Source organism: Lates calcarifer, linkage group LG14 (assembly GCF_001640805.2).
Source record: "Lates calcarifer isolate ASB-BC8 linkage group LG14, TLL_Latcal_v3, whole genome shotgun sequence".
Classification (NCBI taxonomy): Eukaryota; Metazoa; Chordata; class Actinopteri; family Centropomidae; genus Lates; species Lates calcarifer.
This window is the reverse complement of record NC_066846.1, coordinates 9,283,465-9,427,643: the sequence shown is the minus strand read 5'-3', so window position 1 is coordinate 9,427,643 and position 144,179 is coordinate 9,283,465. Positions and strand designations below refer to the sequence as shown.

Genomic DNA, 144,179 nt, shown 5'->3' with positions numbered 1-144,179 from the left:
TAATATATATAGGTTTATGTAACTGTAGGTACATAATCACTAAGATCAAGAGATGACCTTCCTCCCTCAGTTTTAAAGAAATATGAGAGGAGTAAATGGGTAACATCTTGTATAAATGATCCTGTGATGATATTGTTTGAACTTATAGGCATACCATTCAATCATATGCAAAAATAGAATGAGTGGTGAAACCTCTACCATGATGGACTCACAGTATATGCCCCGGTGCGTGACATAACAGCCTACCAGTAAAATCAACTCGGTGTTGTTTGTGTTGCCTGCCACTCATCGTTCTCTCACTCTCATTTACTCGCCTCGCTGTTTTTTTTTTCTTCTCTTCCCTAACTACAAGCACAAAACATTGTCACTGGACCATCACTGACTCGGCTCAAATGACTTCTGAAATTGCTTTGTTTCCCCTTCCTTGAGCACACATGTCACAGATGTTGTTTGGGTGAGAATGGCTGCATGCCAAAATCAAGCGTGACGCGCCATTAGCAATTGAGCTGACTGCGTGCGCTTTGGTCTTTTCTTCCATTATTCATTTTTGTTGGAGGGCGCAGAGTAAACGCAGACTGAGAAGCTGCAGTGTTTTTGTTGAAGCAGGGTGCATTTGCCCTATTATGAACCTGGACAGAGCATAATCTGCTGTAGTGGTGAGTCATCTTTACTTGTGTTGTTGGATTGGATGCAAACAAAACAAGCCTTTAGGCCTGTAATAAATTGGTGGGATGTATCTATTTGTATTTTTGTGTGATTGTGTGTAGGAATACAGGAAAAATAACTCTGTAAAGCAGCAAATAGGCTCTTATTTGGATTAGAGCAACCAATCTAAACTGTCACATTAATTCTGCCCTTGAAATAATTTAGGTGAATATCTGTGAGATGACAGATTCATTTCAAGAATTAAATGCGGGTCTGTCCATGTTGTTTGGAGGTGGTTTTGGCGCAGTAAAGAGCCTGTTGTCTCTCTCTCCCCAAGTTGCTCCGAGGTCAACTTCAGATTAACTAACGTGATGTATCCCTGCTGCCACGATGCATTACCGCTCACATTGTTCTCCGGGTCGACTCACAAGGCAGGCATTGCTTTCAATTACACCCTCAACTTTTCTTTTTAATTAAATGTACAGGCAGATTAATTACAGGACAACTTAAATGATGAAAAAATTAGAGGTGTCCTGAAACATTGTGTTTGGTGTGAATCTGCCAGCCTCTTCTCTGCCCCCTCCAGCCCTTAAGCTGTCACGCCCGCTGTTCAATAAGCAATCTGGTAGGGAGGCGTACAAACGAGCGGAGTCGTGCAGGGCAGTTTGTTTCTGTTTGCCAGACAGGTTCGATTCTTTGAGAGACACGGCCCACAAAACCAGACACCCAGGGCTGGAGGCTGGGTAAAAACTAATTATGGTGGTGTTAAAAGGCAAGCTCAATGAGGCACAGAAAAGACAGCCAGATTCTCAGCACCTCTTGACTTAAGCTCTGCAGGCCAACAGTGGGAGTTGGTGGGACTAAACAACACTGTTTATACTTTAATCTGAAGAACCTTACTCCCAGATGAAATACATGGAAACAAGTGAAACAGGCTATGGAAAGATTAGAGGGTTTTGCAACGAGGATGTAGCATCAGGTGGGAAAATGCTTATATGTGCGTTCTCTAATCGATTTCAACTGATTTTCATTCACTAAAAAAAGAGGAATTGACGGCGTGGAAACATTGCAGATCTTTTCATTTCAGACTCTCAGATGTCTGCGTGAGACCAAAGCAGACAGATATCCATCACACCATCCAGAATCATTGCGATAGACCTGGTCTATATCCGGAAGACACCAGAGGGCCCTTTAAAAAGGGAGAACAACGGATATGTGGGTATCAAATGAAGGCATCAGGGAGAGCCTGAGTGACACAAACATGTTATGAGAGATGAGTAACATCTGGTGCAATGGATCTTATCCTCTGGTCGCCAGTCATTACTTTGAGTTCCAATGCAGACCCACTATTTGCTCTATAATCTTGGCCCTAATTCCCATGTATCCCCTGGTTTAATGGACTCTTTAGAGTATTAACATTTTTACTTCCCCTGCTTGTTTCTAGTACACTTTAATGTTTCCCCTTTACACAGTTGCAGTGTCTGTACAATTTGTTAATGCCTATTTAGCGCAGTGCAAATGCTTTCCAATTGTTTGCTTTGTTTAAGTAGCATTACAAGGGATTTTCAGGCATCTTGTTTGAATTTAGGTATTAATTCTAAATTATCAAAACACAAAAAAAAAACAAAGGAATTAAATGAGATTTTAGCATTATTGCACTTTAACAGCGTTACTTTCATGCAAATAATAAATATCTTGCTGTGGAAGACTGTTTGTTATTCTGCAGGATGTCTCTGGGGATTTATAAAGTGCATTATTTTGCTCCCTTTCAAAACTGGTGGGATGTGAGGAAGAAAGGCAGAGAGCAATACAAGGGGTTAGAGAGGTGGTCGAAACTGCCTCCGACAAAATGAGCGCGGCCCCTGAACTAAACCCAGGGGATTGAAAGTGGATTGAATGCATCTCACCATATATAGACAGCTGCTGGCACCGCAGGGACAGCGATAGGGGAGAGGGAGAGAGAGGGAACTTGGAGTGAGTCAACGAGTGGGACGAGGATGAAGAAAAGGAGCACCGGGGAGAGAGAAAAAGAGCAGTGGTGTGTTACCAGCTGACCATTGAAGCTTTTCAAACCTCCACCACCACTGCGTCCCCCCCCCCCCAGCCTCCTCTTCCATTATACCATTACTGACACCGAGGGTCCTGTTTTCACCCAGCCGTACAGCATTCTGGTACAGCGCCAAGCCTGCTGGCTGCCCCGCTGAGCGTCCCACCACCTCGCTGCGCCATCAGCACCAGGAAATGGACACAATTGGAGGAGCCAGACTAATTCCTGGACGGCGAGAGCAAAAGGGCAGCGGGTTCCTAGGGGTTAAAATGCCTTAATCTTTTTATCCTGTGCTAGAGAGTACTATTCACAGATTTGATACACTCACTCTAAATCCTTAAGTGGCATGCGAGGGCAAGGCTGAGGGGGAATTCCACACAAACAGATGAATCCTGGCAGCCGGCCGAGGATGATGGAGCCATAAAACATCAAATATATGGTGTTAGGATTATAATGTACATCATAATATTTTCATTGCGCCACGAAGACTATATGTTTGTGTCAAAATAATGTCATGTTTTGCGATTCATTGGTGAAAGTGAACTTGAAGTGCAGCTTGGTGGTGAAAGCACTGTCGGCAAAGTAAATAAATCTTCTGTTATCACATGGAAAGCATCACACAGACAGTTTTAACTTAGCGAAGCTTTTACCCTGCAAGCATCTCTATTCCTTCCTCTTCCCCTGCTCTTTCGTGGTACTTTCCAGCATACTCACGCACATCCTCAGCATCCCCAGTTCCCTAATGAGGCGTGATCACTGTGTTAAACTGCTAATTAAAATCAGATATTAAAGCCTACTACCCATAATCCCTCTTGGCTTGCGCTACAAACACCAGGCTGGCTGTCGCCTGGTATTATGCTCCTAACTGATCCTAGGCAAGGGTAGGTGGGGTTCACACAGCAGCCAGTGCATCAATCAGCAGCTAGTCTTTAAACACGAGTAAATCATGTGACAACATAAACTTCTGATTTCCCCCTTGTCTTTTTCTTGGCGCGACCCAGCGTGTCAGGTGTGAACGAGGACACATGTAAGCAAACAGGTGTTGTAAGCTAAGGATGTGCACATGCAAACAGACGACAGAAAACATGCTTAAGGCATGCAGTCTGTGCGGGCACTGTACATATTTGAACAAGAGAGGCTCTAATTCGAACAAAATGAGGGCGACATGTCAACGAATACCCGCTATCTATGAGGAATCAGGCTTTTACAGAACATCTGGTGGGCCATTATGGAGCATACACTAATGATCAGCCATGCAAAATTGATGAGTCATTGATCTCCGACATTCACTGGATTATAGATTATGAAATGTACTGTTAATACACAGCATGTTGAGACGGATGAAGAAAGAACTTCCTGTTTTGCGTGAGACAGAAAGGCAAGACACAAATATTTAGGTTGTTTTTGTGTTTACTCTGTGTTCGAGGTTTACACATGTAATATGTATGTAACAGCATGCGTTTTTTGAGAGAGCATTTTCAGCAGCCCATAAGCAACCCCATCCCACCTCTCAAATCCTTCACAGAAAAAAAAAAAAAGTTTTTCCCTACCAATTTCCAATTAATATTCTCTGCTGTAGAATGGTCAAGACCTTAGTGATCTTCTGTCTCCTCTGCTCAGGGCGGTGCGGCGCTGAGGGCACGGCTCCAAACAAACTCAGGTCTCCACGGTGGAGAGTAGGAGTGAACTCTGAACCTTACTCTGCTACCTCATTAGCCTGCATACACACTGGCATCTGTTCTATCATGAACCCTAATATGACCGTGTGAAACCGGAAAAAATAAGCGCTCTCGTCAGACCATGTGGGATTAGATCGGCGCTGACCGGAGTTCACTGACCGCGTGGCACCGTTCGGCTTTCGTTCATTTAAAAGAAATACCTATTAAATGGCAAAGAATAACGAAATGAACCTTTTCAGATGGGATGTGGTTGTAGTCTGCTGGTTTTTCTTGTGCTTTTCTGCTTGAAGAGAAGTGATGAAATAAGAGGAGAGAGGCGAGAGCGGCCAAGAAAAGAAGGAGAGGAAATCGACAGGCAGAATGAGAGGGGTCATTGAGCACAACAGGAACACGGGGCCCCGCTCAGCTGGAGGGACTCTGGCGAGGACGAAGCTACCTATCTTATGGTGACAAGCGGCAAATGGGGGCCCATTACCGCACAGAATGCTAATGCCAAACTTTGGGCCCCGGGGACTGGCCCCGTTCCCCAAACACAAGGAGAGGAGACCTGCCAGGGTGGCATGCATGACAGCCTCCATTCACACCCACAACTGCAAGAGATAATAACCATATAAATCACAAGAGACTCTTACACTCTCTCTGTCTCACTCCTTTCGCTACTCTCAATCTGTGTCTTGACTGCTTCTAACACTTGCTGTTCCTAATTGTCCCCTCGTCTATTTTTTCCTCCTTCCCCTCCCACTCTCATTCTTCATTGTCTCTTAACAAATCCCTCCTCACACGCATACACTCACACACATGATTCCCTTCAACGTGCTCTCGTTCATTGTCAGATTCCTTGAGAAAAGAAAAAAAAAAAAAAACCCAGAGGACAGCTGGTGAAAACCATTCATATTGATTAAACAATCTCTGTTCATCAAATCCAAAAATAGTGCTGCCAGAGTAGATTGAAATGCACATTACATTATATGCATAGTCACAGGCCCCCACAGACCATCCAGTTACATACTTCATAGAAGTTAATAGCAAATAATATTCTGTGTAAATGTCCATCATGGGGGACAAAGGATGTAATTAAAAAGCCTATGTCCTCTTCCTAGAATCCTTTGACTCAATACATTTCTCTCTGTGTAGGGTCCCTATGGCAGGAAAGGGATTCAATTTTTAAAATAACTATCTAAAATGTGGATTTTCTTCCTGTTGTATTCGAAACAGGGAAAAACAAAGTCAAGAGGGGGAAAGATGAAGAGAACAGACTTGTGCAGAAAGGCAGACTTGCCTCGCCGTTCCCTCAGGCCTGTGGTGTGGGCACTGACTCTATTTGACATCGAGATGCAGCACTGAGAAAGACGGAGTGAGGCAGAGACAGAAAACACAGAGAGGGAGACATCAGAGCTCTCATGCCTTCAGGGGCTGTGTAAATGTGAGTCATGCCATGATGGGGCGACTTGTTCAGGGTAACATCACCCTTATAACTTTCATTTCGTTTGGGGAGTTCAGACAGTTTTGACTTCCTCGCTCTTGCTCTTTTCTGAGTGGCAAAAAGTACTGAGATAAAAATACAAAAGTGGCAAATTGAGATTATATATCAAGGGGGATCAAGGTGATGTCTAGTTCTGGAAGTTTGGAAGAACATATAAACACAGAACTGAAATGAGGGAGAAAGTCCAGTATATGCTATAGATACACTGCAAACATCACATACGGTATGAGGCAATCCAGTCTCACGATAGGTCATGTAATAATCATGAAATGTAATCTATTGATTTTGTGTACATGAACACTTATTTACGATTTTATTCCTGACACCAGTCTCTTGTTTGACGGTTGTGCAACTCTGCCTCCGCTAACAAATGCAGCACTTCATTCCAAAAAAAATATGTTTCCAATTGAAATACATACGTTGGAATTCATGTTGTCATGAAGAAAAAATGGCAAATTTGCCTCCACGTGCATGTACTCTGTCAATTACATTTTGTGTGCGATCTGCTGTGAGAGCAGGCTGTACACTGTGACAGCCTGATCCATACCAGAAACCCAATTTGTTCTACCCATGTGTGATCGTTATGGGTTAGGGTTAGGGTACCAGTGTCAGGAAGTAGCCAGCTGGCCTCCAGTACAGACTGGGCAATGACAATCACCAAACCCTAGCAGTAGAGCTGAAACGCCAGTGCTCCATATCAATACCAGTGGTTTGCTTCACCATAGAAACTTACAACAGTAATAATATGTCAGTTTTATATTTACAAATTATTTCCGCTGCCCCCAGGTGTAAAAAAGTCAGTTATTGCAGGTTTGTTTAACACTGTACACAATCTTATTTGCAACATTTATATTTGCCTATTATGTTTCTCGATCAGACCAATGATTCTGATTCTGTTCAGTTAAGGAAAACCTTTAGAGTGGTCCACGCTCGCAAAATGCATCATCGTATATAACTGTCAGCTAATGTTACTCTTTTACTACCTCAAGAAATATCTCTGCAGGTGATTTTCATACTGTGCTAAAATAAATGGAAACATATAATTGCCTAAAGGATATGAAATCAGTCTGAGAGCATGGTTTACTTTGCTTTGAAAAATTGTTGGCAACAATGTAGCTTGCATAATTAGCAGTTAATGGGCTAAAACGTGCAAAAGCTTCAGTATGGTCCTTTAATTGGTTTTTGGCCACATAATTTATTTCAGTTTTGTGCTATTAATCATTTCGCAGAAAGAGTTGTTAAGCCATTTTACAACGAAAACAGAGAAAAATAAAGCATGACTCCTCTTCTACAGTGTTCTCAAACTCCCTCTTTCAACATATAAAGCCTTTTCCTTGCCCTAACCCCGTAATGCTTTTGACTGCAACACTGAAAAGTGAGGCCAATAGCAGACTAGCCACAAACCACTAGGGAGAGATGGGAGTAAAACCTTTGGGTAATGCACTCCACACAATGGCCCTATTTACTGAGGCACCTGAAAGAGAGCTCCGTGGTGCAAAACAGCGCATTACTGTGTAGGAGGACTGTGTAGGATTTCAGACCAATCACACGGAATCCTTCATGTGGCTGACAATAAAACGTGTGAGAGGGAAAGTGGATAGTGGCAATTCTGGGGTGTGCATGTGTGTAGGTGTGTATGGATGAGAGGGAACCTGCTTTTATTCATATAGTTCAAACACTGTGAGGATATGTGTAGGTATGCATGTGTGTTGACTGATCCTGTACCTCCCAGTACTCTATGCTATGTATTCACCTGCAGCATTGTTGCATAATGTAAATAAAAAATAGAGTAATTGCATGCCAAAAAATGATTGTTTTAGTAAAATAACTGAAAAAATTAAAGATACTTTACTTCTAGGAATACTTAATGAGTAGAAAGCAAGAAAATCAGAAGTCTATTAAAACAGTAGAGGGATTTTTATGAAATGTGACAAAAGTTTGAACCTCAAATATATTTCCTCGACTTTGTAATTGTTCACCTTTTGTTATCTGCACTTTCTCTTTACACCTCAAATTTGGAAACGTAATCTAAAATGAGGCAAAATTAAATAGAACAATGGCATGCATTTTAAAATAAGCTACCCAGCCCTGTGCATGTGTTCGTTTGTGTGTGTCCATTTACTTGCATATATACCTGCCTGTACCCTGTCATCGTGTACCGTGGTCCATTTGGCCCCACACAGTAAAAAACGGAGCGGTGGGTGTTACAAATCCCATCTGAATTCCTCAGTGAAAGGGATTGAGTGCCCACCTTCTGACCGTGCATTCCAAAAAGCAGCGGGGTGCCCTCTTTGATATCTGCCCGAAGAACAAAACACAGCTCCATTGCCTATAAGGTGGCATTTTCTATCAAAGCAAAAGGCCATAATCCAGACTTATACACTAAATCCTATGTACACTGACATAATGCCCCCTAAGCTGCCTAATTCCTTCTAGAGCCCTCAATGTTTTCTCCACTGTCTTTTTTTCTGCCTGTCTTGCTTTTTCCTCTCTCTTACTCGCTCTGTGTATCTTTCCTTCATGTCTCTCTCCTCTCTATCCCTTTTCACATGCCTGTCAGTTCACCCACTTCACAGTATTGTTCTTGTTTTTTTTTTTTTTTTTCGCCTTCTCTCTATTCATCTTCTGCTCTGGCCTCCTCTTTGTCTCCCCACCACATATTTAGACTCCTCACCCCCCCCCCCCCCCCCCATTTATGTTTTTTTCTTGCTCCATTCCTACTCCCATCACAATAACAACAACAACACCAATATTCTGTACTTTGCCCAAACAACTATCCGGGTGCTGCTGGGTTGCTAGGATACCCCGTGGCCATTGTGATTGGTTTTCATTATAGCTGGGATTTGCCGTTTAATCCGGGCTATGTAATTGGCCTGCTCTCCAGTGTTCAGGCAGGCTTAACTCCTCAGTCGAGCATGCATTTAGCAATGATGCAGTGCTATCATGTATCAACAAATACAACAAGCTAATACAGATAGAAATACACTCAATTTCAGCCCTCATGTTGCGCTCTCTCCAAGCTCCCTGAGCAACATAAGTGGTGATGAAACAATGCACCCTTTGTTTGCCGTCTCTGCTTGACAACAACCCTGCTCAGTGTGTGTCATATGATGCCGAAAAGTCAAGTCACTTGTGGTCGAATCATGCTCACGTGTCACTTTCTGCGTGTAGGCGTAGGCGTAGTGAGCGGTCATTGTGACGAGTCACGGTGGGACTTCGAGGCGGCGTTGTCACGTCAGAACAAGCTGGCGATTTGTGATGGTGGACGTGTCATGCATACGTGAACACACACACGTACACGCAAGCAGAGGGTGTCACATGTGAGATGACTGTCACTGTGGTAAAGTGGTGATGAGACATTAAAATGCCACAGAATGTGTGTGTGTGTGTGTGAGACAGAGAGACAGCCTATGTTTACAGATATTGACCAGCTTGTCAGAGATCAGTCTGTTACTTTGAATGCAATGACATGTAGCCTCTAAGTCATACCGCCCAAATCAGTTATTCAGATGTGAGACGAGAGCCTGATGTGTTCACAGTTACACGTGAAGCATTAAACAGTTGGTTTGACAGATTTACAGACATTTATTTTCTCACCATCGGTGGTAACTGGCCTTGAAAACTGTTCAGTTTTGGTTCGGTTTTTTTGTTTTGATACCTACATTTTTAGACACATGCCTATAAAAGCTTGTGCTCCTTTCTGTCACAGTGAAGGTGAATGGGATTCTGTTCCTCAAAACATTAAAAAATGGCATTGGAAAAACCCAACAGTAACTTTACTTTCCAGGAACAGAGTTCTGGCTATTTCTCTGGTAGAAAAAAATAAAGTTTCAGAGAAAACAGCAAAGTGTGTGGATTACTCTGAGCAACCTAAAAAGATTCACTGTGCTTGAGCTTTTCAAATGTGACAAATGTAGACTTTTAAACAGCACATAAAGCCCCAGGTTTACTCTATACACCAACAATTATTTTCATTATCAATACATCTGACAATTATTCACTTTAGTAAATGATTCATTGCTCAGTATATAAAAAGTCTAACCAACAGTCAAAATCCAAAAATGTTGAATTTTCTGTCATAAAAAACCAGCAGAAACCAGAAAAGATTTATATTTGTGCTTAAAAATGACGTTAATTAGTAATCGATTATCTAAATGTTTGCCAATTAATGTTCTGCCAATTGTCTAATGGATTAATCAACCAATCATTTCAGCTCTTGAGTACTGGTTTTATTCTGGGTGTCTGTGGAAATAATCAAACTGCCATGTATAGTGGAGATCAACATGACATGTTGGCTCTGGGGCCTCCTCGAAGGTTAATCTGACCATGGCTAGATTCCACTAAGTGGAAAAATATGTTATTTTGTCATTTAGGTGAACGGACACTTTAAAATAGTCTTTCATTGCATCTCACAATAAAAGGGTGTGCTTTTTTTACTTGTGAAAATTTATGGCTAATTTGGTCACAGATCATGCTTTCACCTAAAGTCAGCCTTTAACTCCCATTGTTAATCTGCTGCCAGTGTAATAATGCACTGGCAGCTATTTGTGTGTGCATATGTGTGTGTGTTGTCTGGGTTTGTGTCCCACCCAAGTAAGCCTAGCAGACTGTTTACGTGCTAATGGAGTTACGGCTCCCATATGGCAGCCATCATGGTGTTGGCTAGCACGGATATGCAGACGCAGACACACACACACACACACACACTCAAACACACGTACACATAGACATGGCTTTGCGCACACGCACACACAGACACACACACACACACACTGACAGCTGCTGGTTATGACAGACCCAAATGCAAGAATTTATATGGGGCCCACCCTCACCCTGAGATGCACACACGTGGACCAAAACACACACCTGAACTGCAACAAAAAGGTTTATATTTTACAAACTGTGTGTTTATATCATAGCCCAGCCTACAACTGATGCTATCATCCAAGGCGATCATCAACAAAATCAGCAAGTTAACAAACCAACTAACTACTTAGAATATTTAAGGTAAAACTACCAGAAAAAATCAGGAGGTGCAGGATTTTGCACAAGAGCTCACACTGTGTTTCGCATTAGCTTTGCCCACATCAGTATGTAACCTTTCTAACCCTCTGGGAAAAAAGAAGAAAACATGTCAAGGCAATTGGCTTTCCTTCACAGCAGACAGAGATTATTAGGCACAGCATCTAGCATGTATCTGAATATAAAACGGAGGAATATAAAGCATCTGTATTTGTATATATATTACACATTTACACTGGTTATCATAATTTCATAGGTTATCGAAGGGTCTAACAAAAATAAACTTTGAATTTCAGTTTTAAGAAATGATATGGTTTTACAAAATTAATAAAAAAAAGTAACTGCATGGAAACTCTTTGTGCTAAGCAGTCATATTGCTCAGAAGTAAAATTTCAGCACAAGAATGAGTTTATAAGAATGCATAAATATCCTGTTATTTACCAATTGTTATGCTGTGTGCACATTCAGCTGAGAATCTGAAAATACATGTTTTGTATGCTAATGATTACTACACAAGACAGCATGTGTACATGTCCACGCTTGTGTGTGTGATAAATCTTCCCCACACAACCTTGATTAATAGCTCTTGTGAAAGTATGATGATGATGATGGTGATGATGGTTCCTAAATAAGGATTAGCCCATGATGGCCATATTAAAGCTGCTACTCAGGCAGAGGAGCGCCGGGTCATATCATTGACGGTTTCCTGCCATTCATCTTCATTCGGCTATTTTCACTCCATCATTGCTGAAGGTCAAGCTGAAAGATACATGTGAATAAAACGCTCTCCCCCGTTTTGCAGTCAATTATATGTTCACATGTCGAGGACATGATTGAGGGGATGTGAGAATGCTGGAATGTTGCAGTCTGTGGCATTTTTCAATTTAAGGGTGGGGGCATTGCGTCAGCTGATATGGAGCTATATCATGTGAGGTGTGCTAGTGAGGAGATAGGAAAACATATAGCCTCGTAAAATGAGTTTATCCTGCTTTGTTTCTGTCTTCTCTGTTTTTGTGGACAAGATAATAAGACGTAAGAGGAACCTGTTTTGTGTGAATGTGGGCGAGACTGTCAGTGATGAACACACTTCCTAAAATTACAACATCGTTTGAGAAAGTAAATCATGATGGCTAATAAATCATATTATAAAGGGTTGACTCAACCAAATAAAAATATACATATATTCATTAATTTACCCTTTAGTGGTGTCTAGTCATGCAGATAATAGAGGTGGATGGAATTCCATTTGTGCTGATCAAACCATTGAAAAATTATACATGAAACAACACGAGACAGTGTGCTAGCTATACTGGCTAACCCATAGAACACTTCAGTCACAGCGTTCATAGAGACTGTTTCTTCAGTAGAATGTAGTCCCTGTAAAATCGGTTACCAGTGATTTCTGCTTGTGGATTGTTTCTGGAAACATAACCTATAACCATAACCTATAACCATAACCATAACCATAACCATAAGCCTTCTCTCTTGTGAAACCAAACCCTATTGTTTGAAAACACCTCTGATAAAGCATGAATCCCTTTTCTCAGATTGTCCAAGTTGCTTTTTTCACTTCGGTGTGGAATGGGCTCATTGGTGGCAGAATAAACAGTTTTCCGTCATCTGGCCTCAGGGGGCAGTATTGAGCCCATTAAGGCTTGGCACCCAAATAAAGCGATGAGGAAGAACAATGCCTTCTTTCTATGTAGTTATGTGTACGGGTCAACCATTCATTCCCATGGGAACCTTTGTGATCTCTGATGCGACTGCGAAATTTCTCCTGTTTTTTGAACTTCTGCCATGAATTTCAACATTGATGGAATGCTAGCTGTCTAACATACAGAGTGCATGCATATTGGTGGATGCGTCCTCTAACAAAATATTTCACAAAACTGACTACACACCTGGCACACCAACCTTCTCACAGACTAGACAGCAATAAAACAGACACAATTAGCTTCCCTCCCATGGCTGTGGTGGCATTTCTATTCATCCATTCACTAGGAGGTGTATGTAATACAGAATTACAGACACAAAACTGTATGGGAGTAAGGCCGATATCTCAGAAACAGATATCTTGGGGAATCCCTGTGGCTTAGGAGTGAAGGTACAGACCATAAACCACAATGTCTAGGATTTGAGTCTAGTAGAAGACCTTTGCTGTATGTTATCCCCCATATACCTCCCCTGATTTTCCTGTCACCTCATACTGTTGTAAACTCCAATAGAAAAAGGCAGAAGAATGCCCCAAAAATATTTTAAAAAAGAAAAGAAGATCTCAAAACAGAGGTTAATGAAGCCAAACCTGTCTCGTTTATTATTTAACATATTTAGATTTATGGTTGCTTGATTTAAAAGGGACAATGTACATAAATGAACGGCCTGTGGTGGGTATTTTGCAACCTCCACAAGGGATAGGTGAAAAAATATGTTGGGATTTTTTTAAAGTATTTTGAATTTATCAAGCATCATGTAACATCCTTTGACACGTGTTTCCTCATTGGAACACTTGAAAAAGCAGATTGTGACCTTGTGAAAAATGGCAGCACTTCACCCCATCTGCTTCACTGAGATAGCACAAGGCAACTCCCAGGTTTAAATTCATGTAACTAGTGTGCAGCAGGACTGCAGTGAGAAAAAAAAGAGCTCACATGCTCAGCAAACCTTCCCAGAATGTGTAAAGGTTACATCAACCAGTGCTGCTGTCCATCCAACTCCCCCACCGCAGTCTCTTCTCAGCACAGCTCAGTTGAGTTGCCGTTTTCATGTGTCTGACTTGTGTTGTTGTTGTTTTCTCCTGTGGGCTGAGTTTTACACAGTCTGTCAATCTCCTGAGCGTCACACATTAGAAGGACCAGTGGAGTGAGACACCAAGAGTGATCCCTCTGGGGAACAACTCTTCTCCCACCTCCCACCCCCACCCGTCTGTGTTTGTCTCTCTTTATCCTCCAGCCTTTCTCTCCCTCTCGCCTGCTACCCATCTCGTTTTTTTCCTCCCCTCTTCCTCGCTGCGTATCCTTTTCTCTTCTTCATCCTCTCCTCTTCCTCAGACTCCATCAGCAACTCCCCAGACTCCTGGCCAAGTTTGAGCGAGTCAGATCCCCTCTGTTTGGAGAGGCTACGCTACATCTGTTGGCGCACTCAGTGCTCGAATGGTCGGCCAAGCCCAGCCGACATCCCCCAGCATGCATCACAGCGAGTGTGCAACTAATGAACACGACTGAAGGAATGTGCCCGCGCCCGTCCCCTGCCTTTTTTTTGTTTGATAAGTTTCACTCTCAATAGGGGCACTGTTTACAATGATTCAGCCCGGAACAAGGAGCGGAAATATCGAGTCAGATGACCGTGAAATGTTTGTGGAAACCTTTCAAATGAAACTGGGACACAGTCCAAACTCTCCTCTGACTTTTGAGGAAGAAAGTCAATGAATCACATGAAGATCCCAAGCGCAAGACTGCTCGACGAAAGAGAAGTTGATAAAACTTCACAATGGTGAGAGCATCCTGACTCTGTAGAACACCTGACGGGAAGGACTGCAGCCTGAAAATCTGAGAAGTCAAATGTGGAAATCAACTTTCTTTGCTCTTACAAGTTACTTTATTTGAAGGATTGTCTTCACATAAGCATGGAGATGGGGATATGTGCAAAGGGAGGGGGGCTGTGAGGGTTAAGGAAATATAAAAATGCATGGCTTTTAACTCAAGCCTCTGTGTGAATAGCCCTGGCATTCTTCTGGATTTAATGAAAGCTCCCAAAGTGAGTGAAAGCCTGAAATAGCATTAGTTGGCACACAATAGTAGCCTTAACTGTAGGTATTAAACCTTAACAGCCGAGACCTAATTGGCTGACCAGTGAATAGGCCAATGGGTGGCTGACTATTAGGCAGCAATGTCAGAATGCCTGACCGGCCAACAGCTTGCCCTTGTCTCCGTTCTCCCACAAATGAGAAAAAAATTGGACGTCCCTCTTGATTGAACATCCGTATCGACTTCACATCTCTCCCCATGCCTGGTCTTTTGTTTGGGGCCTTTTCTCTACTGAAGCGCCAGTGAGATTCTTTATTGAACGCAGAGGCCTCAGCCTCATTTTTTGACAAATGTGACCACTATCAGTTCTTTCATCTACGTATAGCGCCAAGTTTAGATCCATTCAGCAGCAAACACTTCTTGGTTGCACATTGCTGTCCGCATTTAACTTGCCTTCAAATCCAACACAGAAACACTCAGTCAAGTGGAGAGAGCATCAGACCCTCGGATCTTTTACCACAGAGGGTGGATGGGGGGGTCCAGGGTGCATCCAATCACTGACTCCAATGAAGTGAAGTACTCCCCGGCCAATAGAGGAACAAGACAGTGGAATGGTGGAGTACAATCATGCACTGAAGCCCCCCCTGTTATCCAGCCAAGTGTGCTAATCAAAACCTTGTGTGCCTGATCAATACCAGTGGACAACAGATTGCACTCCTGGGGAACTGGTGGAGGCTAGAGGGGTGTATTGAAGGGCAGGGGAGAGGAGACAGATAAGAGAGAGTGCAAGGGCTGGGGAAGATGATGCAGTAACCAGGGACAAGTTGAGTGATTTGAGCGGGTATAAAGTGAGACACTGCCAGGTCCAAGGAGGGAGCAAGTTCATACAGACACACACACTCTGGGAAGTCATTGAAAAGGGCCTAGTGTTTCTCTGGCAGTAAGTTCTTAAAATGAAGCTTGACAAAGCCTGACTAAAATGCTAATTTCCTGTATTTTAACCCACTATTTGGCCTAATATTCAGTCTAATAAGTACAAATTTGTAATTACTATATTTGGGGTATTTTAGGCCTTTATTGGATGGAGAGCGAGAAGACAAACAGGAAATGTGAGGAGAGAGCAAGAGAAGGGAATGACATGCTGCAAATGGTCTGGCCGGGAGCCCAACCAAAGCCTTTGCTGCTCAGGGCATTTGCGCCTATGTGGTCTGCTTCCTAACCATTCTGCTACTGGGTTGCCCCCTTAATAAGTATTTCTGATCAGTAGAAACTGAGCCTTTCGAAAACTGACAGATGTGTGTTATGATAAATCAATCGCAAACACCACTGGTGTACTTTTGCCAGCCTTTTCTGGGACCAGTCAGGCGATTACACAATATAGGTAATGCCACTGACATTGTGCTAACATGCAGTGCATAATCGTAGGGATGCAAGTAATGATTATTTTCATTTTGATGATTAATTGATTATAGTTAAGTTTATAGAATGTCTGCGAATAGCAACAGATGGTCAGCAAAAGATCTCAGAGCCTATGATAACTTCTTAAAATGTATTGTTTAGCTCAACCAATACTCTTAAACCTGACAGTATTAAGTTTGCTATCATGGGGGACTATGAAAGCCAAAAAATATTAATGTTTCAAAAGGTTTTGCTTACAAAAAGACCTATACATTTAATTATCAAAGTAGCTGCTGATTAATTATTCGATCGAATAATTCACAGCATCTTATTCACAGTCTCATTGCAAACCACCTACAAATGACCTTTAACAGACTCTCAGTTAAATCACCATGCTTTATGTATACACTTGTGAGACAATCAGAACAAGAGGAAACTGTTTCTTGTACTGAAAGACAAAATAAGAGAGCAGAGAAATGTGACCTTTATGCCGAAAACCATTTAGTTTGAAGGATCTGTCCAACCATTCTCCTTACAACTGGTGGTAAAACATTAATATTTTTGTTATAGGTTCATTCAGTAATGTTCCAGAGCTTACTGATTATATCACATGGCCTTCATCCGGACATGGAGTTTTATGATGTTTTCAATGATATTTTCATCAACATTTCTATGACTACTGGGCAAACCAAACCAATAAGATCTGAACAAAAGCTCAAGAACAGCTACAGAATAGACCTTGAGGTGGCATTATTTTGTCAGCTGCTGTTTACAAGGTCAAGAGCCAATTTTGAAACTATCCATTTTGCTGTTTGCCAGAAAGATATTACAATGAAAAAGGATAAAGAAAAGCATTTTTCAGTGTGGGTGGCAAACATCTAGAGAATGATCCAAGGAAACAGAAAACTATTGACACAAACATTTTCAAAATGTTCTGCATGCACTGGGATGTGGCCTAACATTCCCCACACTCTAAGTAGCCCATTATAAAATGTACATCAGAGAACAGAGAGAGAAACTGCTCTGAAGAGATTCAAGTAAAGGCCTACCAGCTGGAAAACTACAACCTTTAGCCACAGGAACACACTGTATACTTAGTAATTACCACTTACTTAAAACTGTTTTGACACAGTGCATTAATTGATTAAAATCCAGTTAACCGAGTATAACAGTGTTCCTCAGCTTCAAGTGTGAAGTACATGGGTGCCAATTTCCATTACTGAACACAGGATCAGATTTTTCAAATCAGTCTGCCAAAGCTGAAGAGAGCCAATTTGTCTCTTTCATGATCTGCTGAATACTTTCAGTTATGAATGTATTACTACTAAATGGTGTAATAGTAGTTCCTGGCCATAACTGATGCACGCAGATCTACAAAAAATTAACAACGCTCTTTAATCCGTCTGTCATCTCTGTGTGCTTTGAAACAAAAGAGATCATGGCGGGGATTTAAAGCATTATACTTTTAATTCTAATCACATCAGTAAAGCCGGAGCCTTTTATGCTGGGAATATTCCTGTTGCTATTTTCAAAGAATCCAACCTCATATTGCACTTTCTGATGTTGACCAAGTGCTGCTCGCTGCCTTGTGGATAAACGGGTGCTCAGTGTGAAGGTTTGAGATTAATATGAGCTTTTTTTTTGGGGGGGGGGGGGGTTGTTGATAATCTTTGCAGTCTTTCCAGAGGCATGTCGGAGTGTATGGAAATGGTTTTAAACTGAAACATTAATCTAAGATAATCTATCGATCAGTCCTGATGATCACATTAATCCTGGCAAATCACCGTCATTGATACCACCACATAATGGATTACTACCAGTGGAGCTGAATATATGCCAGCGTGAATGTTGCTGTACTGCAGGGGTTTTACTTCAATTCAGGAGCCTAACAATAACTGTAAGTATAGCAAACACATTATATATCTCATTACTGATATTAGGAGATAAATTCCCTGTTGAGGCTGAATAGAAAAGCATATTTTTGCTGTCCTCATGTTTAAGCCTGTGGGAGAGATGACACAAACAGGATGTTGACTACACAGACTCCCTAAATGTGAGTGCCAAATAAATATTCAAGCTTCCCAGAATTTAATTTTGAGCCAGATCCTGCCACTTTGTTGTTGACAGCTGTGTCCTCAGTGAAACATACCACCATGCAAACAATAATAACAGTGAATACGAACACCGCAGCAATTATTATCTGTTAGTTTGAGCCTCTTGAACGCAACAAGGACTTATCTCCTAATTAGCTGTAATAACACTAACTAGTTTGGCTGCTGACTCGCACATTGACTTGTCTGTTTTATCGTGCCTGGAGCGGATGCATGAGACGTGCCTCTTTCGAGGAGAGGGCACACAATTTTTTCTTTTTTTTTTTTATACTTTACCGGCAATCTTAGGCAGGGCTGCATGCTGGTTTGGGGTGTTATTCATTGAAAATCAATATTTTCCATTTCTGAGGATGCAGAATGAATTATTACTGAGATGAGCATTGTGGAGAGATTGAAGGCTTAGTCTGAGGCATCACTCATCTGAAGACTTTCACAAGGACATTTACTTCTTCTCCCTTGGAGTTAACTCAGCGAACATGGATCTCCCCTTTTTCTCACCACTGTCAGGGCACATATCACCCCTCTCTTCTGAAGAATAAATCTCACAGCAGCAGCAAAAAAAGATGCACATATTTGAATGAACAAACCACTTGAATTCCCCAGGTCTTTGGACAGTAATATCCTCTCTGTGGCTAGTCCTCAGGGTTAGGGTTATCAGATTTTCTAAAAGTTCTCATTTTAGGCTGGTTGGGTGAAACTGCCATTTTTAATGACTGTCCCCAAAGAATGCCAACCGTGTAATTCAACAATGGCCTCAAATCCTTTTTGGAAACGATGAGCTAAGCACAGGCACACTCTAATTAACGAGCCACTCACAATAGAGACGAACAAATTATGGAGCCAGTTTGAAATGTCAAGATAACCAATTATCAAATGAAAATGGCTATTAGGTAGTTCCTTCTGGCCACAGGTGATGAAGTCACCTGAAATAATGGGAAAAGCATGGGCAGAATGGGTTTTTAGACATTGTCATACGAGAAGTATTAGATTAGCCATAAATGTAAAATGCCTTAGGGACCAAATTTGGCCAAATAGATTTCTCAAGTATCCATACCATGAAATTAATGATCATTAGCTTCTTAAGTGATGAATGTGCTACACATGTAATATTTTTAATGGCAGTGTAGTTATAAATTGTTCTGTTCATCTTTGTCATGACACTGACCCTCCAAATTCTCTAATCTCTAATCCCTAGATAACATTTGTGTGTGTGTGCTGACTTTGTGTAAACGGTTTGGCAATGGTCTATTTTCAGTTTCAACATCAAATTGCCCTTGTGCACAAGCGAGGTCCATAAAAAAATGTTCTTTTGAGTTTGGTGTGGAGGCTGACTGACCTGCACCAGAGCCCTTACCTCAACCCCATCAAACACCTTTCCAAAGAATTGAAATACATCAGTACGCAGCCTTACTACTAAGGCTGAGTGGATCGATGCCTAAAGTTTTCAAGCTACCAATATGAAGTCTTGTTTTGAGTATCAACACTCCAGTCAAAACCAACTGCATGCACTCAAAACCATGCACTATTTGCTCTACTGGTGTGCCTGTTCACAGATATCGCCTCATAGTTAAAGGATCTATTTGTAAATTTTGCTATTACTACATAGCCAAAGTTAGCATTTGTTTACTGAGTTTCTGGAAGGAAAGTTGCAAGTTAAACAGCAAACTTAATTTCTTTTCTTGCCAAGAGCTGTCTCCAGTACTGGAAAGCAATGGCAATGATTTACTTGTATTTCTATCCCTTCTTTTCTTCTACAGGAGTTAGCATGCTAAGCAGCCAGCCGGCCTGTCTCATCACTTTTCGATGAGAAGTGATGTCCTGAAGCAGTAGGGCTGTTCAGAGGGTGTATTCTAACATCTAGTATTGAAAATGAAACAATGGTGGAAGCTCTTGGCAAGCAACCATCAGCATCACCTGCTCCCAGCCAAAAAAAAAAAAAAACAAAAAAAAAAACAGAGAAAACTTGCAAATAGCCCCTTTAAGACCCTTTACACAATACAAATGTAACTTACTAGACACTTATCATGAAAACTTTGTGATTGCCAGATACAGAGAATAGCAAAAAGAAACGCCTAAAAATTATGAATTCACTTCATAAATGGTGACATATGGTCGTCGTCGTCGTCGTGCCCCCCCCCCCCCAACAAGATGGTACAGTAGGCTAATAACAGTACTGGTATCGATACTACTTATTCTCACTCATGAAACCTGATTTCATGAGTGAGAATAATCCATGACTGGACTTACCCCTGCCTCTGACACTGACGTCTGCCTGAGTAAGAAGGTCGTTGAGCCACCGCTTCTCCGGCCTCCAATGATGACCACTGACTCCAGCTTCGAGGAGAAATCCAAAGTCCCTGTTAGCTCCACTCCGTTACATCCCGAGCCCTGGACCGCGGTCGGTACCTGTACTCCTTCAACCTGTGGCGTCCCGCTGGCAAACTGAGTCCATGTCCAGCATTTCCCTCCTCTGGCTGCTGACCCTTGTCCTCCCCATGCGGTCGTCTGTTAAGTCTGGCAAACACCGTCTGGCCAGCTACCGGTCCATCAGTTGTTGATAATCACGACACCTGTTGTTGTTCCCCTTTCTCCTCTCTGTTCACCAAAAACAGCCATGCTTTCTCCGCTGTAATTAACGCCCCCTTGTGGAGTGGTAGTGCAAATACTTCTTTTCCTACTCACGTTACCAACAGGCTGCCTGACCGAAGCTCTCTTTTCTTTATAGAAGACCAAATTAGCTTTGAGTTTTTATTACTTTGTTATGTTTTGTGTGTGTAGAAAACTTTTTTGTATTCTGTTTTGAAAGTGCTATATAGATAATGTTATTATTATTATTATTAGTAAGGGTGCGTGGATTGATACCTGAAGTTTCCAAGCTACCAATACTAAGTCTTAAGTATCAACGCTGAGGTGAAAAGCAAAAATATTGCACCTGTCCTGTGCTACATCGCATTACCTGTTTGCAGAGAATAAAGCGAGCTATGTGTATGTTTTGCTATTGCTACATAGCGAGCGTTAGCAGTTAGCAGTGCCACTGTTTACTTTCTACAGGGAACATTGCGAGTACAGCATCAAATCTCATTTCTTTACTCGCTAAGAGCTGTCTGCAGCTGTGAAAAGCAACAGCAACGTTTTAATCTATCTATATCACTTTTCTTCTACTGAAGTTAGCATGCTAACTAGCTAACCCTGGCCTGGCCGGCCTGTCTCATCATTTTTCGATGGTAACTCACTGTAGCACTCACACTGCCCTGAAGAAGTAAGCACTGCTCAAATTGGAAATGTGTAAACGCAATAATGGATGGATGATAGATGCCCACTGTTTGACAAATCACTCAGCAGCTGATTAGTGATGAATTCACCTTGCAGATAAGCAATGTATTTCAACAACATGATAACACATCAGCTGCTTGTAATAATACAAAGTATTGGTATCGACAGTGGTTATTCTGGATCTTGTATTACTGTTGGATTGGAACCAAAGTTTTTGGTATTGCTCACTCCTACTCTCTCCAGCTCTTGTGGCTGAATGGGAGCAAGTCCCTGTAGCCAAGTTTCAACATCTTGAGGAAAGTCCTCCCAGGAGTGTGGAGGCTGATATAGCTGCATATTGATGAACATGAGGTGCTATTACATAAAGAAGAAATGTTCAGGTGTCTGCATACTTTTGGCCTTCAAATGTAGCTCTAAAACATTCAAATGTCCCCTGTTAATTGACCCCGACTCATTAACTTTACTCACTTTGGTTTTGTTTGCAATTCTGTCGGCTACACAGATCATAATCGCTTCTGACAAAGGTACCAAGACCTGCACTGTTCTACAGACAGGACCCAGGAGATAGACATCATGTTTTAGTGAAGAATGGACTTCTGAGTGACTGGCAGATACCTCACCGAGACAGAGAGCTCTGGCGGGGCTCCAGCGAGAGAGAGGGAGAGAGAGACAGAGACAGAGAGAGGAAGAGAGTGTTTTTCTCAGAGCAAAGGCAGCACTGAATGAGAGCTTCACTGGAGAGGATGAGATGCCCTTTCTGTGTGCGATGAAGGATGGACAGAAGGGGGGGAGAGAAGCGGAGGAAGAGAGAACGAGGGAGCAAGAGAGAAAAACAATGAGGAAGAGAGAGAAAGGAGGAAACTTTTCAGTCTGTATTTTCCATTCAAAGACATTTTGACAGGGCAGAGCCCACTCTGTGGCAGGGAGTGGAGCCATTTTGAAGTCTCCTACCGGCAGCTTGAGGGAAGCGGGGAGCCAGAATAGATATATCTCGGGGCTGCCTGGGTGTTTTTTTTTTTTTTCTCTCCCACCACACTTTCTTTCCTGTTTTTGACAGCCAGCTCCGAATCGCCGAGCAGGTGTCTTCTTATTTTCTGCCGAAACAGTGGGACAGTGCACACAAACACTCCGGCGCTGTTCATAAACAGATAAACACACCCGCAGACCAGACAGACAGGCAAACAGACACACACACACGCGCGCACACACTCACACATACATATAAACATAGCAGTGGCACTCAAGAAGTAACTATGCATTGGAAATGACTACCCTTCACACATAATGTTTTCCACACGGCTGCTGAAGTTGAGGGAGGGCGAGAGAGAGAGAGGGACAATCTGTGACACAAAATGAGTGTCACAAAACAGAGCCGCTATTTTCACTTTAATGCATGCAAATAACAGGCAGCCATTGACACAGGGGCAAGATTTAGTATGCTCTGCGATTTTTAGGTCACTGGAAGGGGAGGGGTAATTCATCCTTATTATTCCCTCAACATATCTAATAATGTGGCTAGTGTTGCATGCTCCGGCTGGGTATTTTTTCTGTCTATTTTTTTCTTTTTCTGAGGGTAGGTTGGGGGTGAGGAATTAGCAGGGTTATTGTGCCAAAACTTTCCTTTTAAGTGTCAGATTTTCAAGGCCCTTTTCTCCGTGACAAGTGCCGAGCTCGTTGAAGGATCAGCAGGGTTGAGGGAGGAGTACAGAATGTTGACACTGGAATTATCACAATAGATGTTGCCTCGGACCACATTCGCTCCCAATCAATCCATTCATAGCCGCCACGGCGACCCTCGTCCCGTTGAAAAAAGGGTCTCTGAATGGCTGCTTTGAGAGGTCCCCTTTTGAAGTTTGAGGGCCTTTTGAAAAGCAGGGTGTCCCTTGTGTCACTGGTGTCAGCGATTAAGTTGTGAACTGTGTGACTGATTGTCTGGGTGGGGGGTGACTAATGCCTACAATGTATATGCCCCTTGTACTGATGGGACTGATATGGGGCCAGCACTTGTAAGCACTCAGTCCCTTTGACAGCCTTCAATTACAAGAATAAAAACAAGTAAGAGAAAAAAAATCTAATTAAATTATAATTGAAAAATTAAAATTAGAAAATAGGAAATGCATAAAGTAAGAAAAACAAACAACAAAATAATGAAACAAAATCTTAGTCTTGCATGCAATTTCATTGAACATTAACTTAATAATACAAAAGGCACAGGTTAAAAAAAATAGTAATAATAAGTTTAGCCCAATTTAACCTTTATATACAAACTGTTTGTTTAATAGTTTTGTGTATACTCTGTGTTGGGCAATAACGGGCAGTAATTAATTTATTTTCTAAATAATGAGTAGTGTACAACTTGAAATTTGGTAATTAAATTTCAGTTACTAATCTAACTTCAACTTTGCTGTACTCACTGTCTTAACAGGAGTTTGACAGAGGATTGATATCATTTTGGTTGTATTGCATTCAAACCTCTCACAGAAATTGAGCGTATAAACAGCAGTAAAGGAAACACAATACCACCTAGAATACATTTTTCATCAACATAATGAGGAAATTTTCTCATTGTTCATAGTGTTGTTTCAATACAGAAAATGTCAACCACACTTGGGACAGTGTGTGAAGCCTGGTCTCTGGTGTCAATATCATGTACTTTATAACCCTATACTTCATGCCACCCTGCTATGATTCCCCCCAAAAATGTTGCATATATACACCTGTGAACATAATCCAGACAGAAACATGTTAGCCCGGCGCAGGGGCTGGAGACAGCTAGCTACCCAAAGAGGAGAAACGCAACTGGCAACTCAGAAGTTGACCTTTTCAAGTTGCATCCCAATAGCAACCTCACTAATATTAGCTACTGGCAAGTGTACATTTAGGAGTTGTCTGAGTTGTTTAGAGTGTTAGACATCTAAAACTAACATAACCGAGCTAACTGCAGATGGTCAGTAATCATTATGTGTGACTAAGTAATTGTATCACATTATAGCAGGAAAAAACAAGTGTCTGCATTTGCATTGGTTGGCACAGTATTTTCCACTCCAAAACTCCCAGTGGTGCTGTATTAAACAGCGTTACCTTAGCTACAATGCTAATCTTGCTTGTAGTAAATAGCCACAGTTCACCTAAGCAGTGTTTTAGACATCAGACTTGCTTGCAACTAATTTCCTTTAGTTCCTTTAGTTTAACAGCCTCAATACTGTCAGTTCATGTTTGGTGTGATGTTTTCCCCTCATTATTCATGTAAGAGAGGAACTTGCTGATATCACCACAATCTAAGGTCAAGTCGAGTTAGGCTAAGTAGCAAGTCAATTCACTATGTTTGACTAGTAAAACTGATTCAGAGATATACTGTAGCACTTTAACATTCAAGTTGGTCTGTCTTAGTGTGACTAATAGGACCATGTGACATCAGGCCAGCTGTCATGAATACATTATTGATTCTATCATTTCTGAAACCCTTGTGTCCTAGTTTTTTGTGTTTCATTTCCATGACTCAGGTGTGTGAGTCCTCTAATATGACACTGGCTTCAGCCTGCGTTCTTTCATGAGTGTGATTTTTGACACATTTTCAGCCTCCAGATCCAGTCTATACCCATGGATATGCCGATTATTAATGCAAAACCAAAAAGCTGCATCACTCTTGATGTCAAACAAATGGTAAATATAACTCATGACATGCACCAGTGCTCTCACTGGATTTTCTGTTCACATTTTTTGTAGTGGACGGGAACAAGGCACACTGCTTCCTTTTCAGATTTAAAGCATGGCACCATTCATTTTACCCCCTGTGACTACCTGAATGATCTGGGCATATTGAAACTTTCTGAACCAATTCTATTGTGCATTGTGATCTCTTCAGCAGTTCTCACAAATCCCAGAGGGAGAAGGCAGAAACAAGGCGTCGGGAGTCTCAAAATAGCAACTCGCCAGAGGGAGTTGGAGAGAAAAAGGCTCGCTGAGCTACACCACCACAGTGCTGGACGCTTCTTCTCTGTGCTGTTGAGTCACTCCCTGTTGATGTTTCTCTCTACTGTTCAAAGTGGAGGATGCCGTGACATATTACCTCTCGGGCGGAACTACAAAGAAGAGTGGCCTAAGAGTGGCCTGGCTGCCTGCCCGCACGCCATTGGCCGACTTTTTACACATTCTTGACTGATGGTTGTATTTCTCTCCTGAGGCCTCACAGTTTGAGAGTACATAGCGTCGGGGGCTCTGCACAGGATCAACTAGGGACAATGTGTGACACATCCACACGGCGGCACACAGGGGGGAACTTATATGCATATATGGAATATATGCATATATAATTATATGGAAGTGTGAATCAGTGCTTGCACCCACCCATGCAAAGATGCATATGGATACACACAGGAAGGAAGATAAAGGCAAATGCATACATACATACATGGAAGCTATGTTAAAGGATATCCTCTAACATCAAGGGGGTGTCAGCAGAATGATGATAGGACACTGAGTGGATGCAATTTCTGTACTAAGATAGCTCTGATAGGGGCGACTGTCATTCACCAAGAGGCATTGTCCAAAGCTTTCAAACCACATCACATCTTTCTAGTTCCACTTCTCAGCCTTGCCTCATTCTCGCAGATACACGCTGGTGTGCAATGTCGTAATTAATTGAGTACATTTGCCCCAAGTCCCAAACACCTGGTGTCTCAGCACTAGTGAAAAAAGATACACCAGTGTGATCAGTCAAGCACTAACTTCAAAGAAACACAGTGTAATTATTGTATTATTAACAGTTACACAGTTGTGGACCTGATTTTACAGTTATACTCATGTTTTTCTCACATTTCTCAAAACTCACTTTCACACTTTCAGAGCAGTAAGCATGGCAAACACATACACTCTCGTTTGGATACTCAGTCCAACTTCATTAGACAATGTTCCCCTCTTGTCTCCTCTTACACCAGTGGTAAGGTTCCACAATTCATTTTCAAAATATCTTCTTTTTACATTACTGAAACTCTTGATTTCGTGTTTGTTTCTGTACAATATGCAAAACCTCTATTTTTAATGTGGAAATACTAGAGCATGCACCATTTCAAAGTTAAACTCGAAAGAACACTGTCAATTTTGTGTCACTCAAAATTTCCTCAGAAAAGAGACAAAAATATCCTACACCTTGCTGGAAAACTGCTAACATCGTGGTAACTACATCACCTCTGAATGCCAATTAGCAGGATTTTCTCAGCTACAAAGGAGGACCTGCAATCACACAGTTTGAATGGGAGTTTTCAAAGCAACATGAGACATGTAAAAGAGCTCAGCAGTGGCCAAATCACCTGCATTCAAACTTCAAGAGCAGCGTCACACGGAAAAGCTACAAATTTAGATTAGAGAAGTGAAAAGAAACTGCATCAAGAAAGTGCGTTTGTAAGTAAGCTAGTACAGTTTTAGGAAATAAATGGAATTAGGTTTAAGTTCAGTCATGAGGAAAGCTCTAAGCTACAACTTATCTACTATCCATTCACATATTTTTCCAATTTTAAAGTGGCACCTCTGTCCTGGTTCAGAGAATCAAATCACAATTAGATTAAAGGGGCTAGTTTTCTCAGCTGCCCAATGTGGTTTCTTGTTGGGAGTGATGGTACCTTGCCAAGAGTTTCAACCATTCCTGCAATTACAATTACAAGAAGTTAGAATATGCCCTCTGAGCAGCGCTACTTCTTCAGGACAATCTGGACCCTACAGTGAATCACTATCAGAAAGTGACAAGACAGGTTGGCCGAGCTGGTGCTAGCTAATCAGCATGCTAACTTCAGAAGTAGAAAAGAAGTGATAGAGCTCTAAGCAAAACACTGCCATTGCTTTCCAACATTGGAGACAGTTCTTGGCAAGCAAAGGAATGAAGTTTGACGCTGAACTTGTAATGTTTCTTCTAGACTGGTAAGTAAACAGCTGTTAATGCTAACAGCGGCTATGTAGCGATAACAAAACTTACAAATAGCTCCTTTAAAGCACTATTCCTCTTACCCAATGACACTAAAGCAAATCACTAATCAACATCTGATGCCACAACACTGTAATTGTTTGTTTTTTTAATTAACAATGTTTAATTCAATTCATAAATATATCACTCTTCACTAATCCTTTTAAAAAGTAACTTCAAAACAAAAGATCTTTAAAAATGATCAAAAAGTTATTGATAAAGTGAGTGTCAGGAAGCCTCTTTACATGTTTGTGTGTTACAAAAATGTTGTGTGTATAAATACCAGTACCACGGTGGCCAAAGCCTCCTGCTAAGGTGTAAAATATGTTCTCTATCAGGTAAATATAGCAAAACACCTACATTACAGCTCTTTCCTCATCTTCTCTTTGTGCCTCTATGCATAGTTGTTCTCCAGTCATATTTATAGGAGAGTCAGAGCCTTTGTTCTGAACTGAAATCTAACTATTCAGCAACTTTACCTGTAAGTAGAGTTTGTGTGATCACTCAGTTTTCTCGGATGATAATTTTGAACTGCAACATTTGCTATACAGATCTTGTAATAGTAATATATACAACAGAGTGTTGTTTCTCTTTGCTGTATGGATTATTTATGGTTATGTCTATAAAGTTTCTTATGGAGGAATGAGTCAAAACCATAATAACAATAAGGCATAGTTTCATTTCATTACCTATATCCTCACATCACTGGACAACAGAAGTGTCATTTTATGTTGGCAGCTGACATAATTGCAACTGCACTGCACACACATTGTGACAGCACTACAATAAGCATTAACTAACATATAAATAGGACAGGCAGACATTTCTGCTCTTATTATGTTTATAAAATGAAAACCATTAATTCAGCAGACTGTGCAATCATCTCAGCTTTTCATTTTCTCTTCCCACATTTCATTAACACTTCTAGACTGTCTGTGCATGAGCAAAATAAGCAAATGTGGAGAAATAGGTAAGTATTTTAAGATGTGCATTCTGAAGTTATAGCAATTTTGCTGTCTGCTCATTACCTAATATTTGCATTAGGGAGAAGATTCACTCAGAAAATTACTTTTTCTGGGGGAAAAAATGGACGATGTATCATCTCTTATCAGAAACTGTTTTAATTTTGTGCTATCAGTCATTGCGTGGGAGTATGAATCACTTTTTTTTTACATCTCGTTTTCAAAACACCTCATTTTTCACTGATGAGGTCTTTGTAAAGGCGTCGAGTGCTTTCCCTGGCATCATTTTAGACCACTCATCCACTTGAGAGCAAGATCGATGCTGCACACAACTATGATAATGATTTTCAGTGATGATTTTGAACCTTGATCTTTATGGTTCTGATAGTAAACACTGTCTCACAATCACCTCCATGCTCAATTCCACTTTGTAGCTGGTTATTCCAAAGGCCTTGGGACACAGAGTTATTATTGCGGACTCATGCTGGTTGCTGAAAAGCCAAACAGCGATCAGTGAATCTTTGAATGGTTTGATTTTTTAAATTACATGTCGGGTTGATTTGAGTAAATTCTAGTAAGAGAAGACTATAAATGTGACTTTCACACATAAACAGTAATAGACACTGGTTGAAACCTAACCTAATGTTGGTCTGTGTGGCACCAGTGCAGTAATAAGTTTAACTTTAACCAGTGGATGGATAGAAAACCATCCAAGACAAGTAGATGTGAGTGGTGACCCAGTGTTATTCTTTATATTATTGCTGGGATATTTATCCAAACTAAAAAGATATCGGCTGTGAACTGTTACCTACTGTAGCTCTTTTTACACTCACTATTTGTTTCTGATTGTTAATAACATCATTTGCAGTTGTGAATGTCATATGCACTTCATTTGGTATCACTGACAATACATTGGTGACAGGTTTAAGGTAAAACTGGAGCTTGGTGAGTCTAGTTGTGGGTCAAAATAACTGTATTTTAGTTTGGATGAACAACCCAACAGTAATATATATGTACATATAAAAAACTATAACACTAACATTCAACTAAAACCATCAGTTGGTGCTAGGTTCAGTTACCCAGTTCTGCATTAGTGCTATATTGACCCAAACTGGATCCAGTTTACAACCCAATGAGTGTGTATATTTTAACCTTTTCCATAATAACATTTACTGAGGTAAGGCTTTTAACTTCCCTCAACTTTCCTATAGTGAAAATATTATATTTTTAATTCATAATGATTAAAAGTGCATCATTGTGTTCATACACACAGTTTGAGTCATATGAAAATACAGTACATAATAAGCAACAGTATATATATACCCTACCTATAATCAACTATTATTGTATATGTGATTATTTTACAATGTTCTTTTTGCCAGAGACTAATCAACTGAAGGATGAAATGTCCAGAGGACATGTGCAACATGACTGGATTCACCTTATCTCTGCTGTACTTCTACTACAACCTTTTCAGAGGGTTTGATTTTAATTTGACGATAGAGGGCGCTAGTAAGCAAGGATTCAGCCACTGCTGGAATTCAGACAGCCGTCTGAGAGAGATGCAGCTGCTGAGACTGGCTGCCTCTTTTCCTCCCCATCCCCTCCCTCTCTTCTCCTCTCCTCCCTCTATCCCACTCTGCCCCTCACTCCTTCACTCACTCATTACACTCGTTCACTGTATAATTCCGCAGACGCACACAGCGCCGCACTGTCCCCGCATTAAGAACAGCAGAGCATCCCCCAATCCCAAGTTAGAGAAGGGGATTTTCATGCGTTAAGCCGCAAAACCCTGAATTTCATCTTCTCTTTTTTTGCACTTAAGTGTAAATGCGCATATACGTGCTGTAGTAGACGAATCCCCGCAAACACATCCAGAATGTGCTCATTTACTCGCCTTTCCCCGCGCGCCTCTGGATGAATTAAGAGCACGATGCCCGCCAGCATCACTCGAATGTTTGCTCAACACTGTACCCATCACAAGCACTTGCATGGATGGCAGCTGTGGTAGGACACACACCGCGCACGCTGATCTTACACAGGGAGTTGTTGGTGGTGGTAGTGGGGTGGGGGTTTGCGCAGTGGCCGCATGAGAAACCACTCGGTTCGGATCGTCTGAAAGGGGCCATGCAGGGAGGGAGTAGTATGGTGTAGTGGTGTTGGCGGTGGGTGCATTTCTGTCTTTATTCCTCTTTTTTTTTGACGCAAATGAATTCACAGCCACAGTCTTGGATTCCTGGATGCTGAGTGGAGTGAACGGCGATACAGGCGAAAAGACACCGAGCCCGGAGAGCACAGCCACTGGCGACCACACGCATACATATTAGTAGTAACCACAAGGAAACCACAGCATTTCGCGCGCTCGCACTCTCTCTCTCTCTCTCTCTCTCTCTCTCTCTCTCTCTCTCTCACACACACACACACACACAGACATCCTCCGTCCCGTCTCGTCTGTCCTGCAGCGGCTGTGTGTTGCAGACATTTGCAACTGTCTCATATCACACTGGAAGACACAGCGTGCCAGCGCAAGAGTGCGTAAAAGTTATACTCTGAATTTGTCACACGAGGCGTCTCTTGCGGCAAAGCCAGCAGCCTTGCGCCTCTCTGCACAGGCTACACAATGCATGTTATAAAGTAAAACACATTTGTTTAACCGGACATTTCGCCACATCGCCCACCACATGATCGTGAAGCGTCCGGACCGTGCTCACAAAGTGTCGAGCCACGTCTCTCGTGAGAACCACCGGTGATAGCGACCAACATCAACGACATCTACCTCCTCTGCCCCCCCTCCCCCCAAACCTCCCCTTTCTAATTTTCCCGTCAAATATTGTCTGCTGGCCTCTGGACTGGGTGACCAAGACCAAAGTCCGACCCTGTTTACGTGCGCCGCTGGGTGAAGAAGAAACCGGAGGGGGTGGAGAGAGAGAGAGGGAGAGAGAGAGAGAGAGAGAGAGAAGGAGGGCGGGAGGGGGAGAGAGAGAGAGAGAGGGAGACGGAGAGGGAGAGAGAGACTGCAATATCATTTGTGAATCCCTCTCACAGTGCTGCAGATAGGGGCTGCCAACACATGCGGCGCGTCTGCAGGTGAGGGAACAGGCTGAATATGCTGGACACACTGAGGAATTCAACCACCGTTTCCTAAAAAGAAAAAAAAACGCGCCGGATTTACGTTTTTGAAAAAGTTTTTTCGCTTGATTTTTTCTAAAAAAAAAAAAACCCACACACAACCTTTATTTTTTTAAAAGGAGGTTGTGCATTGTGGAGTTGGGAGGAGAGAGAACTATACCTCTTGTCTGGGGGTTTTGCAAGTGACTTGGAGAGAAGGAAGAAGGAAGAGAGAGCGCGGATAGGCAAAACCGGACAGGTACCATTTTTCGCTTCACATTCGCATCCGCAAGAACGGAGTTGACAGGCTCCGCGCAGCCAACACACACGTACACACACACACACACACACACACTCTCTCTCTCTCTCTCTCTCGCCGTATGATGAGTTTGGAAACTGCGCGGGCATTTAAATGATCCTCTGACATATGTGGACATATCATCGGACAGGGGGATATTGCAGCCTCACCTCCTCCCCACGAAAAGGAGAAACTGTGAGTAAAAAAACCCGCGCGATGTGGACTGACTATACTTTCTGGTGATATGATGTTCGGACTATGACATTTTGGCTTTTACGCGCATGAAATTCGCAGATTTGTGGCACCATCCAGAGCGCACGGAGCCTCTCTGGTGTGTGCGTGTGCGCGCGCGCGTATGTGTGTCTTTTTTTTTTTTTTTTCTTTTTTGAACACCGTTGCGGTTTTTGTTGCACTAAAACAAGGAAAGAGCAACTAACATCCAGTTGGTGGAGGTTGGAAAAGCAGGGGTAGGAGAGCAGGAAAGCCCGTGCACTTGCTGCTTTTCACTGCAGCAGGAGCGATGTAGGGAAGTCGTCCGGAGGATGAAGTCTCACACATCCCGAAACCGAGGGCTTTGCTCTTAATGAAAACGATATTTCTTTCCCTCAATCGGACTTTCCATTAGTGATTAAATTATTTTTTTGGACATTTTCCCCCCAAAATCTAAGTGGACATTTTCCAGGGAAGAACAATGAGGACTACTGGTGCAGTGGACTATTTGTACTATTGCATGCTCATCCTGCAGCTTGTGCATCAGCCCGCTGCCAAGCAAGTGCTCCGGTACCGTTTAGCTGAGGAGGGACCCGCCGATGTGAGAGTAGGAAACGTAGCCGCCGACCTGGGCATCGTTGCCGGGTCCGGCGAGGTGACATTCACGCTCGAATCAGGCTCTGATTTTTTCAAAATAGATAATATAACAGGTGAGCTCACCACCAACGAGAGGCGGATAGACCGTGAAAAATTACAGCAGTGCCAAATGATATTTGATGAGAACGAGTGTTTTATAGATTTCGAAGTGTCAGTCATCGGACCGGCCCAGAGCTGGGTCGATCTGTTCGAGGGAAAAGTCATCATATTAGATATAAATGATAACACCCCGTCTTTCCCTTCCCCTGTCCTGACACTGTCTGTGGAGGAAAACAGACCCATTGGAACCCTTTATCTGCTGCCCACTGCCACAGACAGAGATTTTGGCAGAAATGGAATAGAGAGATATGAGCTTATCCAGGACAATGGGGAGAACTCAAGGCGCTTGGGTTCTTCTGGGGATTCATACTCGGGAAAGAGGAGGTTTGATGAAGGCGCGAGCAGGAGCAGTGTCTTTGAACTGCAAGTTGCTGACACTACTGATGGAGAGAAACAGCCTCAACTCATCATTAAAGGGGCCCTTGATAGGGAACAGAGAGACTCCTATGAGCTCACGCTGCGTGTTAGGGATGGAGGAGATCCCCCTCGCTCTTCCCAGGCCATTCTGAGGGTGATGATCACTGATGTGAATGACAACAGCCCTCGGTTTGAGAAGAGCGTGTACGAAGCCGACCTACCAGAAAACAGCTCCCCTGGTGCCCCCATACTCCAGCTCAAAGCGGCTGATGCAGACGTCGGGGTTAATGGTCAAATAGAATATGTGTTTGGGGCAGCCACAGAGTCAGTAAGGAGGCTGCTGAGGTTGGATGAGAGCACAGGGTGGCTGAGTGTGTTGCACCGCATTGACCGTGAAGAAGTGAGCCAACTGAGGTTCACAGTAATGGCCCGTGACCGAGGCCAGCCACCCAAAATGGACAAGGCCACTGTGGTGTTGAACATCAAGGATGAGAACGACAACGTCCCTGCTATAGAGATAAGGAAAATTGGACGCATTTTCTTAAAAGATGGTGTAGCCAATGTGGCTGAGGATGTGGTGGTAGACACACCCATTGCCTTAGTTCAAGTGTCAGACCGTGACCAGGGAGAGAATGGCATAGTGACCTGCACAGTGGTAGGGGATGTGCCCTTTCAGCTCAAACCAGCCAGTGAAATGGAGGGAGAGCAGAATAAAAAGAAATATTTCCTCCACACGTCTGCACCCCTGGACTATGAGGCCACACAGGAATACAATGTGGTCATCGTGGCTGTGGACTCTGGAAGCCCAAGTCTGGCAAGTAATAACTCTCTTATCGTCAAAGTGGGCGACACTAATGACAACCCTCCTATCTTTAGCCAGAATGTAGTAGAGGTGTCGTTTCCAGAAAACAATGCCCCTGGCGAGAGGGTGACAACAGTAGCAGCCATCGACGCAGATAGTGGGAAGAACGCTGAAATAGCCTATTCCCTTGACTCATCAGTAAATGGGATTTTCTCTATCGATGCAGACAGTGGAGACATCCGAGTAAACACCATTCTGGATAGAGAGCAAACGGAGCGCTACGAATTCAAAGTGATAGCCAAAGATAAGGGCATAAACACCCTTCAAGGTTCTGCAACAGTGGTTGTCCTTGTGGCCGATAAGAATGACAACGAACCAAAGTTCATGCAGGATGTGTTCACCTTCTATGTCAAAGAAAACCTTGAGCCAAACAGCCCAGTTGGCATGGTTACAGTCATCGACGCAGATAAAGGCCAAAATGCAGAGATGAGTCTCTACATAGAAGAAGAGGAGGATATCTTTTCTATTGAGAATGACACTGGGACTATTTTCTCCACTCTATCCTTTGACCGAGAGCAAAAAACAACATACACCTTCCGTGTTAAAGCTGTGGATGGCGGTGACCCTCCCAGATCCGCCACCGCCACAGTTTCACTTTTTGTCATGGATGAAAATGACAACGCACCAACGGTCACTTTCCCAATAAACAGCTCCTACACCCTTCTTCCTCCCTCCAGTAACATCAGAACAGTAGTCAGAACTGTCATAGCCACTGATACTGACACTGGCATCAATGCTGATCTGAACTACAGCATCATTGGGGGTAACCCTTTCAAGCTATTTGAGATTGATGGTGGCACTGGGGTCATCTCACTGGTGGGGAAGCTGGAGCAGAAGCATTATGGCCTCCACAGACTGGTGGTCCAGGTGAACGACAGAGGGCAGCCTTCACAGAGCACCACCACACTGGTTCATGTGTATGTTAATGAGACTCTTTCTAATTCCACAGTCGTGGAGGCCCAGGTGGCAAAAAGCCTGAGTACGTCTCTCAACACCAACATTGCCGGTGACCCCAACTATGATCTAAGCAAACAAAGGTTAAGCATTGTAATCGGAGTAGTTTCAGGCATCATGACAGTAATTCTCATTATTCTTGTTGTTGTCATGGCCCGTTATTGCCGACCCAAGAATAAGAATGGCTACGAAGCTGGCAAAAAGGATCATGAAGATTTCTTCACACCACAGCAACATGACAAATCAAAGAAACCCAAGAAAGATAAGAAGAAACAGAAGTCTAAACAGCCACTCTACAGCAGCATTGTCACTGTAGAGGCCTCCAAACCCAATGGGCAGCGCTATGACGGCGTCAACGAGAAGCTGTCAGACAGTCCAGGCATGGGCCGCTACCGCTCAGTCAACGGAGGGCCCGGGAGCCCAGATTTGGCCCGGCACTACAAGTCCAGTTCGCCACTCCCCACTGTCCAACTTCACCCGCAGTCGCCAACAGCTGGAAAAAAGCACCAGGCAGTTCAGGACCTGCCCCCTGCCAATACCTTTGTTGGCACCGGAGATAACATTTCCCTTGGATCTGACCACTGCTCTGAATACAGCAGTCAAACTATCAACAAGTACAACAAACAGGTAAGAAGACACGTCTCCATGTTTTTTTATTTCCCCTCCACTACTCTTAAATGTCTTCTGTTTCTTCCTCTTAGTGTTCTCTCTACCATAATGCTTTCTGACAGGGCTAGTCTCAGTAGTCTTGTTGCCTTTATGGTGCTAATGTGTGTCAAGTTAGTGGTATTGATCTGTTTTGGTTTGGAGTGCCATTCACATGTAATATTGAAAAAGGAAAAGAAAGGTTTAGATTAGCTTAAGGAAGGGGTATTGTTACCACTCGACCAACTTTTTCACTTTTATCTTGGCGTGTGTTGAGGCTGCCTTTTCCGTCAGGGGTGTCACAACTACTAACCTTGGCAAATGTGTGTCGGAGTGCTCCAGACAGCTCACATAAGGCTTTGGTTTGCAGTTATTTTATCCCAGAGGGGAGCGTGGCAGGGGCCGTCTACACTCCCCCCTTAGCCATGTCAAGCCCTGCCCTGCCCTCTGTCTGTGACAAGGCTACCTTTTCTTCTTGAGAAAGGGAGAGAGAGAAAAAAAAACAAAAGTAGACAGGAGAGAAAGGTAGACGTAGGTTGAATGCAGCACAAACATGGCTTTGTAAGGCTTGTGAGTCAGTTTTACAGTCTCAGCTTGAGTAGGAACATCTGGCCAGGAGGTTATATTAACATTCTTCCGCTCTTTGGGGTCTGCATCAATTCATTGACCTAGCAGTGAAATTGGACATTTTTATATCACCTCCCATATTGTGCCTTGGTTTCTTTTACTCCCTTATCTTTTCCCCTCATACATAAATGTCTGCCATCTTCTACTTGCTTTTCCTCTCTTCTACTCTCACCCACCCTTCAGCTAGTCCTCCCTTCTGTTTTTTTTTTTTTTTTTGTTGCTTCTCTTCCCTTTTCCATTTCGCTAACTCTTTTCTTCCATTTGTAGCGCTGGGGAAAAAAAGGTGTAGGTGGCATGATGTGATATTCAAATTCCAGGAAATGTGTGCTTTTATCAGTTCAGTCTTTATATTTCCTTTGGCTGTTTTTGCATTGTTAGGTGCAACAACAGCGAGAAACAGAGTTAATACATAATGAAGTCAGCAGATTTGCGTTTTCAGGAAAAAGAACACTGTTGTTTTATGTGTTTTCTATGGCAGTCTAATGAATTATTGATCTTTCTTTTACTTGGTGTCAGCAGCTACTCCTTTAGAATTCTGGAGTGCTGTTCTCTGCCAGAACACAGCTGGATTGTTTCTTTTTTTCCTCTTCATTTTCTGTTTTTGTTTTCCTCTCGCTGTCTCAGTGTTCATGTTTTTATACTCTATGCCCAATGTCGCCTTTCCCCCCTCTTAAACTCTCGTTTGGCCATGTGTAGTACATCCTTACATGCATTGCATCCACCCTTGCTGGCTGTTTTCCCTCTGTATTCCCTTTTTCTCTCTCACTGTTTTCAGCCTCCGCCACATCATACCCCTTACAATGGTGCTCTCTGCCTTGGCTTCTTTCTTGCAGTGGTTTCTTTTTTAATCTCCACTCTCATCTCTCTATATCCCTCTCCCCTCCCTCATGCTGTTTCTCTGCTCAAATCATTTCACTCCCCTTTTTCCTCTCTCTCTCTTCTCTTTCCCTGCTCTGTCTCTAACAGCTTCTAATATGGTGTATTCACTGAGCTGCTTCCCAGAGTGTGAGGAGTGCTGTTGCTTTCGGATGTCTCCTGCATAATTAAAAGGGCACTCTATTTGCTGCTGCGGCAGCAGCATGTATTGTGTGTCACTATGCTCCACTTATATAATTATTTATTTACTCACTACATTAATGCTGCAGTAACTTTTATGGAGTGTGCGTTTGTTAGAATACAGTGTCTTGGACAAAACTGAATCTGCACTGAACATAAAGAGTATTTTCTTGTGATTTGGAGTGCTCAGTTTGAAACTCAAATTGCAATAAAATAGTAAAGAAAGTATTAATCAGCCTCCTGGGCAATATCATCCATGTTTACTATGTGGTGTAGCCTGTTAAGGTTTAATACACAATAGCCAGCTGATATTCAAATAGCCTTTTATATCCCATGGGCTCTGTAAATACTCACAGTTGATACAGTCAGCTCAGGTGAATAGGACGTAATTTAATGGCTGCACAAGAGAGCTAATTGAGGAGAAGGTGTGTGTTTATGTGCTCCAATTATGGCATTAAACAGTAACCTCTATATTAGATTAAGTAGTGAAGCGGTCATGCTCTTGATTTTAGGGACGCTGCATCTAAAAATATTCTGTTGTCAGGTAAATGCCACTACAGCTAAAGACATAATAAAACACTCAAGGACACTTGTGTGTTTCAGTCGAGGGAACAATTTTTTCAAACTGTGGATTAGTGATAGAAAATGATGATATCAAAGAATACCATTAGCATAAGATATTTATTTTGTTTGTATTTTTCATAGAAAGTAAGGTGCTATTTTACTTCCTTGAAATTTAGTGGCAGTTTACATTTAGATTTAACCCTTTTAAGATTTATGACAAGTAATGATAAGGGGATAATTTTCATTGTGTGTGTTTTCTCTTTCTCACACACACACACACACACACACACACACACACACACAAAATAGGCATGTACACGCCCTCACCCACAAACCCTTCTCTTTTACCACTCCCTCTCTTTTTTTGTCCATCTGTGGGAAGAGATAGAGACAGGCACAAGAAAGACAGCCCTGTTAGCAGTATAGAGAATGGCCCCTACTGTTTCACAAGGGACTCGGGGTCGGGTGGAAAAGATGGAGAGAGACAGACGGGGAGGGAGAGAGAGAATAGTGCTGACCATTGACTGTAATCTCTGAGGTATCGGGTTCTGTCTTTTTTTTTCCTTTCCTCCTCTCTCCTCGCCTACCTGATCATGCAATAACTGCGCAGGCAACCTGCTCTGGCAGGTAACCAGGCAACTGAGGGAGTTTATCGGTGAGGTGAGCCCTTCTTTTTAGCCCATCAGACATTTAAACAGTCATTAAGCTGAGCTAACTGTGAGGGAGAAGCCAGCGTGTCACCTAGCAGCTGTTGAGGGCTTGAACAGGAGGGGCAACAGACCTGACATTTCGGCTCTTCCTGTAACTCTACTGATTGCAGCCTTTGTTATTCATATTGTTCCCCCCTAACATTATGCTCAGCCTATCTACTCTTTACATACCTGGGCCCAATCCTTGCATCTGTAGGCTGATGAGTGGTGTATGCACTTAACAGAACACTTAACTTTATTACTTTTGGCAGTAGCTTCTGTTCCATCCAGTGCCAGAACATAAATGCTGTCCAACCATAATGTAGTGAGGAATGAAATCACTTAGCCATCGAATTAGCACAAGCCATCAGCTTTTGTTTTATCATCGCACTTCAAAGCGCCACTCGTGCCCAGGTGGATCACTTTTAATCAGTGGTGATCCACAGCAGCTTGTATTCTGCTCTCTCGCAGCGTTAGCCCCCCGAGGGCAAGCAAAAGCAACCCCCCCTTCCCTCCTACTTATTCCAGGTTATCTCGCCTCAGGGGCCGACTGCAGCGAGCATAACCGGACGCTGCCCTTAACCCGGCCACGGCGTTCACCTCCCGCGCTCAGGCCAGCTGTTCCTCCCCTGCCTTCTCTTAGCCCTCTGCCTGCATGAGCCCAATACATCTGCGGAGCCTCTGATTTGCATAGGGCAAATCCTTACCCCCCACCACCACCACCTCCCTCACACGCTCTCAACATAGGACAAACAATATCACCATGCAAATGGAGGTCACCTGGATGGTGTTTGTAGCCAAAACATAGGATGTGATTGCCCTTCAGGCCTCAGGCAGATCAGGAAACCAATATGGAAATGTAGTACTTTGCCTCTGGCCTCATTTGTTTTAACCTACAAAATGTAGCTGCCTAAACACCTATGAAAAGCCGCAACTGACCTAATTGAAACTCGCAAAGCCTCAATGACCCTACACTTCAAGTGTCTCCAGTTTTATATTAAAACAGGAGGATTAAGCCATTGTCCGGACTTTTGTGTGCCTTCTTTTTTTCTTTAGCATTCATCACCACATGCAGGCACCAGAGTCCCTCGATGCAGTTTGTGTGATTTTATCTGTGAAACTGTTTAGGCAGTCAGTCACTCATTGAGCTCAATAAGGTAATTACTTGATAAGAGGTTCCACAGGAGCTTTTCACATGTTTGGTCATTCCCCCCCCCCCCAAACCCTCCCTGTTGTTGCTGATACGGGCCAGCTTATTTCTTGAGGAAGCAGAGGAAAGTGGCTGCTGTTGCACTGCAACTTTTCCTCATTTTCTGAAAGAGTCGGTGGCGAAGTCGTGCAACCAATCAGCTGACAATTACATCAGAAGGAGAAAATATGGGATATAGCAACTTTCGATGCCAAAGGTGAAAAAAACACAATCTGGAAATCTTGCATTTAGTAAGAAATGAGATTATGTGCAATGAGCTGGTTTGTTTACTGCCACATTATTATTAGCGCTCGTCCTTTGTGTGGTGCTGTGTACCGCCGACTGTGGCTAATTTTATCAAAATTGTTTTGGATCTATTAAGGCTTAATTCAATCTATGGCTGCTCGGGCTTTTGTTGTTTATGTTCTGAAAGGAAAATGGAAAGGGGTAAGAGTGCACAGTAATACTCATGAAATTGCAGCGGGCAGCATTTTCTGGTATAATTTGGTTTGGTGATTTGAATGCATTCGCTCTAAGGCAATTACTAATCTAAGGATTAGACTTACCTGATACGCAGGCAGAAATGGTGGAGACTGAGAGGGAAAGTCAGGGAGATATTGCTATAGCCGGCTGCCACAGATTCTGCTATATTACTCTGCATAATATGTTAATACTGAGGCCCCCCACCCTCCACTTCCTCTACCTATAGGGGAAAGTGTGAAAAGTATTTCTGTCTCTTTGTCTTCTGTTCCCTCTCCCCTCCTCTCTACATACAGTGAATGTGGAAGTGAGCTCAGTTGTCCTTGCATGAAAATAAATAGTCATGATTGAATAAGCTCCGGACTCATCTGCAACATTTGTCATGATAAGGTGCCGAAAGACAGAGGAAGGGGGTGGGGTGGGGGATGGGGGGTGGCGAGGGAAGAAATAGACAAGAAATTTAAGCCGCACGCCACCTTGATTGCTCTCCACGCCACTGATTGTAAGTGGCAGTGTCGAGGATGCCACCTTCTTCTCACCGCTCCTTTCAATTTGATGTCATCGAAAAATGGAATTTCATTTCATACTCGGCAGTGATCGCATTAGATAGGGGCTCACTGGGATAAAGCCGATTCATATTTGCAGATTTGCCTTTCCTGTGGCACTATCAATCAACTGCGCGCGCACGGCCATATTGCAGACTTGTGGCAAATTGTTAGCAGGAGTTTGTGCAGTAAATTGACTTTTTACAAGGTTCCCAAGGTCTATGATATGCGAAGCTAGCCTTGTTGTTTTCTCTATAGCTTGTCCTCTTGTACCGACTCCAGAAGCTAGAACCAGCTAAATGTGAGCATCATTTAGCTGCTGATGCACAGCCCTTGGGAATAGCTCCCCGTCGATGAGCTGGATCACAACATGGATCAGACGTAAAGGCTTGTTTGTGAGACTAATAGGCAAAACAATGGTGTTTTGTTTACTCTGACACTGTACCTCATCAAAATTGCAAAAATGTCAGAACCAGCCACGGAATAAAGTGTTTTTTTGTTGCTGTTTTGCAGGAAAGGTCACAGGTCATTTGTTCTCTTGATGTTGATTCAAACAGGTGGCCGAAGGGCCTTTGCGTTTGTCCTTTTTCCCGCCGGATTCTCTGATGAGCAAAGTTTCTGCTTCAGTGTATCTCTCCTTCTGTTTGTGTTCATTTCTCGCCCGCTGTGGAGAGGTAATGTCACGATGAATCAGATGAATCACTTGCTGTCAGCGTTGGTTCACGCGGGTCCGAGGATGTCAAGGGAACTGCCGAGGTGTGGATGGGGGAGGGTGTCAGCGGCCCCCGCTGTCAGGTGGGGCAGCGATTTAAACCCCATCCAGTGACCTGCCACGTTGTCAAACGCGGCCTTCGTGAAGACGAACCAGACTCGTGTTGATCCATAATTTAACCCCCCCCCACCAAGTGCCACCTTTTGCTCCACTGGTCCAACTGTAGAGCTCCTCGGCGCAAAATGAACTTGTTTATTAAGCCACGCTGACAGGTGAAGAAAAAGACACTATATCTGACATGTTAGATGGGTAGGTGAGTGTGTCTACACAATGGTGTTGACAGGGGGAAAGTTAACAAGTTCAACGGTGTAATTGGAGTGTATTTAATAGGTACCACCTTCACCCCAGGTTCAGGTTCACATTGATTTTTTTTTAAGGCTCTGACAGACGTGCACCTGTTCTCTCTCTCTTCGCACATACTCCCCCATTTTGTCTTTGACCTTCCTCCTCTTTTGTATTAAAAAACTGCTAAAATATTAAGATGCACTGAGATCTCCTGACTGCCTAAGACACATTAAGAATTGTCCCGGATAAATAATGCATCCAAAAGCTTTGCGATTTTTTTCTCATTCAAAGAATATATCTTTTTATTAACAGGCTGCAGTCATACATATTTGCTAAGCAGCAGAGTATAATGGATATGACTTCAGCTGGGAAGGGGAGGGATAGGACAGCTTGACTGCTTCTATTAGCCCTGTTTTGGTGCGGCTCCCACCATGTGGCCCCCAAATGAGATTATATGTGTATGAAACAGGAGGTAGAGCACTCACCGACCATCCATCAAAGCCTGGGGGGACCTGTGTGAAAGTTTGTGCATGTGTACTCAGCAGGTACACTCGCTGTGTTGACGTGTACGTGCGCGAGGGTGTGATAAAGCGTGCCAGGGCGTACAGTACGAGCTGCATGTGAGTTTGTGTGCGTTTGTGTATCCTGTGAGGGCTAGGAGAGGGGAGCAAACGGGGCCTCCACAGTTCAGCCTCTCCATCATCCTGCGCGGCAGGCGCACACGCGCCGCGACATGCCTGAGAGGGTTTCAATATCCTGTGTGTGTGAGTGTGTTTGTGTGGCAGTGCTGCTGTGTTTACCCAAGGAATGCAGTTCATTATATTTGTATGTGTGTCTAGTTATTACATATACTCTCCACACACACGCACACATGCGTACAGAGGCAGATGGAGCCTGAAGGCTGGAGCAATGCTTTATCTTCACCTGTTAAAAACCCCACAACAAGCTAGAGTAGTCTGTGAAGCGATGCCTTCTCGTCACTTTCGGCAATCACATGTGCCCTCGAGCAAGGCACTGGGAGCTCCCTCGCCCCAGCTGGGCTTACTTATTGGACACCGCAGTGACTAAGATGTGCACTTTAACCCAATTCAACTTGGACGTGCACACGCCACCTGTGTTAAACTCTGTAGATGTGTGCAAAAAAAAAAAGGATAAAAAAGAAGCAGAAATATTCATTAGCAAAACGCTGGCAGGGGCAGGAGGAGCCCCTGTATCGATGAGGCCTAACCTGGCAGAGAGCAGGCTATTAGCCAGGCCCGATAAATCTTGTCAGAGGCTGGAGGAGTCTGCCTGCCTGCTGAAGAGTGAAGGTCACGGGGCAGCTGGAGTTACGAGCGGCCTCGCAAGGTAGCTGCTATCAAATCAGCTGAAATATGAAGTCCGAGCCGGGCCTTTTTTGAAAATGCAAATTTTTTCAATTTGCCTCTTTTCTTGTTGCGTTCTGTCCTCCGCTCCCTCTTTTAGCATGCAGCACACAGTGATTAAATTAAAATGTGAATAAGGTTACAGCCTTGGTATTGTTTGTGATCACCAGATGATGACAGATGTGCACTGACAGCACATGAGACTTTCTACAGATCATTGATTTATTGAATTCTCTTGAAACATTTTCAGTACTGTTGTGCATCTTACATCTACTCCTAAATGATTTGCTGTCATATGTCACATATATATATAGCGAGGGAGGACGGAGAACCCTCTAGAAATCCTTAATAGGACAGAAGGTAAACTGAACTCCCTGTAAGTTGAGACAAATCCATCCTTTCCATCTATGCTGAGAGATTCTTGTGCGACAGAATCTTGGATATATTTAGAGCTGAAACAATTAATCAATTTATCATTTCAGTCAAGCTGAGATGCCAAAAAGGTCTCTAGCATCAGATTCTATCACACTAAACTCAACATCTTTGGGTGTTTTGGCCAATGCTGAGACAAAACTAGACATTTGAATGCGTTATCTTGGGCCCCACGGAATGATGATGGACATAATTTTCTATTTCCTGCCATTTATACACTGAACAAACAGCAGATTAATAAAGAAAATAAGACCTCAGATCTACTGATAATGAAAATAATTGCTGGTTGCAGCCTTACAGTTCTCTTGTGATGGAATAATCCAAACTTACTGGGAGGTTTCTGTGTGTTACTGAAGCAATTTCATAAAACACAACTTTATAACAAATGAGCTCATGTATATAAACTAAAACTAAAGTCCCTCTGCAAGTGAGGAGCCACCAGACATGACCTGATGTAGTTGGTGTTGCACTTCAGTGGCAAATTTCAAACAAATTTGTGATTAATCAAATTATCTGGACCCAAATGATGTGAAGATAACTTGGGGCTTTTGGGGCCTCTGGGCAGTTGCCTGCTTTGCCTGATTGGTAATCCAGTCTTTTACATTAGATTAAATTAATTGATTAGTTTAATTACTTGCTATTGGAAATAATGGTTAGTTGCACCCCTAATGATACTACACGCCATGATTTCAAGACTAAATCGTAATAACAAAACTTGTTGAGATGAAAAGTTTTGTTGTTTAGTAGAGTTGTATATTGTGCTGTCAGACCAAATGTATTATATACAATCTGACACCAGTCCTCATATGCTGTAAATTCCCATAGGCCCGCCATGTTGGAAACTGCAATATAAAGTGGAGATGACTGTAATGCTGGCTTTAGTCAGACAAATTCTACTGTGGATTGAGGAGCTCCAGACATTTAATATGGTTTCAGGTATTGATTTGCGGCACCTTGCCCTATAGCCTGTTTATTATCTCGCTTTGGTTTCACCTTTTACTCTTTTTTTCTCACAGTATCTCAGGAGATGAAGTCCTCCTCCTTATTTCTCCCTCCCTCTCTCTCTCTCTCCTTCTCTCTCTCTTTCCTCTCTTCCCCAGCAACAGTGTTCTGAGTAACAACTACAAATAGTCAATCAAACTGGCCAGTGGTGAGGGAAAAAAGCGTTGGCGGCCATTTTGGGTTTGTGAATGAGTGGGTGAGCTCAGGTGCTCGGAAAAATGGTGTGTTTAAAGCTGCAGGTTTTGCTCAGTTATGGGGCAGTGCGGGTGGGGTGGGGATTGTAATCAAGACTAAGAGACTGATCTTTGTCATGGTTCATTTACCCTGAGTTGGTCCGGTGCAACACTTGGGACACAACAGCCAATTGTAAATTACAGAGTAGGTTCATTGGTGAGAAGTGCCTTGAGGGTGGGGAGCTAGCCCACAGAGGGGGGTGGGGGTGGGGAGCTGAGGATAGGGAATGTTGTTACATTTGTTGCCGTTTGGTTCTAGGTTGATGAGGTCTGGGATTGGGGGAAAGGCGCGGATATCAATCAAATTGACATTTCCGGGGGCAGTAAAATGATTAGAATAATGGTAAACAAAGCCACTTTAACACCACCAGGTTTTTCATGTTTTTACCTCAACTTTATCTCAAACCGGGCCTTGGCTTAATAAGCTTCACTTAACGTCAGATTCATCACATTTAATCTGTCTGTAATGATATATTAATAACAGACTTTGGCGGAAGGGGGCGAACCACTGGGATCGTAAGTGCATAAAGGAAGGCCTAACAGCTCTTATGAACTGGTGATGTTAGGGGAGCTCGTAGCAGCTCTTGACGAGCGTCTAAGTGCCTACATGGGTGACATTTAACCACCCCCCCCACACCCCCCGCTGGACTCGGGGCGAAGACAGTTACTTTCTGTTTAATCACCATCAGAATTCCGCGCCGTGCCACTGCAAATGTTTGAGCGGCGCAGATTACTTTTCTCCCCCACCCTGTGAAGCCAATCGTGAGGCGATCATTTTATGTCTATACGTAAATGCTTGACATGCAAACTGCTCTCACCCCCCCGTGTATTTGAAAGATTTACGTCAGGGGTGCGTGCATGTGTGCGCCTGGCTCTTTTGAATCTCTTTGAATAAGCTTTCCCTTGCAGAGGGCAGCCACTTCTCTCAGAGAGTTGGGGACATGACGTGACAATCGAAGAAGTTGTCATTTATGCTGAAAATGTCAGCGTCGCCTTGCCCCACCGTGATTTTGTTTGGAGGCACGCTGGCGAGGGTCCTCAGTCACCGTTTAAACTGTATGCCTGTGTTTGCTCAGGAATCTTTGGTGGCCTATCCCATTGTTACTATGGCAATATACCTCCACTGTGCTCGCCCCTCTCCTCCTCCCCACACCCACTGCAACTTCTCCCATGGCCATATGCCTGGAGTTTTTTAAAAAGGTTTTCACTGCTCTCTCATCTTGCTTGTAGCCAGTAATTCAGATTCATCGCTGCCAAAAGCGGAGTTCAGGGTCATTGTCCTTCCCCCCACCCAAAAAAAAAGAAAGAAAGAAAAAAAAAAAAGTCACGGTATTCTAACAGCTTTGGCCCGGAGTTGGATGAGGCGTGGGAACGTCATGTTCCACTAAACTCTTTTGATAAAGCCACCTGGGCGAGCGGGGAGCATTTCAAAGATGAAGGTCCCCGAACGCTAAATTGGCAGCAGTTGCTTTGCTACAATGGGCTCATCTCTTCCCTGTGTCACTGTTCCTTAGGGATCCGTAATTTACCACCCTCCCTACTTTTGAGTTCTGGATTCATGAGATCAAATTAGACAGTGAGAGAACATCAGTGGCTGCACAATGCTTTGCTCTTTAACTCAAGGCCAGTATTTCGGCACCACCCCAAGTCTGGCTTGGTTAGCCGGTTAACCACTTCCTACATCTATTCCTGCCTGGGAAACTGCGCTTAGCATGGTGAAAACAGAATAAAGAGATTTTTAAATACAATATGTGCGATATATTTATCTAAGCCAGGGGATGAGAATGAGCTTGATGTGACTAAACAAAAGCATTTTATAAAGACTTAAGTCGCATATTCGCCCCTGTTGAGAAAAGACATGCCTAGCAAGGTCAAGTCTGTTATTGATGTGATGTGCCACATAGGAATCTAGCATTTTCAAACATTCCAGAGAATCAAATAGCCATGAATCTTAAAAGACAGATGAAACAAGTCCTCTATATTTCATCCCATATCTGAGGAGCGTGACGGCTGAATAGCAATGAATTCATTCAGACAGATTAAAGGAGCTGGTGTCAGGGATCAAAAAAGGAAGGAATGGTGAATAAATACAGTAAATGCCTATGTGTAAAGAATAGAGTGAATGACCATGTGTGTGTGTGTGTGTTTATGTGTTTGTGTATAGATCGGACAGCAGAGAAATGTAAAGCGCCCTATCGTATTTAGAGGTATGCAGGCAAATCATCAGCTTAAAGTCAGATGCCACAATGACAGGAATGAAGTCAGCATGACTGTGTTTGTGTGTGCATGTGTGTGTGTGTGTGCAGATCTAACTGGAGTGCCGTCTCCTCACTGTAATGACTCTTGGCATGTGTGCGGCCTAATGAAGTGGGACTTCGCTTATGTGACAACATGAATGTGTCTGATTGTAAGTCGCTGCAGAAAGCCCCCCGGAGGCTGCCTTTGGCGTTTTAACATGTTTGCTCTACATATACATATACGCACATTCCTGAATGATAAGCAGTAACCTTTTTTAACCCCTTAACTTTCCCACTACTGTTTCAGGTAGTTATGTCTCACCCCTACTCCAGTATGAGCAGATTGGATTTTGGCGTCATGCTCAGAGATATCAATTTTTCAACAAACTTTAATCAAACATTAAATATTAACCTTGCATATATGAACTTTGTAAGGCCTCAGTAGGAACCTATAGAATATTCTTTAAATATAATAATCCCCACCTTGGTCTACAGCAGGGACAGCCTGCCTTTAGGATCATACAGCAGCTCCTGTTTGATTACTAGCCTCAGCGTCTCTGTGGACTTTGTGTCAAAGCTCATAATGAACACTGTGGGCAGTGAATGGTGTGGACCTCTGTGTGTGTGTGTGATAAAGGGAGGGGAGAGAGAGCGAGAGAGAATGTCCAGGCATGTGTGTCTTTGCATGTGGGGAGATGTGTTCCTCAGGCGTCAAGCACACTAACACTTGGTATTGACTACATTTTACCTGCCTGCCAGTGGCCCGGCCTGTTTCTTTTTTTTCTTTCTTTTTTTTATAATGGCTTAGCAGCGTAGCTCACTGTAGGCGAAACAGTGTCTGAGGCTCAGCTGTTTTTATTAACATCCAGGAGGTGTAAAAAGGTTGACTGAGGGAGACAGTTGGGGGGAGCAAGGAGAAAAAAAATGATGTGGATTACCAAAACAACCAGCTTCACTTCAAACTGCCACTGCTGAACTGACAAGACAATGTGTACAATTTCCACATCCTCTCCCCGTGTGTTGCTCAAGCCATCGTCGCCTATTTACACGAGTCATATTTTCAGGCATTCATGTGATTTTTCAACACCCACCGCAATATGCTACACAGATATTGTGTGCTGTCAAAACGCGAGTGCAAGAAGAAATGAAATAAAAAAAAACAAAAACTACTCACTGTCCCACCCACAGTAACGTTTGTCGTCTTACAGTGCAATGTGAGAGTGATGCATTGTTGGGTTGAGGTGGGGGGTGGGGGGGCGATGGACGACACAGCCTCACATGTTTACCTTGCGTCGGCACAATGACAACAACAATAGCGACAGCGCTAGGAGGAGGCCCTTTGTGCAGCGCGAGCTGATACACCGAAAGGGAGTGACAGGTTTGAAAAATTGGCAAACAGTGTTTGCTGGAAGGCTTCCTTGGGGCTCGGGTACCTTTGGAATCATGTGCGAATGCAGAGGAGTGTGAATGAAAAATAGCTGTGTGATCCTGCCATGTTGCTTCTGTCAAGAATGCGTGATTTTTTTTTTCCCTCCTCTCTCTCTCTCACTCTCACTTCCATCCCTCCCTCCCACCGCTCACTGTCATCCTCATCATCTGCCCCTCAAAGCTTGCTTTTTCTCTCTCCCTGCTTCTCATCATCTCTGTTTTAACACTCCATTCTCTCACCAACACACCCTCCTCCATGATTTTTTTTTTGCTCTCTCTCTCTCTCTCATTCTCACACTCCCATCCTCCCCCTCCTCTGTTCTTCCAGCTTAGTGGACGTGGTTATTTAAGGCTTAGAATCCATAAAACCCGCCTTAGGTGTGTTTGCTTTTGTTACTTTCCCAAAATGGCGCACTGGCTGCCACATTGTTAGCTGTTGATCCTTGTTCAGCTGCTGCCCGTCACAGGAGAGTTTCCTGTGGTTTAGTGGTGACTTAAGCCTAGGTGGAGCTCAGAGATCCCATCAGCAGGTTTTTAAGTAGTGTAGTTGCCACTTAGCGGGGAAGTTGGGAGGGCATTCTCAGACATACCTGTTCCTGCCTTCCCTTCCCCCTGAGGGAAAACTGTCAGGGACCCCACCCTGCAGGGCTGTGGACATAAGCTCTTTAACTGCTAAGACACAGATTTGCAGCAACACATGCAACTCTGAGAACAACATGAGTGACACACATTTTGGCACACATTTTACAATACTGTTCTCTATACAAAAAGTGTTTCCTGTTTTGCTTTTGTGCTCTGTCCATTCTCTTTTCATGAGTGCGTTTGTGCGTCATTATCAACATAAGCTCTTTAACTACACTACAAGACCACGCTTGCACATCAGACACATCATCTACAAGTGTGTGTGTGCACATGCGTGTGTGTAAAAGAAACTGTTTGAAACAATTAGTTATTTTTATCTTTCTAGGAGAATGTGTTTTTTTTATTTCCTCTAACTGCGACACAAACCAAAAACAGCCACAGTGTGATCCCTCCTGCACAACATCTGTCCCAGATTGCTCTCCCCTTCCTAATTAAACCCTGTTTACCTCAACATTCTTAAAGCAGACTACTGACTAATTATTAGGCACAAGCTCCTCAAAGCCCTGTGTAAATCATGCACGCTGATGAGAGGCGCTTGGTGTCGTAGCTGGTGAGTGAGCATTAGAATCTAGACAGGCACTCCTAACAAGAGCCTTTTCCCCCCTCAAGCATCCCCTCTCTCTCAGTGTCCATGTCTGGCCTTGATGATGCCAAGTCTCTGACAGAGAGTATTGGTCTTTCACATCAAAAAAAAAAAAAAAAAAAAGGTAATTAATGAAGCGGGAAGCCTCTGAACAGTGCTTAAACATTGTTTTCGTGTATTCAACGGAAGGCGGTATGAAAGGAAAAGGGGGGAGAAAAAAGAATCTAGAACTTGCGGCAATTTCCAATCATACATTTTTAATGTTTATTCCGCTGTTTCTTAATTAAATCCATGCATCAGAATATAGTAAAAAGCCTTGGTATCAGAAGTGGGTTTGAGGGTGGGGAGTAGACAAATTTATAATGCATAATTTCCCAGGGAATGTCCATAAGGGATTTGAATAGATATTTTCTGAAAGAGATTGTTATGACTTTTTAGCAGCGTTAAATATTTGCCCTCCCGGGATTTAGTAGGAAGAGGCATAAGGCCTGCTGGGTTGTGCATACACACGCAATATTCCCAAGCTGTCCACGTGTGAAATATATTGGATGGTTATCTGAGGCGAGGGTCACCCCAGAAAGACACATTTTAACGATTTTAAACCTGGTTTAACAGACTCCTTGCACACACACACCTCCACAGTCTCTCTCTCTCACTCTCTCTCACATACACATGCACACAAACTCACACACTCATGGAATTATCCTGGGCAGCAGCCTGATTCAATTAGCAGGAGGTGAGGAGCAGAGAGATGAGGGTCACACTTGCCATTCCAGTCCAAATGGAGATGCTTCCTGGGAGACCCAGCTTGTCTCTAAATTTGGCAGCTCCTGGGTCATTGTTTCATCACAGCCCAGAATTGCTCCTGGGAGGGCTGAGGGGTGACACTGTGACTCTCTATAAGTCTGGCTATCTATACATCTGTAATGTACATTTTCAATTTGAAAAAGGCTGCTCCCTCTGTGATGTTGTTTTTCTCCAACATTCTCTGCATCGCTGCAGTCACAACACAAGACCCCCCGCAGCTACTGGGAGAAAACGATGGTTTCCTTGCTCTAGCATTTCAATGAGGCTGAAATTTACAGAACTACAAGTTATGCATATACAGTATGTTTGCTTGCATATTACAACACTGAGATGTTTCTTCTTTTTTTTTCACATCCCACGATTCTTACTTAAGGGGTAAAAGACGGAGGATAAAAATAATATAAACAGCAGAGTAAAACACAGACACCTCTATAAACTCACTTATCCTCACCTACTCTTGAAGGGATAATGATAGCTGCCCACGCTATTGCTCTTCTGTTATTGAAATTTTAAAATGAGCATTCATAATAAGAAGGGTATTAGGTATAGATTTCCTGTAATGGAAGTTACTGACGACGGCCAGTCCTCCCAGCAAGGTGTAATGCGCATGGGCTGGGGGGCTGGATCAATGGTGGATAAACACCAGGCCTTCATATTTAAGAGTTATTCAAACAAGCGCCAGTTCCAATCTCTAATGGGAGTGTTTGTAAAGACCACCTGGCTCTATGGCGTCAGCAACTGCCCCCTTCCTGCTGCTTCACCCTGTCTAGACGGCTGTTCCTGTCAGCCCTCGCCTTTAGGTCATGATGGAGAAAACCTGTTACGAGGAAGAAAAACTTCAAATATACATTTTTATCAAAAACATTTTCCTTAGCATTCAGCCTATCTGAGATTGATGTAACCTCAGAACTCTCCTCGCTTTTTGCCCCTGCTGTTATTACTTTTTCTAACGGGCTCCGTGTGGACCTGTCTACCAGATGTGTCAACAGCACTTCAACACAAATTCATAAAGTGCACCCTGGCTCCCTCCTTTTCACATGATGTTATGGCTGCTTCAGGTGTCTCCAGTTAAAATTCAAAAGCTCTCCCTGTGTCTTTAAGGATGACTTTGCCTCATTTTGTTCACAGTGAAACATTCCTGACCTTTTTACTACACCAATGGTCCAAAAAAGCTCCTTTTTTTTCTTCCTGTAGCACTGTATTCTCTGTGTGTTTCTGAGAGGATCTGGATTTAATAAACAATAACTCAGGGCCAAAATATTCTCCAGGAGGGCCAGCTGTCTGAGCTACAGTAGTTTAAGGCAACTTTTACAAGAGGAAGAGTGGGGGGAGATCAGCAAAGATACACAGCAACTGTTCGGAGTCATAAACTTGTAAAAAACTGCGATACTTTTAACATCTATATTCCTATATGATTTAACTTTATCAAATATTCAGTATAGTAAAAATAAAATTCCAAAAAAATGTATCTACTTTGAAGCAAAGGTGTTTTTTCCACCTGTCTTCAACATCTCAGTCTGCTGCAAGTGTCACCTCTGTAGAGAGCAATATATTGTATATCAAAGCACATAAACAAAGGCCTTTGAACACTTATGGAGGCCACCCGGGTCTCTGCTCTGTTCCGGATGAAAAAAACAGAAGAAGAGGGAGACATCAACAACACCCGCAGGATTTCGTCTTTCATCCTTTCCGCGGACACGTCAACTTTTATTAATAGCAAATCACACAGGTTGCGAGTGTACGGGCGCGAGTCGCCAAGAGTTAACATTGTCTGAAGTCAAGTGAGTTTGGATTTGGCACTCGGCTCTGAATCAAATTGCGTGAGAGGCATCTTCCCCTCAGGGGAGAAAAGGGAAGACGGAGAGAGAGAGGAGCAAGGAGCTCAACAAAAACAAGTCTTTCTTGTTTTTTTGATTCCTCTCAGTGATCATTAATTACAGACCGACAAGGCTCTTGTTAAAAAAGTACAAAAGGAAAAAAGAAAAGACATAAAAAAAACATTAAATACCCAGTGTAATTGCATTTATTGTGCTAAGTTGGAACAAACACATGCCTCTCGTCCTCCAGGGACTTGTGTGGGTGTGTGTGTGCGTGTGTGTGTGGATGGAAATGAATCTCCTTTTATTTTATAAAACAAACAGTGATATCTGACTAACATGCAGCAAGTCTTTGAAGTATTGAATTATGTCAAAGTTGAGAGCGTTGCTGGGAGTTTGCAGTGATTTCCAGCCTCCGGTGGAAGATGTATTGGCATGCAATTTGGGAATGACATACCGTTAAATATGACGGGTGTAAACAAGGATGCTTTCATGTTGACAGAAGGTATTGACAAGGGCAAATGGTGCTGTAACTAGGTCAAGCATGTTACCAGCTTGGAACGTGGCACAACTGCACAACCTAGCTTAACAGGAAAGGAAGAGGATGACTCTTTCTTCACAAGGCTCAAGTCATTGCAATGGTTACGTTGCAATTTGGATCAATAACACAATGATTTATAGGATTCTCCATAGAAAGGGTGCAGCTACACTTCAGAAGTAGCTTACAGGCGTAACATACGATTCTTGACATTTGCTCTTTAGGAGATGAAAAGGTGGACAGACAGCATTCACTGCTGCTACTGTTTCTATGTTGCTTTTGTGTTTGAGAGGGTGCGCCCATCCTGTTTGTGTGTTAATACCGAGCATCAAGTGTTAATGACATGCTGTCAAAATGGAATTTAACAATTACAATCTGCTGCTTTCATGTGGCGTGGCTATTCAAGCACCTTCTCTCGTATCACCTGGTTCAGCTTCTCTGCAAAGCACATGTGCGTGTATATGTGTGTGTGTGTGTGTGTGTGCATCTCTACAGTATGTCTTGCATCTGTGGCTGTTGGTGTACAAAAAAATAAAATTTATAAGAGCATTCCTTTCATGAGAGAAACAAGGTCACAGCACTCGGCAAAAAAGTTATTCCACTTCAGAGGTACAGTATTTTGAGTAACTGGAATCAGCGACTAGTTGAAAGCTGAAGAGCGGGGAACAGGCAGGCTGCTCATATCACAGTGTTTTTTTAATTCCAGACATTTCCTCAGCCTTTGTAAAGGTTGCTTCCAAAAAGAAAAAAAAAGATACAGTCACAGAAGAAGTATGACTCACACATAAATTTGGGTGTTGCATGTTTAAAGGAAAGTGAAGGAAACTCATACTCTGTGAAATAAAGAGCTCCTTGTGGAGGAAGTGATAGCTGCTCCTTCAAAATAATTGAAAACTACTTCATTTCCGACATATAGTAAACACTTTAGAGATTTCTATGAAATACTTAGATCAGATTTTATTATATTTTTTTCATTCAAATAATAGTAACCTCACATTTACTGCCACTAACAAGGCTTTCATGAACTCATGCTGAACTCCTCTACAGGCAGACACATCCTGTCAGTGTTTTGGCTCATATCCTCACATCTTTGAGGCCACTGCAACTTCTACCTGTCTGTTCTTCCTAGATTTATGCAATGCTATATGAGGAAGATGCTAGGCTTCTGTATACAGTCAGAAATCAGTTCATGTTCATGAGGGGGTGGGGGTGGGATTTCAGAGGAGTACTGTCTGTTACTCACGTTTTCTAGACCCCCTCGGATCATTAAAATGCCTCTGGCAACGCACTCCTCACGTAAGCTGTTTCTTGTCTCACACTTAGCTCCAACATTTCATTTTGGCTCAGCAACGGTCAGATCACCCTAGAAAAGTCCAAATAAGGTGTTTTCTGCACATCAACATCTTTTTTTCCCCCATCTCCCTGCTCCTGCTGCTTGCTGCCCCTCATTTTTCTAAATCAGCATGCTCTATTAAAACAAAGCCAAACAAGGAGCTGCGAGCGAGGCAACAAACTTAGGGAAATTCATTAGTCAGGGCGTTGTTTTCACAAATTAAACATTAACTTTTCTTTCTTCTTCTCCTCTCCCTCCTCTCCATGCCTCGCATGAGACACGGTTGCCCGGGTGTTGTTTGTAGCGGTTTCATTCGCTGGGGGATAATGAGAAAATTCTGCATATCAATATTAGCCGAAGAAATCTCATATCCATACTGGGATGAGGTTGGTTAATTTGAAATTATAACATGGGAGTTTACAGCCTGTCTGTGTTTTTTGAATAGGAAGGCAGAAAGAAAGGGAAAAAAGGAAGGTTTGGTGAACAAACTTTATCATCAGGGTCCACATGGTTGATACCCTTTTCATGGCTTTTTTCCTCTCCTGTCTGCTGGGTAGTTTTGGTAAATAAATGATATAAAGCTCACTGGTGGTAGTGGGGAGAGAGGAAGCATAGAGTCTCTGTCGTGAGGTGGGTCTTGGTGGAAGGAAATCAGCTGCCACTGTTCTGTGGCTGCTCTCAGGTCAGCCGGTGATTGATGAGTCTGTCTTTTTCTCTGGTCAGCTGTTTTGTTTCTGTTTGTTTTCTTGCTCTAACTATTGCAGTGGCACTGTGATGTAACTTTAAATGTAGGAACTAACTTTAAGGATGGATGGACTTGAAAAGACCTGGATCCTGCACCACAGCCGGAGCACATTAAGAGAATTTTCCTCTTACTGAAGAACGTGGATTAAAAATAACTAAATAACCAAAATAAATATAGAGAAATAAGCAATAATTTCTGCTTGAATGTGTTTTTAGGAGGCTATCTAAACCAATTAGGTAACTAAATTATGTCATACTTAGAAGTTACTGAAACTTCTTACCAAGTTGAATTATTAATTATTGCATTACTACGACTAGAACACAGCGTACTGTGCTGAAAACTGTACTCCTACGAGTGTTAATTCTGTACAGTATTCATAAAAAAAAGACCTGTAGTATTGACGTCTATGAGGCTTCGACAGACATAGCACCACGTATTGATCATATTAATGTCCCTTTAAACATCGATATTGATTTTGCTTGGAGGTGTGTCTGAAAGGTCACGGGATGAAGAGCTGTAAATGCAGCGTTTAAAAAGGTACTGACTCACGTGATTTTCACAAGAATACTAGAAACCACAGTGTTCAGCGATGCTGCGGCCTAAAGCCAACTCATGTGCCATTAGGTGGCCTCAGCAAACACATAAACTGGAGTCCATCGGTCAGCTCTCATTTTCACTTCATTACTGGAGGTAACTGAATACATTAAGTTACCTTTGCATGCGGAAAATGTGGTTGCCTCAGCGTTTTAATCCAAAGAAGGCCCCTTTTAATGAGGGGTGGGGAGGGTGGGGGGATATTCGGATATTGGATTTTATACTACAGTGCATTATTCAATTAGAAAGAAGAAGTAAAAGAAGGCCTGCTGTAAAAAGTCCCCACCTTTTGGGATGCTCGCCAGGTGGCTGCAGCAGGGATCACAGGGACATGTGAAGAAAGGAAGGATGAAGAGGAGGAGGGTAGAAAGATGGTACGACAGAGGGAGAGGGAAAGGCGAGTGAGAGTCAATGAGCGACGCAATACACCATGCGGGTTGCGTGAACACATTCAGTCCCGGCCAGCTTAATAATTTGAGCCCACCTACACACATATATACACACAGAGTCACACACACACACACTCACAGAGGCAGCCATAGCCTTGCCAGTGGCAGCGGCACCAACCTGCATACGAAAGCAGAATGATAATATTTTTGGCTGGATTGGCGTAGCATGCATTAGCACTGATGACAGTTGTTGAATTGCAAATGTCCTCGATGGCATGTTCTCGCTTCGGTGGATTATTAGCCTGGCTACTTAGCATTTTACTCGATTTCTCGGAGTAGGAGAAAAATAAATTTTAAAAAAATATTGAAAGCCGACATGTTCCTGGGCTTGTTATGTTTCCTCACGGAGAGCTCGAGACCATCTTTTGGCAGCCGTTTGAGCTCGGATGGTGGGGAAAATTGAACATAGGAGACGCCGCAGCGTTCGTGTTTTAACGTATGCCAAGCCATATTTGTGTTCTGTGCTGGCAGAGGCGCACTGAAAAGCAGGCAGGTGCACAAACATACTGTAGCTGCATAGAACAACACTTGTCTATGGTTCCTTCCCACTCTGTCACTATGTGAAGCAATAAGCTCGGTTTCTCAGGGTCCCTGAACAAATGAGCACTGATTGAGCCTGATGTTTTCAAAATGCTTCAGTGCCCCCCCCTCTCTTTCTCTCTCTCTCTCTCACTGTGTGTGTGTGTGTGTGTGTGTGTGTGTGTGTACACAAGCGTACATACACACAAACAGGTACACACAAAGGCACACGGCATAGTTCTGTGAGATTACCAGATTGACCCCAGACCTCACACAGTTGGAAACAGAGTGTTGCAAAAAAGTAGCGACAATGAGCGAGATTTGCCTCAAAACTAGCAGCCGCTGGTTCACGTCTGCTTGGTGAGATTTGGTGCAATTTCACTCCCAAACAATAACCTGGAATCGGAGAGGCAAAAAAAGAAAGAAGAAGAAGAAGCTGGGACGCAATCTTGCTCGGCGGGCCAAAGCGGGATAAGAATACAAATGCCCGTTTTGTATGTGGGAGAGAGGGAGAAAGAGAGAGAGAGAGAGACGGAAAGCAGGCTGGGACTGCACACAAAGTCCTTCAAATCCTCTGAGGCGCTAGGGGCCGTCATGTACCGAGCGGTAAATTGATCGTGACATAGCACCGTGGAAAAAAGAACCCAGAACGTACAAGCGTGTCAAAAGCACAAAAGATGAGGCAGTGGATGCAAGGCCAGAGAGAAAGGGAACACACACAGACCGCGTCATTTTTACATCTTTGCTGAAAAGCGGCAGCAGAGCTTATGTGTTGGTGTCTTTATATTGCCACACACACACACACACACATGTGCGCATTCACATAGGATAAGATGCTGCTGTACCCTACATATAGAGCAACATCAACCCTTTGCATTCCCAGTGACAGTTGTGCTGTCATGTGCCCACCTTGCCTCCTCTCACAGCTTGGAGTTGAATTCAGGTTCATATCCAAAGCCAAGGCTGTGCACGCAGCATCAGATACACACTCTTTGAAACTATCCATTTTACTGAATTGCTATATTTTCTAGGTTAAACACACCCTTCCTTTGAAGTGAATTTCCCTGTCCCAGAGCATGCAAGTATTATGCTCACAACCTTGAAATATTAAAGGCAGAGTGCTGCGCGGATATCTGGGTGAATCCTCTCTTTGCCTGTTACTGCATTTTTTTGAACTGTCACATACTGGATAGCGACCATCTGGATAAACCTTGTAGGATTTAGTAATATATCCAAATGGCCAAAGAAAGTAAATCTAAACAGTGAAGTATTGGGCGGGAGGTCAGACAAGCGGCTGGCTTAACCCAAACAATCTGGCGTCCCCGAGAGCGGAGACGCAGCGGCAAGGTGGCTTTCAACCTGCCTGCATTCGACGCTGAAATATTAATCATGAAATGTTTTATATCACAAGCTGTTTTGTTTTGGTGAAGTGAGATCTGAGGCCTTGGCAAGACGACAACAAGTTTTATGTTACTTTACAAGTAGGATTTAATAGTAAATCAGGGACCTTGTCACAGAGTGGATAGTGTGTATGTGTGTGTGTGTGTGTGTGGGGGGGGGTGGACTTGTTGGACTGGACTGTCAAGGCAATGCGATCACTAAATAAGAAGCTACAGTTGGAGTCTAGCTTGTTTGTCTTGAAGGAATGCGTCCTTGAGTGCATTGAGGTGATTGTTGCTTGTGTCAGAACATAACCGGACTGAATTGGATTGAGGTCTAAATTGTGTTGTATAAATCCGACTGTGTTTGGAAACCAAGACGAATGTATTTTAGCTTTTTAGTTAAACCCTCAGTCATCCATAGGTTCCAAAGAGTGTTCTGCAAGCCTAGTTAAGTGTCCTCTTTGCTAAGCTATTGTCTGACATGCCTCTATACAACAGGCCCTTTGAAGTGATGTGTACCGTTGGCCTGCCCTTTGATCGCCTTGCCTTGGCCTCTCTTGAACTCTTGACTCAATGCATTCCAACTCTGCACACTACACATAACATGGGAATTAAAACAGCAGGCTCAATGAACAGGGGTAAATAGAGGCCCTCACCCTATCATCATTACTCCAAGGAAGGCGGTGAAGCATTGAGTTCTGGAGCAGTCGCTTCTTTTGTGGGCTAATTTTTTTGTCATGCACAAGAACCTCCTACTGAGGTATAGATGGGTTTCCCCCAACAGGTGCTCGCGCATATTTTTAAAAAAAAGCGAGTGCCATTGTGCTGCGAAGAGTAAGCTCTTTCTCCCGGCCCAATTCGTTCATGGCTGCTGAATTATGTCAGAATATTTCTGTCTCTATTCATAAGAAACCCTCCCTTGTTCCACAGCAAGCAATTTGGTCAACCACTGAGCAGCAAGTGGTTATTCTTTATGACTCATGCCAACATCTTTCTCCCTTGTCGCAGTGGGAGGGGGCTACCATTTTGTCTCTTACACACCCAACAACAATAGGAAGTGCTGAGTTCTATTCCTCCTTTGACATCAATACCTCTTCAGAACTACGCCGTCGAGGCGTGGCTCCTCTGCAGCCGACCTGGCCTATCTCTGCCTGGGGCTATGGTCGACGCGTGCAGCATACCTCAGCAGCAGCTGAAGGGCCTTCACCACGGTCTCTTCTTGTCTCCAGTCCCCTTCTCCCTTGCTCTCCCGGCCAATTACCAATTCCCTTTTGAGATACAATGACATTGAGTTTTGACAGCTGAGGGGTTTTTTTGTTGTCATTGAACTTTTTTTTTCCTCTAACCCTCTCTCTCTCTCTCTCTCTCTTTCACCCCTCTTTTTCTTTCTCTCTGTCTGTTTTTGAAGGTCTTTAATCTCAGCTCAAAGACAGGTGGGGTGGTTGAGCTGAGCGGCTAAATGAAAGCCCATGGAATTGTAGTCGCCTCTTTGACCTCGGGTTCTCCTTCCTCGAGAGCAGGCCTCGTTACCGGCAGCGGGATGTCACCTCGGCGCGAGCCAGATCAAACGCCTTGTGAAGTGAGGCGCTCGCTCTCGCACACGCACGCGCACACATCTGTGTGCATCAGCCAGAATCCTATTAGAACATCTGATAATGTCAAAAACTGACAGGAGAAAGAGATTTAAAAAAAAAAAAAAAAAAAACTCGACATGGACAAACTTTTCAGGGGTTGAAACTTCTCTGACAGAGCCAAAGTTTTAGCCGAGAGGATCAAATTCCCCGCGGTTGTCATTCTGTTTTCGGCTTGTCTCCTGATAACCATCTGCAATTTACAGTCTAAAGGTCAAAGTCTGCATGCAGGAAGACTGAAGCTAATCCATCCGCTGAGGATAACTCTTTTTTGATGACACCTTGTGATGAATATGGCGACATCCTGGGTTCGGAGAAGATCTAATATTTGCAACATGCTGTGTTATTGAAAATGAGATTTTCCATTGTGGATAGAAAAAGCCTCAGTAGACAACAACAACACAACAGTTTCAAAACTATTTATAATATTCTTCCCCTGTAGCTGCCTTGTACTTTTGATGCCTGGAGCAGCATCTTTCTCTCTTCCCTTGTTTTTCCCTTTCTCCTGTTTGTTTAGTTTTCTCTCCGCTGCCCTCATTCAATCTTTTCTCAATCTGGTGTTTCTGTCTATCGGCACAGGAACAGGGTCAAGGGCAGGAAAATGATAACATTCGCTCATTCTCTGGTCAAATTAGGAGTGCGGCAACCTGTGCACAAACAAGGAGGCGAGCACACACACACACACACACACACACACACACAAATGTACTGAGATGATGGATGAACGGTCCTATGCCAAGGGTGTAAACATGATTCATGGCTCCTTTGTGGATATTAGTCCTACACACATACACATGGATGTTCACACACGCCGTTCGACTGTACTTGCGTTTGAGAAATGCGCTCTTTTGTCAACACATTTCTTTATAATGCCAGATGGATTCCACCTCTGGCACTTCACTAGCAACAAAACCTACTACGCTGTTTGAATGTCAACAACAAGAAAGAAAACAGAGAGCATTCAACACACTGCCTCCAGTCAGTCACGGCAGGTGGAAGCAGGTTCAAGGGGGTGTGTTTATAACCAGACGCACCGCCACACACACATGCACACACACACGCATGCCTAGACGCAGACGTCAGACGCCTCTGATAGTATTAGCTGTTTACGCGTGCAGTCGCACACGCACTTCGACTGAAGTGACGAGGCAACTCTTTGTTGATGAATGTTCTTTTTCTGTCGCTTAAACAGGCATGCATCAGTCTTCACAGAGTCGCAAAGCTGAGTGGGAGGAAAAGAGAAAGAGAGGTAGACGGAGGTGAGGGAGAGAAAGAAGTAAAAAGTAAGGATGAAATGGTGAGGAAAGACATGCAGGTAAAGAGACGGAGGCAGTAGAACAACACTGATGAGGGAAGGACGAAAGGGGAAACAAGTCTAAAGCAGTTGGGGAAATGCCTTTTGGGCAATCGTGCTAACATGTCCCATCAGTTATGTGTGGGTACCCCTCCCTGCCCTCTGCAAAAAAATTATGCAATCAGATAGCACGATATGGGAAATCAAGTTTAAGAGCCATGCTAGCGGCTCTGTGGCACAGCAGAGCTGTGAGCTAAATGCTAACATCAGCAGGCTAAAGTGCCAGTGTTTAGCAGGTGCATTACTATATTGGTTTAGCTTAGCATGCTATATAAACACAAAATACAGCTGAGGTGAAGGTGCTACCCATGGACACACACACAAACACACACACACACACACACACACACACCTATAAGCTCCTTTATGTCCCTCTTCTTCTATATTCCCACTTCTTTCTTCTATCTCTTATCTCATTCTTTTCACCTACTTTCATTTCTTCCCTGTGTCACTTTTTTAAGTCACCCTTCCACCACCACCCCTACACCACACACACTTACACAGACACAGACAAATACGTCTTTTCTCTCCTACTCCTCCTCCTCCTCCATGTGGCTTTTTATTCACACACATTACAGAAGACGTCTGTTTTGTCCCTGCGCTGGATGCTTAAATTCAACCTATTTTTGCTGAAAGACTCAAAGGCAGGTTTTTTTTTTTTTTAACTCAGGCCATTCTAGCAAAGCAAATTGTTTAAAATCCTCGCCGCATCATCCATTGTGAATCCCTCTGCGAGAGTTATTTAAGATGACTGACCAAGCTGATATGGATAAATGTTCCCATCACCGCTAAGTGAAATGCACTGCCCGTCCCCTGATTTGAAACGACACTGACGACGCAGACGGCTATTTCTCAAACAAATTTAACTCGATTCTCGCATACTTGACGTTGTGTCACCATTTGTTGCCAGAGAAAGTGAACTTGCCACACTCCGCTCCTCTCCCAAGCTCCTTTTCTCCCAATTACTGTCATCTGTGACCATGGGAAGGCTCATGGCTCACCCATTGGGTGCCGTCCAGCGGATTTGATCCCCTGCTCTGGCCACGGCCATCTGTGTCTGTTGGCGGTGTAATGAGAGGAAAACGCCCGCTGGTCTCTCCCTCTCTCTCCGCCAATCCCCAGCCCCAGTCCTTGTGCATGTGCATGAGCTCTGGACATCAGTAATTTGGTATCAGCCTTTCGTGTGTTCGACCTCGTAGTCCCCCCCACCCATGTCTCTGCTCATGCTTGCGTAACCTTGCAGATGATGAAAACAGGATGAAAGGATAAATATATATTTGGAAATGTAAAATGAGCCCAACACAAACAAGTACTATTTTGCTGATAGGGGAAACATTCTGCTTATCCCCTGAGCTAATCCCTTTAGACAAACGTCCAATCCCTCAAAGCATGGTGCTCATTGCAACACTAGCCAATGTACTGCACTATCAAATCATCATTGTTTACAGTCTCACATTTAAATGTTTGATTTTTTTCCTTCTGATAAATCCATTTCTCTTAGCCCTTTTTAAAATTCGCTTTCTGTTCTTGCCACAGGGTTTTGGCTTAGGATTTAAAAAAAAAACAAAAAAACAATTTAATGTCAGATGTTATGTTTTGACTGGTACAAAAGGTCACAGCCTGAACAGGTGGGAGGCATTTATGGAGCTGCATCCGATCCACTGTGGTACCTAAAATCTTTGAAACAGCACAAATAATCCAGTCTTCACAAACTACAAGGGAAGCCAAGGTTGATGCTATGCTAATAACAAAAAAGTGTTTTTCATAGTTGTTCAGTAATATTTCCACATTTACTTAAAGCAAGAAGGTTACTTTTCCAAAAATGTTGAACTATTCCTTTCCTTTACTTTTTTTGTTAAAAATGTTCTTGTTTGTCAGAAAATACCTGAACATTATTAGCTGTAACTGATGAATGGTCCTGTGGTACATCAGCATTGGGTGAACAAGTGTTTAAATTGACTTGTGCATATGTGTGTGTGTGTGTGTGTGTGTGTTTGGTTCTAAATCCCACAGTGGGTGCCTCCCCATAATAATGATGCTATTAAACCCTGTGCTTAAGCTGACTTTGCTTTCCTTTTCCTTCCTCCTTTAGCCCCCCTCCAGCCCCCACTCTCTCCCTCTCCCTCTCTTTACACCTCCTGCCCCCTCCCCACACTTTCAGAACATTCAGTTGACCCCCCCCCCCCACCTCCCACACACACACACACACACACACACACACACGCCCAATCCCTCAGTTTCTTCCCCCGCTGCATTATTAGTGCGTATAGCTCTCTCCTGGCTCTGCAGAAGCCATTAGCTGAGATTAGCAGCGGAGGAGCCAGGCTTCTCTCTCTCTCCCTCTCCCTCTCTCTCACTCACTTTATTTCTTTTCCTTTTTTTTCAAGCTAGCCGTAGCCGCCACGCTCGCTGAATGATTACCATCCATTATAGGGCCTTATTGTGCTGACAGAGGCAACTTCAGGCCCTGGCCCCGGTCGTAAAGAAAAAAAAAAAAAAAAAAGAAAAAGAAAAGAGAGAGACTCATAATCTTAGACACACTCCCTTTAAGTGTAATGTGTGTGTATGTGTGTGTGTCTGTCAGGGAGAGAAAGAGAGAGAGGTGATGTGACTGTAGAGAAAGGGGGGAGGCTGAGGAGGAGGAGTAGGAGAAGATAAGGCGAAAGGGAACCCGGGATGTTAGCATAAGGGATTTAGAAGCAGGAAGTGCAGCTATGAATGCGAAACAAGGGAGGAATTTGGCAGCGATCGACGCAGTTATTGCCTCTTTGTTGAGGTTTGATGGATGCCGAGGCAAATGCAACGGCTGATGCCCGGGTGGAGCCACATGCACGTCAGCACAGCACAGCGCACAAACGCACGCACACACAATGGCACGGCACACGCACTCGCCATAGGGAGTGATGTTAACCTTCTCAGCGAGGCATGGGGCGCGTGTTCCCCCTGCTATGATCTCTCAGTCAGAGGCATCCACACTCTCACAGGTTGCACCTTTAGCTCGCACACACCAAGAATCCCACAGTTGCACATATACTGGCCCTGAAAACACTGCAGAGAGGGTGACAAATCAACTGTTATTTTTTTATTTAGAATATATATATATATATATATATATATATATATATATATATATATATATATATATATAAGAAATATAAAACTTCCAACAAAACAAAACAGGCTCATTTCCTGGCTGCTGGCGCGGGTTGTTAGAGAGACAGAGAGAGATAGAGAAACAGCGAGAGGAATTTTGTCACTTGACTGGAACAAGACGGCAACGGAATATCAATCATTTCTCTCATTTTCTACCCCCTTCTCCTCCATTTTTATTTTTTTTATTATGACTTCCCTCTGTAAAAAAAGCAAGAGGATGCTCCCCGTTGACTGCGGCTTTGGCCCACCAGGCCTGCAGTGAATAACGCACAGCTCAAGTCCTTATCATAAAACACATTTTGAAATGTTTCCCGGAGAGTACTTTACAAAAGGTTGTGTTGGTGTTTTGGGTGGGGGTGGGGGGAGTGGGTTAAACAGTACAAATCTGTATGATTTTATATAACGTGTAGAGGGATTTCTTTCAAGCACTAGCAACTCTCAACACTCTCCCCTCCCGCCCATCGCCCTTCCTTTCTCTGTCTATCTGCCTGCTTCTCTCTCTTCTCTCTCTCTCTCTCACTCTCTCTCTCGTTCGCTTCGTCTTTGGGGGTGTCGCTGAGCTGCATTTCAATGAGCCTGTCCCCAAAATGCCCCGTCAATATTCTTTGACGGATTTTTAAAGTGCGCTACTGTAAAACTGCGGAGGAATGACAAGCAGCGGTGGAGTCTCACCTGAGTTTAAATCTATGCTAGGATTTTTTTAAGTTTCAGAGAGAGAGTAGAGAGTGTGTGTTTTTATGTGTGTGTGTAGACAATTTGCTTGTGCCATCCATCAGCTCACGGTCACGACCATGTCTGAAGTGCAACTCTGGTCCTCTTTAGCAAGGTCCTGCATTAGCATACAGTCAAGTGTAGCCCTGCCCTTCTCACTTTGGTGGTGATCGTCAAAAACCTCCACTGTAAACGACTGTGTTTGTGTGTTATCTCTTCATGTGTGTTCACATGACAGGTCGTCGCTCGCATATAAGCGCCACCTCCGGCATTGGTAAACATGAACTTCCTATATTTGTACCCTATATACATTAGAACCCTCTATGATTGCATCTCCACTCTCCATCGCTCACTCCCTCCCTCCCTCCCTCACCAGACGCATCACTCTCAATCACATCTATCTCTTCGGATCTCTCCTCCCATCTACCCCTTTTTCTCGAGCCCCTTCTTTATTTGTAATCTATTTTCACTCCTTTACTCAACCTTTTTTTTTCCTCGCCAATACCCCTGCTATCTCTTCCACTTCTCCATTCTTTACTACTTTCAATCTCTCCCCGCTCAGCCATGCTATTCTCTTTTTGTTTTCCATCGCGTCTCGCTTACTCTCCCTCTCCTTCCCTCCCTCTCTCCCTCTCTCTGTCTCTCTCTCTCTGCCTGTGTTTCTCACCAGTCAATAATGAAAATTGCTTGCTACCTTGAATGGATTATGGGTGTGCGCAGGGGCCCTAGGTAGTTTGTTTGAAGGCGCAGCGGTGTCAAATGAAAAGGCCCGGGCCATTTTCTACCTGCCACAGGCCCTCTGCCTCCATCACACTATGCACACAAATGCACTCGCACATACACACGTGCGCAAAGGGGAAAACCACAAACACACACTTAAGTCACACAGGTGCAGAGACACATGAATAGCCACATGATTGAAACACACTGGTGTGCACATCTGATCAATGACAGCGGATCAAGCATTACCACTCCTGCCTCCACACTCAGATGCTCTCGCCTACCTTTCTTCTCTCTCTCTCTCTCCTTCCCCTCCCCTCTTCTCCGCTCTCTCCCTCCGGTCATGTATTATGAATGTTGCCTAATTACGCAGCCCAGAATTCTTCATACGGGCTGGCACATTTATTTGTTTGCTTTGTATCTCTTTGCCTTTCTCTTGTATGCAAAATCCTTCTGTGATAGAGTTGTTTATTCTTTGGCTCTGCCATGCAGAGATCAAACAACGAGCAGATTGAACGGGGACGGTGTGCGATTGATGGTCAATCCTCGGGTTGATACACACCGAGAGGCGGGATGAAGTAGTAAAACATGCTAGCAGGGGTGCGCGCCTCTCTTGCTTCCTTTTGCCGAATCCAATCCAAAGCACATATGCTTAGACTGTGAAGCAAATCTAAAAATATGTTTTGCTTTTCTGTTAGCTTGCCATCTTAATTATGCTGCCCGGTTTGCTGGAAAGAACCTGATGTGTGTGTGTGTGTGTGTGTGTGTGTGTGTGTGTACATTTAAGATTCCACATACTGCCACAGTTTGGTGTTATGTATGATTTAATGGTGCTGTCTTTTTGTATTTCTCCCTAATACTGCAGTAATTGCCTCTAGCAGTGACTCATAACAACTATTGAGCGGACCGGGCGAGTGGGAGTGTGTTTTGAAATTTGGTCAAGCTCTTGACTGACAGCTGCTGTGTATCGCTGATGAAAACAGAAAACATCGCATGAAGCTTTTTGCATATTGAATCTTCCTCCAGCAAGTGTAAAGTAGCTGCATCTGTTTGACAAATATGTTAAGACATCGTTATTTCAACATTGATGGCGCCGGAAAGCGAGAGGGAAAAAAAAAACACGGGAGTGTGATCCTGTACCGGCCTCAATCTGAACAGAACGGGGCTGCCTGTTTTAATGTCACATCCATTTAAACGCCACGTCCGTCGGCCTTCGTGGTGTTTTTTTGTGTGTGGGAGTGTGTGCGTTTCTAAATGTATGAATGTTTGTGTGTGTGTGTGTGTGTGGGCTCTTTCTAAAGATCTCCGCTTGTGTGTGTGTGTGTGTGTGCATGCTAAATGGCTGGTTTCTGAGCTGTCCAAGCTAATTTTTTATATTTTTTTTTTAGGATAACGAAGAATCAGATTACGATACACAGCTGAGATGGAAATAGAGGAACAGGCTTTTATGGAGGGGGGGGTACGGGATCAGAAATCAATAGCTTTACCGCAGCTTATCAACCTTGTGGGAGTTGAACTATACCAGCAATTTCCATTCACTGACTTTAAATGTGTATTTTAAATGTACAGTGAATGTTCTCAGTCGATGGTCAGAGTCTACACAACCAAACAGCATTCCTCCAGCACACTGAGTAAACTTGCGTGGGATAAAGACAAGCCTCCAAATCTCTGAAATGCTATATCAAACTACTTCCTCTCTAATGCTTATAGTAGCAGTTAGTGGGAGATATCTGTGTGCTTACAACTTCAGGTTTCTGGACATAATACTGCTTCTCTGCTATGTCCTGTATAATTTTGTGAGAAACAGAAAATGCTGGGGAAAAAAAAAAATCCTCTTAAAGAAAGGCAATGGTTGCTTTCTGACTGAAGCCTGTGAATGCTAGAGAAGCTTTGGGGCTAAGATTTCACAGCCACTAATAAGCATTCAGCCTCATCTCCTCCTCTGCCTTGTGGTGACTTGGCTGCTAATGTGTGACTGACAAGCCTCGGCTTCTTGTGTTGATTGGGGCAGTTTTGCAGGTTGGCTAAACACGCGGCTGATGGACAGATCTGGGCTGCGTGTGGGATGGGTGTGTCTTTTTTTTCTTTCTTTTGCATCTCATAATGTGCTTGTATCAAAGTTTCATCTGGCGTCGACCTGTGCCTTACCAAAAAATACAACAAAAGAAGAAGGTGCACGCCCTGCTCTGTCATTTTAATACTGTGCTGAATTATAAGGTTTTGCTGAGACTGTAACTCAGAGAAATATTTGGTGGATTTTCGCCATCTCTCTGTGTGATGGCCTTGGTTATCTGGCTGCAGCGGGGAGCATTGGTTTTTATTTTGCCAGATTGCTGGGCTGCTTCTCTTGTTTGCCTGCTTAAATTAGCCCAGCAGGGACCTGTGGTTGCCAGAGTGATATATTTTTTTTTTGGTCAAATTTTAACATTAATTCCATCCATATCTCTTTCTCAGTCTCTCCACACACTCCCCAACAAACGATCAATACGTATTAGCTCCAAGCACGCTGGCAGACAGGAATGTCACAGGGTCATGTATTAGAGTGCACCACGGGTCAGGCTCTGAATGGTCATTGCTAATAATCACTGGTCCCAAATCGGTGGCAGAGACATACTCCCGACCCGTGTCAGTGCCCAACAGTCACGTTAAACAGAGCATTGTTTATTGTTTAGTGGTCTATAAGAGCACGATGATCCCTTATCTGTGTTTATTTAAACTCTACTCAGTATCTTAAGCAGATAAAGGCCCAGTGATCTATTTAAATCCATTCCACAGCGGCTGCAGTGACTTCCTAGTGGAAACAACAGCAAATTGCTCATTGATCACATCTCTTATCGAGTCCTACATTTGAATTACACAACTATTCAGAACGGCAAGGAGCCCCCCCCCACGCCGACCTCACCTCCCTTACATTAACTCACCACTAACACCATCCTGTCCCAGCTTTATCGTGGATGCAAAGAGGACAGAAACCAGGCATCCCTATTGTTAAGCCTCCTAATGCTGATAGACATAGGCAGGGAGGGGGTTAATCAAAAGGTCTTGCAATGAGTGAGGCATTGTTAATCCAGTTCAGATACTGTATCTAGGGTAAACCCAAGGAATCTAGCACACATTTAAGACCCACACAACACGACAAGCACTTATTGCGCCGACACAGATGTCCTTTAGTGAGCACATTTAATTACATGCAACAAAAGGAGAAGGCGCGTGCACAAATTCATTATTAAAACGAACACATTTATCTCTGCACAATAAAATATTTAATTCTCCAAATCACACAAAATGCTACAAGAATTAGCCATGCTTTCCACTTCATTGTGTCCCCAGCAAACCGCCCAGATATCATGTCCTCCAGTTTCCTAAACGAGGGATTTGTCCAAGACCAAAGAGAATCTGTACCCAACAAATGACTACGGTCGCTTCTCATTTAGCTGCGCAACACTTTAAAAACCCGGAATGTTATTTTATTAATGTGGATTTGGGTGGTCTCTTTGTGATGTCTGCCTCTCTCCCTCTCTCTCAATCTCTCTCATCAACCACCACCAACACCACATTCCTCCTCCTCCTCTTCCCTCCTTCTTCTCACCGTCCCCTCCCTGCGCCTGCTCTCGGACACTCCTGGTGATTGCGCCGTGAGGACTTGAACAGCGAGGGCTCAAATTAATTTCAACTTGTTAATTCCCTTTGAAAAAAAAAAAGAAAAGGGAAAAAAAGGGTGTGCAGAAGGGTGAGGAGAAGAAGAAGAAGGAGAATTAAAGAAGCACACTAGGTCGCTGTTTGAGTTTCTAATTGCCAGGGCCCAGAATGTGACCTACAGATGTGAAATTCCCCACTTGATGAAATATTAACTAGATTGTGGGGCTTGACGGAGATCAGCTGCACTGGAAGGCGCTGTATAGAGAGAGAGAGAGAGAAGGAGGCAGCAGGGAGGATGGTGGCATTGCAACTCAACACGGCTGAGGTTGATAGGGTCGTGTAAAGGAATGTGGGAATGAAATGGAACTCATTAGTGGAGAGAGGGAAGGATGACAGGGACCTTTGTTCGTGTGCGTGCGCTTACGCATGTGAGTGCGAAGGCACCGAAAAGTTCCTCCCAAGGTCTAACATGGCATTAAAGCAGTAACGCGAAACACACCGCTCACCTTATCTGTGGATTTACGACCCAACAAGCCATTCGTCTTCCCTCCGCCTTGTTAGTATTACGCCTCAGCTCCGAAAGTATCAAGATAAGCGGAGCGAGAGACGTGAGAATTAGGGAGTGGATTGAGTGTGATGGATGACTTGGTGGGTAATATTCTTGACAGATGGATGAGAAATGAAAAGTTGTTGGTGCTGAAAAAACAAACTCGCTAATGGTGATGATCACATCTGGATGGGCTGATACCTGGCACATGTTGGTTAGGGAGAAGAAAAAAAAAACATACAATGACTCCTTGACGACAGCTTGACAACTTCTGCAAAAACAACATCAGTGTTGTTTTGTAGGATCTGCGCTGTTTCAGAAAAGACATAGAGGACGTTTGCTGTGTTTTTCCAGCGACAGCAACTGTCGTCAGCACTATCATAATACCTGCTGATGTACCACAGAGACTCACGAGATGCATCTTGGGAAAAGGGAGCGCCACCTCCCACCTCTTCAAACCCCACTCCTTTGGGAGCACATATCAGCACTTAGAGTTACTACAAAAGCAGCATGTGCAGATTTTTCAACACCTGAGATAAGTCTCAGAGACAGATTATCATATTTTTGCCTCGTGGTGGTGTTGCGTTGTGTGCTAACAACTATGGCTACTACTCTGTTTTAGCTGTATTACACTTAGCCTATTGAGTTGTCATCTGTGCCTGACCTGCTTTTCATTCTGGCCGAAGAAGAGGACAGTGGCACAGTGAAGGCGGGGGCGGCAAAGTAAATACGTGGGGAATAACTGAAACTGTAGCCTTCTAAATAACAACTCTTCCAATGCCCCAAATTCATAATAATGTGCTCTGCACTGCAGATAAATAAAACACACCCAATTTTCTTGTTAGCATAGAAATGTGGGCCAGACTGCTTTTTTTTTTTTACTTTTAGAGGACTGATTATTGTTTTAAGCTCAAGCTGCTTCAGCTTTAGATGAATTGCAGCCCCCCCCCAATCTCACTCCCCTCCATGACCCCTACCTCTCAATTTACACTGGGGGTTAAATTAGCCAGCCTGATGAGGGCCATCATTAGTGCGGTGGGGTGCTGTGCTGGCAGCAGTTGGGTTTTGCTTTATGAAGCGGTGAATGGGGAGAAAACCTGTTCGGCAGAAACGAAGGTGTACAGCCGAGCGGAGAAAAAGGTTTGGAAACAGCCCAGTCTGAGGCGAATTCTGGCCATTGTTCTCAGATCAAAGCGAGAGAAAATGGCAAATGTAATACGAGCTCAAATTAAATGGATGTTTTGTCTTTTTATGTGACAGCCTCGATTCTGGCCTTGAGTTTTGATGTCAGGTTGTTTTTTTGTTTTTTGTCCAAGCAGTTCTGTTGTGGCTGGGTGACAGAGGGAGAAAGATAGAGAAAGTGAAACAGAGAGTGGGGGAAAAAAATAAAGGGAGGCAGGCAGAGAACCGCATCCTTCTTCTGTTCTCCCCTTGAAAACTCACAAGGACGCAGGAAAGCCTATTCATAGCAATCCCAAACACACATATCACTAACCCGACTTCGTGCCTCTATTATTGATCCGTCATCATAGATCCTTGATGATGCTGCTGCACGTGATGCGCAGTGCCGTTCTTAGCGCTCGTCACTACTACCCGCTACGCCGATGTCACTTTAAATCAATAACCATCTCGGTGTCATTGACTCCCCCCTCTCCCCTGCCGCCGCCGCCACTGCCACCGCCACAGCCACACACACACTCCACCACCACCACCACCACCAGCTCCTTCATGGAGTCAGTGAGCAGAACGGGCGCTGTCACTGCAGAGACTGTACATGTTTGTGTGGTATGTCCACACGGCGTGCTATCTTTCTCCGGTAGCTTAGGTTACCTCAATAGCGGCCATTCTTCCTCTGTTCTCCCTCAAAGTCGCCCTCCCCCTCCGTCCTCTCATTTCTATCCTTCTCTTGAGTAGAAGTACAGGGAGAAGGGGGGAGGCAGTGTGGGGGGTCACGAATACAGTTAGGTGCTTTCACCTGCAATGTATGTGTGTGTGAGTGTGTGTGTGTGTGGAGTGAGGGGACTCAACGTGACACAGGATCCATTCCATCTGCTGGTCCTGCGCACAGCCGCCACCGCCGCTCTCCCACCCACTATCCTCCTTCATCCTCTGCCTCCGCTGGCCATCTCACTGACAATTCTTTTATTCCTTGGATGCCAGCTGCCGGTAAGGTGATAGGTGAAACACACACACTCACACACACATACTTGTAGGCGGGGGATTGATGGCACAGGGGCATTGGTACACATTGGTACGGCGTTTAGTGGAGAGCAGGCACAGGTGTCCAGTAATTATGACTGTTTGACCTCCCTGTAACCTTTGGCTAAGTCAGAAAAAAAAGATAATATTTTCTGCATTCTGCCTGTTAGCTTAATGTCTTAACAAAGAACTTCATTGTTGGCAATCTCCTATGTAACCTGACCACGTTTTTTTTCCCTCCTTCTTATTCAATAAGGGGGAACAGCTTGCAGCTTAGAGAGGACAAAAACAGGGCCAAATTGAACCATGCATGAATTTCTTTTGTATTCCCCCTCCAATGTTTTTTCACATTATTTTTGACTTATTGGGCAGAAACACCAGAGGGAACAAACAAGCTGCACTGTTAATTGTGTTTTTTTTTCTCAGACATTCCCATGCAACCCCCCCCCCCCCCCCCCACCTCCTTTAACAAAGTGGCACTGCGAGCACAGAGCTAGAGAGCTGTGACAGTGGGGACCAAAACAAGCTGACGCCATTATCAAATTTCCCATTAGCTGCCCCAAAATGGCTGCACAGTCAACATCTGAGTAATGAGATCTAATAGGGCTGGAGCTGAAAATGAGACCTTAAGAGCACATTGTGGATCTTTCCGGGATTTTTTTTTTCTTCTTTTTCTTTCCCATCACTGGGGATTGTGTCAAAGAAGAAGGCAAGCATGAGGAAAGGATCAGGGAGAGAGGAGAGAGACTGTTAGCTAAGTGCACTCGAAGAAGTGCCTTGGAGGAGAGGACTATTTTACATGCGGATTAGTGTGCATATCGCCGTCATCAGACAGTGATACGCTGCCTTGATAGACTGCCTGTCTTTGATGCCTTCTGAGGCACGGGAGGGCCTTATCCCTTTCGCCTATCTTCTGTAACATGCTCCTCAAACACACATACACTGATCCAGCCCTTTAGAACTGCCGAGATGGGGGGAGGAGATTGGATTGTGAGACGCGTGCTTGCGCGCTCGCGCCCACGTCACTTTTTTGTAAAGCAGATCGTGCGCCTTTCAAAGCCAATGCAAATATCCCAATAGGCACATGTCAATATGCAAACATGTTTTTCGCACACACCTAGGCGAGCACACAAGCTCTCCTGCCTTTAAACATCAGACGCGAACTTAAGATATTTCGTCTTTGAACGCCACACACAAAGCCCCCACAGCTGTGCGTGTTTAATGTTTCCAACACAAAACCTCCTCTGCTCCTGAATGGCTGTGGCTGTGCTACTCCATTGTGAATTCCTACGTCAGACAAAATGAATACTGTCTTTCCACTTCCACCCCCCTGAAATGCTATTAAAATTTTTTGTTATGTTTTCCACTTTGGCCCTCCACCCCCATCCCCCACCGTCAGTGAAAATAACACATGGGGATTGTCTGGGCTCGAGCCAAACACACATAAATTTCAATATTAATTTGGTCGGCACCTCAGCAGCCTCCCCAGCTTCCTAATCTCCCGCCGCATATCTTCATTATCTGAAAGTGTGCTTTCATCTTAATTCCATTTTCATCCATCAAACGTAGGGGAGGTTTGACCTTGCGTGATCTCGACAAAGATAGCGAGGTAGGGAGAGAGAGAGAGAGAGAGGGGAGCGGGGCGAGAGTGACAGGAGACGGAGATAGTGGGGGGAGGAGGAGGAGGGAGGAGAAGTTGGGAGATAAGGAGGCCCGGAGTTGAGATGATGAACGAGGATGGAGGGATGGAGGAACATGACAGGGAGGGAGAAATATCTACCATGGCAAGTTACGAGCTCTGTTAAATGCGTGTGTTTATGTGTCTGTGAAGCCACTCCATTTCTCATAATCCTCATGTTGCGCCAGCAGAGTGTGGCATGTTAGCGGCTGCACACATCTCTCTTTCACCTCCTTCCCCTGTCCCACCGCTCTTTATTCATTCCTTCCCTCGCTTGCCTAAGGCTTTTTTCCATCCTCCTTCATCCTCTCCCTTCTCACCGACAGTTTATTTATCCAAACATTAGGGTTTAATTACTCATTTGTAATAATTGTTTTCATAATTGTTTGGATCATAATTGTCCTATGCTTCTGTTGTCAGGAACAGGTGGTGGATGGGACCTGTAAGGGAAGTGTGTGTATGTGTGTGTGTAAGTGATATGATCAGGACATGCAGTTGGCGTTCATTTCATCAAGGCAAAGACACGCCACCTGGTGGCACCATCCAATGAAATGAGAAGTGTGGATGTCTCTAAAGATGACATGAGGACACACACAGGCGCACGCGCACACACACACAAAGACACACAAAGACCAAGCGCTACGCAAGGAGACACACACTACTTATCCCACATGAATGATACATGCCCGCATGATCATACTCAAATAGAACGCCTCATTAGCGGATAAGCTGGATATGCTCTCTAACCTCCCCCAATCTATCTCTCCCTTCTCTCTTTTGCCTGTTTGGATGGCAGCCCTGATCCCCTAAATGCAGGTTATCTGTCATCAGTGACTCAGGATGGTAAATAAAGAATCATTTATCAGCCTTGTTAAAGCCTCTACACTGTCTCTTTCTCCCTACCTTATCGCAGTCTTTGTCTTTCTTTATCCCTCTCTCCCCAATCTGTCTATCCCCGTAGATCATATCGCTGCATTTTCCCCGCTCTCCCTGTGGTGACATTCATTTCTTTAGATATAGCATTCTCCCAAATCTTCCATCCATCTGTACTTGCGTGGGACAGGTTAGAAAAAAATAAAGTGAGCTGCTGCTTGATATTCGTGACGGCGGCAAATGCTCAGCTCTGGCATTTGGCTGCTTTCAGTGCTCCGACTCCAGGGTGGTGGTGGGGGGCATCCGCTGATGCCATGTCATGCTTTCTGCTGACACCCAGGCCCCGTGTCACAATAAGCTAACGTTAGCGTCAAACCCCCCCCCCCCTCCCGGACTCATCACAAACTGACAGTAGTAGGCCGCTGGTCAGACACCAGTGCTGCCAGTGCTGTGATGGATCCCCCTCCCCACACACACACACACAACACCTAGACCCCCCCAGCACAACCACTGCACCCAACCACTGCCAGAACTGGGAACCTAAGCTGATGGCAGAGTGACATGTAAAATGACATGACAATGCCAAAGACATGACACACACACTCACACACATACACTCATAGATAGACAAGAGGCACTCGCATGCCTTAGAGTGCAGAGGAGCAATTTCACTTGATATGTACATGCGCGCACACATCCTCACGTGCACGCGCTCGGTGAGTGGTGCGCCATTCAGCTGTCAGAGTACAAACAAGGGCTGAAGTTGAAAAAAAAAAAAAAGCGGGAAATGCGATCTCAAGATTTTTCAAGCAGACTCTATGTAAGGAACACCAGGGTCAGAGAGTTTGGTTGACACTCATTCCCAGTGTCTGCCAGCGCCTGTGTTAGCAGTGGCGGCTCTAACATGGCGACACAGGAGAAGGCCCCCCATCCATTCATAATGAGAGGATGTAACACAATTCGCGATTGACAGCCACAAGAAATTTACCACAGCGTAAACGGAAATACATTAGGTATTTGGTGGATGATGACAAACCTTCCCTTTATGAGTTCTGAAGCTTTCATTTATCCCCCTTTTTTTATGTCCTTTTTAGCCTCCGTGCTATCAGTTACATGACATTAGGCTCTCTATGATGGTGCTCCTGCAGCCCAGCAGAAAGGCAGCAGAATCCCACAAAGGGTGTTATTTGTCAGCTTGAACCTAATCCACTGCCACTCAACACCAGTCCCCCCCCCACCCATCAACCAGGAAAAAGGAAAAAAAAAAAAAAAAAAAAGAGGCACTTCTCTTTTGCCATTCAGAGCGGGTCAGGGGTTGGGCTAAGCTTCTGAAGATGTTCAAACGCATCCCCCCAGAATAGTATCTCTGTTTCACCAGTGGCCTAATCCGCCACTTGAAGAGCAATTAAAAGTTTAGCCCAGACTTTAAGAAAGTAACCATGTGTGATCTTTCTTTTTTTCCCCCTTCTCTCTCTCTCTCTGTTTTTTTTTTCTTCCTGCGGGTCTGTCTCTCCGGCTGTGCACACGGGGTGCATGCTAATGGGAAACTGCTAGCTGTGGCGCTCTTCCAAAGGCATTCCAAACACATTGGAAAAAAAAAAAACTGAAGGGGGGAGAAAATGGAGCTTGGGATGGGAGGATCACTCGCTCTTTCGCTTCCTTATCATCCATTTTCCTTCTTTTTCTTTCCTTTCCCTAGCCTCACTTCTTATACTCTCTCCAACTTTTGCATCTTTTTTTTTTTGAAAGTCCCCAACTTCAATTCCCACTTCCTTTTTCTCAATCCAAAGTGGTTCCCAAGGCGTGAGCTCTGAGACTAAGAATTTATCCCCACAGAGTTCCTTTGGGGGACCTCTTGTGCTTAGCAACAACTTTTTTTTTTTTTTATGGCACAACCCCAACCACACAATAGTCGGGCAGCATCAGGGAGTTCATGTTTTGGGTTTCCTGCTGTCTTTTTGGATTTGTTGAATGGTCTTGTCTTGCTGGAGCACATATATTTATACAGCTATTTCTTCTGCCAAAGAGTGCAATAAAGGGTCAGTAAAGACTCAAGGGAACGCCAGGCAGACAAGCACCGAAGGACATGCAATTGATTGGTGTGCTGTTGGATCATAAAACGGCCACATGGTAAATAAAAAGAAAAAAAAAAGTCCTCTCACGATTTCTAAGATCAACAAGAGAGTGCTAATGGCGTCATCAACTCTTAACGAGAGTGTGCGCTGTGTTGCTCATAACGTCTGCACCTCCTGTAATAAAAGTATTTTTAAAGGTGTTTAAAAATGTTATTATCAAGCTTCGCTGATTCTGTGACCTCACAGCTCTCCTGGCGTAATTTCAAATGAGCGATAGGCGTTCAGATCTGTCAATCTGATCCATCTACCTCCATCTCTTTTTCTATTTTCATACCCATTATTGTGCGCACAGTTAAGGTGAGGAAGCTGGCAGCTGGATGCCCTTGTAAGCCCGGCTGTCGAAAAGGATGTGAAAAAACTTTTTTTCAAACTCAGCAGACTAGAACAAGAAGGAAAGAGAAGGGGGAAAAAAACACACTCTGCATCTTTGTTGACTCTGAAGATAATGCAGGAAAAATCAGACGCTGAACTCACAGGAGCCTCTTTTATCTTGACTTTGTTTTTCTTTCTTTCCTCCTGGAGTCTTGGGTGTTCTTTTTGGAAATGTTACCCCAGTTTCTCCTGTCTTTTTTTTCCGGGAAAGAGTGACCTGGGAGGAATGCGTGTGGAGGAGTGAAGTTTTCAGAAAGTGGGGGGAGGAGGGGGTGGGGTGCTTGAAGAAGTGAAGAGGAGCCACTGGAGCTTGACAGGGCCAAAGCTATCAATCAGGCTAGAACACGATACCTGAGACTGTGCAGGCGGTTGCACTAACAAAGCTGCAGCCAACTGCTCCGCACAAGCATTCCCACAACTTACTCAGCCCTGTCCAGAACCCTTTCTGAAAAATCCTGGTCACTCGTAGAGGAGAAGTGGAGGGGGGGGGGGTCTAACACACCTGAGAAACCATCCACATTCCCTCGTTTTTGACTACCGAGGCTGCACGGCATCAGCATTCTGCTCTTAGTTGAGCCCTGTAACATAGTAATTAAGTGCAACTGAGCAGCACCCAAACAGAACCTGAATCCACCTGGATCAGATTCCAATTGATTTCCAGTCAGACATTCACCTCGAGGGCATTTGTCTCATTTATCGCTTCAACATTGGCGTATCTCTTTAATTCACAGTACTGGAATTACACTGAGCCTCACCTGCGTTGGAGCTCCAAGCAAAGCAAGTGGCCGCGATTGGGTTAAGCCAATTAAAGATCCCAGCAAGTATGTTGTTTGGTGTACCGTGGCTATTTGGCGCTTTCTCGCATGTCTCAGGTGGCGTATCACAGGTCACTGTCTGGATGCCCATTAAAAATGAAACATGGCTTCTTAATTACCGACTGGCACTTTTGGCAATCAAGGCTATACTCGTGTGTCACTCCCTTCTCTCACTCTCTCCGAGTCGCTTTGCCCCCCCCCACCCACTCACTCCTCCATCCCACCCTCCTCCCATGTTCCACTGGCCTCTTTTTATCTTCCTCTCCATCTCACTTACTCATACTTCCTCCTCCGGATCCCTCCATCTTTTCTCGGTCGGCTGCAATAAGACACTGGCCCTGCAGTTTATGTTTGCTCCCCTCGCCCCTGAGTCTGGCCCAGCCACAATTACTTCCTGTGGTTCACGGTAGTGGGTCACTGCCATCCGCCAAAGGTATTTACAGCTGACATTACGCACACTGTTTTCCGACCGGGCCCCACCCCCACCGCTCCATTATCCTCCACTCCTTCCAGAGGCTCTGGTTGAAGGTGGACTTGATTATAAATCCAGGCGTCCAGAGAGGACAGGTTCAAAAGTCAACCTCAGTGGAGGAGGATTGGCAGTAGCATAAACACAGTCACAGTCATTGTGTGTTCTGTACATGTACTGTAGCACATGAGCATTAATGACCGACATTATGATGCTGATTGGAGATCTGATAATGAGAGCATTGACATTAAAGCCACTGTATAGCCCAGAGTAATGTCTGACTGTGCTCTCAACTGGTGTCATTAATCAGAGCAAGTCATGCAAAGGCAGAGTGCTCTACTTCTAAACAATGTGTCACCCATTCAAGGCTTGCTTGGAGATACAAAAACATTAAGGCTGTGCTTCTGACAGCAGCTTGACGTTTAGTCTGAGGGAGGAGGAAATGAAAACCAAATCCAAGAGGTCGCGCATTATTGACACGGGTGGCACGGCCACTGTTTTCATTGGCTCTGGCTCAGCTCGTGTCGGGCAGCCCCATGTGTTTTCCCTTTAGCATCCCAGGAATCAGGGCCGGGAGGTTTCGGCCAGAGCCCCCCCCCCCCAGTAATAAAAACCTGCGGCTTTTCGTTTGCGTTTGCTCATTTATCGGGTTGACGGATTTTGCTCAATCACCCGTGGCTGTCGCAGCTGGCTTTCAATCACAGGGCGCGCCCCTCAAAAGAGGCCCTCTGCTGCTGTCGCAACCTGAAAAGGGGGTCCCCGCATCTGGTAAAGATAAAGCAAAAAACTCTTTCTTGTAATGAAGTCCATACATTTAGAAAGGCTTGGCCACTCTCTGGCAGGGCACGTACTCATGCTTGTGCGAGTGGGCCGTGAGGGCGGGAGGTCAGGGCAGGGGGTAGAGGGGAGGCTGGCATTAAAGGGCATGTACACGGACAGGCTTAACAAATTCACCGGGTCTGAAAATGGGCCAGTATCTGGCGAGAGGAGGGGGGGGGGGGTCAACTCTGTGCCACACGACAGCGCGGATAGACAGCAAGGGGAACGCTTCCACTGTAACACCCACAGCCTGTTTTTTATTTCTCACAGTGTAAAATCTCCCTGGCTGTCACTCATGCATTAAAGTATCTTCGGGGCAGCAATACCCCTGTCGTCAAACCCCAATCGTGTGTGTGCATGGCAGATAATTTTGTTAATTTTCCTCCTGTGGTTTGGCCATGTGACAACCCCCTCCCAAATAGTCCTCCCTATGAGAGAGAGAGAGACAGAAAAAAAGATCGGTTGTGACAACCACAAAGCCATATGTAATTTCACATGGCACATTGGACGATTCCTTTTTCTTCTCCGGCTACTACTGAGAGACACACACACCTAGACGTGTGCGCGCACACACACACACCCACCCACAAATATAGGGGAAATATGACTAAAAAAGAATCACTTTTTATTTTATTCATTTATTTAAAAGACACAGAATGAAGGGAGCGAAGGTCGCTGTGCAGACGGTGGTTGCTGCAGATTCTAATCCAAAGCCTCCGGCGATCTCTGCATGAACTCCATTTCTGGTCTGCAAACAAATTAGCTTTTTTTTTCCCCCTTCTCTCTCTTCTATCTCGCTCTCCCTCCAGTGAAAATAAGGGGAAATTCAGGTGAATAAAATCTATTTGTTCATTTAACTTTTTTTTTTCCTTCCCGTCAGCTTCTTTTCTCTCTCCCAAACTCAATTTTCCCTCAGTGTGCGCTTGCTTGGGTGTTTCTTTTCTTTGCTGCGGTCTCGCCAGCAATTCATTAGGCAACAGTTGTTTAATTTGTATTTAGAACACCATGTTGCCCAAGGAGTATGGCACTTCACTAAATCTGATACAGACAAAAGTACTCCCCCCCCCTTTTTCTTTTCGACCACACACAAGCTGTGGGACTTGTTAACGCACACCTCACACCAAACAGGCGGGGAAAAATCACAAACAAACAAACACACAAAACATAAAAAACCAACACGGTTTAATATCTTAACATCTCTTCAAGTGTTATTACACTTATAGAGAACCGTTCTCCTTCTGGGTCCCGATTTTAATTATGCAACAAATGTTTGACTATCCAAGTGAAATTTGCATGAATATTTATACCAATTCATTTGTTGAGTGTTGATTGTAATTACATGGAAACATGATTTATTGCCAAGATTGCTGTGTTAGCCAGCCAGCCAGAGAAAAAGAAGCTGGAGGAAATAAATAAAGAAATGCAAATTTCCACACACACACTCTCACATGCAGAGAGAAAAAGGAAGCCCATTTTTTCCCAGTGGCTTGTGGGAAATTTCATTATCAAAAAGAGAATTTTTCACAGTGTGTGCCTGGCAGAGATTCAGAGGTGCTTACAATAAGTGTCTTGGGATGACAAAATAACAAAGAGGTTCACCTTTCTGAGGTGACCTGTCAACACTTGGCTGAGGAATGTTCCCTACATCTCTGTGTGTGTTTGTGTGTGTGTGTTTGTGCTTCATTTGTCACTCTTTCTGTAAAGATGTTCACACATACCAAATATCTGTCGACACGATAAGAGCTTGACGTGATGTTTTGACGTCTGCCTCTCAGGGCGATCAAATGACAGGGGGAAACAGGTTTGCGGGACAGACGTACAAATTAGAGAAGCGGTTACCAATCACAGGCGCTGATAACCGATTTGACTTCATCAGGTGAGACAACTGATGGAGGAGTGGGGGGAACGGGAGGGATGGGGAGCGAGAAGGCAAAAACGAGTAATGGGCCTCTGTCCTCTTTAATATTCTCATGATGGAACAAGGAAACGAGGAAGGATTGGGGGGGGGGCAGAAGCAGAAGAGAAAGACAACATGAGGAAGTGATGAGGTCCACCAGAGGGGCAAGGGAGAGAGGATGCGCAAGCGACAAAGGCGAGCTCTGACTGTGTTTGTATCTAATTAATGAATGGCATTAGCCATTTGTTATGCCATTTATTCTGGTAATGACCAAGCCTGGTCTTTCATTCCTCGTCTCATGCTCATTCTCCCGCTTTCATCTACCCCCCACCCCCCTTCTTCTATTACCTTTGTACAGCGCTCAGACAGGGATTGAGAGATGTAGAGAGAGAGAGAGGAAACGACAGAGGAAAGACAGGAAAGCCTGAGAGAGAGCAAGCCTGGACTTCAATGACATGCTCTGTTACTGCTTAACGCAGGACGCTGTTCAATAATGTGTTTGGGCGTGCTGCACATATTGACGCCGTGAACCCACGCACTCGCATGCAGTAAATGCCTGTTTGTGTGAACTCGTCTTTGCTTTTGCGCTCTCACTCTATGTCGTCAAATCAGACCTCCTGCCGAGCCAAATGAGGCTTCACCTTGTCCTCTTTTCAGTGGGCAAATAAACAAGTGGTGATAAAAGGTCTTTGTTGGCTGTTGTGATAGAGCAGATAAGGTTTTGTGTCTTATTTCTGAGATGACACTGGCTGTGCAAGTGTACCCTATTAGTTGTGTTCTTAAAATCTAGCTAGCACACTTCTGCGCCTCCTGACTCCTCCAAATAAGCATAATTTCCTTATTTTTACCCCTTTTTTTCTAACCTATTTTTCTACCATCCTGACCCGAACCCCTTTCTAAAGTCCAGAGGACCCAACTCCCTAGCTGACGTCTAAGAATAAAAGAAAACAAACAAACAAACAAAAAAAAACGTAAAACAGTCCCTTTTATAGTGACCCCCGGCCGTTTGGTTTCTCTTGTAGCCGTTTCGCCGAGTGACCTTCTCGGTGGTGAGCCAGCCCCAGGACCCTCACCAGCAGGGATCGCTGCAGAGCTGCTACGACAGCGGCCTGGACGAGTCGGAGACGCCCAGCAGCAAGAGTTCGTCAGGCCCCCGGCTGGGTGCCCTCCCCCTGCCTGAGGACAGCTACGAGAGGACAACGCCGGATGGCAGTGTCGGTGAGGCAGAGCACATGGAAAATGGTAGGGGCAAACACTGAAAGGAGATTAAGAAAACGCTAAAGATACAGGAAACACACATGCACATACTTCCTAGAGCATTCACGTTAGCACGCCCGATGGTAGACAGTCTCACAAACACGCAGGAACGTGAGGTTATCGCTCCTTTCTTGTTCGTATTCTTCAGGCATTTTTGGCTCGATGATTTTTGGCATTGGTTAGTCATTTTTGTAAGCTATCAGGTGTGATATGGTGTGGCAGTCGTGATGCAGTAGCTGCTGCATCTTTTATTAAAGTTAAAGCCCTTCCACCAGTGTGCATCACATGAAGACGAGGTCTGGGACTTATTATAAAGCCTATAAAACCTATAGCTGTGTCTCAGAAACAGCAGGCTTAATTGTTCAAAGGTGCTACATATAACATATTCTTTTAGATCAACAACATTCAGACTTTTTCTCTCCTTTTAGTCTACAGCCATTTTGGACCTCTTTCAGATTCCCATTGAATTTCATTTGGTGCCTTGGTTTCAGCTTGACTGAGGATAGATTATCTATAAGATCTCTATATCCTGCCTTCTGTTCTTTGGCATAAAGTAAAAGAGGTGAAACAACGGGGGGTTGATACTCAACGTTAATAGTTTAGAATCTAAACAGATAGCTCCTGTGCTGATTTGCAATGTGCGCTTGGCTTGAGGCCCTTATGAAAGAGTTCATTTCGACCCAATTCGGGAGGTAGAACTGATGTTCCGTAGGTTGTAATGTAAAAAGACTGCAGCCTAAAGGGAGTGAGTGGGAGCAATGGAAAAAGAGCCTATTGTAAAAAAAAAGAAAAAAGAAAAAAAAAAAAGCAGTCCCTCGGTACAGTGCTGTATCTTCCCTTGCAGAAACCTTTCCACAGCTAGCATGAGCTAGTTTCCTACCAAGGCCAAAATATATGCGTGTGTGGGAATGTGTGTATGTGTGTGTGTGTATCTGGGTGTGCACTGAGAGATGGGGGTAATGGTCCCATTCATAGTCTCAGAGTCTGAGGCGATGCTTAACAAGGAGGAGCTGTCTTGAGAGTGCTAAGCCTAAGTGCAGAGGCTTTCCCATCGCAGCTTAGGATAAGGATATTCAAATGGCTTAAAGATTCACATCCTCTCTTTTTAGATGGAGTTGTTTGCCAGATGATGTCTTAACTCAGGTCAGATCAGTGTAGTCAATACAATCTTCCACTGTGTCCACAAGGTGAAGCCTGGACATTACATCTGAGTGGGTTAAATGCCTAGTAATGGTTAATGTGATGCCCCTATACAGCAATTGGGCAAACCAGACAGATGTGCACATCAAACAGGCAGTTACACAGGTGTCCGCAATGACCTTTCTCGAATTCTGGCTTTAATGTAGATTAAAAGGGATTTGAAAAACTTTGGTATGAGCTGATAGGGCTACCTTGTGGATATTTAAAATAGAATTTCTCCAACAATAGGTGTCCATTTACTGGCCGAATTAGACCCAGTTAAAAGCCTCATTTCAATTTGGTCTCTGTTTAAAGTAATTGGACAGGGACAGCAAATACCAGTCAACCCAGTTAGGTCAGGCTGTCGATCAAATCCACCTTGAGAACAAAAACAGCATAAATAGTGAAGCCAGTGAATCCAAAAATGGAATACTGAATACCAAAAAAAGCTCATGTATCATAAAATCGTCGAATTTGAAATATTCTACAATTAGAACACTGACCCAAAATACATGCTAATATAATCAGAGTCAGTTTTGGTTTCAGCCCAGTGCACAGATGTTGTTAATTCTCCTTTTTCCACGGGTTTCAGGGGGTGGTGTTGCAAAGTATACTGGAGCTTTAGAGGAGATTTGTTGGAGAAAGTGAGTCAAGGTCAATTCATGAATCAGTCTCCGTCCAAAAGAAACAATATGCTCTGCTGCTGCTGCTGCTCACTATCTTTGGTGAGATCAGCCGAACTGGTGTGTGTGTGTGTATGAGTATGTGTGTGTGTGTGTGTGTGTGTGTGTGTGTGTGGATGGAAAGGCAGCTGTACAAGTGAGATTGGAAGTCAGTAAGCGCATGGGAATGTGGGTCGGTTTTGTTCAACATATTGTTTTTAATCTCAAATCAAACTCTAAATCTCACATCTCTGCAGCACATTTATACAACTCTGAGCTTGTACTCTGAGTCTGAGGTGATATAATCTGGATTTAGTTCGGTCTGCAGAGCGGCCTTGTGGTCTGAGAGACTGTAATTGGTCTAGATCCTGGTGAGACAATCCCTGAAAAAAAAAAAAAAATAAAATAAAAAAGCTGTGTGTTTTCTGTCCTTGAAGAAGACACTGACCCTCCCCCCCCCCCCCACCTGCTCCCTTATGCTAGGTCACGCTGGATAAGGGCATCAGCTACATACCGAAGTGTAAAGTAAATGCAATCATCTTAAGGTTAGGGCAAATATTGGCAAACTGCTCCAGCCTCTTGAGGGAGGCTAACTATAGTCATTAGCACTCCCACTTGTGTTGTAGCCAGAGCAGACACAGACACCAACAGCACTCTATATGAAGCCTGAGCTCTTTTGGAAAATTAGCAAGTTATGAGGAAACAGGGAGAACAAAAGTTAGCAGATGGCTTGCCGTGGCGCTCAGTGCTGGTGTGGGCATTGTTAGCGACAGGTAATTGCAGGCGTTTAACGCTCACAAAGCGACGGCAATTGGCGTTGAGAGTCTGTTTTAGACCTCTCTTGTCCTGCGGAAGACCAGAAGGAAGCGAGTAAAGGGGAAGCAAGCATATGTGTGTGTGTATGTGTGTGCAGATAGAAGGCAATTGTAGTTAAGGGGTCAATCCAAGACTGTGGGAATCTTGACCTTGCTGCCAGAGGTATTAGTGTCAGTTTGAAAACTTTAAATCTGAGGGTTTGATTTTTTGTTTTTCATCCACCATGGTACTGATTCATCATGTTTGATTGCTACCGCTTTGTGTCAGGGTGAAACGCGGACAAAGGCTAATGTCTCCCTTTTTGATTCCGCGCTTTTTCCCAGCTCTGACTCGCTTGTTGTCAATCGATGTTCACACAATGCGCAGGAACAATCGTCCTCCACTGCAGCTGCTCGTCTGGCTCGCAGCACACACACACACACACACACACACACACGAATGCAGGCAATTTTACTAACATACAAACACGCAAGAAGACGACACACACACATACAAACTGTGTTTTTCACTCTCTGCTTCCCGCTCCTCGTCCACCCTTCACAAATGTGCCGAGGGACCGTGTTCTCTCTTCCTCATCCCCTTCATCAAGGTCAGGTTTCGAACTTTATTATTTTCTATTGGTTGACTCCTTTCCATGGGGAGAGTCAAAAAGAAAAAGGAAAAAAAAAACAACCTCTCTATCCAAGACAGATTCTTCCAGAACCAACTCAGAGCAGGGAGTGCTGGGGTCACCACGGGAATATCAACACATTCTTGACCCATTCCACACTGCACAATCTACCAAACAAGACTCCTCTGTAGTTTCATCTTTATAGACCTTGTTTCAGTAGACTGAAAGACAGTCAAAAGCTGCATGTCAGAAGCCTATGAGAATTCTCCTGTATCTTTACAAATGTTGCTGAGTTTGTTCAGTTGAACAGTGCACAAAGAATTCAATTTGTAGCCTTTAGTTTGGTGCTTTTTCAGAACAAGAATTTCAGAATCAATTTTACCATAACTCTTGAACAGCATGTAGCTCCATATATCGCTCAGCTATGGCACTTTGGTGCGTCTTGATCTTTTTGATGCACAGCTGGGCCCCTCACTTATTCATAAGGTTACCCCAGCGCTCATCAGATATTCATAAACGCTGAGTGTTTGGAGTCAAACACCCGATTAGGCTGTTATGGATGGCAAAAGAGGCCCCTTCCAGATGCACGGTGTTATTGGTGGGTCAAAGACTCGTGCTCTATTATTGATCTCCACATCGCCCCGGGAGAAGGGTTTTTTTTTTTTTCAATTTTTCACTGTGTTAGTTCAAGTACACCTCAAAATAACACGCTTCCACATTGCCCTTTCATCACGAGTGAGGTGTCTGAGGTGCGCAAAGTATTTTCATGTCAAACCTCCGCACGAATCAGAACTGCTCCCGGCACTGAAGATGTAATATCATTGTTGAGTACATCAGTGCAGCTATGCTGTGTGCTGTGCTTGTTGCTGTAGGTCACAGTGCTAAGGATTTATCCTATTTGAGCCATAGCATGAATCACTATATAGTGGCTTTTTTATAGAGAAATGCTAATGTAGATCTACAACCTTTTACTTTAGCTTCACCCTCTTGTATTGAACCCTAAGCTGATAAGACAATAATATGTGCTGGGCTCCCAGGGTCTATGCTATACGTAGATATACTAATGGATTCTGCATGGACATGAGTGTGTGTAGTAATCTGCCACCTTTTAAATTAGTTTTAAAGACAAAAACTTCACAGGAGAAGGGACTACTTTTTCCAGATTCATGTGCCTTATGATGATCACCAACAGGCAGGAGGATACACATCAGTTTACTCAACTTTTTATTCACTGCTACATCACTGAGAGCATCACACAGAGGCTGACGCCTGATTCCGTTTATGCTTGCCGCTAAGACGGATGAATAGTGTAAATTTATTGTAGCCTCTGAGAGAGTAATAGTGCGTCATACCGACTGCTAACGTTAGCATGCCTCCCACGTTTCTGTGCTTTGGCTGCCAGACAACCACCCCACCCCCCAACACAGCACAACACAGCATAGCAAACAAACATACACAGACACACACCAGACTCTATCTCTCTCCTGTCGCTCCTGCTGAGAAATCTTGGGGTACCACCGTTGGATCTCAAACATCATCATTTAGTGTTGGCTAGCCAGCTCAATAGAGTAGAACAGAAAAGTGGCACATCACAGCAGTTATCAGTCACGTGGTCGGCAAGTACAGACACCTTCAGAGCCTCTGCTAACATTCATGCGAGCTCAAAGTACAAAGAGAACAGTGGACACATGGAGTGAACTGCACCATTTTTTTTACACCAGAATGTATGTTAAACAAGTGCACACAGGCTAATTCACATAAACATCACATTCACACAAAAAGCCACTAGCCATCTTTCACACAGACTCCTCATTCAGCACAAAGAGGCTCTGCATCATTTTCCAGCTTTGTGAAGCACCTCACTAGATCACTTCATTGTTGTTGTTTCTCTCCATTTCCGAAGCTTTGCCCGTTGGAATGCTGCTTAGCTTGGTTAATAATGTGCAAGTGTGTGTATGTGTGCAACTCTGTTCATTAGGCGAGCCCAATTGTAGGGCCAGATGGCAAAGCGAGTTTGTTTAATTAAAACCATTCATATTTCAAGAGCGGAGCGGCAGCGGCGCTGGTCTTAGGTCTGATTTCCCCAAACTTGGTGGAGAGATGGGAGTGAGTGAGTGTGTGTGTGCGTGTGTGTATGTGTGTGTGCAGTGTGCCCATCACCACCACCCGGCAGAGAGCTGTTCAGTGAAAAATCGCCCAGCGGAAGGCACTCGCGCTATCAATCAGCATGTTGCACATGCTGCCCCCCCCTTCTTCGCCTTCCCCAAGGTCACAGTCCATGTGTGAACGTTAAAAACACTACAGCATTTATAAGGAAAATAAAATCATGACAGGAATGAAAGCAGTAATGATCAGTTATATCTAAAAAAAAAAGTGCATAAAAGAACTGGATGCTTGTACATCTTACAGCAGGATTTGTATTCTGTGTGCGCCTGCAGTCCTCATTCATTTCCATCTGTCCCTTACCCCCTCGCCCCTTATTTCTTTTCGTGATATCCTCAGGCAAGATGACAGCAAGGGAGATAGAGAGAACAAGAAGACCTGGTGAGATGATGTGAGAGAAGGCACTGAGGGGGAAGGTAAAGAGAGAGGGAAGCATGGCGAGGTAGAGTAAATGAGTAACACGGCTGCATGGGAGCCCAGCGGAGGATCGAAGGGACGGGAGGTTGGACCGGGAGATAGAGAGGAAATTAATATTAAAAAAGAAAACAAACAGGGGGGAGGCAGAGAATGAGGAACAGAAGGAAAAAAAAGTGAGGGATTTGGGAGGGGTGGGGTGTGGAGGGGTTTCATGCATGGAGAAGTTGCCAGCAGGGAGTGGCGGTTGACAGAGAGATGATTGATCACAGCCCAGCCGGAGCAGGCAGGTATTCAAATCATACCCTGGTGTCACATCCACAGCCCTGTCTCCCCTCTCTGTCTCTCCACACGGGCACACATGAACTGTAAAGCCCACCCAGCGCAGTATTAACTCCCGCAACACACCAACACAATTAAACTGGAAGAATACCTGCTCTCGACAAGAAAACAGATGGGCCGAAAGAATTTCACCCAAATTTTGAAAGAGGCTGTTACTCATATCGGTTCAGAAAATTCTGGTTTTATTTGTCTAGGTTTTGACATATCCCCTCTGAGATATCTTCAGACTTTACTGTGGTCCCTAACAACCGAGAACAGCTTGTTCTGTGGATAAATTAATTCACCTTTTGTTGTATGTGGCAAGAGGGAGAACTTTCAGAGACATGTTTTTTGTGTTTTGGGTGAACTGACCTTTTAAATCAACTTAAGTAATAATGGAGGAGGAGGCAAAGTTACAGAGGAGATTTTTTGCAAAGACTTGAAAATGGGAGTAGAATTGTTGTCCTTGTAATATTACACTCACTGCAATGGATCTACTAGAGGCAACTGCCAGAAATAAACAAGAACTGATACATGTATGCGGAGTGCAAACACACACACACACACACACACACACGCTGTATTGTTAAGGTCCGAGTGTAGATAATGGAATTGTTGCTGTTGTGTTTTGTGCAGCTAGAGGCGGACTGACACCCACTCCTGACAGAGATGACAAAAAAAGGCCATTCAGCTGGGTTTACACAGAGAAGCATCGCTTTGCCATGATGGCCGTTTGGTTTGAGAGAGGAAATGGTGCTGCCTTGTTATATTGTCCTGTGTATGTACAAAATATGAGCCATTCTTACACGCACAAAAAACAGCAGTAAACATGTCTTAGAGGTGTTACCGTTGAAGTACTTGCAATAAAAGCCTCACTCAAATAAAGGCGGCCATATTGTTTCCGAGGCAGTACTGTATGTGCGTGGATTTTCACTTCAATGATGGTCGTCTGTTGTGTTGCTACATTGTTTTCAGAAATTCGGATGCGCAGTTGATAAAGCGCGAGCCAGCACTTGTAGGAGAGAGCGAGAGAAAAGCAGAATGGCTTTTCATGGCGCTGCAGAGACATGACTGTATTTTCAATGAGGGCCTACAGTCATACACGCTGCCATGTGCATTTTGTGCCTTTTTAGGTGCAACGAAGCGGTGACTAGCAATTTGGCTTGTCTCCAAATGGCACAGGCATTTGTTATGTTCGGAATAAAATCACTTTCTCTGACAGCTGTTAATTTGGAATCCATCTTTTTCTTTCTCCTCATATCTTTTTTTTAACCCCCTTTCCACACCTTCCTCAAGATATAATCACTTCTTGACTGGGCTATGTGTGTCAGGTGTAATGTTTGCGGGGGGGGGGTTCAATGAAGACAATTAAACACCTCCAAGGCACCCAGCCAATGCCTCCCGCCCTCCACTCTCCCTCCTTTCCCTCTGTCCCCTCCTTTCCTCCAAGGCACTCTGTCTTCTGCTTGTTTTCCCCTCCTCCCTTTCCAGCCCCCCCCCCCTTCCTCGTCCTCCTGGGGCTTCCTTCACTTTGTAACTTTTCCCTCTCCTTTCTCACACCCGTTAAAGATTCCGCGCATGATGGCGAGGAGGATGAGGCGAACAGGTTGTGCCGAGCAAGGAATTTACGCTCGCTGGTGCGTGCCTGGAACATCAGGTGTGCGGGACTGGGACGCAACGGGTGCCGCGTCTTTCCCAGCGTGAGATCCGTAGCATGGGAGGGGCAAATCTGCAAGGGATGCTAGTGATCATACTTTACTGGCTGCAAGTGTTTATTTATTTATTTGTGGTTTTTTTTTTTTTTTAACCCTGAACGTGGGCTGAGCATCGAAAGAAGACCACTGTAAGGGACAAGCATGTGTATATATGTGCATATGTTGCAGCATGCCAACTTCACACCAGGAGCATATCTGAGAGGAACACTGAGAAAGCCAAAGAATGAAGGCATTCTGTCTTTTTTTTCATGTTTTTCTCACTTCGGGGAATTTGTTGAGAAAGCACAAACAAACAGAATTCAGAAAAACACATTCAGGTGTTCACACATTCTGTAGGCTGACACCAAGCTGGGGCCGCTCATGCATTCATTCATGCATTCGCCAAACATACTATACTTTATGTGCAAACACCGTCTCTCACTTCCCTCCCATCCTCTTCTCCTATCTCACAGTTAAGGCACATACGCACAAATCCATGCATAATAACTCAGCTGGATCTCTGCTCGACACATTCTTTCCACACGTCTGAGGACCTTGCCGGCAATTTCGTTTTGCACACAAGGAATGCCGCGCTGATTATAAAACACATTACATTTACACGATTACAGAAGTTTCCGAGAAAGCACAAGTGGTGAACATGTTTTGCCAAACCCAACTGAATCAACTGGAACCAGATGTAACCTGCTTACAGCCAATATACATAACTGTGACTTTGTTGTGGTCAAGGTTTGCCAAAGTTTGTAAGAGATATCCTTGAGTTTCTGTGTGTGTGTGTGTGTGTGTGTGTGCCTGTGTGCCTTGGTTTGAATATAAGCAGTGACACTCTTTTTGACCTTAAAGGTAGGAATTGCAAATTGTGTACAATTCTTCTGGCTGTGTTTGTGCACAAGCTGACACATGCATGTTCTAGCCCTTTCTCTGTTTATCGTACACATTATGTATGTGTGGCATCTGGCCCGCCAGCAGCTTAACCTCTGACATTTCTGATACTTCACGTTGTGCATTTTTTTGACCGCCCACAACTTTGTCCCTTACATGGGTTTAAACTAGTCAAAAAAACACACAAAACAATCGCCAAACTTGTTTTGTTGCTTTCCTTTTGCCACCCTTTCACCCACATGTGCCTATTTACAGAACAGCTTGCTGTGCCACGTCTCCAGCAGGCATGGCTGTATAACTGCCATTTCTTCTGGGAAGGGATTTTGCCAGCAGCGTCGGCTGCTGCCACTAATTGATACCAATTAGGTCGTATTATTTAGGAATTTGACATCATGTTCGTCTTTAATCGGGGTGGTTTGATGAGTCAGAGACACGGCTAAATGCTGTAAAACTGTCAAAACACAGGCAAACAATTGCACGCTTGCTGCAGGCATTATGTTGAAAGCTAATGATAATCAGTGTGTTGCGTGGGCTATGTGGGGGTACAGCGGCTTAAGATATACTGTGAGACATTCCTGCACTGCAGCCGTGTAACCCAGCAGGGTCAAAGTCACTGTCCTCATATCACACATACTGTACCCGCTAATACTGAAAAGAATGATACAGCAACCGATAACACAATGTAATGTAACTCTAATTGGTCAACAGTTGACGTAATTTAATTCAGTTGCCATATTTTTATACATATGAAACATGGGGTAATCAGTTATTATATTCATGAATTATATTTCTTGATAAAGTATTAGTATTAGTTTGTAAGTATTGATTAATCTGACAGTCACTTTATCAATTAATCAATTAACTCATTGATCTGCAGCAAATCCATCAACTATTTGCTACTTTTACCTGAAAACTGACTTAAATGATTAATAGATTAACTTTTTATTGTGCGACTACCCAGTTTATTGACTAATCATGGCAGCTCTAATACATCTATGTCCTTTTCTGATGAAGCTCATGAGGTTGGCTGACAGCCCTGGGTTGGGTTAGGGTTAGTCTTAATGTATAAAACTCATGTTAATTATTTGCACTAGTGAATCATTATCATTACATATGATTACATCTGTTTTTACTATGTCTACAGATACTAGACAGATATACAGATACTAGATATAGTTGTTGACATAAGTCCCACCCGCTTACAACTAGATTAATTAAGTGTCAATAAACTACTTCTTTATATAAAGTGGTGTGGGTCAATACTGACAACTGAGGAAAATGTGTGTGTGCATGATGAAGCGTGCATGTACAGTATATCTGAGCGTGCGTGCACACTCCTGCATATAAATCCATGTGGAGATGCATCACGCACTCTCAGTGGTGCAACAAGACTACCGCGGCCCACCAGAACTTATTTTTACTCCCCCCTCCCCCTTCTCTCTCTCTCTCTCTCTCCCTCCCTCTTTCTCGCCCCTCCACTCCCTCGCTCTTCGCCTTATAAAAATAGATGAAAGCGTGTAACAATGGAAGAAGGGGGATTATCCTCCCGCTCTCTCTCCCTCACTCCCGTCTCTCGCCTTCTCTCTTTGAGGACACACTTAATGTGTCTCATATGGCGGACGGGGTGGGGAGGGAGGAAGCAAGGGGGGTAGTGGATGAAGAGAGAGAGAGAGAGAGAGGGAGAGGGAGGGATGGGTTGAAATGAAAAGCTAACACAGTTTATAGAAGAAACGGGGGCCCTGGGGCAGAACTGCGTTAGAGCAGAGGTCTCCAAGTGGCACGGCGATGTGACCTTTGACCCCAGGGGATGCTGGAGGGCTTCATAACCTGCCGTGCAAACGCGTCTCTCTGAACAGAGAGACATACAGGAGACTTTGACACACACAAAGCACTCCTTATACCGCTGTATGCATGCTTGCACACATGCTCACTCTATTCACCTGGAGGGACAATATCCTCCTTAGTTCCTCTAGCTGAGGAATTTCATTATTCTCTTTCGTCTTATTTCCTTTCCACCAGAGTTTTTCAAGGGAACCTGCTCATGGACACAATTACTCAGGGTCATATATGCATTAATGAAAAAAAAAATTCCCCTCTTAAAGCAGATGTGTGATATATACTTTTTCTGTTTCAGGCGAAAGAAAAAAAAAAGATGGTCATTATTTTCCTTAGCCTGAACAATCCCTCACAGGTCTAAAGAGAACAGGGGGAAGGTTTTGTCTGAGGCGTCACAGAGCGTCGTGAGTGACTTAATGCGTTCTCTGAGAGACTTTTTTCCTTCTTTTTTTTTTCTACAAAGGCTTGTCCATTTAGTCCATCGAACCGGTTTCCCTGGTGACCACGAGGCAAGAAACTCACATAATGGTCAGCATTAGCACCATACATGTTTTATGAAGGCCCAAGAGCTCACCCTACTTAAGACAAACACTCACCGAACCATTCGCACGCCCGTGAAGCTGGTGTGGTATGTGCGTCTGCGTGCGCGTTAAGAGGAGGAAATTGTGTGTGTGTGTGTGTGTGTGTGTGAATGTATGCATGTATGTGTGTGCTGCTAATATTTGCACTCTCCCTGCTTCTCTCCTGTGAGTGTGAAGCTGCTTGCTTATGCATTGTTGACCCATTTAAGGGGCTGTAGCGGTTTTCACTATTGTGCTGTCTCTCTTAGCTCACAATGTGAACAGTTTATTCTCATACATACATAAAGCAACACAGTGGAAATGCTTGACGTGTTTAGATGGTTCTAAAAAGAAAAAAACCTCTTTATTTCTCTCTCTTCCTCCCTCATAAATACATTATCTTCCTCATTCTCTTTCTTTTTTCCTCTCTATCTCCTATCTTGGGCTTGAAGTTGAAATGAAATGTCGTCAGCAAGGGGAATACGTCGTTGTGAAATAAAAACAACCTGCTGACAGCTCGGGAATTATTTCGGTTGGGGGGGGGGGCAGCCACGCGCCGTTTCCCTCCTCACGCTGGGATGAATATGCATTGGCACCCGGTAATTGAAGTGCCACGTCAACTGGAGCCCTTGACTTGACAAATTTCAACCTGAGTTTCTTTTCCCGTCACCGCTCCCTCTCCCCGCGTTGTTTTTCCGCTGCACCTGGCTGCCAATGGCGAGGGAATGTGCATCCAAAACATACAGCACCCTCCCTCCCTCCATCCAGGTGTGGATTCTTTTTCTTGTTTTTTTTTTTTCACCTGGAGGTCACAAAACAAGGAGCAACAAATGAATTCTCCTCTCCTTTTGTGTGCCATTCACCGCGGCAGCTGTCTTTTCAAGCCCCGTGAAATGCTGCAATCACCTCACAAAGCTGCGGCTCGGCTATGCACATGTCTCTGATGACTGCGGCCCTCCTAAGCGCAACTTCCTGTGAGGGATGAGGAAAGCCAAAGTGGCAGTCAAAAGCCTGCCATTTAAAACCACAACAGAAAAGCACCTGAGAGCCAAAACACATCAGCGGACGCAATCAGAGCAAAGTAACTTGACACCGAAAACCAAACAATGGAGGTAAATGCGGTAGGGGTTTTGATGAGGGGAAAGCCAGGTGAGTTGTTTTTCTTTCCCCCGGGGGCGCCACAAAAAGATTAACCCTTTGAACACATGCAATAGGGGCACACCTGTTTCTGTGCAAAGTGTGTGACTCTTTGTGTGTTTCCTGCTCTTTTGTTTGCAGTCCCCGCCCGCAGACTAATGGCTACCTTGAAGGCTAAAACAATAGCATTTATCTTGTCTGTGGCTCAAACTAACCCTCGGGCAATCACTTTAGCAGAGGTTGTGGAACTAGTCACAGAAGTGCCTCCACAGGGCAGACAGGATTGGATTTAAGTGCAAGAAAACTAACTAATGAGCAGTGGTCAACAGAGAATTGAGGAGTTGTTTAAAGGGAACTGCTTCACAAGTCACACAGCTGCCTTCTTATTCCTACTTTCTGCTCTTTTGATTTCTTATATTTGCTTTTTTTTTTTTACACATTGTCTCAGCATCAAGCAGCCCCTTCAACTTTTATCAGGCATGAGGGTAAGAAAAAGAGAGAAGAAGAGAAATAGAAGCAGGAATAATAACAAAAAACGCCCCTGCGTGCGCGCCCCCACCACCGATGGGCTGACAAAACAGCATCCTAATCCAGATGATGTGCCTGCAAATCCACTCACAATGCCCCCATAATATAGCACACATATACACACTCATGAGGCCACACACAGAGGGACATATGTGAAGGACCAGATTTAAACATGTTTAAAAAAAATCTATCTATCTCTTTAAGAGAATGCCCTGAGCTCAGCTTTTGGCAGCCTCGGCAAACATTGTATTTGATATAAGTCACTGTGAGCGAATGGGTTTGTGCAATTGTTGGAGGGGTGCTACTGGGAAGAGGCTTACCTCTGGCAAATCAAGAGTCTGTATACATAAGCAGGAAGGAATCCTTTGTGCCGCAGGTTCGCATGCCGCATGGGAAATTCAGAGAGACTATGAGAAAAAATGTGCTCCGTTTGGATCAAATTATCACTAGTTCTCTGTGAGTGCCTCTTCGTTGCACCGGGCTACTGTATTGTTCGCTGCCTGTGCACAGGGGCTGCAGGATGCAGAGTAGCACTGTTTAGCCTGCCTCCCACGCACAGTGTACGGCACGGATTTGAAAATCTTCTGGAAGTGACAGATTGGGTTCACACACTGCGCAGGGAAACAAGTTACAGCCATTATCCAGTTATAGCAGTTATGGCGAACTCACTCTCAAACTACTCTTTGGGTAGTTGTCTCATGACATCAAAGTGTGGTTATAGGCCTTAGGAAGTAACACAACATATGTTTAAAAAATTGTATGCAGCCTTTTGTGGCTCCAGAGGGAGCTGAGTGAAATCTGACAAACTTCCTAAAGTGAGTCACCATTGGTTCACTTTGAAAATGACAAAAATCTGGGTGTGGAGTTAAAGGTGCTATACATATGTTTTTGCTATCACTACATAACCAACATTAGCATAAGTAGCTGTTTACTTACCAAGAGCTTCAGCCATTTTTTTGTTTTCAAGACAAGAGGTTAGAATACTCCAGAATACTGAGAACAGACTAGATGCTACAGTGGCTCACTGTCACAAAGTGGTATTACAGACTGAGGCTACCTGGTGAGCATGCTAGCTTCAGCACAAAAAAGGGAGTAATACAGTCAAAAGTAAAACACTACCGTTGCTTTTCACCGCTTTCTATAGTTCTTAATGAGTAAAGAAATGAAGTTTGATGCTGAACTTGCAATGTTTCTCCTAGACTAGTAAATTATTAACTGCTAATGTTGGCTTTGTAGCAATAGCAAAAACTAACATATAGCACCTTTAGTAAGATCAAAAAGAACTGAGCTTACCAGACCTCTGTAGCCTTCTAATTGTCTCTATGAGAGGCTAGCAGCTCAAGGTTACATCACCCAGATTCGACCACCTCAACCACCAACAGTTCAGTTGGTGATTGAGGTGGTATTGTAAGGGGAAAGGAAGAATAGTGACAAAATGTCTGGTTCTGCTGAATACAACTAGCTAAATACCAGACATGGCAAGAATTTGAATAATAATTAACACTGTTAGACAGTTCAGCTTTAGAGAAATCAAGTCTACAAGTTTGATTTTTACTGAGAGAGAGAGAGAGAGAGAGAGAGAGAGAGAGAGAGATGAATGATGGTTCCATCACCCCACACGTTGTGAATCTGAAGTCATGCCAGGGCAGCATAAATCATCTTAATCCCTGAGCGATTGCAGACGGAGCAAGGACACACAAATGCATACACACACACACACACACACACATATATGCATAAACCCACACTTTTCACCTTGTTCCTGAACTCCCCAAATCACCATTCAAATCACTCATCTTTATTTGAAGAAAAAAATAAAAGAAAGAGGCTGCACTCCTTTAAAAGCTCATGGGGCTTGAGCTAGGTTTAATCTTAATCAAAAACAACCTGAGATTATAAACAGTGAGAACAGATGGTTTCTGAGTGAAAATTGCATTTTCCAGACATTTCTTGATTGTTTGCGCTTTTCACCCTCCCTCCTTGGTGTTATTATTATTATTACTACCCCTGCTCTTGGTGATTTCATTTTGGTCTTACACGCATTATCTGGGCTTAAGACTCGCTGACCAATTCCAAAAACGCTCCTATCGCGGGCCTTTCATTAGCGTCAAAAGTCTTAATCCACCTCAGCACATACATGCAGTAATCCTCCTCTCCTCTTGAAAAGACCATAGCTGTCAACACTCATGTTCTTTGGCTGAACTCTACGCGAGGACAAAGCAATTTGTTTCTAAAGCGTCTGAGGAAGGGCGAAGTGGGGGCCTTTTGAGGAGGGAAATGTAAGAGTTGGGCTGCAGAGAGGTGAGAGTGTATACAGTGCATGGGTGTGTATAAACATTTTTTTTTTTGCAGAGAGACTGCAAGAATAAAGACAGTGAGCTCCTTTTTGTGGTTTTGGGCTTTGACAGAAAGCCTGCGAGCCACAGAGTTTATCCTCTGGCAAAGGTGATGGTGGAAGAGAGGATGGAGTGAGAGACAGACAGAGTGAATGTGGGAGTGCGTAGACGCAGTTGTACTCTGTTCAAGGTCTTATGCAACCCGAGCAGACTCTTCCCTTTTTCTTGTGATTAATTGTGTATATGAGTCGTGCGCGCATGCATGTGTCTATGTGTGTGTATCCTCACACTGAGGCAGGAGATTGTGTCAGTTTAATCTGAAGTGCTGATGATGTGAATAGGGCAAAAAATAATGAGGAACAAAGAATGCGCAGTTAAGATCCAGAGAGCACTTCCCCTAATGAAATGCAATGCCTGACACATTTTCATGCGCACAGACACACACTTGTCTAAATGAAGCCTTGTTCTCTGGAGCTGCTACGGATAAAATACTGAAGAAATCAGCAGCATTTTATCGCTAAATTGTGCTTTTTATATATCGCGTCTATGAAACCGATTTAGAGAGCAGGACCAGAAAATACAGTCCATGTTTAAGTTGGATCCAACAGAACCGATGTGTAGGGGTGGTTTGCTGAAAACAGGAAGTTGATTGTGGCGCGTCTGGTGCCAAAATAGGCCAAAAAATACCTAGTCTCCCACTACTCCTAGCATGAAATCACTTGTTTATGTTGTAGCGAAAATGAGGCCACAGACTAATGTGCTCCCCTGAAAAAAAAAAAAAAAAAAAAAAAAAAAAAGGCAGCAGGAATGCAAGAATAATCTACGACGAGTTGCTTCAAATCAGGCAAAAGGCAAATGTTCACAACCCACTCAATGACACCAGGGTTTTGATTTGGGAGTGTGATGTGTGTGTGTGTGTGTGTTTATGCGTGTGCAGACTGTAAAGGTCCACTGGACAGGGCTCTCTTTACTCACCCTGACAGGCAGAGAGCTGTAAAAAATTGCACCATATTTCCTCTTAAGTCTCTTCTGATACTGAGAAGCAATGTTTTCACAGCTGCCTCACTTTCTCTTTTCTCCAGTTTCCCACTGTGTGTGTGTGTCTGTGTGTGTAGTTATATGTGCGAGTGCCTCTGAGTGCATGTGTGTGTGTGTGTGTTTGCATACAATTTTCTTCTCTTTTTTTTACCCAATGTGAGCAGAAATAAAAAACAAAAAAGTAGGTGCCAACTGTTTGAGGCGCAGAGAGACAGAGAAGAGAGGGTCCTTCTTTGTTCCACAAACTTCTCCCCCCCCCCACCCTTGTTGTCTCAGATTCACTACCCCCCCTCCACACACACACACACACACACACACACACACACACACACAGACACCCTTCTCCTCAGACATCTTGTTGTAATCATCTGTTTATGCAAAAAGCCTCAGTATGATTCACAGAGTAATCAGCTTGCCACCTCCCCAAGAAATGTTATCGCTGGCATTTTGGGGCTTATTTAATTGAAAATTTGATTCTCGCCACTCGATGGCCGTTTCGCAGCATGTGAAACATGGATATGGCCTCCTCTGCATCCAATTAGAAGCCAGTCATCTATGATGACAGTGCTGTGTCGGCAGGGATGGGAGGGAGGGGGGGCGGCAGCCTCTACTGCATCTAATAATAGACTAATAACTCTGACGATGTCTGGTAGCAGCGTTATGTTGCCAGTGTTGGAAAGTTTCGGGTTATTATTGCAAGTGTGTTTGCCTGACATTTGCATATGTGTGTCTGTGTATATGTGTGTGTATGTGTGCATATATATATACACAAAGCCACAGGGATGATCAAAGACTCACCGGTATGTAACAAGCAGGCTGAATTATATAAACCAGGATATACAAACACGCATTTAGCAAGCAAGCCTCTCTTGGTTTAGCCCTTCTGCCAAAATCTGAAGAGCCAACACTCATTATTATTCTGTTTATCAAGCTTTTACTGGTGATGACATTCCATCCAGCACCACATTTCTCAACAAGATAAATCCAGCTGAATAACACACTGCAAATAGTTTGGATTTTTCACCTTCTGCTTCCAGACTTTGCATGAACCCCATGTCTCACTTTGTCCTTGACTTTATCCACCTCTTCTTCTTTTCCTTTTGGAAATATATGTAGCATGCAGAAGGTTGTGTGTGTTTCCACTGTGTTGCTCAGCAGCCCGTGCTCCAGCAGCTAAAGCTAGGGAGAAATATTGATCTAGTCACTGTAGACAACCATGGCTGTCGGAGAGCAGATATTTGTGCTATACATTTTGCTTGATCTAAAGTGATCTCCGTATGGCTGCATAGACAAAACTGATGTAGAAGAAAAAATGTTTTTAATGATGTATGAAAACAGACGTACTTGCTCTGGTCTAAATGTTTGTAAGCTTGTTAATTGTGTTCCCCTCGCAGGAGGGTGATGGAATTTTTTTTTCTTTTTCTGGCAAGGCCATTGTGCTGGCCCACGGAAGCCACCGCAAATGAAAATCAAAAGGAGCACCGGTAGCTGGAGAGCCCTTCTCTAATAATAGAAGTTAAGGTCTGGGAGCAATGCAGTGTGAGAAGAGGTGTTTGCATAATGGGAAAAGCAGTGTGAGTGTGTGTGTCTGTGTGTGTGTGTGTGTGCACAACAGAAACCCGGGGAAGAAAACAGTACTCTTTGTCCCACTCTATTTCTCTCCCTGTCACATCTAAACCTTTCCCACCCACGCACTGTACATCACATTGGCTTACCTGTCACCCATATGCCATGACACGAGCAGCAGGACACAAAGCCACTGAATGACTGCTGAGAGTCCAAAAGGCTTAGGAACCTTAGTGTGTAAATGTCAACCTTTTTTAAACAAGTCTCTAACCTTGGCTGCCACTCTGCCACAGCAGTGCCCTTATTCACCTCTGCATTAAGGCCAGTGGATTAACACTGAACTGTCACAGCTATAGATATTATATAGAAACACCACAACACTTCACTGCTATGGTGATTTTTGTGGTTGCCTGCATTGCATAAGGCACATTATTACCATTTTCTTATTAACAGAAATTCCTTTTTGGTTCAAAATGTGCTTTTCCAACTCAATTACAAAGCAAAAACTCCAATTTAACCTCCCTTTTTTCTCGTTGTTGTCGTTCTTTCCTGCAGCTTGCTTACTCAGGAAGACTCATAGTAAACAACTACTTTGCTCTCTACCCATTTTTCTCATCCCATGCTATGTCCAGGAGCATTTTCTTAGCTGTCAGAGTTGAAAGAAGGCTCCATTTACTGTAAACTGTTGTAGAAAAACATCAACTTTTTGGTACGCCAGGGCATGAAATCCAACTGATCTGCACCTTCATGAAATGTACATCAGTGGAAATATGGAAGAAATGAAACAGGTTGTTTATAAGAGAGTGAAAGTCTTGTAATTGTGGTTGATTAGGAGGTAGAAACCAGCAGGTGATGTGACTAATACTACTTCTGTAGCTGCAGTGATTTCATGGAGGCCAGCGGTGTGTGTGTGCGTTCCTGACAGGGAGATGATATACCGGCTGTAGCAAGCACTGTATGACAGTAAATGCTCCCCCACCCCCCTACCCTCCTCCTCCGTGTTTACAGTCTTAAATGGATTATGGTCCATGGGCAGCTCCACGTTAACCCGCACACATGTTCACACGCGCCTCTCTGATGGGAAAGAGAGCCCATAACTAGCACCTTCACGAGCGCCAGCGTAGCCTCTGGTTCGACGCTAGCGTGTCGCTAATCACGTTAGCATCGATCATGTGAGTGCCCCGGCTTTGACCTTGGCTGCACTGCGTTTCTCTCTGAACTCCGATTGAAGTGGTGCACGCCGTAGCCTGAGCGGCACCTCTCGCGGAGCAGTTAAAGGCAATGGGCGTCAGCAAATTAAAGAAGCTCTAATACGCGAAAAATCCCACCCCCCGACCCCCTGTGTGGGAGCTATTGCTCACTCGAGCTTGACTGCAGTTGTAACCGTGGGGTTGCGGGGGAGCTTACATGTTTTATCCCACATGCCAGCATGATGTGTGTGGGCGGCAGTCGTGGATACCCCCCTTGTAATACGCTAATATGCATCAGAGTTAAGCTCTGAGTGAAAACACCCGGAATTAGCCATCAAAATGAGATCCACAAGAATGGGGTGAGTTGGGGGGAGTTGCAGAAGGGTGTGGGGAGGGGGGAGTTGGTGATATTATGAATGTAATGTTTCTTTTCATAAAGTCGGGGATGAGGTCGCCACAAATGACTCCCCTCGAAGTAAGTCCGGGAAATGAAGCTTGCTCTTTTCAACAGGGATAATTAGCTGGGCTGACAGTCGATCCCCATTTGTGACACTGATTTTTTTCTCCCCCACTCTAGTTTGGGACTATAATCCCTCCTTTGAGGATGTGCAAGTGACAGAAGTACTTTTTTCCCCGTCCTTCTAGAATATTCTAGCAATTAGAGTGGCTACAATAATACCCATCAGCTCCTTGTAATTAGGGGGCATTTGAGATGATGCAAGAGAAACTGAGAGCCCTTTTGACCTCGACAGGGGGCTGAGCAGTGATACATTTTCTGTCTTGCTGCATATTTGTGTGTCTCCGGGTCTCAGTGTACACAAGGGGAGTCAAGTTAGGATGAGTAAGCAGTGTCCCTCTCCGCCAGAGCACAAAGTGTACCTGTGCCACCCTTCGCCTAAAGCGCCGATTCAGCATTAATGCGCATGCACGCACATTCAAAGAGCGTCGTAGTGTGTGAGGCCGTACGTAAAAAAAAAAAACCAGGCCTGCGTGTGTGTGTGTGCCTTTGAAAAGTTCTCTCCACGTCTGTTGCTGTTTTCAGCTGCCAACTTGTTGTTGACTGTCTGTGTCCGGCGATGGTTATCACAGCTGATGATGCCCTTCCCTGTCAGGCCGTGACCCCGTACTCCCACTGAATTATCATCTGTCAGAGACAGAGAGAGGGAGGAAGAGGGCGAGAGGAGGGGAGGGTATGGAGAAACAAGGGACAGAGGGAAGATTTGGCTGAGTGCCTCCGAGGTGTTTAATTGTCTTCATTGATGACCGCCCCACCTGCTCGCTTGACACGCATTTCCCAGCCAAGACATGTCACGCATAAACAAATAACTCATGCACCAACTGCGCGGGTGGGATTTATAGGGACCAGCCAAGCCTTGGTCTCTCACAGAAAACAGTCCCCGTAACATCTTAGTTAATCCTGAGAGGTAAGCAGAGGTTACAGCAAATGAGGTAAAAGCTACTTTGACACATAAGAGAGGTTAAAGCAGCCAAAAAATCAGTTTCCTATCAAATTAAAAGCATCCAGAAACAATACAACTTTCTTTCCCGCTATCACTTCCCTTCCTCAGATGAATACGAGACTCCTCAGAATGAATGAATTTCAAGCGAATGCTCGGGGGGTCATTACATTACGTAACGCGAAGAGAAAAGTCACATCTTGGCAACTTCGACCTTGACCCTCTCCCGCTTTTTATTTCGCTGGCACACAAAAAAAAAAGAAAACACACACCAAAAAGTTACTTCAAACGGCTTAGACAAGCGCGCTTGTCATTAAATTTAATTGTGCAGAGCAGGGGGGGAAAAAAACGTGAGCTCCAAATAACACCCCACTCTCTCTCTCTCCCCCACTCCCCGTACTCGCAGCAACCTAGATTTGAACATAAACACGCTGCAAAAATTGGAAGTGTGGTGGGGGTGAGGTGGAGGGGGCTGTGTGTGTGTGGTGGGGGTGGTGGGGTTTGCTGAAAAAGAACAAGTCAAAACAGAACCTACTCCTCTTTTCATTTTCCCTCCCTGGAGTTCCGCTCAACTCTGAGAACGAGTTGAAAAGTTAGTAAATTAGAAGGAGCTGGAGCCATGGCAGTTTTGCGCTCCATCTCTTCCTCCTTCCTCCTCCCTCCTCCCCCCTCTCCCACTCTCTCTCTCTCTCTCTCTCTCACTCTCTCTCTCTTCATCGCAGACAGTAGTTTGTAAAGGTCAGCGCTGTCTGTCGGCTTTATTTGAGGGTGTCTGAAGACCCATTTAAGACTGACTTTAACTTCAAATGTGCTGACCTAGACGGCGCTGATCTGCTTGAGCCCAGGGTAGCATGCTGTGATTTCCCTCGCTCTCTCTAGCCATCTTTCTCCATTAGTCTCTCGCCCTCCTTCATTCATTTGGATCACTTTCTGTGAGAGAACTCTGAAAGCCCTTTTAAAGTGCCTAAGCAGGCTAAATACCAAATATGAAATTTAAATAGTTCTTAAATTAAGACGTGGGTATGCATACAAACATATAGATATAAGACAGAGCTTTACTGATGCACAACATGTATCTGAAGGTCAATTATTTGGTTTCTGATGCTATGATTTGTCTGAGTGATGCATTTAAGATCGTTCATTTTTATGTGTATAACCTGAAAAGCAAAGTCCTTGCTGCTTTCAAGAGACCCTGGACTCTGGCTTTCGCTAAAATCTCAAGTGGAGGTAGGGTGTTCTGCAGAGGAGCTCGCTCGCTCTCGACCGTAGCTAGTATCTGCAAAGTTTCTGCAAGTGCTGGAAGCATGTGTTTGCACTGACTGAAGTGCCGAATGCAAAATTTTTTTTTTTTTCTCATCTCGCAAGAGTGTGTGTGTTTCTACAGTGTGTTTCTATGAAAGCTATCACAGGGGCACTGAAACGTACACCTCCCCCACATTTTAACCTCGTAGCCAGGTATGACACTAATCGTTTCAGACCTGGATGGAGGCACCAAGGGATGAAAAAGAGACACAGGAGGTAGGGGTGGGGATGGTGGAGGGGGTCGGCGGGGTGTGGTGTAATGGAAGGAAAAGGAGTCAAAGAGCGAGAGTCGTAAAATGGCCGGAGGGGATGCTGTTGGCCAAAGTGGGCCATTTATGGTGCGCCTGTGTGTGTGTGTGAGTGTGTTTGTGTGGCTACGGTAAATACATGTCAGGCCCTATCATCCTTGCCAGCTTAACGAGCCATGGCACTCTCGCTAGGTGAGGCCATGAGGGCGCACAGGTTAGTAGCTGTTACAGTGGAACACACACACACACACACACACACACACAAGTTACATGCAATACAACCTTTCACACACACACACACACTCACACTTATCCCCCATGCAGACATGCTTTTAATATCAGGAAAAAGAAATATATAAATTACTTGTCTGGTTCAGAACCTACGGTTGCCTGTTAAAGCGAGTGTTGTGTTAAAAACAAATTCCTAAAAGCAAAGACAGGAAGTACAACACTCCCACATTTGTGTTTTGGCTCATGTCCTCAGGCCCACTGGGTATGATTAAGCAGAGGTAAGAACATGTCCAGTGAATTCTCTCTCTCTTTTGAGAAAAAAATAAAATAAAATAAAGCAAACGAGAGCCACAGATGCCACTCATGCGCATTCGGCTTGAGTTTTGTGTGTGCGTCTTTTTTTTTTGTTGGTTTTTTTTGCGTGGAGGACACTGAAAATGTCCTGCCCCACTTCTCTCTCCTCATTTCTTGGTGAGAGTAGAGAGGGAGACTGCTGTCCGTCCCTTTCTTTAAATAGCCCTTCCCCGGGGGCACCGCTGGACACATGCAAAGTCAACCCTGCTAACCCACCCACATTCTCCAGCCCATTTACCCTTCACGAGCACTTTTTCCGAGTATTGGCGGCATTAAAACATTGCGAGTTTTACGCCTTGAACTGATGGTATCAACACTAAATCAGCACCTACTTTCCACAAACCACAAATCTTTTTTACACTATGTCCCCCCCCTTACCTATCCTCTAGCTTGTCTGCCAATCCTGCTACTTGTCTATCAAATCCTTCCACCACTCGCTCATTCAGTCAATCTTTCTTTTTTCCCCCCTTCCTACCCCTATTGTTGCTCTCTCCCCTCGCTCTCTTCTCTCGTTAGAGCACATCCAATTTGCAGGGAGTGAGTTAAAGGGGGACGATATGAATCTTATCTCAGGGCTGCTTTAATTATTCCATCTTCAAGGTGCGTTTTTTTTTCCTTTTTTTTTTTTTTGAGGGGGCCGGGGTTATTAAATAGTGTCCATTTTAATCAAAGCATGCTATAGCCCCAAATTAGGCAAGTAATTAAAGGTGGAATAATGAAATTGAATTGGAGAGTCTACTACATTTTTCTCTGAACTGGATTTAGTTCATTTTGCGGTCGCCAATTGGTCCTCACTGACAGGCGGCGGCCCCATGGGACTGAACTGGATTAGTTTCTGAAGGGTCTCTTTCTCATACATCTAGTCATCTTGCGCACCTTCTCTTCCTCAAACTCCTTCCCTCCTTTGCTGTGTTTTAAGACAAATAGGCCAGTAATGATAGCCCTCTTCATCGCCTACTTTTTCCTCCCGGTCTGTTCTCTCCTCTCCTCCTTAGTGTCCTCAGTCTTTTCCTGTACTTTGTAATGAAGCATTACCATCTCTGTCTCCCAGGCAGACAGTGATAATTACCAGCAAAGTGAGGTAGACCGCAGTGCAGCAGCTCCATATACCACAAAGACACCTTTTATGGGATTAGAGTGTCCCTTTTTTGTGTACCTGTCATGTGGAACAAGTGCAGCATTTGTGTTTATGTGTTTGGGTTTCCTTAGCAACGTGACAAATCACAGCGTCCAACAGAGTTTTTGCTGTTTGTCAATCACTGCTCTGGTGGGTTTGTGCTACTTTGAGCAAAAATAAAAGCTTTTAAATGGAGCTTGCCTGTCGTTTACTAGTCTCCTATTCTCATGCTTGGAAGCATTTTCAAGACTAACACATGAACTCCAGCTGCCTTTAACTTACTACCCATACCTCTATGTTAGGGTTGGGCAGTACAATAATATATACAGTGATGTAAATTTGTCATACATCAACAGTGTGTTATTTTATTGAATATGCAGCCCCTGAATTGCTTTTCCTGATGCATTACATCACAATTCACATCACTATCACGTTGTTAAATACATATATCATGTAAGGATGCACCTATTGTGGAATTCTGGGTCAATGTTGATGTTTAAAATAACAATAATTTGGCCGTTAGACAATGCCGATATCATTTATAGTGCCACCTACTGGATCTTCTTTCAATCTGCAGCTAGCTAGGCTGCTAAGTCAGACTGCAAATAACCAACACACAACCAAGAAAGCCAGTGCAAAACTGATGCAAAACAACAGGTGAACATCTGCACCGCCTGTCAACAAGCTGAATAGCATTCAATACCGATGTTTGGCTGAAATATTGGTGCATCCGTAATATAGTGATAGAGGATATTGCAGCATACAGCATAAAAATTTCTTCCCACATTGTATCTACCAGTACATTTTGAAAAGTTGTATCTTTCTTGTTGTAGGTGTACAACAGGTCATCTTGACTATGGGGTTTGGAAACTTCTTTTGTATAGCTCCAGGGCAGAACAGGGCAAAATCTAGGGATCAAGGGTTCTAGCTGCACTCAAACTTTTAAAAAAAAAAAAAAAGCCACAGCCTTATGGTGTGAACACACTCCCGCACAAATGAGCGCACATGGCAAAGGCATTGCAACCCTTTCTTTCCTTGGTTCCCTTCACCTCACGTGCCCTTGTCTGTCTCCCTTCTTTGCGCCCCCAAGGTACCCAAGCGCCCTATCAACTGCACTCCAAACAAACAGCCGCTGGATCAGTCAGGCTCCCTGGGATATGCCTCGGGGAGAGAGAGATAGAGAGAGAGAGAAAGAGAGGGGAATAGGGAGGAAAGATGAAAAAGTGGATGAGGAGAGGAGGAGAAGTGAGGTGCGCAGGAAGGAATTGCAAAAATGACGAAATGGGCGTCTGAGAGGGGAAGCGACAGATATGGGGATGGAGGCGGGGGTGGCTCGCACGTTAGCGTGTATGGTGTTTGTGTGAATGTATTTGTGTGTGATATGCTTGGGGGATTGGGCTGCAGAGAATGAGCTCATTAGTCCTTAGTGCACTGTATATTTCATCTCTCTTCCAGGTAAACACTCAACACAAGGGTACCTCGCACCTTTGAGTGATGAGTAATACCTGTGCATGCGCACACATGTCGATCCTGTTTGCGTTGTTTTTTTTCCATTTTTCTAAATCTATTTGCATATTGAGATTCATAGCTGCATGCATATGAAGTTGTTTGTTAGCAGCACCGTTTGTGTGCATGAAGCAAACAACAGGGAGTTGATGTGTGTGTGTGTTGGGGTGTGTGTTTCTGGGGTGGTAAGGCATTCTTCACAAGCCCCAAAGAACACTGGGTGACTCTCACTCTCTCCCGCACTCTATTTCTGTTGGTGTGTTGGCAGGCCTAATGCAGAGCTTCTGTAAGCAGGTAATTAATGGGAGTGAACACTGCAGCTATGGATGGAGAGCAGAGGCAGGAGGGGCTAGTTTAGAGGAAAAGCTGTAAAGGAAAAAAAAAAATTCTGAGCAGTGGAGAGATTTTCACTCTATTGAGGAGCAAAATACGCCAGCCTCAACTTGACGTCGTGGATGTGAAATCAAAATGGCTGCTGTGGAAAAAGGCTTTTGTACTGTGAATGTGCTGTTTGCTGAGTCACAGCTTAGCTCTTTAGCAACGCTTTATTACTCATTTCACACATTTGAGTTTTCCATCTGCCAAAAGCAGAGAAGAAAAGAATCAGGTCCTTGGGGTGGGGGTGGGGGTGGGGGGATGGGGCAGACAACATTGATTGACGTTCGACTTGTGATGAACAATCCTCCACTGAATGTTAGCAACCCCCTCCGTGTTAATGCAGGTGGCTGCACAATCGACCCCGGAGCGCAAGCAAGGCAGCGAGGCGAGGCCAGGCGATGCGAGGCAGGGCGAGGACCTGTCGCGCCCGAAAAAGGACGAGCTTAATGATGCGACCGCACGCCACCGCCTGCGAGTCCAAGTTGCAAAAACCCGGGGCTCGCTTCTTGTCTGCATGCTGGCATCATTAGCCGGCTTGTGTCCACTTCCTGAGTCAAGGGTCACAATGACAATTCGCCAGTACCGTATTTAGGAACATTACCACCATCATTCACTGCAGTAATGAGGGAGCAGCAGATGGATGCCATTCTAGAAACCGCTTTTAATGACCGAACAGGGGATTGGGCTCCCGTCTCCAATTGGACCCTGCAGACTCTCACTCTTAAAGGGCAACTGCCAGATATCCAAGCCAAAATGGAGGCAGGAGGGCTCATTTCTACCCTTTTCCCTCTTTTTTTTTCTTCTTTAGCTCTGTCTTGCTCTGGCGATTATGCTGTCCCTTATGTTTGTGGTGAGTGGAAACAGTAGATGAGAGCAGCATTATCCTCCGTTTTCTATTTTCTTTCTGCACAGGCTCAGTGAAGCTGGCTTTGGTTTTATCCAGTGTTGGCCATTTGGGAGTGCCTTGTGTTGCCTTGCCCCCCCACCACCTCCACCACCAATCCCTGATTCCCATACAATCCTCTGTTTTGTAAATGGATGCTTGTGATGGCCAATCAATACTGCCAGATTAGGAATGGGATTTAGCATTACAAAGGTGGTCCCACTACATTGTAATCCCCCACCCCCTTTCCTCCCTCATACTTTTGTTGGGAGACAGAAAATACAGTGTATAAATAGCTTTTATCAGCGTAGACAAGCTTAAGAGCTCTTTTCTGTCTCTTTTGCTTTCGCCTCTCTGCTGGCACATTGATCAGTAATGCAGCCATTTTACAGACCAATATTTCAGGTTTTAATTGCCGCACAGAGAGGCTGAGAGCCACAGAGAATAACAACTCGCCTATTTCCTTCCTACTTGCTCACCCCTGTGTGCTTCCAACAAAACCTCGCAACAGCTAGAGGTCTGAAAAATAGCTGTTTAGAAACTTGTTGAAAACCTCCTGGGAGGAAGGGGGTGAAGGGTTGCACCAGGGGAGGGAGCGGAGCCAGGGGTGCGCATCCCATCCCCGCGAGGCTCTCTCGATGTTACCTCATTTCCCCTGTTTGTAATTAGCGGCATGTATTAGAAGTTAGCCAGCATAGACGAGGGGCCTGTCAGGACATTCAGGAGACCACTGGGGGACGGATGCAACAGGATATCAGGCCCACGTTCTCTGGTCCCAGAGGGTGCGCCAGGAAAACAGCTTAAGCAAACAGCCTCCCAGGTAGTGTCCTCATTAGCGCTATCATCGCTATTAACGGCATTAGTGCCAATGTTTTGATTGCCGTCATTATCATTAGCAGCTTGAGCAGCGCAGCTACCTAGCAGGAAGGGGTTGGCAGTGGGGTATGGCAGGTGTTTTAACTCAGACCTTGCTGACAGCCCGAAGCCAACAGGTTGTTGTTTGGAAGCAAACAAGCCAGTGCATTCTCTTGCTGTGCCACATTATCATGAAACTGTTAGCATTTACAGATTTGACCTGTGCAGGAACTTCAATAAAGTTTCATAGCAGACCAAAAACCTGTTGAGTGAAACCTGTTTGCAGATGGCAATGAGACAACACAATAGGACATTAACCTGTGGACTGAGATACTATGAGGGGTGACACTTTTTTTTAACACAGCAGCATTAAGTGAAATCTCCAGGCAGCGTGCACTGGTCTCTTAACTGCTCTCGCCTTGTCCATATTGGCTTGATTCATGAGGCCATTGAGCCTTGCTGCAGCAAATTGCTTTTTCCCCCATAATGCCCCGCTGGTTACTGCATGGCATTATGGTCAGCGAAATCTCATGCAGCCCTGATGTTCAAATATATCTAATGAGATTCAGGCTGCACATGTCACTGGCTCGCCTCCCTCACCCCCCTGTGTCTGAGTTCTAAATCTTAACTAAAACGGTGATGTGTCTTCTAAACCATTATCTGCTGGCAACCAATATAGTGGGTACATAAAGAAACAAGCACCTTCTTGTGAAAGAGGGATTATAATATGTTCCAAAAGGAGGATGAACAAGGAGACAGGACAGAGTGTCTGGTGGAGGCAAAGGTAGGAGAGTGATGGAGGAACAGGGGATTTGTATCATTTCCAGCTTGTTGCTGCACTGAAGCACACATTGCCCGGGCCATCATGATTGACAGCTCTGGTATCAGCGAGGGAGTGTGCGCACGGGGGAACGGGCATGGTTCGCACACATGTGCAGGCATGCATTCCCCTGTTAACGTCGTCCGTTTTGCCGCTGACCCCAATGCGCCATGTTGCACGGTTGGTCAGAGACGGCCACCTGGGGCGGTTGAGAGGGAGGAAGAAGGAAGAAAGAAAACGTGCAGGTCTGTTACATGTTCCACCTTTTAGCCAGTGCATACACAGGGACTCAAAGCGGGGAGAGACTGCAACAGAGACGGAGAGAGGTGCCGAGTAGCAATTCACATGATCTACGAGCACAGAGAGAGGCATGTGTTTGAGGGGACCATTAGAAATGAATGCATGAGAACACTTGTGAGGGTGTGATACTACTTCAGCAACGTGCCAAATTTCCACTTGCCTCTCCTTCTTCCTCTCCTCTGTTTTATTACATCTTGAATAATTACATAACATATACAAGAAATACAAGGAAACGGAAGCAAGAGAGATAAAAGAATACATCAAAGATGGCAGCCATTCTCCTGCTCATCTCTTTCTCTCTCTCTCTCTCATTTCAAGTGTCGCTTTTTGTGCTGCGCTGTGGCATCTCCCACTCTGGGGCCTATGATCAGGTGGTGGCACTAACAAGCGTTTCGACAGGGAGAGATTAAACATGCGACTGTCAGACGCCACACCCGAAGCATTAAATTACAGCTGCTTACATGTGACATTAAGAAACCTGCCAGTATTAGACACATCGACAAAAGAGATCCAGAGAGTGAAAGGAGAGGGGAGGGAGATAGGCACTGGATGTGATGTCAGAAGAAATTAAAGCCTTTCAACTACTTATCGACTATTATTCTAGACTCAAGAGATGGAAGAGGGAGAAAGAGGGAGCAATAGAATACATGCAAAAACTGTGACTGGTTTTCCACTTTCTTGACAGAAAGTAATTTACCCTTTGGGCGAGTTGAGTGCACATACATGTTTAATGTCAAGGCAGTTGTGGTTGCGGGTCATTGGAAGCCTTTTGTACAATTTTCCCATCCAACATGGTACAATAGGAACAATCTTTTTTTTTTTTTTAATTTCAGCCACAGGCAACAGCTCTTCTTCTATGCATGTAAATCAGAGCAACATTATTAACAAGCCATTACATTTACAGGTATGTATACCTGTCAAATACAGCACTTGAGGACTATACAATACCTAAACCCAAGTCTTAATTGCATTCCACCTTTTCTGAAGAGCAGATGTTGACATTTGTATCGTGTACGCTCGGGGAGCGGGTCTGAAAATAACTATTGGCTTCAACCCAGGGTACCACCATCTTTACAGTCTAATCCTTCATCGAGGCCATTGTCAAAGCCATGGGGGTGATATTGATTGTAATCTGAAAAGAGAAATCTATGGTTTTTACACACTCAATGGCTGCTTCCCTGGTGCCTAACATTGGAGATGAATCACGCTCCCCTTAAGGCCCATTATTCAGCCATTATTGGCAAGTGCTTGTGCTCACTTAATTGGACAACTTGTCTGCAACTGCCAACCCCCTGGGCTGGCCAAGACAGAGCCTAAGCCAATCAGCCTAATTGATCCCAGCAAATGGCATTAGTCACCGCTCATGGTTGCTGATAGTAGAATCATTTTTTGGAGGGTGTACGAAGAGTTAAGGCTCAATTTCTAGCAGCTCTGAAGAATAAGAATGTTTGAGGATGTTGGCAAATTTCAAAATGATGTTTTAATACCAACAGACACTAAAGAAATTGTTTATTTACTTATTTATTTGGCAGCTCATTCCTAAGGAACCTTGCCAGTTCTTGGCAGTTTTTATGCCATGATCTGCTCACAGAGAAACAAATCCTCAAATTAATATGTAAAATATTGGAGAAACTTCAGTTTTAGAAGACATGGAAGCTGAGATATTTAATCAGCAAACGAGAGGACAACTGGAAAGACAATTGGGGGATGCATACCTTAATCCCAAAGGGCAATTTAGGCCACCCAAGCAGAGGTGTCCTCCTCTTGGCAAGACAGGACACAAAAAAGAGACTCCTCCAAAGTGATTTAGTGTGGTCTGTGCCAACAAACATCATTCCATGTCAGTAGATTCCAAAGCTAATACGTCTCGATTGTTCTGAGAATTACAATGTTCAGATGCGCTGCCAAAGACAGAGCGGTTATTTCCAAGTCATTTCATTCCTGTGGTGCAAAAAAAAAAAACAAAAACAAAAAAAAACAAAGTGGTGAGAGGCAGGGGTACATGAGATGGAGGGGTGAAGTGAAGGGGGGGTGATAGTGTTAGGCAAGGGAAGAGACTTGCCCTGGAGTCAAACTTAGACTTCCAAGGCTCCTTGTGTTTCTTGCTCAGAGCAAAGAACGATGCACTATTCATGGGTCCTGAAGGAGAAGAAAGGCTCTGGCCCAAATAAAAATAAATAGCACACCGAATGAAATGCATTAAGAGCAGGAGTATTCAGATCAAATGAGCTCATCTTCTTTGTGAGATGTAAGAGAGGTACAAGTGAACTGTGGTGCGATAAGGTATTATCTAAAGGGTGGAGGGGTAGGAGGGAGGGATAAAGGCAAAAGAGTTGGCAGCAAATGGGTTCAATCAGCTGAACCAGAGCCCTAATCTTGTGTCTTCTGCATATACATCAGCAACAAAGTCAGAGGAAAAGAAAGAGAAAGATAGAGGGGGGCACTCAGCGGGCATTTTAAAACACTTAAAGCAGACACATACTGATTCTGGTCCTATCACTCCAGCTGGAGCCAAAGACACATTTACATTCAGCTCCTGATTAGAAACATAAAGAGGAATGTCGGGACAATCTATGGAGTTTGAGATTTCTAATCACACGCGCTTTTCTTTCTTTTTTTTTTTTTGGTCAGCGTTCTTCAAGTGGAGAAGTTTGTGATAGGGTAAGAAGAGTACCTTTGAATTCGCTGTGCTTTTGATCCAATCTGGCAACTCCCAAATATATTGGGAGTGGGGGGGCAAAACACAGAAATAAATAAATAAAAGGGAGAAGAGGAGTCGGGCTTGTGTGTGGACGCCTGCTGTCAGGTCCTTCTGTCAGTGTGAAATATTGCTGATCCCACCACACTTCCAGTAGGGAGGTGCTTGTAATGATTCAGTCCTTGCGGGGGTTCAAAGTGTCATCTGTCTCACCCACCTCTGAGTGTACTGGTGTCCTCTAAGTACAGACCTCTACAGCACAGGGATGCTTATTTAGAGGGATACGGGTGCAGGGATTCAGCTTAAAGCTATTGTTAGCACTGCTCGTGAGTTGGCAAGGTAGTGCACCGAATGCTGTAATTTATTCATAAATGGTGACCAGAACAGTAAGTGTGACCATCTACCTGACTGTGCACTCTCAATGAGAGAAATCGACTTCTGCAGGACACATTAATTCTCTAAGTGCTCATGGATGTGAAACCATTCCCTTATACATGCAAAATGTTGACTTTGCCCCTTTTTTCCACCTGAGGAGAAAATTGACAGCATTTTGCGCATTAATTACCGGTGTCAGGGATGACGTCCTGCGCTTTGCCTCTCCGACAGGCCACATTCCAACTCTTTTCACTGCTCCTGTGCTCGACCCCTCGCCTTCACCCCCTGCCGGCCCCCAACCCCCCCCTCAGCTGATCGATAACCCGGCTCTGATGAGTGGAGACTCCCTGTCACCAGCTCCTCAGCCAGTGGAAATCAATAAAAAACAATACCCATCTTCATCCATGAGCCCAGAGCCCATTTGTTTTTCCTGTTTACCAGTGGCGGGTGCCATTCTGTCAAAATAGCTCACAAGCGGCAACGGGGGGGAAGATGAAAGCAAATATGAAGAGAAGTGCCATTATTTCAGCATCTGTTGGGGAGAGTTTGGCGCACAGATGGCAAAGCTTTAATGTCTGTTGGTGTTAAAGCTCCATCAATGCCACACGTTCAACTAGTCAAGGAATGTACTAACAATGAATCAGCATTAAAGAAAAAATCAGTCACTTATTTATATCTAAATACATGAATGCTGTCGTTACTTCTCAGCATTGACCACAAGAATAAACTCTAAATCTATTGATCTTTAACTGAACAGCCTCACACGGTATTGTTTGCCTTCCCTTTTTGCAGCAAATGTCACTGCCACAGCCATTCTGCACTTCCATATAGTCTAATTTAACATTCATATGCTGGCACTGAGCAATGTGTGTCTCCGTTATATGCTCCCTAGCTTGTTTGTGTCAGTAAATATGCGCTCTGTTTTTTTGTTTTTTTTGTTTTTTTGTTTGTTTTTTTTTTCCCAGGAAGATGGCCTAATCCATACTCAGCTGTTAGCGGCTGATATGTTTGTTGTGTATTAAATATTTGGTGGGTTTCCCTGCCTCGACATGATATCCACAGCTCCAATCGATTGCTGGAGATTTAAGGGGCCTGGGACGCTTCTGTGTTTGAATTACATAATCTGCGCATGGCGCTGAAGATTGGTTGGCACGTTTGTATGTCACCGCAACTCCCACTCATGCAAACACACAAACAGGAGAAGCTTTGTTTCAGGCAATTTGAAGGATGACACAATATGCTCTATATAATGCACTGAGGGAAAATAAAGAAACAGATAAATGAGCTAGCACTGTATGTACTGTAGCATGGGTGCTTAAGTAGTGTACTTTGGCTCTGTGGAGCTTACTGGGAGGAAAATGCTTGTCCTCCTTTCTCTTTCCTTTTTTTACCGTGGACACCGAGGCCTTTCATATGACACAAAATGATTTCAAAAGCACACTATAGCATATTTATTTATGCTGTGCAGCTACGCAGTAACTCCCAAAAATATAGGACAAACACAATCCAAGAATAGATGGCGTTTCATAGCCTAAGCTCATTCCTTTGATTCTCGCCGAGGCTCCCTCACTACTAAATCCAATGAAAATGTGATTTATTCTCCCCTTCCCTTTTCTAATTTATTTCACTAGCGTCATACCAGACAAGTTGTCTCAGAGCTTGGTCAGCTTTAAGCAAGGTACTGGCGGAAGGGGTGGGTGGGTGAAAATCAAGTTGCATGGAATATTTAGTGATGAGGTAGGGGAGGGGGATAAATAGTCAGCGACTGCACTTTCCTAGCCCCCGGAACGGTCCGCCTGACCCGCAGAAACAAACCAGGCAGTCATTATCTCCTGAGACCAGAGCCGGCTTCATTCCCCCCACTACCACCACCACCACCCTTAGACTGTGTCGGATCCACATCAATTTAATACGCTACCGCCGGCACTCACATAGCATCCCCTGTTTTCTCCTGGACAGATTTTGAAGACTAATCTCATACTTTAGGCCTAATACAATTAAATGGTATTGAACCAATGTGTCGTTCCATACATCAGTCCCCTCCCACCCCACCACCACCACCCATTTGGTGAGTGATGGAGCCCGCTGTTTGCCGCAGGGCCCTGGGAGAGACATATGAGCTGGGGTGAAAAGGTTTGATTGTGGCTCGGGGTAGGGCCAAGAAATGAATCTTGCGGTGCTCCAATGCAAGAAACCCAAGACCATTATAGAACATGTATATATATTACGTTCATCTACCGGTAAGGATCTTATATTTTCATGTCTGCTCTTGTAATGTGAGCAGGACTGATGTCGCTGATTCATGTGGTGAAACCATATAAAACTCCAAGTGTCTCATAAAGCATGCTATGGCTTGACAACACAGATTCAACTGTGTTTTGTCTTGTGTAGTCAGGTTTAAAAGGCAGGGAACATAGTATGTTTATGGGCGTATAGACTTGATATAAACTCTGTCAATGTCAGGAGAGATAAGAATAGTGCGGTTAAGAGAGACAGGCAATGAGTGCCAAAGAGGGGCTTCTTGATTGATAAACGAGCGTCAAGACGAAGAATTGAAGAAAATATTACTTTCATTTCATTTTGGTTTGTCACACTACCAAGTGCCCTGTCAAAACAATAGAAAATAAATGTCAAACTGCCATGCAGCACTGATTTATAACTGATAACATGAGCTCCAGTGGGCTCAAAGGGAGTCTCATATTGTTGATGCAGTGTTGCCTTTAAGGTTATGCTGAAGTAGCTCAGGTGGTGGTTTATTCTTCCATGTCCTTACTGGAAATTATGTGGCCACAGTATCAAAGCAGCTATTCACATTTGGCCATTCCCAGTTTTTTTTTTTTTTTGGAGGAATGATTTAAAATATGACTTGGAGACCGCAAAAGTGGTCTAAGTCTGTTCTCAAGGTCTGGCCACAGGTTGAGCGGGTGATTTTCAGCCACTGGCAGCACTGCGCATGGACCCCTCCATCATTTCGTGTCTGCTGTCAGCAAGAGGCTGCACGCTGTGCCCCAACAAGACAGAGAACATTCATAAAGTTCCCTGCAACGTCTCGGCAACCTTGACAGAACACAGTGAGTTTGTGTGTGTGTGTGTGTGAGAGTACCCCCCCCCAACTTATCTCCAGAGGCAGGAGTTTAGGAGAGTTCCGCTGTTCACAAGTAGCCTAAGAGCACCTGCCACATTCACGGCGCAAAGATGTCAATAAATCTGGCCGCTAATGTACCGCAGAATCTTCCTCTCTCACTCTCACTTGCTCTTCCTCTGCCTCTAATATTAATGAATGCCAAGCTGAATGCTGCCATGGGCAAAGATAGAAACGTGTTCTTTCCACTATGCTAACATGAACAAGGTTATAGCGTCTTCCCTTATTCTGAGCAGAATTGGAAAAGACTACACTTGGCTGGCAGAGGTTTATCGCAGTGCCATGCTGTAAGCATTAGCCAAGTGACAGGCAGGAATTAATGACTTTATCCATTCAGGATGGTTATTTATTGAAAGCTGAGCCAATGAACTTCCCAGCACTGGGCTAAATGATTAAAAAAGCCATAGTGAGGAGAAACAGTCCATATAGTAGTTGAATAATAATGAGACAAACCAGTATGAAAACATACTTTTCCGCTTCCTCCACCTAGTATGAGGAGACACAAATGGGTTTACGGCACAAGAAACCTTGAGGCTATTTTTAGAGGCCTGCCTTTGCCTGCAACTCAGCAGTTGTAGCAATGAAAGAAACTCTATTCTGTATTCTTCCCCCAGAAGAAATTGTGATAATGAGGCTTCACCAATGACCACATGCCCATTAATATTTGATCCATCTGAACATCCACGCACTCACACCCAGTCACGCCCAGTCTCTTAAAATGCCATACACAACATATACTCATGAGGAAAATCTAAAAGTTGTCACATATAAGATGCTGTATCGTGTGTGTGTGTGTTGCTCCTCACTGATTTCCCACTACTCCATCTCTCTTTAAGAAAGAACGTCAAATCATCAGGGAGTGTGTGTGTCTTGATATACTTGGCCTATATCCTGTTGTGATAGTCACATGGCTTCTCGGAGACAGCAGTCATTTGTTACTGTCCTTTTAATCATGCTAATGCAACCACTCCCTCTCTCTTTCTGCTCACAGTAGCCAACCAAACTCACTTGCACACACACACACACATATATCGGCGTGAACACACACTCACATGCATGCAGAGATTGAAGAAAAAAGACTGAAAAGAATGCAAAGGCCCAAAGTCCCCTAAGGCATATGAATATCTTAAGTGGAGAATTCTATAACTCTGTATCTCTGCATGCCTGTGGGCACGCTTTACACACAGTCGTACACATATTCACATAAATTGACGCACACATTCTTGCGCACAAACACAAGAAGAATGGGAAACGGAGATGCCACAGTATTGAATCAAATTAAGTGGTAATTTTGTAGCACCAGAACGCTGCCACTGTCTCTTCCTTACTCCTTTTTTCTCGAGTGCTGCACTTTATTAGTATTCTGTTCAGACATTACTCCGCTTTCTTCTCCTTCTCTCCCACTCTTCCATAGCCTCTCTCTCTCTCTCTCTCTCTCTCTCTCTCTCTCTCTCTCTCTCTCTCCTCCTGGGAGTTGAGCCCAGTGCATGTTAAGTGATAGGGCTTCAGAGTCTTACCGGCAGGGGTGTGGGTACCACAGTGCGCGCCGGGTGTAGGAGCCGTGTAACTGGGGTTGGAGGGGAGAGAGAGGGGAGAGGGAGAAAGAGAGAGAGAGAGAGGCCCTTTTAGTAAATCCACCCACTCGTGTAAAAATGATCAATCTCATGAATTTGCCAATAGGGAGTCGTTGGCTGATCAGCGGAGACAGAGGCAGATAATGAGAGAAATGGGGGGTGGGGAGGTAAGGGTAACGGGGGAGGGGGAGAGGGGAGAGAGGAGAGGGCGGGGAGGAAAGAGTGACTACAGGGACAACAGGGAGGAAATATTCAAAGGTATTGAAGTTAAAAAAAAAAGTAAAGAAAGATTGAGCGAGCATGAGAGAGCGGATTAGTGAAGACAAAAGAGCAGGTGAGCCTTGATAGACAGAGTTGCCATGAAAAGAAGAATGTGAACATCAATGTCTGCTCACATAGGAAAGAAGAGAAGTGAGAGAGAAATGGGCTGTGTTTTTTTCCCCCTTTTCATGGTTTGTGTCCCCCATCTGAAAGCCAGCAGCCCATTTTTTTTTTTTTTTGGGGGGGGGGGGGTGTCCCGGTGAGGTAGTGACACAAGAGGTGGCAACAGGGAAAACAAAAAAGCGCCTGTCCTAAATTCAAGGCCCTGATACAGCCTAAGGGTGATCCCTGCACCAGCGGGCAGTGTGGTATGTAAATGTCATGGGACTCAACAGAGCGAGAGGCTGTCTTTCTCTGTTCGTTTGACAGGACATGACAGTTTGTGGGGTGCATTTCTTGGTCGTGTTGGTGTCAACACGAACACATTGGGTTTGACATACATGAGAAGGGTTGCACTTAAATGCAACTCGGGGAAAAATCCTGAAGTTTTCACATTTACACGTATTGAATTAAGTGTAACTGATGTGTGTCGCCAAAAGTATGTGGACATGCCTGGTCAGGAGCTGTTTTTCTAAAGTTTGGGACAGGAATCAGCAACATTAGATATAGTAGCTCAAGCGGAAGCCCCAAGAGCTGCCAGTCAAAATAGTTATTGTTCGTGCTTTGTCATCAAAAGAGAAGTCCAATACAACAATGCATGAGCACTTAATACACCTGGGCGCCTGAGTGAATTGATAAGTCCCAACCACGAGCAGAAAGTCATGATTTATAGTTATGGTTAAGGTCAGGGGGCTGGATAAGGGTCAGGGTTTAAGGTTAGCAGTTTGGGATTTTGGGTGTTTTTAAGTTTGGTGTGGATACTTTGAGTGACCTGCACAGATACCTGACTTTAACAAATGAAGTATCTCTGTTGTGATGAACTGCAACACTGACAGTGGCGCCCAACAAAGATGTCCGATCTTACTAACGCTCCTGCAGCTATGCTCCAGAGTCCTCTGAAAAACCTGTTATAGTGGTACATGAATATCCATGGTTATGGAATAAGATGTTTAACATTCAAATAGGTATTATATTTTGCTGTTTGCATACTTTGGTCAAGTGTTGACATACTTTTGTCCATGTGGTGACTTTACAGTACAGTTAGAGGAATCATTCTCTCCTTTTGTTAAAGTACCTTTTGTTCCTTGTTCAAGGTTCTCATTTACAGAAGCAAAAAGCTGTGTTGCCATGACAAATCTTACCACACTGCTGTATATTCAACATTGCTTGAAAGGCTCAAATGCACACACAAAGGAAAACACAAACACTCTTAAATCCACTGCCCATGTCCACTTCCAAATCTGTGAATAAAGTTGACACTATTCAGCTGGAGTCTGAATAAGTGTACAGTGTGTGTGACCTTAAAGAGGGGAGGTTTGGAGAATTGTAGCATAAGGAGAAGAAAGTGAATAATTCTTTAAAGTGTAGCCTGGGGCACATTAGCATGTACGCTAGCTATGGCGGTGGCGCGTGGCTTTTTTTTTTCCTCCCCTCCTACAGCGCTTTTAGCACACCCCGTTTGTCAGAGGGAGGCATCATCTTTTATCGGCACATTTCATGTTTCCCAGAGGACTCTGTGAAGCGGGTGATATTATTGAGGAGCGCTGAGCCTTATTAAATTCCCAAGCATATTACCAGTCTCTCTCTCTTCCTCTCGCTTGCTCTCTCTCTCTCGTACACACTTGCATCTCTCACGCGCTCTCTCTCTGCCACTCACTGATTATGTTTCTCTCTCTCTCTTAATTTGGTTGCATACTCCATTGTAGCCCCCTCCCATTCCTCTCTCGAGAGGAAACAAAGGAAGTAAATACATATTATTCTTTTTTTTTTGTCCAAATGACCCTCATCAGGTATTTACACTGCATGCCGCTCCATAGCTCCAGACCCTCATATGACTCACTCACTCCTTCACTGTGTATGCTATAGTGTAGCTTCATCTGCCTCTGTCCTATTCTTGGTGATTTCTTTTCATCAAAGGACAGAGACAATGCTAATCTTTCAACCACTGAACTGGATAGAAAGCAAATTCTCTGTCAGCTTTGCTAGGATTAAGTTGGGAGTCATCAAAAGGATTTTTAGCTTCCTTTTTTTTTGCTCAAGCTCTGTGCACAAAAAGTGATAAATCCAGTACTATTAGTTTAATATCATTTCTACTACAACTACAACCTCTTTCCTGAAAGCCCTCTCCACGATAAGAGTTTTAATTTGGGGGGGGGCAAAAGGGGTTGCAAGCCTGCTCCTGGTCAACATGACAAGAGAACGTAATATGTGCCATGCAGGTGATAATGAGGATGAAGCGAGCCTATGTCTTCAGTGCCCCTGTGAGGAGCCGAAACTTCCACAGCTCTCCATTTCCTCGTATATTTGTGTGCTCAGGCCCAAGGTGGAGGTAGGGGTGTGAGTGGGGTGGGAAACGTGCGTGCGACTTTGCACCAGGCATATTTATCAAACACGGCTTTTGCCATTTTTTAAGATGCTGACACGGATGGTGATGCCTCCGTCTCCCTTGCTGCAAGGGAGGCCTATTTACATATGACCTTGCATGCGGCAATTGGTGGAACGGGGGATACGCAGAGTTTTATTTTGCTGGAATGATGTGCTTTTAGCTTGGATGTGACAGCAGAATATGAATATGAAAATATGAAAAGAGCGTTTGAGTCAGCGCGGGTCGTGATATTCATGAGGATTAGACATAATGTGTTTACTAGTTTGGTTGCCGACTGTACTGTATATTACGTCAATGGATGGCACGGTGCTGCTGTGTGGGCTGCTGACTGTTTAAATGTACAGTACATATGTGTCACTCGCTTTACATATAGTTCTCTCTATACCGAGACGGCCATGAGATCTTCTGTCAGTAATAGGAAAATGATAATTCAGTCTCACTGGGACACAAGTCATGATTCTATGTGCTTTTGTGTATGAACACACACAGGAGAGATAGTAAACAGTGATGTGAGTCAGTGCATCTGGGGGACAGCATGCATACACTAGCAAAGGCCCTTGAGGAATACCACTCACTGTGAACCATGGCACAGCACCTTGTCTGTATCCCTCATACATAAAGCCATACTGCATTCATTTAGACGAGAAAGGAGAGATACACAGGCTCTAAGAACTTCATCATTGTTACGTGGGAGTGTGTGTCTACGCAAGTGTGTGTCAGATGGGGCTGTCGAGACTGCTTGATGCTATGAAAATTTGATGCGGAAAATATCCTGTCGGCGCTGCATTTTTAATAGGGACAACGCAGATGCGGGAATTTTCATCGGATTGCTCCCTCTAAGCCCTCGGTACCACGTCATGCGCGGCACTCAGATGACTTTGCACCCCCTAGGCCTGAACTTGTCTGGATCCGCTTCAGGTATTTCAATCATTCACAGAAAAGTTCTATTTGTCTCTTAAAACACTGTCTCCGAGCGCCGATAGCTCATAGGACACATCACAGAATACACAAACACTTCATCACGGGTCAGACTATTGGTGTCTGGTGTATATTTTTCTGGTCTTCATTCTCTTGTAGGAAAATGAGTCTGGCCTTTGGGGCTTTATTGCCCTAATCTGCAGTCCGGCCCGTGCTTCTCCCACTGGTGATTGATATTTGGAGACATCGGTGGGACAAAAACAGTTTGAGTTCTGACGCTCATGAAAGACCCGTCAGCTCTGTCGTCGATCAATGTGAATAAATATTTCCCACAACCCAGAAGCATTAGAATCGAGGGCCGGGTTGGGGGTGGGTGGGGGGAGAGCAGACAGAGGAAAGAGGAAAAATCAATTGGTTGAGAGCTTTGCTAAAAAGGGGGTGGGGAGGTGTTGGTAGTGGGGTAGAGGGTGTAGAGGGTGCTGTCAAGCTGAGTGAATAATGAAGCATGTTTTCTGTGCTTCAAAGGCAAAAGACAAAAGGCATGGCGAAGTCATGTTGCGTTCTCTGTGTCATCTGATGTCAAATTAATTTGAGTATCATATGAGAAATATGGTACTGAATGCTGAGGTGGACATGAGGCTTGAGTATTAATTTACCATGCATAAGTGTATCTTTAAGGCACAGTTATATTTGCACCATTTGCATTTACTAATCAGCTCCAGGTTAGCTCTGTGTTAAACGTTTTACCGCATAAAGCATTTGAAACAGGCAGGCTAATCGGCTCTGTGTATGTGCTGGAACTAGCTCCTTCCAGCCAATAACCAAATGCAGTCTGAACTAGCATCAGTGCAGATCAGTCTCTGTCAGTTACTCCAATCGCTAACAACATATAATGCTACTAATGTAAGCCACACAAGCTGTGCTAGCCACATAGGCTAACAGCTAATGTTTGTCATAGCAAATGTCAACCTGCAACATTGCATTTCCCAACATTTATCAAACATCCAACGGTAGCCTGTGATAAATAGCCACGTTGTGATGTCGGTGTGTGCTTTGTGGAGAAATCAAGTAGTATGCTAGATCAGTTACAGATGTAAAACTACAAATTCTTAAAGAATACTCAGAAAAGAGAGAATTCATTTCTTTGATGCTTTTGTAGATTTCTACAGCCTACACTAGATATTACGTAAGAGTCCTATTTAACTGATATTCACATTTGAGCTATGTTTAAGTGAAACAGAGTGGACTTCAGATCAGACATAGTGTACATTCTTAGATATTAGTGGTCACAGAAACAGCTGAGAAACTAAACTGTTTTATACTACACACTGATTTTTTTTTACACTCTAAGTCTGACCATGTACTCCATTTAGCTGATAACTGGCTGCAGCTCAACTACAGTGATGGCATTTCTGTCCTATATCCTACAATTTTCAGTCAACATAAGAGCAGATGAGTGCCCATATTCCCAAGTTACTGCCCACCTTGTCCAAACCTCACCCACCCACGATATGAATCTCTTTCTCCCCCGTCTATCTGCCTCACTCACTCTCGTTATTTTGATAGGGGATCCATTTGGTTTAAATTGACTCATTTTGTCAGTGGGAATCGGAGCAGGGAAACTGAAGAGGGAGAAATGGGCAAGACTGCTGCTGCTTTGATCCCTCCGACAGGCAGCGTGAAAAGTGCATTTCATAAAGGATGTTCGCCTGTGATGAGCCCGCCAGAGTGACAAATTGGGCCCCTGGTGGTTTAAATAATACACTGTGTATGGCTCCAGCCATGGCGCTGTAGTTCTATATTGCTAAACTGGCCTGTTAAGAAGGGTGTGTGTGTGTGTGTGTTGTGGGTTGAAAGAGGGGTATGGTTAGTGACTCGAATCCAGAGCCGATTTCACTTCCAATCATCTCCCTTTCTTGTTCATCCGTGTGATACATGCAAATGTTAATGGGAAACTTGCTTTCAAGTGTCCACTTGCATTCAAATCTAGATCTGGGTGCTTCAAGGATAGGAAGTGACTTTTGAGTGATGACTGAAAAGAGCCTTGTTGTCTCCCCGTGGCGTTTGTTGCTGGAAACCGAAACGGGTGCTGATGAATGTTTAAGATCTGGTGTGCCACTGTCGCTGACACCCCCTCAGCTGGTGAAGCAAAGGAAGGAGGAAGAAGATTTTTTTCTCCCCACTTCTTCCCTCTGCATAAGTTGACCCAACATGCAAAACCTCTTAGGGATGGGAAGAGGATGTGCACTCAAGCTTGAACGTCCTTGTGTTGACACATGCATGCATACAAACACACAAGGGTAATGCAGAAAAATATAACATTATTCATGTATGGCTCATTTCAAACCAAAAGTGCGAATAAGGTTAGAAAGAAACACAATGCGCAACTCTAGGATGACAGGTGCCAGTAGCTCTTCATCAGAAATCCTCTTGGTAAGCCTCTTCATCTTACAAATGTTCGGTCGCAGATGGTCGTCCTTGCACCACGCGACACCCCCCCTCCCCCTCGCCCCCGCCCCCAGGAGTCACATACACCTCCTTCTCTCTCTTACGGATGCATCCCACAATGGAGGAATCATCAGAGAGAATCTGGAGGTGGCGTGACCCCGTGGTTGAGTCTCAAGTCAAAAAGATAGGGAACGAATAAGGAAGGTGACAGCACAGTGCCTCTCTCTCTCTCTTGCAGCAAATCCAATATACTGCTTCCAGGAGGGAACAAACTGTGGCCTATCTGCGAGATAGTCTATAATCCAGGACACCTTGGCGTTATCAGGCTGTATCGCTCTGAGCTTCTGCCTGAGCAAGAGTGGCTGGATAGTGTTTAAGGCACTCCAGAAATCAAAGATCACGAGTCTCGCCGGTCTCCCAAGCCTCCCCTTGCTGAAACTAGCCCAATACGTGCTGACATTTTGTCATTACCCAGCGTGTTTAGACATGTTTTGTACACATGGGTAGTATGCAAATTGAACTGGTCAAGAATTCTTGTGTAGGATGAGGCCTTCATGTGCTGCCGCCAAAGTCTTTGCTTCAAATTTCTAACACTCAAAAAGCTGTGGGAGGTTTTTAACACAGCAGAGGCACCCTGGTTAGACTCAAGGATACATTAAAGAGGTGCTGGAGAACCTATTTGCTGACTGGCACATCCTTTTAGCACTTTCATCAGGGGCTGCACCGTGCAGAGCCATTTGATGCAGTTTGTTTTTACCCTTCCCAGTAGGTGTTCTGTCTGTCCTGAAGGGAAATTTCTCTAAAACCTCTCTGATCACTTGTTTGGTTTCCCTTGTCGTTACAGTGTAAAACCGTGTCTGAGAGTGTTGGCACTCTCCACTGTCTTAATAATTACACCAGTGAGTTGAAAATCATCATTAGAGAAAGGATAAATAACCAAAACTAAAAGCAGGAAACCCAACTAAAGGGGTTTTTTGGATTCAATGCTGCTGCAACAGGTGTCCCATCTTGAATCAACAGCCCTAACTGCTGTAGATTATTGTGACATTTATGGTCCTGTGTTGTAATGAGATTTTTAATTCCTCATTATTTTCACATACAGAACTCCAACAAAATTAACTTACTTTTTTTAAAAAGGTAGAATTTGCAAACAAAGCAAGCAGTCCCTTCCCCATGACCAACAGAACTCGATCAACTCAGTTTCCCTCAGAGTCTTGAGGTAGAACACACAAAAATCCACCCAGCTTTTTGAACCTGCTGTCCCCTCAGGGGAGGGAAAAAAAAAGAAAAAAAAAAAAAAAAAAGGAAAACACGGGTTCCCCTGAAATAATTTGCCTTTTTCTGCCCGGAGTGGAGCTGTTTATGAGCCTTACATGCTGTAAAACTGAAAGCCTGTCCCTTGAGGTCAGCATAATTACCCCCACCACATTTCCACCACCAGCTTTCCATTAAGGTCGTGACTCACCATGCCCAGCTCACGTCAGCCTAGGATCTGCTAGCAGCTGAGAGCTAATTGCTATACTCAGGATGACAAGCATGGTAGATAGTAGGTGTTATTTTGTTGACTGTTTTAGACGTTACATGCTGAGAGCATGCATTTTATACTGGCAAGGCAGACTGCTGGATTGTTTTATTTCAAATATAAAACAAAGCTGGATTCTTTTATTTTAAAATCATAATTATGCAATGCATGAACATAATTTGTGGTATGTAGGTCATACTAAATCTTTCTGGTAAGCGGGGCACAGTGCAATTCTGATGCAAATTTGCTGCTAGTGTCATGAGTCCCTTTTGCCAAGTAGTATAATACTTTTTTTTTCACGGCTTCATAGTTCATGTGCTGCTCAGGGGCTGAGCATGTGCTGAACATGAAGCATGCTCTGTGCAGTTGCCATTCATTTTAGCCGCATCAGATAATAATTCCACCAAAGTAGCAGCTGCTATCATGTTCTCTAACATGACTGCATGTTTGAGACTGTACCCCTCGCCCCCCCACGTGGACCCACAGTGCGCCGGCGCGAACCCATGATTTAGACGTTGTGTCTTATTAGTACGATCGGTAAAAAGCACAAATCATAGACTTTTCACTTCTCTCTCTCTTTTTTTATTTTAGGGAGGATTTAATTGAAATTGTATTTTGACAAATAACCATTTAATGGTGTAAAACAGGCTATTGTGTGAGTGCGCCTGGGAGTGTGCGATAAGAGTAACAGTGGAGGAGAAGCAATGACACTTCTTTTTCTAAAGACTGGAGAGAGAGTCAGTTTGAGCGATGGTGCGTATGTGTGTGTGAGAGAAAGAATCTAGAGGAATAATAAACAATAAAACACACACTTTTTAAAAACTGATTTAACCCCTCTCTCACACAGTACTTCAGTAAGCCCTACCATTTTCTACACACCCACCCACCTTTCATCCATACTCTGTGTTTGTCTTATCAAATAATACCGTGTGCTCGTCTTCTTGTCTGTGGCTGGGAAACGCCGAGTGTCAACACACACACACACACACACACACACACACACACACACACACCACGTACACACACACACACACACACACACACACACACACACACAAGCCTCACACACGATGCATGGCAAATGTAAGGTTTGTTAAAGTTAAAGTGGTGATGTCTGTGTGGTGTGAAAACAGAAAGAGCTGAAACTGCCATATTGTTTTATCGGTTGCTAGCAGTGTTGCATGTGTGCACCATAGCAGAGCAGCTAAAGCTAATCCTTATGGAGCTTCCAGAGTGTTCTGTATAAGCCATGCTGAAGAAAACACACATAAACCTGAGTGTTTTTGGGGGGTGGGTGTGGGCTTACAAAGTACTTTTTCTCATACTGTAATTGGGTATTTCTTCAAGCATAACTGAATTACATATACAAAGGTGTGTGTTGTAACTTGTAAAGGTGATTATAAGTGTTCCGCTTCAAGGATAATATGAAAGTCTGATGAGAAAATCCCTTTGTTTTAAGATTTTGTGGATTTCAGATCCTTTTCTTTTTTCGAGAGGTGTTGTTTCACTAGTCTTGTGTGTGTGTGGCAGGAAGCCAGTGGCATCATTCTTATTAGCGGAGTGGATGAGTCACCCTGCCTCTCTCCTCTCCACATCATCCCTGCTGTTGTTCCACTTATAGACGAGGTCAGGGGTCAGTGGTGCTTTGAGGACGTGGTCTGTGGCGTCTGCATTTATGTACCTGAGAGGGAAAGAGGGAACATAGCAACCACCTGCTGTGCGAGGGGCTCTATCCGCTCATATATGTGTGTGTGGGTGTGTGTGTAGTGAGATGTACGCATGCAAGATGAATGAGGGAGAGCAACATACGCAGAACACTTTATTTATGGGGTCCCTGGCTTTGAGTGCTGACTGTTCAAATGGGCAGGGAGAGGTAGAGACCCGGGGGTGGGGGGGGGTCGTGTGCAGGGGGAAGGGAGAGAGCAAGCAGCATTTGATAATTGCCTGCAAGATCGTCACCAGAATGAAATTATGCTAGTTAATCTCTCTTCAATTAATTACCTCAGGAGCAGGCCGCAGTACATTCATTATTCCAGAAAGAGTATTGACCCCGCTGAAAGAGAAAAGCAGCCATATCATACCCATAATGCCTACTTGCAGTGTTATTGTAAAGCCTGTTAGCAGTTCAGGAACTAGCTAAAAAAAAAAAAGGGAGGGATGAAAAAGGAGGTGATGTCATCATCTACCTCGTGTGTTTCTCATGTGTGTGTTTTTTTTATTTTTTTTTTATGCTGAGTCTTTGTTCCACACAGAGGTTGAGCATCTCCAGTAGTGAGGCAAAAGGAGGTGACAGCTCATTACAAAAACTCGAGCGGAGCTCTGTACCCCCCCTCGCTCACTCACTCTCTCTGCCTCTCCTCTCCTCTCTTTCCTTTTTTTTTTTTTTTTCACCCCTGTCCCGGCACCTCTCGAGGCATTGGCGGGGGGTTCCAGATTATTCTCTTAGTTGCCCTTGCCAGGCAGTAAATACTTCAAGAAGCTCAGGAGGCAGAGAATAGATCACCTGCTGCCACTTTTCAGCAGCATTCCTCCAGCTGGCCTATAAGTAGCACTGCTGAGGCTAGGGGAAAAAAAAGGTTATTGCTACATGGAAAGATGTTGAAAAAGGGGGCAAATGTGGGTCAAGTAGGCTCAGAAACATGGTATGAGTCGCATTACAGCATGTGGCCCCTCACTTATATGACCTTCACTGGACTGAGGTGTTACATGTTTGAGGTTTGGGTTTAAAACTTATTGTGCTGCCACTGCTGACGTTAACGCCATCAATTAATGCCGTTGCTAGTGGTGCACGCCATGACTTGCGTTTGTCAAAGGTCACCGCTCCCCAGGACACTCCTTTTGTTCTCATCCCACCCGACGCCAGCGTGTATCTCTCCCTCTCTCTCTTCCATCCTTCCTTAATTGTCTGGCAAACATCTCAGCAAGAGAAAGACAAATATCGCTTTTTCCTGTGGATGTTGTTCTATCTGAACTCGCCGTCACCACGTTAATAATTTAACACCCATTCTTTTTTTCTTTTTTTTTTGTTCCCCACCGCTCCCTTCCTCTCAGGAACACTTTCTCCCCTCACCTTATTTTCTTCTCTTAGGCCGCTCTCCCTCTTCCTCCCCTCCCCTTTTTCTCTCCATTCCTTCCCCCTCAGCCACCTCTTGTTATGTGTATGTGTGTGACTGTCTGTCTGTCTGTCTGCCTTTGATGCTGAGGACCTCTTGGCCGCGAGGCGATGCCACGGGGGCCTCCGAAAAAAGCGAGCAGCCAAATGCAGGGAGACTCGGCTCTCGTGCCGTAATTTGTCGGCAAGTTTCAGCTAATTAAACGGGACCTTATTAGCGGCGAGAATGAGTAGAAAGGGAGAGACAAGAAAGACGACTGCTGAGCCACTGCAGAGAGAGAGAAAGAGAGAGAACGTGTTGTTTTGGGTTTGAGTTTCATCCCAGCCTCAGTCTCATTTTGTCGCTGTCTCCTCGTATCACTTTTCATTTGTCTCTCTTTTTCTTTCCTCCTCTTACTCTCCCATTTTCTCATGAAGTGCCTGAGTATCTCCCACAGCTGGTTTTTCAGGGATAAATATTTCATTTTCTGCCCCCTTCAGTCGCGTAGAGTAATCTGCGTGACACCCGGCTATGTAACGCTGTCATCCTTGCGCTGATTGCTCCGGTGGCGTGAGATAGATCTGTTCATACGGGGAGATCTTTGATGAGGCAATCATAGGCCCCGATTCAAAGCCGGACTCCATATTCTCACATGGGCGCCCTCTCGTGCCTTCTTTTTCTTTGAAAACTTTGTCTTTATCAAGACTAACATGTTCCACTCTGGCTTCAAAATTGGAACCATGTGGATGGGTGTAAATGACATTTGGAGGTTAAAGTGTTTTTTTTAGCTCTCCTAATGGGGGGAATGTGATGGAGGGAGATTAGATTGAGTTAGCAGAGAGGTGAGTGGCGCCCGGCATCTTCCCGGACACAGGGGTTTATTGTTAGAGATATAATTTAGGGGCTTAAGCAGGCTGAATCAAGGTCTTTGGATTGATAGGTTAATGCGCACGTGTGACAGAACGCGCACTGACCTGGGAGTTATTTACAGTACAGTACATCTACTGTTATCAAAGTTCCTTATATCATCCTGTCCTCTCCTCCTCCTGTCTTTGCGAATGTCCTCAGTTCTTTCTCCTCTCCTTCTGTCTTCCCGACTCTCCTCTCCACTGCTCTCTTTGGCAGTGTGTTTGGCCTGTGACGGCCCAGAGGCAGCCATGCTGTCTTCTCCACTCAATCTGCTGTTTCCCTTCTCCCAGGCCCTGACCCTGCTATACTCAGCACACACACTCTCCTCTCTCTGCTCTCTCTCTCTCTCTCCCCTTCATTTCCTTTCTATCTATCCCTCCTTCTCTACATCATCCCTGTCTTCATCCTCTCCCTTTCAGCTCTGACCCCTATCTGCTGTCCAGCCAACTGCAATGTCTGTCAAAGGCAGCGCAGACACACAAACACAAAAACTGCACGCAGGCACATCACCTCTGTTTTGTTTCCTCTTCCCTCTCCTTTATTTTTTTTTCTCTCTCTCTGCCTGCTCCCTACACCCCCCCACCCCACCCCCGCCCCCACCCCCAAACGCTTCAGCTGTTTGGGTTGAATCTGCCGGCCGGAAAAGAGAGGGCAAAAGGTCACGGAGCTTCAGTCTGTGTAGCCGTGGTTCATGGCAAAATATAGAGAGACGATGGAGAGGAAGGAGCGGTGGTGCGGGGGGCGATACAGATCAAAAGTGAAAGAGCGGGTGACGTAGATGAATGCCGACTGGCAAGTGGACTTGCTGACATACTACAGCAAAAGCACAGCATGCCTGTACTATGACACAAACAAGCATACTAAACTGTAATTGCCCAGAAATGCCCACGCAACAGACATTAGTGCGCATATGCCCGGAAGCGTTGACAGTCTAACCCTCCTTTTTTTTTTTTTCCTACCACTGCAACATCTTAGCGAGGGCTAAAGACACCGCATCAAATTGCTACTGTACCCCGGCGCTGGAGGTTCTTTGAAATATCCCACAGTGTAAACTAGTCAGCTGATAGGGTGGCTGACTAAAGCCAGCTAAGAAAAGCCACGGCTCAAGCGAGCAGTGCAGCTACTGTCCCACTTTCAGCCTGCTTTCTTGCACAAATGAAGGAAGTCTTCACTATGCAGACTCCCCTTAAATTAAAAATCACCAAATACACAGTAAGAGGTGCAAATATCTGCTGCTGCAGCGGCGCTTCGGTGGGTAATCGCCACTTCGGTGACGCGCAACTTTTTACATCTCAGCAAAAGCTGCTTCTCTTCCACTCTGCCTGTCGGCCCTCTAACTCATCTGCCAATCACTCTCTGACCCTCCCTCCCTCCCTTCCTCATCCGGAAGCCTCTTTGGAACAAATGTGAAAGAGGGCTAATGGCTCGCATTGCAGGCCATTATGAACAGACCTCAGCCCTCGTTTAGGTGAAAGCTCCCCTCCTCCAGCGATGGAGATAGCGGTGGCACCTGCCCCGTGGCACCCAGACTGCACGCCTCTGTTTTCTGGCTCGTGGATCCCCTAATAACAAAAGACCCCCACCCCTCTGCTCTCATCCCTCGGGGGAACGTAACCTGGGATGGAGAGACCCCCTTGTTCGGCTCTCTGTGTTCTCAGGGAGGCTTTTTAACACAGCGGAGTGACCCACTTGTATTGTGTTATGTTGCGGTTTATGATGTGGGCTCGCGGGATGTTTGTGAATATGTAACAAAAGCCTGCTACTGTGCTGCATGTGCTCCGAGGGCTTTTCTTTGAAAATATTTTCTACGTCCTGATTTCTGAATTGGGTCTTGGAAGGACTTATGGATACATATGGAAGCAACTGTGTCTGTCCTCTCCATAGAAATCCTTGAAACAATTAGAATTGTATTTATTTTAAAGCTATATTGTAATTTACTAAATAATCTGCTGATGTTGAGTGGGCATTAGAATTAATTTAGCATTACTTACAGCTATTCCAGAGCCTGTAAGTTAAAATGCCAGTTCAGGGTGAAATGTACTTATTTGTCCAAAGTTAAAGGACAGATGGGTTTAAGTGGTTTTAAAGTACTCATATTGATGGCCCAACCTCAGGAGGAGGCGACACTTTTCAAGAGAGAAAGAGAGAGGAAAAAAACAGCAGTTTTGCTTTGATATAGCAACCTAATTCATTAACACAGTGGGAAACATCTTCATTTCTGAGCAAACCCGCAGAGTCAGTGAACCATAGCTAGGAAATAATCAGCCTCCATTGAGCACGAGCAACACACAAGAGCTAACTACCTCAGCACCTGACCGCGCGGCGCTGCGGAGGTGGGATGTGAAGGTTGGACTGCTCATCCACAGGGGTGAGTTGGAGGGAAGTGAAAGAGGTCCCCCCCCCACCCCACCCATCCCGCCCCTGCAGATTTTTTTTTTTATAACTGGTTTGTCTGAATACAACTGGGGTGAGGGAGGCAATTGGATTCAGAAGCAGGGCGCAGAGGCCTCGAGAGGGAGAGAGAAAGAGATAGAGACGTGCATCGTGGGTAGCCTGATGGCTCAATCGTAGGTGTAAATGAGCAAGACAATCAGTACCTGGTATCCGCTTGTCTCTTTGATGGCTGTGTTTGTGAGGCTTCCGACAGAGGAAAGGAGGGAAAGGGAGACAAAGACATTTTTTTCCTCTCTCTCTTTGCCATGCCCGTGATCCATAGCCACAGTTATCATTTCCATCACATCAGCTGGCATGTTAACTGTTTGTGACTGCCATCGCATCTCTCAATTCTGGTTTATTTCCTTACCTTTCTCCTCATTTATTTAGCTATTTACATTTCATTAAACAGAACTATGCAGTTGTTTGGGCTCACTAATGACAAAAAGTTATTTGATTTTTCTATCGAGTGGCACTTACTCCCTGAGGCATTGGCTATACATTGACTGGCAATCATTAGCTGACGCTTTTACAAAGGTAATTTGTGACGCTATAATGGATTCCACAAGGTATTTAGCAGAAATAAGATGTCTAGCAGTGTAGGAATGGCACTCTTGGAAGTAATATCGAAATGTTTTGCTGAGAGGCATTCGTAATGATTCATTTGTTGGTTAAAAAAACACAAATCAGCAGGACTTTAGAGGGCTCTCATTTTTTCCCCCCCTGTCTCCTCTTTCTTTGCTGTCCTTTGTCTCAGCTGCATTGTGTCCTCAGTCATGTGTCTGCTCTGCATAACACCTTTTTGGTGCTGTCTGTCAACGTCGACTTTTAGTTACAGTTTCAATGCTGCTCAAGGTTTCTCATACAGTACAAATATATATATATATATATTAAATTGCATAATTGCGAAGCCTAAAGAGTGATTTCTGTTCTATTTTTTTCTTTTACAGGAGAAAAAGAGCATTAAAAGTAAGCCATGGTCCAAACTCTTTTTTTTAATTTATTTATTTTTTTAAATGGGCAAAGGCATGCTTGGCTTGGTTTGCACTCACCCTCGCTTCTGCTTGATTTTGGTTTCCCATACTTCGCATCAGGTCATGAATAAATTACATCTAACATAGCATCTCAATAACACTGGCACTCTTATTAACTCTGGCACTGTGTAATGTCTAAGCATTCGGTCAAGGCTGTGGAGTAGACTCTTTCTTTCCTTCCCTCTTCACAGTTTTTTTTCTTTGTTCCGTCTCATAGTGAGCCAATTCCTCAGCTGTGGTTTTGCTGCATTTGGGATAATTATTTCTCACATATTGCACTGTCTGACAGTAGTCATTGACAGTGGGGGTATCTGTCAAACCTGTTGTCCTGTCGTAGCAGCGTAAGCACATAATTTGCTTTCCACAATAATACAGTAGACGTAATTAATCTAAGGCCAGCGCCCAGGGAGGTAATTGGTTAAGACCCCTATTAGTGGATTTAAGAGGATATCGGGGCGCTTGAGCTACGCAAAGCTATTAAGCTACTTAGATCAGAACATGATTGCCGTCTGTCAATCACCAGATAAGAAAATAGGGTGTTTGTTGGTGCTCCCATCTCACGAACATACTCACCCACACACACATACACACACACGCAGAGCAGGACCTAAATTGTACAACATAAAGTTTGTAGATCAGAGCAAATTTAAATAAAAAAAATAAAAACACAGACACACAAACTGACCCTCCTCCCTGTACTCCCTCCATCGCTGCTCCCCTCCCCTCCCCCTCCTCCTCTCAGCACAAACACGTTTTGAAGCATGACATTATTTCAACTCTGATTCACGCCACTGTTTTTTTAGTTTGAGGCTGTTGTCATAGCCCGTGGAGTCCTCTTCTTTTTCATTGTTGTTTTCTGTTTGACCGTTGCTGTCATGTGGTGTGGGTTCTGCATGAAAACTAAAAACAGTTTTTTTTTTTGTTTGTTTTTTTAATCCGTATAGCAAGCTTTAAATTATATTCACTGGTGATGAAATTCTGACGAACTTACGTTAGCTGTGAAAATAGGTGCCTGGTAACCATTGTGACCAGTTTTTATTGTTTTTTTACGTTCTCCATTCACATTGAGATGCGGTGATGACCTCATTAGGGAGAAAATGCAGATTCACGCATCTAATGAAGGAATTCATATTAGCTGAATCATGTGACACATACCACAACAAACACTTAGAGTTAGGTTTTTTTTTTTTTAGTCAAAAATGTTAGTTTATCATTAAATATCCCACTTTAGTGAAACAAACAGCATCATTTACTGTTGTTTCTCTTTTCTCTGCTTCCTCTAGACTCCCGGCCCTTGCCTGACGTAGCCATGACTGGCAAGTGCACCCGGGAATGCGACGAGTACGGCCACTCGGACTCCTGCTGGATGCCTGTGCGCACGTCGCCCGAGCGACGGCCATCCAAGTCAACCACCACACCCCAACAACCAAAGCTTTCCACCTTCATGAGCGGCAACGGCAGCGGCAGCAGCAGCGCCGAGCAGCCCGGCAGCCAAGAGACCCTCGCCATGGCCGCCATGGCCAACGGAGACCCCACCGCCGCTCACATGATGGGCGACCGCAATCGCAACCTGCTCAACAAGAAGATGGCCTCCTCCTCCTCCTCCTATGAGGCCTTCGGCTCGCCCTCCTACGGCTCACCGGGAGGCGGGGAGGAGGCGCTGGGCCACCCCACTGAGGAGATCCCTCTGGCACCTACCGGGGAGTACAAGCCCACGTCCTGTGGCACCCTGACGCGACGGGAGGTGTACCTGTGAGCTCGGGGGGGTTAGTCACACCTGCTGTGCCACAACATATGGCATTAAAACACAACACTAAGCGTAACTGCTTACCCACCACCATTACAGCTCTAGAAGCTTTTTAGCCACCCTTGTTCTGTGCAAGGTAGGACTAAACTTTCTCCAAAGACTTTTACGACAGCTCCTTAATGAAAAATCTAAGCGGATAGATAAACGTAGTACCATTTTTTTAAAGTGCTAATTCCGGCCATGACCTGGAAGAAAGGAGGAGGAGGAAGAACTGTTGCGGGCACTGATTGGACTTTTTTGGATGAGGCTGTTCTACTGGCGAGTCGGGCTCTTGGGACACGATCTGCTGCCTGACAGTCAACCTGTACAATACTCAACTCATTTTACATATACAGTTACATGCATGCATTAACCCCCCTCCTGTCCCCCATGAAGGCCTCCGTTCCCTGAAGATGACACTGTATAAAAGAGACAGTTTCTTTTTTCGGTTTATGTTTTTTCTAGAAACAAAGCTGTACATGTGGACTATTTTGACTTCAAAGTGTGTCTGGTTATGCCTTTTTTTTTATTATTTCAGAACAGGGCAACACTCTGGCCACGGGACTCTGTGGCTGCGACAATATACTGGACATAATGGTCCCTGTATGTGGATTTTGTCATCTTGACTGTTTGTGATAAAAGTTGCTCGATAGCAGAACAAAACTTGACCATATTCAAATCTTATAAGGACAGGAAAAAGACTAAGCTTTAAGTACCAGGCCCTGAAAACAACATTTATTTCAGTTCTCTCTTGAAATGGATGGAAATGGGAGCCAGTGGAATTTGCTGCAACTACCCCTTGGTTCAGACTCCAACCCCACTGGTATGGACACATGATGACTGATTCTAACTTACCAGTGAAAAGTCACTCATTGTACATAAACATTTGGACCCCAGCAAACGACGCTAACTGCCCTCATTCCCCTTTTGTCTCTGGTACTTTCCCTCAGTCTCTCTGTTCTCTGTCTTTGATTGGCAACACCAAGACCAAACCCCCCCCCCCCCCCCGTTTTAAGAGATGCAAGATCTTAGAGCCATGACCCATCATCACGTTGGCTGGAAAAGCATGTGTGTACATGGTTGTGTGTGTTCGGATCGCCTCAGCGGGGATGCTGCTTACCCCTGTTTTTGCTCATAACACACACATGTAGACACACACCCACGCACATATATACAGCAGTGGAAGCAGATTTATTTAACTGAGGCCAGTGGCACTGCTGTACTGACTGAAAATCCTGGGTGAGCACAGTGTGTGGCATGCTGAGATTAAAATTATGGAGGGGTAATTGAAATTGTATGTGTGTATGGGCCAGATATGCAGTATATAGTATGTGTGTATAGGCCATAGTTAGTGTATACTATAGATGTACACCAGTAATAGGCTTAGATGGGGGTGTAAACATGGCCAAGCTGGTCCTAAAACAACTGCAAGGACAGCTTTTTACTGTTATTCCTTTTTTTTGTGTGTGATAGACTGAGCAATAAATATCATAATGTACATGTGACCAACCAGCATCAACTTCTTTTTCACTTCTTCTCAAGCCTTCAAGGTGACATTAACCCACACGTGGCTGTCCTAGAGTCCTTTTAGCACTAGTAGATGTTGCTTTCCATAGTATGTGGCGATGGCATCTTTGAGCACGAATGTAAGAATCAGCTCAATGGAAGAACAATCAAAAAGCAACGACCGAATGAGCAGATGCCAGGAAGTTTTTGGGATTACAGGCCGAGAGAGAAAAACACAAAAAGAAAAAAAAAAAAAGGTGTCAAAGTGAAACCAAAGCTTCGCGAGCAGGATGAAGCACCGCCGCCCCCACTTCTCATTACACACAAAAATAGCTTTCTGGGAGAACTTTGCTTTAAGTACACAGTACATGAAGAATTTTTGTAATGAAGGATTGAGCTCGAACGCTAAGAATGTGATGTCTCGACTAAACATCCGTCAACATCCTCCGAGCTGACGCTTAACGACCACTTACACACATACATAACAATGTTGGGATGTTGTGCCTCCTTGTCTACAGTGATTTTTTTTTCTTTTTTCGCAGCTACAGAGGCGTAAAATCTCATGACTGTAATAAAGCAAAAGAATATCAGATGCAATGGAACTTTTTGTATGTTAGCAAAACCCCTTTGGTTTGACCGGAGCTGCTTTTTCAGCATCCCGGCAATCTATAGTCTGTAAGTACTACTCGTTGTTCGAAAGAAAGTGCTCCTATACTTATCAACTGTATACATAAATATTTACTTTTTACTGCACGTTTAATGGGAACTTACTTCACTTACTGAGAAGGAAGAAGAAAAAAAAACTGTAAAACAAAATGTACAAAAAAAATGTTATCCCTGTAAACATGGAAATCCACCTTGTTGCTTGCTTTTGTTATACCTAAAGATACATTAGCCATGTATTAGCCAACTTAGTACATCATTTAAGAGTCTACGTACCATTTTTCTTTTCATTTTTTATACTTCATTTCATTATTGTCTCTTGTATCACCACATAAACCCAAATCTTTCATATGTTTCATTTACATCAACTTTATACCATGAAATTAGCAAATTTCTACCTTCATCTTGTATTTTTCTTTTTAATCCCATACACTGGTTTGTTACACAATAACAGTCAAAAACCGTGGAAATGATCATGACAATGTACTATGTGTTTTACTTTTTTCTTTATCTGGTGCCACTTTGTATATTTAGAGTGCTTCTGAAAAAAGAAACAAACAAAAAAACCTAAAAAAAAAAAATACTAGAGTGAATGCAAATATGCAATTGTGCCTTTTTATACCAATTGGTATGATTAAATGTTGGTTTGGAATGGTGCATAAACAATGACATGCATACAAAAGTAGATGGGGTGGCATTTAAGAACGGACTGAAATACATTTGCATATCTTAGATGATATCCCATGATGTCAAAGGCTTCTCGGAGGACGACCAGTCAAATGTCAGTAAGCCTATAGGTCTAATATTCAAATGGCTGTTGTTCACTGGGTTCAATTATCTTGTTGAAATATCCATTCCTAGCATAGTGCATTACTGAATGAGTACAGGTACATTCAAAAGTTGCTTGTTGATAGTAATAATAATGATATAATGGATTTTTTTGTCGTGTTCCACTCATGTACATGTATGACATCAGAGGTCAAGTAACCTTCTTTGTGCATGAAACAAGCTCTAGGACTGAATATAGAAGCATAGAAAGATAAAGTGGAGGGAAAAAAAGGAAAAAAAAAATTGCTTGGAGACATTTGACTGCTCACAGTTGAGGGAGCCTAGAGATAAAAATGCTAATGTGACAGTTTACTAGGAGGAGTGGAAGTGGGGGGAGAGGGAAAAAAAAAAGCTGCAAGGGAGAGTAGCTGACAGAACACACACCTCAGGATGTGCTGAGCAACACAACAACACACTCACTCTCTCTCTCTCTCTCACACACACACACAGATTTACAGTATATGCATATCAGTAGATGATGAAACCCTGTCCTACAAACAAGCGGGGTGCGATGTTTGCTATGATACTGCAAGGTGATGCTTTGAATTTCTACATCAGATGAAGTGAAAACAAAGACTCTGCTGTGTGCACCTCAGACAAAAAGAGGCAATGAAAGAAAATATGCCATATATTGGCACCTACACTGAGTACGCTGCTCACTAGTTCATTTCTGAGCACTGACAGACTCGGTCAATTTTTTTTCTGATATTCACAGAGGTAAATGCTACAGAAATCTGGACGATAGCAGATGGTATTACCTTGTCATTTTTTTTCTAACTTTGACGGAACATGTACGCAACACCTGCCATCAAAATGTCTGTATCCTGTTGCTGCCCTGAGGTGTGTGTTCAGCCTGTGCTCACCTCTTATTCGTATAGCATTCACAGTGTGTAATGAGATTTGTAATATTAACCATTACTATTTGTCCTGCGACTTGGATGTTGATATAGAAATTGAGGAACAAATTTATCATCGTTTAATATGAGTCACTATGCACGCAGCTTAGCTGAACATGGCAGTGTATTGAACGCAAGTCCACTTCTATTTATGAGATATTTTACATAATTTAATTTGCTTTTGTACAGGTTTGTGTAAATAAATTGCTTGTCATTTTTGTCTCTGCAGAAATTAAAATATAACATGTTAAAACAAATTCTGTCCTTCAAGTGTATTTGGTTTGATTGCTTTTATGTGTATGTGTTTGTTTTTTGATTAAAAATGAGTCGTATAAGAACCTTGCTTAAAGAGTAACACCATAATACAATAATGCTCTTATTAAAACAGTAATGTAAACAACTCTAAATATTTCTTGTTTTAAAGTCACTGTAGATAATTTCCACTCATCCTTCTGAACTCCAACATTAACTGGGTGGTTCCGGGTAATCTAAATAGGGCTGCAAATTAAGTGCTTGTACACATATAAACACTGTATCCCAGCCAACTTACAGACAGCATATATCTCAGTATGTTAGCCAAACTGTGTAATAATGGAATTTAATAATCTAACATATTCAACTTTAAGTTTAGGCTACTTACTTTATACTAGAATATGACTCAATATTATCCATTTAAATATTTAAAGCTGCACTGATTTTTTAAATTTCTTCATCAGGTAGGCATGGCTAGCATGTTAGCAAAAAGTTGCCTATTTACACCTAGCCAACACAGAGCAGCATTCATTTAGGGTTCTGCCTCTGTCCTCCTGATGAATGTAAGTCCAATATCCACTCTCTTTTTAGCTTTGTTTTGGTCCCTACCAGCTTTTGTGAAAAATGTCACTTTTTAGCTTCTAAATGTTTCAGTCTGTCCACAAGCCAGTCGCTAACTTTGTCTGCTGTTTGTTGCTAAGAGATAGGATACAGTTGTTTTCATCAGAGCTTTTTCGCTAGCTGCATTCTGTGGCTGGAAATGTGATCTATCGGAGTGGAATTCTTAGGAAGTACAGTTCTGCGATAACTTTCTATGGGTTTCATCACTATTACTAATACTTTCAAATTACATATAGCAATTTGAACATTGACAATGTAAAAAAAAATGAATGCAGCTTTAAATTACAAGTAATACAATTACAGATTATAAAATATTTTTGGGGAAAGAATAAAGATATTCAATGGTCCAAATGGGGATCATACTCTCAGAGAAGAATAATCAGTGGGTGAACATGCGGTTAGCCATTATTTACTGCATCAAGCCAGTAGCCCATATGACAATAATGTGGAACAATCATGTCGACAACTCATTAAAACAGTGACAATCTGCCCTGTTCTAATAAACATGTCAGCTGTACATATATGTGGACATACTATTTGTGTGCATGCACACTTGTGTACATATTCATGCATTTGAATGCGCATGTCTCATTGTGCCTGTATGTCTGGGTTGATGTACGAGGCGATTACAGTCTAGGTGATTAGAGAGCCATTCTGCTCCATTCCCGACGCTCTGATTAACAGCATGCCTGCAGCCTCTCCCACACCCTCAAACCACTAATGGTATCTTAATTGAAAAATACAAAGCACTGTAAAATTATATCTCCAAAGTTCAATAATTTGGAGAAAGTTTTCCTCTCAGCTGTCACGGGCATATTAGAGGGCGTACGGTAAGAACACGACGCACGGCAGTGTTGTGTCATATCATCCCCCGAATTATCAAATGAAAAACATTGTTTTTCCACAAGGCTGGGAAGTTTTGTTTGTGCACAAATTCAATTGGAAACTCAAAAGTGTGAAGATTATGTTTTTTTTTTTTCCCTGCATGTTTGTCTTCAAAAGATGCCACTTCTAAGAAATACTAGGTTTGAATCATGTTGATATGCAAATGGTCTCGCTCATTTTCTTGTCCTCTCTGAAGCATTTTGAATTGCCTGGCATGGAATAATCAGTGGGTAGTATTAATTTTTCTGTTGAGAGAGGGGGAAATTAAGACAAATTAGAATGAATTTGAATGTAATTAATGTTTAGGCAATGCATACCAATGAATTGTAGTGAGGATTTTTTTTTTATTTATGAATAAAACAGAGACTGAATACTATGAATACCATAAATAAGAATAAGTTGTGCAACATGACTAGCTGCTTTGATATCACTGGATAGCAGGAGTTATCAGTTACTGGCAATAACACAGTTTTGCATAAATTATTAATTCTTAAATGGTACACATAACCATTTTTGCATTTTCTTTCTAAAAATATTAATCTCTAGTAACTGTGAAACAGGTCTTATCAGGTCAGGTTAACACCATGGTTGCAACAGTGTGGGCGTGAGTGTTTTTCTGACTGTATCCCAACAAAGTGCTGTACAACAGGTTCACAAGCACCTGATACTTTTTCATTGGCAGCAACAAAACACCCTCTGGCAGCTATCACCGGCAATCATATCTGACATTGCCCTGTTCACGGTCTCCGATGCAAAGTTGCAAACAGGCTCCACCACAACAAAGGTCCGCGCCGCGCTCTGACCTCCCACACAGGTTTCTCTGTGAGACTAGGAGCCCCCAAACAGAGGCATATAGGTGAAGGCCTCGATAATAATCAGGCATCCACCTGAATCAAAGGTCCACTCTGCACTGGTGTCGTGTTCGACCAGCCTATGAGGGGGAGATAGCGTGGGACAGACAGGCAGATAAAACTGCAGGCAGCAGGATAAGGAGGAGGAACAGCCTTAGTACACTGTAGGGTAAAGGGAGCGATAGAGAGAAAATCAAAGGTACTATTCCTCAAGATCAAATATGTAAAGCTAATTAATGAAATCATTGATCATTTCTTCAACATCAAACATGAAATACACCATTTTAATATAAATTCCATTCCCATTTATGCTCACTGGTGCGAAATAACGACTCAAAATCACATCAGCGAGGGGAATTCGACCATAAACCTTAGAGGAAGCTATTTGATATCCACAATTTATGACTTTTTTATTGTCTTTAAATTTTATTTTTCTAGCGCAACCACTGGGAAATGGCATCAGAGGAATAGCAGTTAGGGCTTTGTTAAATTGATTTCTATTTCATATTTATTTTACGAACGTGCTGAGGGATTGAGGGCTAACTTTTTTATGTGTTGTGGATGGAACAAATAAACAAGTTCATAAGGAAACTCCTGCAATAACTTTGATTTAATTGCGATCACATAAATCCTATCAGCGTTTATTCTGCCGGCGATCACACCCCCGGGGATGATGTCATTACAGTTAATTTTATTGCTCTCAAAGCGGAGATGGACACACAGATAGAAAATGCAGTTGCCGCTTCACCCCCATGATCACACTTAAACTGCTGAAGCCATGTTTTCTGATGGAAATTCATTCGTTTGAGAGAATTTGTTGCAGCTGCTATGCTTAGTAATATGGTGGGCTATTTTTATTGCCTGAACAATTGTTTTAGCTGTTTTTTAAACCATCCTAATCGATATTTCTCTTGAGCAACAGCACGCCTGCATGCAGCATAAATGTGCTCTGGAATAAGAGAGATTGCATCATGAGCATATCTCAGCAGTTTTCAAGTTCCATCACTGTTTCTGCGTTCATCCCTCCGGTTTTGTACATGATTAACAGCTTTCACCTGCAAACTAGGACACAGAGAAGGCAGGGAGGAAGTATGAGTGATACCTCTCCAGTTTGCACAGGTCACTCGTTATTACCCACAAGCCTCGCCGGTGACCCCCAGCTGTCACATGATAGATTTCCAACAATGACTCGCGAGCCACGACAGAGCCATTCACGTGACCTCACCCCCTCCCCACTGAAGATGAGGTATGAATGCTACTTGTTGTGGGGCCAGAAAAAAAACCCACTGCAGTGGAACAGGCAAATGTACTCACGCCCATTAATCACACATCAGTTGTGAGTTGAATGCACACAAATTTATATGTGCTAGATTTATGTGGCAGAAGCAATTTGACAAAAATCCATACAAGTCTTAGTAGTCGGAGCCCGGGCTGTGATTAATGAGAACTACTTACATAAGAGAAAGTGAGCGGGTGAGAAGAAAAGGGGAGACAGAGCTGGAGGAGGCAGAGAAAATGACAAATAGATGGCAGCAGACTGTGGGGGAAAGGGATTGAGAAAAAGGTGACTACTTGATTGACTATCCGACACCACCACGCCCCCTCCCCCCAGACACCTTACATCCAGACTTCGTGTTCTAAAAAATAAGCTTTGACAAATACATTTATTTATGGCAGCCAAACTCCCACTTCAAAACTTGCTTACTTCTGGAAGTTGTGGAAAAGAGAACTCCTCATTAGAAAGTCCAAATTCCCCACTTTTACACCCAAACACAAACACCATGTAAAAATACAAAATTCCCGCAAGTCTTTGAAAACTCAGTCTCAAAGGAGCAAATGTTTTCAAAAAAAAAAAAAAAAAAGTAATACCCTCACCTTTGACATGTGGCATAACATCATAAGTTTGCAGACTTTCATGAAAACTCATCATAACTGCAGGGTGTGCAAAAAAAGGAAAACATTCAGTAGAAAATGGTAAGAGACAAAACCCTTCTTGGACTGCTGGTCCGTCATAGAAGTTCTTATGATTTTTGTAAAGGAGGATTTAAAATGTCAATTCAAGGTTACTGAATTAAGTAGAGCATCCAATCTCAAGGGCCAGACCTGAACAGAGTAATGGTGAAGAACATTTCAATCCTCATTGTCCATTTTGAAATGATTGATAGCAAAAGTAAATGAATAAATAACTATACAAGTGCCAACACACAAGTGTTTTCACAAAAAAACTGACACTTTTACACACTGGGCCATTTCTTTAGAGGGCATCCTGAAGGCTTAATTTTGTTTCTTTAAAAAAAAAAAAAAATCTTTTCAGGTTTTAGAACACTCTAAGTGAGAGTTCTTTAAATTTAGTGTGTGATTACAGCAGGTTGTTATGCAGGTTCAAACCTTTTCTCATTCAAGCCAATCATTCAACTGTCAAGTAATTTAAGTACAGATTAATTTATAC

General features: G+C 43.9%; 1 protein-coding gene across 4 annotated transcripts; it reads left to right on the top strand.

Moving 5' to 3' along the window:
* Positions 1 to 31,144: 31,144 nt before the first annotated feature.
* pcdh7b (protocadherin 7b) lies at positions 31,145 to 138,606 on the top strand. 4 transcript variants are annotated; one of them, XM_018696447.2, is made up of 4 exons: positions 31,145 to 35,491; positions 81,856 to 82,075; positions 133,359 to 133,377; positions 134,726 to 134,852. In XM_018696447.2, exons 1-3 carry the CDS (start codon positions 32,417 to 32,419, stop codon positions 133,373 to 133,375), a joined length of 3,312 nt encoding a protein of 1,103 aa, XP_018551963.1. In that variant the 5' UTR covers positions 31,145 to 32,416; the 3' UTR covers positions 133,376 to 133,377; positions 134,726 to 134,852. The 4 variants fall into 4 exon arrangements, with proteins under 4 accessions (XP_018551963.1, XP_018551961.1, XP_018551960.1 ...); XM_018696445.2 differs by lacking the exon at positions 133,359 to 133,377 and having other exon boundaries at positions 81,856 to 82,051; positions 134,726 to 138,606; XM_018696444.2 differs by lacking the exon at positions 133,359 to 133,377 and having other exon boundaries at positions 134,726 to 138,606.
* The last annotated feature ends 5,573 nt before the right edge of the window (positions 138,607 to 144,179 follow it).

What these genes read in the sequence shown, in the direction of transcription:
- pcdh7b (XM_018696444.2), top strand. Translation starts at nt 32,417, where the DNA reads ATGAGGACTACTGGTGCAGTGGACTATTTGTACTATTGCATGCTCATC. An exon ending in TCAACAAGTACAACAAACAG is followed by an intron (nt 35,492 to 81,855) that starts GTAAGAAGACAC and finishes TTTCTCTTGTAG; the next exon opens with CCGTTTCGCCGAGTGACCTT. An exon ending in GGCAGAGCACATGGAAAATG is followed by an intron (nt 82,076 to 134,725) that starts GTAGGGGCAAAC and finishes TGCTTCCTCTAG; the next exon opens with ACTCCCGGCCCTTGCCTGAC.